General features: G+C 63.1%; 2 protein-coding genes across 2 annotated transcripts; both read left to right on the top strand.

Annotated features, from left to right (window-relative positions):
- Positions 1 to 31,653: 31,653 nt before the first annotated feature.
- On the top strand, positions 31,654 to 58,821 carry MUC5AC (mucin 5AC, oligomeric mucus/gel-forming). The gene is made up of 53 exons (XM_042904828.1): positions 31,654 to 31,733; positions 32,011 to 32,018; positions 33,118 to 33,177; positions 33,741 to 33,800; positions 34,014 to 34,275; positions 34,548 to 34,662; positions 35,023 to 35,113; positions 35,866 to 35,975; positions 36,084 to 36,297; positions 36,409 to 36,534; positions 36,685 to 36,802; positions 37,068 to 37,206; positions 37,417 to 37,527; positions 38,035 to 38,104; positions 38,181 to 38,318; positions 38,404 to 38,568; positions 38,891 to 38,985; positions 39,202 to 39,328; positions 39,527 to 39,782; positions 39,861 to 39,913; positions 40,209 to 40,309; positions 40,495 to 40,646; positions 40,723 to 40,861; positions 40,968 to 41,081; positions 41,190 to 41,369; positions 42,031 to 42,270; positions 42,491 to 42,647; positions 43,175 to 43,303; positions 43,501 to 43,663; positions 44,027 to 44,070; positions 44,165 to 44,353; positions 44,959 to 45,714; positions 47,593 to 47,970; positions 48,487 to 48,571; positions 50,900 to 51,390; positions 51,641 to 51,846; positions 52,275 to 52,449; positions 52,623 to 52,873; positions 52,969 to 53,152; positions 53,624 to 53,831; positions 54,073 to 54,251; positions 54,605 to 54,692; positions 54,800 to 54,903; positions 55,116 to 55,147; positions 55,535 to 55,706; positions 55,952 to 56,053; positions 56,266 to 56,303; positions 56,606 to 56,728; positions 56,813 to 56,911; positions 57,194 to 57,313; positions 57,530 to 57,593; positions 57,712 to 57,826; positions 58,169 to 58,821. Exons 1-53 carry the CDS (start codon positions 31,654 to 31,656, stop codon positions 58,473 to 58,475), a joined length of 8,283 nt encoding a protein of 2,760 aa, XP_042760762.1. The 3' UTR covers positions 58,476 to 58,821.
- A 1,328-nt stretch (positions 58,822 to 60,149) lies between these two features.
- MUC5B (mucin 5B, oligomeric mucus/gel-forming) lies at positions 60,150 to 106,855 on the top strand. Its single transcript, XM_042907235.1, has 55 exons — positions 60,150 to 60,174; positions 60,504 to 61,162; positions 62,555 to 62,609; positions 62,888 to 63,285; positions 72,734 to 72,850; positions 74,194 to 74,350; positions 74,618 to 74,749; positions 76,894 to 76,944; positions 77,416 to 77,466; positions 77,737 to 77,998; positions 78,124 to 78,238; positions 78,324 to 78,414; positions 78,662 to 78,768; positions 79,547 to 79,748; positions 80,152 to 80,277; positions 80,425 to 80,542; positions 80,641 to 80,779; positions 81,122 to 81,232; positions 81,405 to 81,474; positions 81,878 to 82,015; positions 82,431 to 82,595; positions 82,931 to 83,025; positions 84,001 to 84,127; positions 84,373 to 84,628; positions 85,009 to 85,064; positions 85,159 to 85,259; positions 85,350 to 85,501; positions 85,846 to 85,984; positions 86,595 to 86,714; positions 87,463 to 87,642; positions 88,073 to 88,312; positions 89,090 to 89,246; positions 89,774 to 89,902; positions 90,005 to 90,149; positions 90,230 to 90,273; positions 90,356 to 90,553; positions 90,758 to 99,262; positions 99,431 to 99,612; positions 99,858 to 100,029; positions 100,877 to 101,133; positions 101,373 to 101,559; positions 101,643 to 101,847; positions 101,928 to 102,103; positions 102,171 to 102,240; positions 102,437 to 102,537; positions 102,832 to 102,863; positions 103,134 to 103,314; positions 103,600 to 103,704; positions 103,808 to 103,845; positions 104,369 to 104,485; positions 104,640 to 104,726; positions 104,854 to 104,976; positions 105,229 to 105,274; positions 105,466 to 105,574; positions 106,000 to 106,855. The coding sequence occupies exons 1-55, from the start codon at positions 60,150 to 60,152 to the stop codon at positions 106,202 to 106,204; spliced, it is 16,326 nt and encodes a 5,441-aa protein (XP_042763169.1). The 3' UTR covers positions 106,205 to 106,855.
- Positions 106,856 to 118,277: the final 11,422 nt, after the last annotated feature.

Below are 118,277 nucleotides of genomic sequence, written 5' to 3'. Positions count from 1 at the left end.
CGGGCAGCCGGTGCCGTGTGTGCGCGCCTCCACGTGTCCACCTGCCTGCGCATGTCTGGGGAGCTGTTCTGTGAGCTGAGCCGCCAAAATGGGGGTTTTAGGGAAGGGTCTCCTCCAGGCCTTTAATGACCGAGAGTGCAAACTGGCAGCCTCCCGCTGGGTGGCCGTGGAAACCGCTGGACCAGAGCCGGAGCGCCCAAGGTTGGGTGACGAGCCAGGTTCTGTTCTCCTGAGGCAGCAGACCCCCGGCCTGACCAGGCGTTGAGGGGGTGGGAGCCCTGGGTCCTAGGGCCGAGGACCCCCGAGTGTAGCCATTTGGCTTGTGAGCACCCCTGGAAACCTAAGGGGAGGTGCCGATGTCCCCGGGGCCCACATCTCGTCCCGCCTGTGATTCTCTGCCACACTTTACGCCTGACTGAATGGAGGGTCTCAGGGAGGGCGGATACCTGCCTCAGGCTCCGCAGTGCTGAGGCCAGTGAGGGTTTGCTCCAGGAGGCACCCGGAACCCCAATTTCTCTGCATTCCCTGCCCCCTGAGGAGCTGGGCTGAGGGCTCAGCCCTCCCTCACCTGCCCCCACCTGACACCAGGGAGGGCTTGATGGCCGATCAGGTTGTGTCAGCACATCAGCGTCACCCTGGCACCTGGGGGTCTTTCCAGTGGCCCCCTGGCCTGGGAGGGCCCCAGAGGCCCCTGCACAGCCCCCTTGGTGACCTGGGGGATCCACATTGTCCCTGGCCAAGACCTGTGGACTTCCTGGGTGGTCAGTTGGCCTGGGTTAGACTTGGAGTCACCAAGTGGCCTCCTAGGACAGAAGGTTTGCTGGGGGGACGGGGGCTCCCCGCCTCTGCTGTGCGGCCAAGTGGGATCCTGGGTGCTTCGGGACCAGCCCTTCTGCAAGACGGTCAATGTGCCGACCCGATGGCTCTCACCTGTTCCAGGGCCCCCTCCCAGGGCCACGGGGGCTTGGAGCTCCAGAAATTTTCTAGCGGGCCGAGTGTTTCATCGACGTGGTGCAGAGCCCCTGGCCCACCCTGCTGAGTCTGGCTGTGCCCGGCTGGCCAGCAGCCCCGGCACAGGCCGGACCCAGGCAGAACGAGAATGGGAAGGTGCTCGTGGCCCTCGTCTGGTCAGGAAGAGGGATCAGCCTTGGGCCGGCGTCCCATCCACCTCCCGGCTCCGTGGCTGCGCGATGGGGACACAAGGGGGGGGGGGCGGCGGTGGGCCGGGGTGCAGCTGGGCCCTGCTCACTTTTCTAGGCTGCGCCCCCAGGTCCCCAAATTAAGCAGAACAGGCAGGGTTTTCTCTGTTTGACACATGGTGGTTTCCATGAGGATCTGTTTGGAAAGAGGTTTCTGGCTTAAAAATGGTTTGATGACCGTTGGCAGATGGTCGCTAAGACTGCTGCCCGCCCCCAGCAGAGGAAGCGGTGGGCGCTCCCCGGGCCCCCGCCCCAACCGTCTGGAGGAATGGGCGAATGGCCCACACGCACCCCTGCACCAGCACCCCCAGACCTGGAGGCTGTTGGGGGTTCACTTCCCTTCTTACAAGCCTTGTCCCACTATTTAGATGAGGGCTCTGCTAGGGACACCCGTGCAGTGGGCCGCACCCCTGCCCTTCTGCCCAGGGAGCGACCGCCTTGGCTGTGCCCCTCCCTGCCCCTCCCACCTCTCCCTTCCCTGGCACACCCTTCCCAGCCCCCAGTCTCCACCCACGTGCTCTGGTCTGAGCACAGCCCACCTGTGAGGGAAGGGGGCTTGTCCCACAGGTGAGGGAAGGGGGGCGGGGGGAGGGGGGCAGGCCCCATGCAGATCCCATTTCATAGCCAGCTCTTTCCTCTTCCTCTTCTGGCTCGAGACCCTGAGCTGCGTTGTCCGGGGGCTCCGCGGGGATGCGGGACCTGGGACGGGGACAGGCCTGGAATGAAGTGCCAGCCACCCAGGGCCCGGCGGGGCGCCCAGAGGCGGTGGCTCGTGCTTGGCCACCGCAAGTGGCGCTTGGCACTGGCCCACCTTGTCTTTCCACGCGGCGTGTGCCCTGCGGTTCTGCCACACCCGGTTCTGGGGTGCCGCTGCCTCCCGAGTGTCCGCGTCAGTGGCCCTTCACGCTCTCATGCTGGTCCCTGTGGACCTGGTGTGGCCGCCGGGGGTCAGTTCAGGCCCCAGCTCTGCCGGCAGGCTCCGTGTGCTGAGGGCCTGGGGTGACCTCACTTCTCCGTGGGACCATGATGGTGACAAGGGATGGATGGTGACCACAGGCCTCCCGGAGGCCACGCTCGTTTGTCACCCCAGGGGAGGGGGGAGAGTCAGGCCCCCCTCTGCACCCAGAGAGGGAAGGGGCCTCGGAGTCTCCCTGCTGTGACATCAGGTCCAGTCCGGACCGCGGTGCTACTCCTTCTGGGCTCTGCTGGGCACCACAGGTTAGGGGAGCCCAGGCCCCATGGTCTGGCCCTAATCATGGGGCCTCAGGGGAACCCCCAGAAAAGAGCCTTCCACCAGTGGCTTTGGGAAGGCAGGCACTGAGGGGGGCTGATCCCGTCTCCGGGGACCCTGTTCCCCCACAGCAGCCTCCTCACCTCCCTTCCTAGGGGAAGCCTTGGTCGGTGTCTGGAATCAGAAGTGAGTCCCCCGTCCCCGCGGTGAGATACTCGTCTGCGGTGAAGGTGAGCTCACACTGGTGCATGAGGCCCGAGTGAGTCGCGAACGCGTGCTGAGGGCTGCACGCGTTCACGCGTAAAAGGCTGCGGGATTCAATCCCCGCCGAGGAGCTCCGGAAACGGCCTGACGAGGCAACGGACAGCAGAGCGGTGGTGCCCTGCCCCGTGCCTGGGGAGGGGGACTGGCCGGGAGGTGGCTCACGACTGCCGACACCCGCCAGCCTTCACCAGGCCGGACGCTCGAGACGACGTCGTTACTGAGGGTAAATAGCACTTTGGTAAAAACCGCGGCTTCTGACACTTGCCTTGAACAGCCCTTACTACCGGTTTGCGGCCTGGGCTGGCTCGTCACGCGGCTGCCGCCACTGGGGGTCCGCGGGGCTGGCTTCTGCTGGAGGAGGGGGGTTGCTGATGCCCCCCTGGACGCATCCTGTTCTGTTCACACGGTGCCGCGTGGTCTCCCAGAGCGACCAGAGGGCGGGCCCCGTGCACACGCGAGTCCCGTGGCGTCCCCTGTGTCACATCTGCTGCCGTTCCAGTGGCCACAGGCCACGTGCACAGCCAAGGCCAGACGAGCAAGGACAGGCCACAGGGGTCGGAACAACCGGGGGCTTGGGTGCTTCACGTCACACAGAGTACCCCGGACGGTAGGAAAGGTGGGAGGCTCTCACTGGGTCAGCGTGATACCAGATCACTGGAGAGCGGCCCCAGGTGAGGGGCCAACACGCAGGCAGGCACCTGTGGGACGCGTCACTGCAGCCGGCCGCGAGCGGCAATGAGAGGCCGCGAGGGGCGTGCGTTTTCTCTGCTGCGGACGCCTCTTTCCACGCGGAGCCTGTCTCTTAGCTCGGGCCTCTGCCGCCCGCCACGCGCTCTGGCCCAGGGAGAGTGCTGGAACTGGAAAAAGAGGGCGCGGGCATCCCACCTCCTCTCCCCGTCCTCTGCTCCTCCACGGAGGGGACCTGGTCCAGGCCCAGGGCGCCAGCGACCGGAAGGTTGTCTAATTCCAGGGGGAAACATACCCACAAGCACAGTCCATGCCGCAGCCTATGAGTTTATAATTCGCAAAATTAGGCACGGCCCTGCACCCGCCAAGCCCCTTGCTTATTTTCAATTGGTTCCAGCACTCGGGTCGGGGGGGGGGGGTGTGTGTATGAAACCCCCCCGCCCCGCCCAGCCCAACAATCCTAAACAAGCCGGGCTTTCCCAGGAATCCAAGGATAACTCAGCAAGGGAAACTACCAACAATGTGTCAGCCAGGGTCGCTCTGCTGTGTTGCAGGAACGGAAGCCCCCCCGGTTTGGCTTTTGGTCGTTTGGGCCCCTGTTGTCATCCAGGACCCGGGGTCTCAGAGATCGCGGAGGGCCTGCCACCGTGTGCAGTCTCTGGGACGACCGGCCACTGGCGGCTCCTGGCAGCCACAGGGGCCAGGAAGTGCAATGCCCCTAGGGGGGCAGAAGGGGGAGCCAGCCGCCTCCAGGAGCCGCTGTGATTCCCACAGCCACAGATTTGAGAAAATCCTTGTGGTTTTCTTACCGCGTGCAGAAGCGGCATCTGACAAGAGTAAACAGCTTGTCTTGACCGTTTTAAAAAAAACACAGACTAAGACCACAAGGCAACATTCTCAACTCGTCAAGGGGTATCTGCCAAAAGGTGGCACCGGTTACATGCGGGGACTTTCACATCATCCCCCTGAGAGTCGAGGAAGCCGTCGGCCACTCCGGCCCGCAGTCGGGGGGTGGGGGGGGGGCGGTCCTGGAGGTTCTGGCCAAAACGATAAAACAAGAAAAAAGGAATAATAAATACCAGGAGTAGAAAGAGATTAAACCGTCCTGATTTCAGGATACCTTCACGAATGGCTCTAGTTTTGGGTCAGAGAGCTCAGTGCCATCGAGTAACATTGTTGGATACAAAGTTAATGAAAACATACCCAAAACTAAGCAGAAAATGTATTAGAGAAGATTATCTCACTAATGGCAGCCAGAGACCCTGTGTCGATTCCTGAGAGCAAATCAGACGGCACCTCCCGGCCGTTCTGAGAAAATTACTCCCCGTTACGGAAGGGCACACAGGAAGGTGTTGGTGCCGGGAGAGAGAGTCATGCTCTCGAAACGGCAGACTCGGTTGTGCAAAATAAGGTCAATTCTCGGCAAACAGCTGTATAAATCCAGGGAGATGCCCTTCCGAATCTGTAGGGAGCTTCCCGTGGGGGGGGGCGGGGTTCATCCGTCTGCACGTGACCTGGGTGCGGGGCAGGTGGACGGACAGGTGGACCCGCGGGATAGGATGCTGGGGGGTTGGCGCCCCACCCCCAGGGTCAGGTGAGTTACCAAGTGGGTTAAATAACTAGAGGTTATTCCCAGCCAAACTTGTGAACTTTCAGGAGAAAATAAAGGTGTATTTATGACCTCAGGGTAGGGAAGGACCTAATCAAGTCATTAAAGTCACAAGCCATTATGCGCGTTAAGGTGCGTACATTTGACCTTGTCACAGTTATGTTTGGAAAAGGACAATGTAACCAAGTAAAAATACAGGCCCCGATCCCGTGTGACCGGGGTCCCTGTAGGAAGAGGGCATCAGGACGCAGACACGGGCAGAGGGACGACCCTGTGAGGACACTGGGAGAGGGCGGCCGTCCACACACAAGGAGAGAGGCCCCGGGGGGACTCAGCCCCTTTCACGCCTGGACTTCCGGCTCCGGCCCCCTGGACGGGGGACGGTGACTGCAGCGCGCGCTGTCTCCTCTGTGGGACTGTGTCACGGCCGCCCCAGGACGACATGGGGAGGGGAGGGCCAGGTGCACAGCGCGGGAAGCTTGGAGGGGCCGTAGGGTTTTGGGGGCCGTTGCTCGTGGGCACCTGCCATGAGAACACACCTCCTGAAAACCCGGAAGGGACGACGGGGAGCGGGTGCCGGCTCAGCGCCGGGGACCGAGGCTGAAACTGCTTAATCTACGTGGCGATCTTGCGGTGGGGGGCGGGGGGCGGTCGATCCTCCCCTCACATCATAGGCGGCAAGCCAGCGGAAATGGCTATGGCTTGTGACTTCGGGGCCGGCAGCACCCCACCCCCCCCGCACTGCCCCCCCGGAGATGCCGGCCTGGCTGAGCGCGCGGCCAAGAACACCTGCCCCGTCCTGGCCGGAACCCATTCCTGCTCTTCCTGTGCCCGCCGAAGCCAGACCACCGCCCCCTGTGCTGTCAGCGGGTAACCCGGGCATTTTCACCTCCAATCTTCTCAAGCCTCGGTTGGCTTATTTCGTGAGGCCCCAGAGTGCTCCTAGGGGCCCAAGGCCGCGATGTCATCCCACCCCGGCCGTCACTGGCCATCCCAGGACACCAGCTACTTACTGCCGTTGGCACGTCCGGGTGCAGCGAGCTACCCGGCCACCTTCCCGGTTCCCGCGCGGTTGACGGTGGCTCCCGGCCTGCCCGGGGCTGCGGACGGGGCTCAGACGCAGCTCCGTAGAGTGGGCCGCGGGCTAAGGGGCCGACACGCCCCCCCCCCCCCCCGGGGAGCCTGGACGCTGCCCCTTCGCCTGACCCCCCACCTGCCCCGGCTGCCCCCTACTGTTGGCCAAGTCCACTGCCACCGCGTGCCGAGAACTTGAAGGCTGACCCCTGGGAAGGATGCCCTGCAGCCGGACACGGGCGGGCACTGTGGCCTCCTGTCCGTGAAATCAGGGCCCAGACAGGAGGAGACCCCGAAGAGCAGAACTGGCCCCAAACTGCAGGCGTCTCAGGGCCCTTTAGACCCGTCGGCCGGGTGCGGGGCCGCGCTCCAGGCTATGCAGTTCACCAGCCACAGAGAGCATTGCTGCCCTCCCCGCCGGCAGGGCGCCGGCACGGTTTGCCCAGAAGCTGGATAAAGGCTCTCGGGAGAGCGGCAGGTGCCGTGACCCTGTGGCCCTCGCTGCAGCTGGGCACAGGCCCCTCCTGGGGGCGGGGCGGGGGCTGCACCGTCACCTCCCCTGAGGCGGTGGTGCCAGGGTGGCTCCAGCCCTGCAGGGGGTGCCTGTCGGGTGCTGGCTGACGCAGGGAGGGGGTCCTGCATGGGGGACGGGGGTGGCGTGTGGGAGAGAGCATCCGGGCACAGCATCCGGGCACAGCTACACGGGTGTCTGTGGCAAGACCTTGGAGGCTCAAGAGCCGAGGAGGGTTCTGTGTCCTCCAGTTTGAGTGGGCGTTCTGCCGGGTATATTTTTATTATTATTATTTAAATGTTTATTTATTCTTGAGAGAGACAGAGCATGAGGGGAGAGGGACACAGAAAGAGGGAGACACAGAATCCGAAGCGGGCTCCAGGCTCCGAGCCATCGGCGTAGAGCCCGACGCGGGGCTCGAACCCACGGACCGAGAGATCACGCCCTGAGCCGACGTCGGACGCCCAACCGACGGAGCCACCCAGGCGCCCCCAGTTCGGCTGGGCATAAAAGTTCAAACATCCTTTCTCTTGGCTGGACCGCTGCCTGTTCCCGCCACCGGAGCACGGGGAGGAGCCCCAGCCGGGCCCACCTTTCTCAGACTCGCGCGCACCCCCTCTCACCGAGCTGTGACTCACCCGGCTGATGCATTCTCACGAGGGTCCACACGGGGGAGCCATGCCCGGTCAGCACCTCCAGCCCCTCCCGACCCCAGCGGTTCACCATGGGGTCCAGGCTTTCGTTTTCTGGGCTTGCTTGGCTCTCTCTGAGCACCCCCCACCCCTTCCGAGGCCTTCTGTCTTTTCCCGTTGGGGTGTTACCCCCATTATTTCTTTAATGTGGTTCCTCCTCATGAAAATTTAAAACTTTAATTGTGGTAAAATACACATGAACCGCACCCTCCTCACCGCGTCTAAGCACATAGCCCAGGGCATTACGCCACACCCTCCCTCCTACTTTCTGGCGACTCCAGGGACCTCATAGGAGTGGACCACACCGTGTGTCTGGCCCACTCCCCTGTGTCACGTCCTCCGGGCCCATCTGTGCCCTAGCAGGTGTCAGCACGTCCCTCTCATAAAGGCTGGAAAATCTGTGTGGAGGGACCACGTCTTGTCCATCCGTTCGTCCACCGATGCCCCTCGGGTGGCCCCCACCCCTGGCTTCTGTGGACACTGCCCGTGGACGTGGGGTGCACGCGTTGGAGGCCCCTTTTCAGCTGTTCGTGGAGGGGGATTCCAGGGCCTTCTTGAGGAGGAAGGGGGATGGGCCCAGGCTCGCAGATGCACCTGTTGTGTCCGCTCGAGCAGACCCTCCCAGCTGGGTCCTCAGCTGAGCCGGGCGGGAGCCTCGGCACGTCTGACCCACCGGCCGGGTGCTTGCAGGGGAGGAGGGAGGAGCGAACCCCGGGAGCCCTGGTCCATGGCACTGCCTGCTTGTTGACTTTATGACACATGGATACACCTCGTCCCCCTTGGCCAACGGGCACCGCCACCAACCTCCGACCTCCCCAGCCCAGGAGCCTGATGAGGGATGGGGCCCCCCCGCGGCCCCTGCTGCCCTCCCTGCCAGGCTGCCAGCCGGCCAGGCCACCTGGGCGTGGTCTCCCCACATCTCTGTGTCTCTGTGTGTGTCTCTCACCGGGGTGGGGACCCCATTGCGACCAGTGACTGCGTCATCAGATGGGGCTTCATTAAAACCCCATAAATCTCATAACTAAATAAGGCAGCCTGGCCAGCCCTGTATGCAAACAACAAAAAGCATCCGTGTGGCTTCTGTCCCACTGTCAGGGGAATGTGGGTGCCGGTCCCCGGGGATGGGGATGGGACAGTCCCAGAAGTGGTAGTTCTGGCACATTCCAACTCATCCTCACTCCGCGTCCTTTCAAAGTGCAAGGGGACAGTGGCCCCGCCTGGCTGGGGCCTAGCTGTTCTCTGGGACGGGGTGGGGGGCTCGAGGGGATCCCTGCGGCCCTGCCCAGGCCCGGCCTGTGGGGCGCTCTCACAAAGAGCAGGACATGGGAGGGGACAGGCCCCAGTGGCTTGGGGTTGCTGCTCAGGGTCACAGGCTGGGGGCAGGGGGAGGCTCAGCCTCAGGGCTGAGACACACGGGCTGTGCTGTCGTTGTCTTGGGTGGGGCTTGGTTTGAACCTGGGGCCCTGCAGATCTGACCCCACCTGGGGCTGTGTGTAGGCAAAGCGCCTACTTGGGACACCGGCTGCTCGAGTTCACGGAACCTAGCGTGGCGGTCACGTGGGTGCACGATGAGGGTCGGACCCACGGAAGCCACGTTCCACAGTGTGTCTGCCAACTCCCGAATGGGGGTGGGGGGCTGGAAGCCTGGGTGTGGCGTGCGGGAGGCTGGTGGTGGGGGCTCATCGAGAAGGGCCGGGACCCGTTTCCCAGCGGCCTGGGTCTGGACCTCTGTGTGCCCCACACGGACACTCGGGGAGCCTTTTGTGGGGGAACAGAGGGCTGCGGGCCCACGCTGACTCCCAGGAGGACGTCTGAAGTTGTCCAGCTTCTGCTTATGATGCCTTTTTAAAAAAAGCACAGACAACTGGGAGCACCTGGGTGGCTCAGTTGGTCAAGCGTCCGACTTCGCTTCAGGTCCTGGTCTGAGGGTTCCTGAGTTCGAACCCCGCGTCGGGCTCCGTGCTGACAGCTCGGAGCCTGGAGCCTGCTTCGGATTCTGTGTCTCCCTCTCTCTCTGCCCCTCCCATGCTCTGTCTCTCTTTCCTTCAAAAATAAATAAGCGTTTATTTTTCAGATAATGTTTTTTTAAAATAAACGTTATTTTTAAAAATAAACATTAAAAAAAAGTACAGACACTGCCCGAGCCAGGAAGCCACCTAGTTTCTGGACACCACGAGATGCCAGCCGCCAGCCGGGCCTCCAACCGAAGGCGTGTCCCTTGACGTTGACTGCCCTCTGCTCAGTTGGCAGAAATGTGTTCAGGGCAGCTGGGAGCCTGTGTGTCGCGCCCTGACCTTGACCTGTCCCTGCAAATCGCCATCCCTCGTTGGCGATGGGGGCCTGGAGAGCGAACCCCATGCGGTTCTGGGGGGGCTCAGCTTCACGGCTTGCTGGGGAGAGGAGGCCACAGTGGGACAGCAGCCCTGTCACTGTCCTAAGTCCCTGATGGAAGGGACTGTGGCGGGCTAGGTCTGCCCCCTCCATGTGGCCCCAGGAGGCCGTGAGGTAGGCACGGGTGCAAGAAAGAGGGGTCGTTCCTCCGACAGGACCTCCTGGCTTCAGCTGGCTGGGCTAGGGGCAGGGCTGTTGGGACCTCCAAACACCACAACTTGACATCAGAGGGCACTTGCCTGCCTTGGACCAGCCGGGACCCCCAGCATTCCTTTTGGGCCCCAGACAGAGCCAGGGCCTGACGGAGGCAGGCTGGGCAGACCACATCTGCTCCCCTCCCCGCCGCTTATGCAAACCCCAACCTTGCTCTGGCGACCACCAGACTTCCCTGTCCCTGAGCACGTGGGGAGGGCCAGCGAGGGCCTGGTCACGGGAGGCTGTGGGAGGGGGGCCGTAAGGCCTGCAAATGGGCCGATGGCCACCCTCCTGCCGCACGGGTGCCCCACACAGAGGTTCCTAACCCACAAGGGGCTGATCCCCACTCCTGGCGGGCCAGCCAGGGTGGCTGCTGGGGTGCTTAGGGGAGGACCAGTGCCCTGGGCCCGGGGGCCTCCGTCCAGCACCTTGCAGAGGGCAGCACCGGGTGGTGGTGATCTGAGAGTCTGGTGATCTGAGACCACCGGTGTGGTCACCATGGTTCCCATTTCCCCCTTGAGCCGTGATGTCCGGGGGCAGGGCCACCCCAGGCAGTGTCTGTGGGACAAGGAAGGGGGTGCTCACGTGAGAACATCCCCATGGGACAGGTGACTGCCAGAGTCCCCAGGGCCCTCGAGTTGGAGGAGGGACATGGGACAGCTTGAGGACGGCCCCAGCCCCAGCCTGTCTCCTGTGCCCTCCCACCCGGGCCCACAAGTGGCCTTAGGTGTGGCCCTGGGCAGCCCAGTCCCAGGGATGGCGCATGGAGGCGACCCTGCCATCTTGGGGGCCTGGCTCCGGACTGGAGGCTGCTACCCAGAGGGGCCCGAACTCACAGGAGGGGCAAGAGCCCAGGCCCTGAGGCCAGCCCGGGCACCCCATGCAGGGGTCTTTCAGAGCGGGGCGCCTGGTGCCCCTTGGCCCAGCTGCTGCCCCCTAGGCCCCAGCCCCTCCTTGGCCAAGGTATGAGCAGTAGCTACAGAGGCCTGAGGTTCAGAGTCATGCTCCCCTCCTCTGTCCTGAGGGCCTGGCCTCTCCAATGTCCCCAAAGGCACAGACAAACCAGGCCTTTGTTTTCCCAGGGAGGAGGGGAATAAGACGGTATTTTCCTTGTCTGTGAATAGATGTGACTTTCGCTGTCCCGGTGCCAAGTTCGTGGCGCACGGGCCGTGAACCCTGCGGGGCTGCAGCCTGTGACTCAGGGCTCCCCAGGGAACCCGGAACTGCCCGCACCTTGGGCCGGTGGAGATCCCGGATTAGCCCCAGAGGCCGGCACGCTGGCCTTTGTCATCTGTGGGGCGGACAGTTCGGGGAAGTGGTGGCCCAGTAATGTGTCACAACGCGACACAAAGGCTGTGGTTTGTGCCGGGCCTCCCCTGAGGCAGGGCCTCTCTGCCAGGAGAGCCCCCCCCGGGCCCCCCCCCTCCCAGGCAGCCCCTGGGTCGCTCGCGGGCTCCAGGCAGGTGGGCACGGAGTGAGCGCTCCCTGCGGGCACAGAGGCGCCTGGGGTCCCGTCGAGGTCAGCACATATTTGCTCAACAAGAGAAGGGAAGAAGGGCCCCACGCTCGGCCGGCTGGATGCATGTCCACGTCCTGGCCTCCTGACCTGGGGCCTCGCGGTCGGGTCCCCCTGTGTGATGCCCGTGTGCTCCGAGCAGGTTCCTTCCCTCTGTGTCCGCCCGCCTCAGCCGGGGCAGGTGGGGTGGCCTGGCCTTCGCGCTCTCTCTCTCTCTCTCTGTCTCAATTGTGGCAAAATCCACTTAACGTAACCCTTACTGTCTTAACCGTTTGTGCGTGTGGATTTCAGCAGCACAAAGTACAGTCACACGGGCAGGCGTCCCACTTGTCCCGTTTCCCACACTGGCTCTCGCTCCTACGGAGAAAACGGGGTCCTCACGAGGCTCAGAGACGGCGCCCAAGAGGGAGGCGGGCGGTCGTCAGTCCACAAGAGCCCCCCAGCAGCACCCCGATGGTCAGCAGACATAGTTTTCTTTGGGGGGCAGACTCACAAGCGTTTTTTAAAAAAACGGGTAAAAGACGCACAACATAAAAATGACCACATATCCATTTTTTTAAGTGCACAGCTCAGGGGCACTGAGCACCTTCACGCTGTCGTGCAGCCGTCCCCACCCTCCGTCTCCAGAACTTTCCATCTTCCCAAACGGAAGCTCTGTCCCCGTGAAACCCGGACCCCCGGCCCCTCCCCCCGCCCCGGCGCCCACCGTCCACTCTCCATCTCCGGGAATCTGGAGACTCCAGGGGCCTCGTGTGAGAGGATCACAGGTGAGCATCACGTCCCCCGGGGCCATCCACTTGGTGGCAGGTGGCAGAGCGTCCGTCCTCGTCAGGGCTGAGCGACAGTCCCGGGTGGGGACGGACCACGTCTGTCCGTGCGTCCGTCGGTGGACGCCCCTGGCCTCTGTCACTAAGGCTGCTGTGAACGCGGGCTTCAAAGGGCTGGGCCCCTGCCGAGCAGGTGTGCGTGGTCTGTGAGGGGGCGCGAGGGACAGGACAGCCCGCAGGATGGGGTCCTTCAGAACGTGCTGCGTCCGCTGCAGCGGGGGCCCGGCAAGCGGGGTCTGGAGTTTGGCCTCCGGCCTCCTGAGGACACTCCCGGGTCAGGGTCCCCACCGCCCCCAGTGCCGGCCCGAATCTCCCCCTTCCCGCCGCTGTGCTGTTGCCTGGAAACGGCCTGCCCCCCAAATCCCAGGGGGCTCCAGAGGGTGGGCGGGACCTGCTCGGCCCGGAAGGGCCCCGTACGCGCGCCGGAACAGGTGCCTACGAACAAATGGCGGAGTGAATGGAGGTGAATCTAAGTGAAAGAAGCAGCAAGAGGCGAGCCCCTGGCCTCCCGGGAGCACTTCCACTCGAGGTCCACGGCCCGCGGATGCTGACGCAGAAGCACCTCCCGGCTGTGTCCGGCCACATCTGCCCGGGCTGGAGACACAGGCCCCTCCTGGCGGTGACTGCAGCGGACAGAGCGTGGCCGCGGTGATTGGCGGTGGGGCGGGCGGAGCCCGGCGTGACCTTCCTGTGCCTGTCCACGTGGTGGACACCGTGGTCCCCACGCTCCCTCAAGTCAGCTCAGACGGCTACCCCTGGGGGGCAGGCAGGCCGAGGACCCCAGCCAGCTGCCGGGCAGCCTGGGGGCCATCCCGGCAGGGACCAGGGACCCCAGCAGCACCGGGCCGGTGAGGCAGCAGGCTCTGCCCCCAGCCGCCCAGAGTATCACCCGTGGCAGTGGACCTCGCTCCCCCCGCTCCCTCCACACCGGCAGGCGGCCCTGTGGCAAGGGTCTCATTCCCCTCCCGCTGGGTGCCCCGTGCCTGGCCCCGGGGAGAGGCTCAGGGGACGCTGCACCTGTCCCACTGCTCTCGATGTCCAGCCAGAGAACTGAGGTCCAGGCACCCTCTGCCGGCGGGCACCCCTGAGCCCTCCCAGGTGGGGGGATGCCGGGGACTCCCGGAGACCCTCTCGCCGAGAAGCACAGAGACCCGTCCCAAGCTGGGCCCTGGGCTGGGTTTGACGCCCTGGCCTGGGAGGTTCTGGCTTGGCAGCATCCAGCAGCTTGGTGGCGACCGTCTCCCCCCAGGGGCCCGACCCACCGGGCCACCAGCGCGGCGCCCACGAGCCTCACGGCACTTGTGGGACAGCGCCCAGGGACGGAGCCCCGAGGGGCCATCCAGCCAGGTGGAAGGAAGGTGGGGAAGGTCACTGAGGCATGGCCATCGGGCCTCCGTAAGTGTTTGCTTTTTGGCACTTTCCGGTTTGGCCAACAGAACGTGCCAGCGTTTCCCCCATTCACTTTCCCATTCACGGAATAAATCCCTGACGGGCGGCAGTGGTCACGGCTGCCAGGAGCCAGGCTGGCCTTTCTCCGGAGACAGAGAGACTGACAGACCACTGTCCCTCAAGAGTCCGAAAGTCCCACCTGAGGGGTGAGAGCAGGGCTGGGTGGGGCTCTGGGGAGCACCTCCTGTGGGGTGAGGGGCACGTCTGTGAGCAGAGGCCGAGCTGTGAGGCCCCCATCCTTGGAGCTCTGATGCTTGGGGATGTCGGGGCTGGGACGAGGGGCTGGGCCCACGTGCCCCCCATGGAGCAGGCCGTGGGGTCAGCGGGCAGCTCCCAGGGAGGGTCCACTATCGCTGCAGCTGGGGGCGGGGACAGGCCGTGGTCCCAGGGCCCGGGTGGCACTTCACAGGGCCCCCCATGCTGGCCACTTCTCATCGTCTTCCCCATCCGCCCTCACGTGGCCTTCTGGGTGCAGTCATGCTGGCCTCCCTGCTGGGTGGTTTCCCCAGGACCCGTCCCTGTGCGGCCCCCACCATCCCGCTGCACCCCAAAAGGAGGGGCAGTGGACCTCGCTCTCCCCGCTCCCTCCACACCGGCAGGCAGCCCTATGGCAGGGGTCTCATTCCCCTCCCACTGGGTGCCCCGTGCCTGGCCCTGGGGAGGGGCTCAGGGGACGCTGCACCTGTCCCACTGCTCTCAATGTCCAGCCAGAGAACTGAGGTCCAGGGTCACCCAGCGAATGCCTCCCTGCCCAGCACTGCCTGGTGGTGAAGGACAGCGTCCAGACATTCAGGAGGAGGGCTGGGGTGTCCTGAGCTTTCCCTGCCACATGTGGGCACTCCCCTGTCCCAGGACCCGGCCGCCACCATGGATGGAGGCCATTTCCTGGCCCAGCTGTCCTGCAGGCAGGCACGGCTCCAAGATGACCCCCGTAGGGAAGGGGGAGGGGCCCCTGCCGCCCAGCGGAGTCCTTTTCCCTTCTCCTGGCACAGCCCATTGTGGGCTCCTCTCGGGCACGGCCTGGATGACCTTGCAGATAAGCAGATTAGTGCTGTGTGCACCCAAGTGCATGAAATCCGTGTTATCGAGGCCAGGATGTTGTCTCAGGTGGAGCCGGCAGGCCCAGGCGAGGTGGGCGTTCCCAGGCCACCGATGGGCAACACGGCTCACTCCCTCCCCGGGGCCGGGGGAGGGCTGGGGCTGCGGGCCTGGGTGGGTGCTGGCCCACAGATGCTGGGGCTCCGGGCCGAGGCCGCCCGGGGGCGCCCAGCACCCCTGTCCCTCTCCCACTTGTCCACCCCCTGATCACTCCCACTCTGAATTTTTGCCCCCAGGACGCCTGCCAGCTCCCAGCCCCGCATCTATCTATGGAAGTCCCACCCTGAACCCGAGCTGAGCTGGGGCACCCCTCCGGGAAGCCCTCTGCATCCCCCCCGCAGGGAGCAAAGCCCCCCTGGGGTCTGTCCTCAGTCCCTTGTCCCCCTTTGTTGTGTCTGCAGAGGGGGATTAGGCTCCTGAGGTCAAGCTCCCAGGTGCGGCCCTCTGGCCGAGCCCTGGAACTGCCCATGCCTCCTGGGAGCTTGCTCCTGCCTCTGTCCCTCCAGGAGGGTGGGCCTGTGGGCCCCCTGAGGCTGGCCCTGAGCCAGGCTGGAGTCACCAGTCAGGGAGAGGAAGGTAAACCACCCTTTGTCTGCGGACTTGGCTTCTGCCTGAGGGGCTGGGGGGACCAAAGCCAGGTTGGCTGGGGAGCCTGTAGCCTAGACAGGCCCCACCCACAGGCAGAGTGGGAAGGGACCTGGACAGAAATGCAGAAGTAATTGGAGGAAGCTCCCAGTGTCCCCAAGACCTCTGGGAACCCGTTGAGGGACCAGGGGAGGGACAGAGGAGGCTGTAGTCCTGGGCCCACGCTGGGGGTCAATGTTGCCGTCCTCCTCCCACAGGGAGGCTCCAGGAGACCTACCTGGATGGGGCCAGTTCACATCAGGGACTGCCCTGTGGCCACACTTCCCCACTCTCGTCGCACCCACCTAGAGGTACAGCCCAGTGTCACAGCGCAGTGTCAGCCTGTTCCATCCACCTCCCAATAGCATCAGACCTCCTCCAGGGGGACCCGCCTGAAGGGCTTCAGCTAAGAACCTGGGCCTGTGGGAAGACAAGGTCATGTCAGATACTGTGACTGACTGGTGAGTCGGGTCGGTCGGAAGCTGTGACCTTAAGAACGGGAAAGGAGCAGAGTCAAGAGAAGCCACCTCAAAGCAAGCCACCAACAAACAAGTCAAACCACTGGAAGTGGGGCTTGTGGAAGGGTTCATTCACTATTCTAACAAACACTTCTCTTGAGAGGTTGGGGGTGGGGTGGGACACAGTTTTGTTAAAAAAAATATATATATATATATTTGGAAACAAGGTATATTTTACAAAATATTAATTCTGGAAACCTTGACTCAGTGAAGCTGAAAGTGAAAGATGAATGAAAAAGGCAACAGATGGATGAGAGAGGGGGGTGGGCGTCACCCGATATGAGGAGGGAAACAGATGACACAGGAGAGCTGGTGTCTGTGCCACGATCAGCAAAGAGCAGGATGACCGTGCACAACATTGAAAAAGTACTGTGGAAGATCTCAAACGTTCTCTGAGGATAAAGAAGCAAAAGACAAAGGGATTAACTGGCGTGCGTGGCCTCCCCGGTGTTTTGGGAGCAGCTCACGATAAACCCAGGACAAAAGCGAAAATATGGGGAGCAGCCCAAAGGAGGCGGCGATCACATGGAGAAGGAGTCGCGAGAAGGGAGTCCACATTTTGGGGTCCACATTTTGCCGGTTTCCCCGGAAGAACCTCCCCCGGCCGCAGGCTCATGGGGCTCAGGGGTCCGAGATCCAGGCTCAAGGCTGCTGGAGAGTCTGGAAGTGAGGAAGGGCGACGTGGGAAGGATGCAGCCCCGAGAGCTGGCTGACCCCTTGCACATTGCACACAGGTCAGCTCTAGCACTGCGTTGGAAAGAAGCAGTGTAAGGCTGAAAGAAGAAAGCTTGGGGCAGTGTTTGGAGCCCATGTCAGCTACCTTAGAGACGCCTGACGGATGCCTTGGACTTTCCATTACGACTCCATTAAAGCCGTGCTTCTGGACTAAGGACTGTCCCGGGTTAACTGAAACCAGACGCAAAACCGAAAGGCGTCCAGATAACAAAGCCTAAAGCATCCTCCTCGAGAGCATCAATCCACCAGTAACTTAACTCCCACCAGCACCAAACAGAATGCTCTTGTGACCAAGATGACAGACTTTAAGTCTGCCGTGGATCACACACAAGGTCCAGTGTCACAGGGCCTGATCGTGTGACCAACAACCAAGAGGAAGAAAACGCCCGCAGAGATTATGTTTTGGAATTAGAACACAAAATTTTTAAGGTAGCCATTACAAACAAGTGACTTCAGAGGAAAATGGATATAATGGAAGGGAAAGAGGTGAGGAACTTCAGGAGAGAAACAGAAATTCTGAAAAAGAATGAAATGGAAATCCTAAAACTGAAAAACAGTATCTGAAATAATATAGTCATTCAATAGCTATTAATGAGGAGTCATTAAGTGAAGATTGGGTACCATAGAGGAAAGGATCAGTGAGCCTAGAGGAGGTCACTACTTGGGACTGGGGGGCTCAGTCAGTTAAGCATCCGACTTTGGCTCAGGTCATGATCTCACTGCTCATGAGTTCGAGTCCCCTGTCAGGCTCTGTGCGGACAGCTCGAGCCTGGAGCCTGCTTTGGATTCTGTGTCTCCCTCTCTCTCTCTGCCCCTCCCCCAGCTTGTGCTCTGTCTGTCTGTCTCTCTCTCTCTCAAATATAAGTAAACATTAAAAAAATTTAAAAAAAGAGAGGAGGTCACTAGAAATGATCTACACTGAAGAACAAAGAGGAAATGGCTGTTCTAAAAGGCTTCAGTGACCTGTGAGATAAAGGTCAGATATTAAATTGTCTAAAGAGGAAAAAAGAAAAAAGGGGACAGAAAAAGTATTTGAAGAAAAAATGGCCAAATATTTTCTATTTTGACTCAAAACGAAAAGATCTTAGTTCCAAGGAACAAAGCCCAAGCAGAATATTTAAAAAATCATGCCTGTGCACATGATCATCAAACTGCTAAAAAGAAAAGGTAAAAGAAACTCTTTAAAGTAGCCAGGAAAAACAATACACATAGCATACAGAGGAAACAAATAATAAAATGGTAGATATAAACCCTATGATATACGAATTTACATTAAATGTAGGCGGACTAAACTCTTAAAAAGGCAAACATCGGGGCACCTGTGTGGCTCAGTCGGTTGAGCGTCCAACTCTTGATCTTGGCTGAGATCCACGGTTTCATGAGTTCGAGCCCTGTGTCAGGCTCTGCACTGACAGTGTGGAGCCTGCTTGGGATTCTCTCTCTCCCTCTCTCTCCGTCCCTCCCCTGCTCGTGAGCTCTCTCTCTCTAAATAAATACATAAACTTAAAAAAAAGCACACATTTTCAGATTGGACACAAAAAAGAGTGAATCAACTTATGCTGGCCTGCCAGAGACACATTGTGAAAATGCAGATCGGTTACCTTGTAAATTGTAAATATGCAGATCGGTGAAACCTAAAGTGATGGTAAAATGTATGCCACCTGATCAGCAATCACAAGGAAGCCAGAATGGCTATGTTAATATCAGACAAAGTAGGCTTCAAGACAAGGAGTATTACCAGAGACAAAAAGGGTCATTCTGTAATGATAATGTGCCAATTCACCGGAAAGCAGAACAATGTTAATTGCGTATGCGCCTAATAACAAAGCTGCAAAATACACAAAGTAAAAATTGACTAAATTAAGGGAGCACAGACATATCCACGAGATTTTGGGATTTTTACACTTTTTTTCTCAGTAAATGATAAAGCAAATAAATAAAAACTCAGTAAGGCTATCAGAGATCTGAAAGACACCATTGGTAGGCTTGACTCAGTGTTTTAAATGCTACATGGGACTCCTGATACATGTTGTCTGCAAGTCCGCGTGAACCATTCACTAAGAGAGAAAAATGCCAGGCTATAAAACAAGTCGCAATGAGCTTCTAAGGACTGAAATCGTCAAAGTATGCTTTCTCACTGAAATAGAAATTAACTAAAAGCCAGTAACCATAAGATAGCAAGAAAATACTTGAAAATCAAACAGCATAGTGAGTTCTAAATCACTTACAGATCAAAGATGTCACAACAGACATACCAGAAATGGTAATATGTGGGTAAATATAAGTGAAAAATTTTTAATTTTCTTACTTTCTCTGAAGGACTATTACCTATTTAAACGAAACAATTAATTGTAGGGGTTGATGACACGTGTAGTAGTTAAATACATAACACTAACACCACCGACAATGGAGGACACGTGAAATCAGCCTGTTCTAAAGCTCTTATGTTTCACATTGAGTGGCATAATATTAATTCAAGATAGACTCGGGTAAGTTAAGGATGCATACTACAGTCTTAAGGAAACCCCTAAAAATATAAAGCTGTATTGCTGCAAAGGCAATAGGGGTGTTACAGCTAAACGATGCAGAGCCCTTAACAGACTATCCTAAGTGTTGGCAAGGCCACGGAGCAGCTGGGGACGAGGCGTCATGTGGCTCCATCTCTTTGGAAAACGGTCCAGCAGAAACATGCTGAACACGTGGCCCAGAAATTCTACTCCTAGATACTTACCCAAAAGAAGTTTACAGGGGCGCCCACCGGGCTCAATCGGTTGAGTGTCCGACTCTTGAGTTTGGCTCCGGTCATGATCTCATGGTCATGGGATCGAGCCCTACGTTACACTCCGTGCTGAGTGTGGAGCCTGCTTAAGATTCTCTCTCTCTTTCTCTCTCTCTCTCTCTCGGTGCCTGGGTGGCTCAGTCAGTTAAGCGTCTGACTTCGGCTCATGTCATGATCTCACAGTTCATGGGTTCGAGCCCCACATAGGGCTCTGTGCTGAGAGGTCAGAGCCTGGAGCCTGCTTCAGATTCTGGGTCTCCCTCTCTCTCTGCCCCTCTCCTGCTGACGCTCTGTCTCTCTCTTTCTCTGTCTCTCTCTCTCTCAAAAAGAAATAAACATTAATAAAAGAAGAAGAAAAGAAATTTAAAAGTGTGTATTTAAAGAGACTTGTACAAAGATGTTCCTAGCAGCATTATTGATCATTTCAAAAGATTGGAGACGACTAAAAGATTCACCAAGAGGTGGGTGACATAAACAGATTGCTGTATGTCCACAATGGAATACTGCTCGAGAATAAAGAGAAACAGATTTACAGATCCATAGCACAACGTGGATGAATCTCAAGACGTTACGTTGACTAGAGGCCAGTCGCAAAGGCATTAATACTCTATGATTCCATTTGTATGAAGTTCCAGAACACACAGAGATAAGGTATAGTGACAAAATTCAGGCTGGTGGTTGCCTGGGTCAGAACTAAGGGTGGGGTTGGCGGGAAAGGGGCAAGCCTAGCCTTTTCGGGGTGATGTGTCTTGATGGTGTCTTGCTTGTGATGGCGGTTCCAACGTTTGCCCAAACTCACCGACTATTAACTTGAAATGAATTGATTTGATTACATGTAAATTCTATCTCAACACTATAGGAAGGAGGAACAAAGGACAGATGGATGAAAAGATAAAATGAATTCCCAGGTGGTAGGCTTAGCCAATCACACTCAAACACAAGGAGATTGAAGACACAATAAAAAAGCAAAACGAAACATTCCCGCGTCGAAGTAAGACTTCAGTCTTGCTCACCCATTTAGCTGTTTGAGAGTGTCTCCTTTCCATTGAGTGATGTGCACAAAACAGACAGAGTTCTTGCTTTCATGGGGATTAGAATTTAGTGGGATTATGGTCTGGTTATATAATTTTATTAATTGGTGTGTAATTGTAAACGGTACGTAATTCTGTGGGGAAAACTCATGATGGGGAGGGGAGCCAGACTGGAGCAGGCATTGGCCAGAGGAGGGGGCCTCGAACAGGCTGGGGGAAGGGTAGTGTCTCCAGACACAGGAGGCGAAGCCCGCGGCGGGGGGGGGGGGGGGGGGACTGGCCCTCCAAAGACTGTTAAGCAAAGGATTCAAAAGAGTAGTTGCCATATACGTTTCCTGGAAACTGGAGACCCACGTCAGTCGAAACACAATCTCAACAGAAAACTCCAGAATGGGGGTCATTCTGGAAAACTATGCATTGAGGCAACGGCAGAGAATGCAAAGATCACAAATGATTCTGGAAGGACAGAACACAAGGGGTGAAATCACGATTACAATCGGAGGGCAAGGAAGGGAAGTGATTTCTCTCCGGATGCTGCAGTGAGTCGGGACTGCTGATGGAAAAGTTAGTCTCTATGATAATTTAAAACCGAACAAATGTCCACAGGAGAAAAGAAGCCAAGGACACGTGGGGAGAGTGCAAAGGGACAGATGACCCCAGAAGAACGTGGGAGTCCGTTAAGCAGTGAAGAACCCACATTCGGACGTGACTGGCAATGCACACTGGACCCCCTGTGACAACGAGGCCAGAGATCGGGCTTCAGGGAAAGAAACATCCTCGGACTGACTGCTTGTTATTGACAAGAATCGTATGTAAAAGTCTTGCCACGGAAAAGACAGAAGCAAGGGAAAGTGGGGCCACACGGAAACACCCAGGCACAGAGCAGCGGCCACAGCGTCGGAACACAGAAACATAGAATCAAGACAAGAAAGCAGGGGTGCCCGGGAGGCCCAGTGGGTTAAGCATCCGACTTCAGCTCAGGCCATGATCTCATGGTTCGTGGGTTCAAGCCCCGCGCGGGGCTCTGTGCTGACAGCGTGAAGCCTGCTTGGGGTTCTCTCTCTCTCAAAATAAATAAATAACCATTTAAGAATTGAAAAAGATAAGAGATCAAATAGGACAGAGAAGATCATTTAGCACACCCCCAGATCCTGAACGTTATTTATAGACAAGCATAAGGAGATGGAAGGGGAGAGAGAAGTGGCCTTGGGACCCACAACACGCCCCAGGGGGGCATTCTCTGGGCTTTAGTTAAATCCCAGCAAAACCTGCTCGCATGAGCCAAAGTGACTGGGAACCAGGGCAGCGTGTAGATGAGAAGTCAGTAGCTGCCGGACGACAGGAGCAAAGGCTGAGGGGACCAGGCTGCAGCGGGGCGCCCCAAGCTCTCGCTGGAGGTCGGGCAGAGTCAGAGCTGTGTGGACGCCCGGTGGTAAGAGGGCCCCGCCCCCGGGGTCAGCGGGGGGCAGTGCCCACGACGGTCAGTGGGAAGGAGACATCCTCTGGGAAAGGAACCCAGAGCTGCTCAGCAGAAGTCCCCCGAAAGCAGCGAAATATGTGGATGGGGCACCGGTAAAGCCGACGGCAGGGATACACGAAGTTACGGTTACTTGTGGACACTGGGACGCCCCTCCCCCGCAGCCGACAGAACAGCTAGACAGAAAACGAACAAGGATACGGTAGAAGTTCACGCCATCAACCAACAGGACCCGATGGACATCTACCCTACACACCACCCAACGGCAGCACAGCACACGCTTTACAGGTGCCCACAGGGCGGAGACCGGCACCGGCCACATCCTGCTCACGGAACAAACCTCAGCATATTTGACATAACTGAAATCGGGCAGAGTTTGTTCTCTGACCACAGAATCAATTAGGAGCCGATAATAGAAAGTGCTGGGAAACACACCTCTAAATAATCCACGGGCCGAGGAGGAAGTCTCAAAGGAAACACCAAGACAGGCCGAACCGAATAAAAATGGAGGCACAACACGTCAAGAATTGAAGGGAGGCGCTAAAGCGGGCCTGGGAGTGTCGATATCAGGGGGACAATTCGGCGCCCGATTTCCAGCTTAATTGGCCGCAGTGATCAGACTGCGTGGTACAGGGACCGAGACATGGTCAGCGGGGCGGAACCAAGGACCCAGAAACAGAGCCAGGCCGATACACCTGGCTGAGTTCTGGCAAATGTGCCCAAGCAATTTGGTGGAAGAAGGATCGTCTTTTCAGCAGGTTACGGGGACAGTCGGACGTCCCTGAGCAAAAAGGAGCCCACCCCCAAGTCTCACAGCTTATACAACATCTAACTCAGACGGGTCACAGAGGGGAAAGTCTTCGGGATCCAGGGATGGGCAAAGAGGCTGCAGCCCCAACACCCAAAGCATGACTCAGAAGGAAGGTACCTGGCATGCCGGCCGTCACCCGGATGGAACCCCTTTGCTCCAGGAAAGGCTCCAGGGGGATGAAGACCACAGGTACAGCCACACAGTCAACAAAGGGTCGCTTTCTAGAATATACGACCAGCTCTCAAAACTCCACGCGGAAGGCCCAACAAGCCAGTCGGAAATGGGAAACAGATCTGAAGAGTCAGCTCGCTGCACAGGATGTGCGGATGGTCAACAAGCATGAGGACAGAGGCCCCACGCCACCAGCCTGGGGCAGCGCAGATTAAAACCGCAGTGGCCTGTGGGACGAGACCATCGGGCGGCTGCAGAGAAAGCCTGGGGACCCCGGGTGCAGATGAGCACGTGGGGAGCCCACTCGCTCGTTCACGGTCCACGCGCATGCCCAGTGACGGCCCCTCTGGAGAAGAGTCCAGCAGTCCGGCGACCGTGCTCCTGGGCGTTTGTCCCAGACAAAGAAAAGCTGATGTTCTCACAATGTCTGTCGCAACTGTTTCTGGAATAGCTAAGAACAGAAAGCAGCCGTGCCGTCCCTCAGCAGGCGTCTGGTTCAACAAGCCGCCGACCGCCGGCTCGGCAGTAGGAAGCCACGAATGTCGACGCACAGAACAGTATGACGTGAATCTCCAGAGATTCACTGGATGAAAAAAGCCAGTCCCCAAAGTCATAGACTATTCTTGAAAAACACAACTATCGAAGCAGCACGGACTTGTGGTTGTCAGGGGTTACGTGGGTGCTGGGAGGGGGTCCTCGCGGGGATGGAAATGGTCTACGTCTTGAGCGTCCATGTCATGGCTGGGTGGGGACCTCTCGCTACAGTTTGGGAAGATGTCACCACGGGGAGGGGGGACACAGGGTAGGGGGGACGTGGGACCTCTCTGCATTATCTCTTACAGCTTCATGCGAATCTGTTGTTATAAGCACATACACAGCTTGATTGAAAAAAAAAACAAACACTGGAATATCTTAACCTGTCTTTTCAGCAAATGTGCAAAGACAATGGGACACTGATGTACAAAACAGGAAAGGAGGAGGCAGGGGGAGGGAGGGAGGGAGAAGACTCCAGCCGTCCTCACACCTCATCCAGAAACTAACTCAAAATGGACCCAGGGCCTCAGCGTCAAAGCCAACGTGATAAACCTCCAGGAGAGACCAGGAGAAAGTCTCTGGGGCGCTGGGTGAGGCAAGGTCTCTTGGTTGCGTGGCCAGAAGCAAGACCCTGAGGGGACTTGGTACACTGAGGGACGGCCTGCTGCTCCCTGGCAGACCCCTGCCCAGGTGACGACGGCAGCCCTTGACCCATCTGGTAAAGAGCTCGAATTCCGAACTCGGAAAAAAGAAAGCCAACAGTTCAGTTTAGAAAGTTGGCGTAATCTTCTGTTTGATGCGCGCTTCAACGGGGAAGCGTGTGTCCTTCTGGAGGCTCAGGGGATTCGGGTCCCCTGCTCTTTCCAGCTTCTGGAGGTGCCTCTCTTCCCTGGCTCGCAGCCCGTCCTCCGTCGGCACGGCTGTGGGCGCGTCTTCTCTCTGACTCCGTTTCCACCGCCTTCTCCCTGCTGCCTCCTTTCTCCGGCCCTCCTGCCTCCCTTTTATAAGGACCCTGGTCCCATCGGGACCCCCAGACAATCCAGGGTAACCCCACCCCTCATCTCAAGAGCCTTAATTTGGGTACACCTGCGAAGTCCCTCTTATCCTGTCAGGTGACACCTTACATGCGGATTGGGGCCTGGATGTCTCTGGGGGCCGTGATCCAACCTAACACCGAATATACGAGAAAGTATTCCAATATAATGATTCGGTAACAAACCGCTGAACATGAGCATCAGGACCCCTTCGGATACTTAGTAGATTGAACAAGAAACATGTAGGAACTCTGCTGAACACTGCAGAGAACTGCTCAGAGAAACCTGAAGAGAACAAACTAGATGGCGAGGTAGGTCTTGTGACCTAGAGCGGCCGGGGCGACCTGGAAGGGTGACGCTGAAGGGGGGTGCCGCCATTCTCCAGACCTTGTGAACCGCCACGGAGCGGCCCTGCTACAGACTGGACCCGTGGACGGGGTGGGACAGGGGGGCCCAGAGACAGAGCCGCACGCGGTCGCTGGGTCTACGCCCGATGCACCAGGGAAGCCGGCCGGGCCAGGGCAACTGGGCGTCGGGTTGGAAACACGCGAGCCTGGCGTCTAGGCTCACCACGCGTGGAGACGGACCCCGGCTGGGTCACGGTCCTACATGTGAAAAGCACGATGAGACTTCTAGAAGAGCGTCTGAGAGCGTGTCCTCAGAGCTTGGAGGCAGGCAAAGGTTACTTAAACAGAAACATCTGTCCTAGAAGAAAAAGTTAATAAACTGGGCTCCCTCAAAATTAACGGTTCCTGAAAAGATGCTATTAAAAAAGATATCCGCTGTACAAACTTCTGACAAAGAACTTGTATCAAGTGTATAAAAGCATCATACAAATCAGTAAAACCAGCCAATCTAGAAAAATCCAAATGCCACGGACACATACCAGGGCATCGCAAACAAAAACACAAGACCCCACCTCACTCTCACCAGAATGGCCCAAACCGAGGCCTCATGGGAAAACGGTCCCACGAGAGAGTGGATCCCCACCCCCACCCCTGGGGCCCGTGGGGGCTCAGGCAGGGTCAGGTGGCCCTACCTACCCAACTGCGGCAGCTGGATCCTGGCTCGCAGGATTCGGGGCAGAGGGCCTTTTCCTGTCACTCACCTCCTGGGGTCCTGCCCGCCGCCTGGCAGCATTCTGAGCGGGGTCCGCGTGAGGGTGTTTGGGGGATCGCCTGTCTGCTCAGGGCCCGTGGCTCGTGTGGAAGGGGTCAAAGCTCTACGTGGCCTATTGTCTGCTTGCCAAACCTCCTCAGCTCCAGGGGCCACAGAGGCGGGGCTTCCCGGCCCAGCCTGAGCCTCCCCGGGTCCCCGCCAGCCCTGCCTCTGTGTGGCCTCAGCCTCCGGTCCAGGGTCAGAGGGCGTGTCTGGCCTCTGGAGCGGAGCCCGGATGGGCGGGGGGGCTTCTCCTGCCCTCAGGGCTCCCGAGAGCCCCCTACACACCCTCCCAGCTGGGACCCCACGTCTGTCAGGGAGGGGGTCGGGGGGCCCTGGCACCTCTCTGCAGACCCCAACTCTCCAGAGCAGATGGGGGCACAGATGATGGAGAGAGAGCACCGATTCAGTCCAGGAACTGCCCCGGGTCTGCCGACGGCCACCAGGGTTTCAGCTTTCTGGCTGGTGGGCGTGTCTTCGGAGGAAGGGACACCCACCGAAACCCCGCCGCCCGCCGCCCCGCAGTCCTCGTGGTGACTTCCTTCGGCGTCTGGCCATTCACATTTTTGTGAACCAACCGGGGTCTCGCGGGCTATGATCTGGTGGCGTTTCTCTCCCGGGATCGCCGCCCGGCTGCCCGGGCCCCTGGGCCGCCCGGAGGGACGGGTGCGGCCTCTCCCCCGCCCTGTCATCCCCGGGGCCAGGCCGAGGCAGGTGGGACACTGCAGTCCAGCCACACAGCCTCGGGGCCGGGCGGGGGGCAGTGACTCAGAGCCGGTGTGCACAGAGCACCACGCACCGTCCTCGTGGACCCCAGGTTTGCCAAGTGGGGGCCCCGGGAGGGTGCTTCCCAGCTCCCCGCGTTCCTAGCCCCCACAGTGGGTGTCCGGGCGTGTGTCCTCGGAGGGGGTGAGACCCCCGCCAGCCCTGGGGATGCTGCCCCCCCCCCTCGCCCCGCCGTTGCTTTTGTGAACGTGCCTGGAGCCACGGCCGGGGCAATCTCTTCTGGCGAGGACGGCTGGGCGGCAGGGAGGGCGCCCAAGGGGCCACCGACAGGCTCGGGAGAGTGTGCCGCACAAGGCCTCCCTTTAGGTCTGCAGAGTTCTAGCCAAATTAGTTACGGTTGTTTTCTCAAGGGGAGGGGTCGCTTTAATTTTTTAATTAAATAAAAAAAACTGTGATAAAATACACACAGCGTAAAAAGTACCTTCTTCACTGCCTCTAAGCGCGCAGCTCAGGGGCCACTGAGCACGTTCACGCCGTTGTGCAGCCGTCCCCACCCTCCGTCTCCAGAACTTTCCATCTCCCCAAACGGAAGCTCTGTCCCCGTGAAACCCGGACCCCCGGCCTCTCCCCCAGCCCCGGCGCCCACCGTCCACTCTCCGTCTCCCGGAATCTGGAGACTCCAGGGGCCTCGTGTGAGGGGATCACAGGTGAGCATCACGTCCCCCGGGTCCATCCACGTGGTGGCAGGTGGCAGAGCGTCCGTCCTCGTCAGGGCTGAGCGACAGTCCAGGGAGCGGACGGACCACGTTTTGTTTATCCGTTTATCGGTCAACAGATGTTGGGTTCCCTTCTACCTTTTTGCTGTCGTCACTAACGCTGCCTCGAATGTGGGCGTGCAAATATCTCTTTGAGACCCTGCTTCCCATTCCTTTAGGGATGTCCCCAGAAGTGGTGCTTTAATTATTGCCAACAGGATTTTATACTGAGAAGAACACCTTTTAAATTCACTGATAGCATTAGACAGACCCTCCCCACCACACCCCTGCCATGCTGAAGTGTTTCTTGTTCTGAGGTCAGAGGGCCTGACCTGTGTCCATGTGCCCTGGGGACCCACAGCGAGAGACCCGCAGGTGACCCTCGCTGGTGAGCAAGTGGCCTGGGTCCCGGAGCCCGGGAGGGCGGACAGCACTGTAGATGAGGGTGCTTGGTAGGGCCACCGGCCCCACCAAGGGGCAGGGGATGGTAGAGAGGGCACACGTGTGCTCACCATCAGGGACTGGCCCAGTACACAGTGTCTTCCTCCACTGTCACAGACCCTGGGGCTGTGGGGTCACGGTGGGGCCCTCTGAGGAGGGGGTGGTGGGAGAGAATGGGGTAGGGCCTCACGGGGACCGGGGACCGGGGACCGGGTCTGGTCCATCTGCCAGACCTCGGACCTTGGGGGCCAGCCTAGCTCTCGGGAGGAATTCTGTTTGCCCAGTGATTCAGATTAATAAATACGTGCACGAAGGTTTCAAATCAGCACGGCCCCACCATAAAACCAAATTTACTCTCCGCTCCCTTTCTCTTGCGTGGGAGAGCACGCCCCTGACCCCCAGCCCATCCGGCAGCGAGGGGCTCAGCCCCTCGGGGCCGGGAGGCTGACCCCAGCAGCGGGCATCGCCGGACGGCTCTCCCCGAGCCCCCACCACAAAGCAGGGAGGGACCGGGTCGTCTTTGTCCTTATCAAGGAAGCTCCCAGCCTGGAGAGGCCCAAACCTGCCCTTTCGGTCAACAGCGCCCAGAGATAATCCTTCCGCAGCTATCAGAGGTTCCCAGAGCCCCCGCCCACTTCCTCTTCCAGGCTGTGCGGGTCCTTGTTGAGAAATCGCTCCCTATCACCTGAGACCCGCGGTGACCGTCCGCAGCTGCCCATTTCCCAATCTGTGACGCCAGCAGCCACGACACCTGCTTGCCGGGTGGGGGCTGGTGGGGCCACACCCTGGGCCCTGGGGACGTCCTGTGAGGCGGGCGGGCGGCAGGCGGGGACTCGGGACCACTGTCCACCGGGGCCTGTGCTGTGATTTCAGGTACCGCCCGGAGAGGAAGGTGCTGCCGTGTAACCGCCACGGGACAAGATGTGACGTAGGAGGCGCCACAAATTCGACACTCGTTCAATGTGCGAAAGGTCCACGAAGGGACACGGTGCAGAGTCAGCACCTGTTTTCGGGATTGAGGAAGCCGCTGCGAGGCCCTGACTCACCCGAAGGCTGGGGTGTGGGGTGTGGTGGGGTGGCGGACCCCCCACAGGGGCAGTGGGGGCACTTCTAGGGACCAAATGAAGCTCGGAGGGTGCTTTGCTGATTCGTGTCTCTGAGCGGCAGGTCCTGTGGTCACTGTTTTCCAGAGTAGAAACCTGAGGCCCAGAGAGGGTGATGCGCTGGTTCTGGGCCACACAGCCGGTGGGTGCTGGGACCAGGACACTCACTACCTTCTCCCAGAGTCCTGAGCACTGGCCCGGGCCAGGTGCCTCCCTCCTGTGTCATCCTCAAAGTGAGATAGCCACGCTTCCTACCACTCAGGGGTGTGCGTTTTTGAAGGACTGAATTAAACAGTGAAGCCCCCAAGAAGCGTGCTGGCGTTCGGCACCCCGGCCAGTGCTGGCCCCCTACTCAGGGCCGCCAGGGATGGGGCCGGCAAAAGGCACGACCGACCGCTCTGAGAGGTTGGTCCGGGCCCGGCCTTTCCCTGGGGGCGGGGGAGGGGGGCCTGGCTTTGGGGGTGCAGGTGCTGACCCCCAGGGTGGGGTGTGCCCCAGGTGGGATTGGGGCCTCTCCCCACTGCGGGCCCTCGAAGGCACCAGGCTGTGGGGGAGGCCTGGGTCCCAGCCGTCTGGCCACTCTGGCAGGAAGGTCTATGCCCGCCTCCTCATCCGCCAGCCCCACGGAGCCCAGTTTGAGAACAGCCATGAGGCTGCCTCCTTTTCCCACCCAAAGCCGGTCCAGGCCTCCCCTGGATGGAGCCTCATGGAGGAGCATGGCTGGCAGCAGCCCTTAGGTCCTGTTGGCCAGAACCCAGTGACTCCAACAGCTCTGTGGGTCACCTACTTTGGGGTCTCAGCTGTGCCCAGAAACTCGAAGGGAAGTGACAAGCTCAGGGGGGGCAGGCAGAGCGGTGACAGCAAGGCCTCCCCGCTGCTCCTCCCGTCCCCACGGCCAGGGCTGGGAGGAGTCACTGAACTCGAGCAAGCCCAGCCCTTCATCAGGCTTGGGTTGGGGGTGCTGGCAGTGGCCCCGGGCCCAGACTGTGCAGCCCCTGGGGACCCGAGGGCAGCAAAGGCTTCTGGGGCCACTGCCCTGGGCCAGGCCTGTCCCTGCATGTGGCCCCTGCTTCCCACATAGGGCACCCCTCCTGCGTGTCTCTTCCCCGTGTGACCCACTTCCTGCAAAGATTTTCATGGACCCTGTTTTCAAATGAGGAAACTGAGGCTCAGAGAGGCAGCAGTGGGTCCCAGCCTGGCCCTTCCCCCACACCACCCCTCACTGCGCATGAAGCCCCCTGAGGAGGAGCAGGAGGGCAGAGTCACTGTGGGCTGGGGGGACCCCCAACCCGTCACCCTTCTGCAGCCCCCATCGTAGTCCCGGCCTTGGCTCGGTGCAGAGACAGCAAGGGGGCGATGTGGGGGGCAGGGCGGCCCCGGCACCTGGCGCTCAGAAGTGCAACCTCTTGCCTCGGCCCGTCTCCTCATGGCGAGGAAGGGCCTTGACTTTTGAGGCTGGATTTTCATAGGACAGGAAAGTGCATGGCAGCCGGGTCTGCTGGCTCAGGTCGGGACCCCGGAGGAAGGCCAGGCCAGCCCGGCTGTCACGGACGCCAGCGTGGGCACTTACTGTGCATGCCCTGGACACCCACGGCAGCCCCGGGCAGCACCTCATGGGAGAGGTGCCTGGAGGGAGTCCAACCCTGGGGAGGGGATGTGCCGTGGCCTGGAGGCGTCTGGGTGGCCAACAGTGCCCATTGCCTGCGCAGCTCAGTCCAGCCTCGTGCACACAGGGCATGTCCCCGAGGGCGAGGCCGGTGACTCAGATGAGACGGGGCTCGCGTGTGAACTCAGCTTGAGTCCAGGGCCAGCAGCGTGGACACTGGTTGACCTGTAACCTCCCTGCCTCTCTGGGGGTGTGAGACGGGCAGGCCCGTCGGTCCCTCACATTCCTCTCGGCCTGGGGTCCCAGCCCCCACCCCAGGCACCAGATCCCACCGGTCACTCTCCTGACCACAAAAGCCACGCGCTCTTGGGAGCCAGCCCCGTCCACCCTGCCTGTCCCTGGACACCTGCCTCTGCCCTGTTCAGCCGCAGGTGACCCGGTGTCTGGCTCCAAGGCCGAGCAGGGGAGTCCGGTGGGGGTCTGAGCATCTGAAGCACCAGCCTGCGGGGGCCCCACTGGCTCCTCCACTGCCGTCAGGCCCTACTCCTCCCATAGGAACCCTCACTCATTCACATACTTGCCCCTTCGTGTCCCCCGCGCCCCCACCCTCCAGCAATGTGCCACAGGCGCTCTCTCCCACAAGTACCGCCAGATGGGGCCATGGGCAGGGGACGACTCAGAGACAGAGAACCAGGTGACCGTAAGAGCTCGGGAGAGGCCTCCAGTGCAGGAAGGGGATGCTCAGACAGCCCAGCCCCTCCCCCTTGTTGCCCCATGTCCCCAGCAGGGACCTCTGGTCAGGCCCCCTTGCAGGCGGTGAGCTGTGGGTCCTGAGGAGGGGTGTGGCCCCCCGGGAGGGAGGGTTCAGCCCCAGGACCCAGCACCCCAAAAGGACGCGATGCTCAAACACCCATGGTCCGGGGCCGTGGGCTCATCACGCCATAATGCCTTCTCGGCTGGGCTAAGCCAGCGGGTGGCTCCCCAGCCCGGTGGGTGCAGACACGTCCACCTCTCAGGGCCACAAGGCCACATATGACCCGAGCTGGCCCGGGGCTGCCCACTGCCTGCCTGGAGCCGGGAACCCCTGAAGCTCAGCCAGGGTCCCGGGGAAGCGCCAGGGGTGTGGGGCACGTTGGGCAGGAGGATCCCTCCGGGCCGGGACCTGGGGAGCCCTCGGGAAACCAGGCTCCACCCGGCGGCCGCGCCCATCTCTGCCCGTCTCCGGCTGCTGGCCAGCCCCGGGCGAGTGCCCACTGTTTACCTGGGTGAGGGGAACGGCAGGCCCGCCCCGCCCACCCACGTGGAGCCACGGGGACCGGAGCCAGCTCTGAGGCTACAAAAAGCTCCCGGCCACTAGGGCTCTTCCTCAGAGGCTGCCCCCGGGGACTTCTCCCCTCCCTCCGCAGGATGGGTGTCGGCCGCAGGAAGCTGGCCCCGCTCTGGGCCCTGGCTCTCACCCTGGCCTGGGCCCAGCACACAGGTGAGGCGCCCACTCACCGGCTCTCCCAGGCTGGCCCTGGCCGTGGCCTGGCATCCCGGTGCTTCCCCCACATGCCGGGAGGGCAGCAGGCCGCCCAGACGCCTTGCCCGGGCCTCTGGGCGGGCGAAGTGTGGCCGTGAGTGGCCCCCGGCAGCCTGGCCCCCGGCCCCGGGCCCTGAGCCGTCTTGGGGGTGTCCCAGCTGGTGGGGTTGGGGAGGAACCCTCGGGGACTGCGGGGGTCCACGTTGGGGGTGGGGCCTCTGAGGCTGGGCTGCCCCCCTGAGGCGAGGAAGCAGGAACCCAGCGTCTCTGAGCCCCCGCCTGCCTTCCCTGGCAGCGGCCTGCAGCCCACTCACTCCTCCACCCATGTTGCCCTGCTGGTCACTGCCTCTGCCCCCCCCCCCCCCAAGGCTCCGGGCTGAGCGGGTTCTCGGGCCCCTGGGCCAGCCTGGCGGAGCGGCCCTCCTATCCCTGGGTCCCCCTCCCCATGCACCCCCAGTTTACCCGCTCATTTTCCCCATCTGGGCCTTATGGGGGCTTTCTGGGAGCCTCAGCCTTGGGCCGAGGGTGTGATAGCGAGGTCCACACAGCGAGGATGCTGGCGGCGGGGGGGAAGGACTCGCAGACCCTCTGCGGCCCCCTCCCCCCAGGTCTGCACCTCACTGCCTCCACTTCCCAGGGGCCAGCTGGGTTCTGGCCGGGCGTGGGGTGGCAGTGTGCAGGAGGGGCCAGGGGCCTGTGTTCCCGAGGCACTCAGCACAGAGGGGACCATGCCACGGCGCCCCGTGTGGCCCATACACTTCAGTCCTTGGCTCTTGCCGCTGTGTGTGGGGCCAGTCCCTACCGGTGAGGGCAGCTGGCCCCTGCAGGGCCAGGCCCCTCCTGCCACGCTGGCGTGGCCTCTGAGGGCCTCAGAGATCGGCCTTCCAAGCCGCGCCAGGTTCTTGGGGCGGCCTCGGGGCCGACACGGCCAGCCCTCAGCTCTCCTGCCCTGTGCCCCCCGTGCTGAGCCGCCCCCCGTGCGGTGGCCCTGAGCACCCCCTCTACAGTGCAGCCCCACCCCACTCAGCTCCACATTCCCCATTCTGTTCCAAGCTGTCCTCCAGACCGCTGGCTTTACTGTTGGACCCTCCACGGGCTGCTGTGCAGAGTGGGGAGATACTCAGTGAATGCAGGGCTCCCGGGGACACCCTGTCAGGGCCAGGGGACCCCCCCTCTAGGGCTTGGGGAGCCAGGCTGAGGTAATGCTCAGAGAGGATCGTGGCTCAGCCCGGACCTGGCGTGGACGGTGTGGACAGAGACCCTCCCAGCGTCCCCAGCCCTGCACAGAGAGAACCCCCACCTGTTCTGGCCCCTTCTGCCCGCCCGCCCATCCCTCTCTTCCTCCGTAGGCTCTGTGGAACATGGCCACGAGTACCTGGACCTCCTTCCTGTCACCCAGGGGCCTGCTGGTGAGTCGGCCCCCCACCCCCGGTCAGGGCTGCCCCACTCGGGGCCAGGGGCCCGCTGAGCTCACGGCGACGTCCTGCTGTCTCCCCGTAACCCCCAATATTTCATCCACGTACGCGTCCTCGTGGCCTGGGGGTGGGGGCTGGTGGGGCGGCCTCCCCGGGTATTTCTGTGCCGCCACTCTGGGTGTGTGGCCCCGAAGCCCAGACAATCTGCCTGCATTTCCCGGAACTGGGCCCACGGGAGGCTCATCCACACCTGGCCTCTGCGCCCAAGGTTGACTTTTGAGATTCTGGGCGTAAGAAAGTCCCAGGTGTGAACAGAGTGCAGGGCTGAGAGCTCCCGGCCCCTCGGGATGGCGCGGCAGAGGCGCAGGGCGGAGGCGGTCGCTGGAGGAGGCTTTGCTGCCCGAGTGTACGTGCAGCCCGGCCCCCCCGGGGCGCCTTGCGGCCACGGCCTTGGAGAGGCCACCTCCAGTCACCTTGTGTGGGGGCCAGAGATGCCTATGCCCAGCAGAAGCCATGTGCGTGGGGGGCGCTGTGTGACCCTGCCCCTGCTCCCGCAGGCGACCGGCTGCAAGGCGTGACCATCCTCCCCCCTCTGAGGACGGCGCCGGTGGTTCGAGGTGAGGGAGGGCCTGTGAGGCCGGGCTGGGAGGGGGCAGCTGGGCGGGGTCTCGCTTCCCAGGTGGACCCGGGAGAAGTGCTGGGAAAGGGCCCCAGTCGCCAGGAGGTTCTGGGTCCAGGCGGCTCCTCCCCGGACGCCCGGCCCTCGGGCAGCAGTGTGCTGGACTTGGGGGCATGGGGGCGCCCCTCAGGACTGCCCTGGCTCCCCACAGCCCTGAACCCCGCGCACAACGGGCGGGTGTGCAGCACCTGGGGCGACTTCCACTATAAGACCTTCGACGGGGACGTCTTCCGCTTCCCGGGCCTGTGCAACTACGTCCTCTCCGCGCACTGTGGGGCCGCCTACGAGGACTTCAACGTCCAGGTCCGCCGCAGCCTGGAGTCCAATGTCACCACGCTGGCCGGAGTCACCATGAAGCTGGATGGCATGGTCATCGAGTTGACCAAGAACTCCATCCAGGTCAACGGGCTCCCGTGAGTCTGGGGGGCTGTGAGGGGGACGTGGGCTTGTCCCCGAGACGGGGGCCCACCGCCCCTCCCCCGCTGGGGCCCCGTGCTCTTTTCCTGCCCTTGGAAGTGGTCCCCTCCTGGTCCTGTGACCCCAGGGCTGCAGACTCCCCTGTCTCCCCCACTCCCCCTGCTGCCACTGTCCACAGGCACTGTGCTCGTGTCCCACGCGTGACCGCAGGGGACCTCGCTGCCCCCTCCGTGCCCCTCGCCGCCTCAGCCGCGCCCTCTCTCCGCAGAATCCAGCTGCCTTTTGGCCAGTCTGGTGTCATCATCGAGCACAGCAGCAGCCACCTGAAGGTGGTGGCCAGGCTGGGCCTGGTCTTCATGTGGAGCCGGGACGACAGTCTCCTGGTGAGGCCGGGGCCCAGGGCTGGGGTGGGGGGGCGTCTCCAGCCCAACAGCCTTCCCAGGGAGGGAAGAAAGTGCTCTGGGCAAGGGTGGGTGGGGAGGTCAGAGAAGGTCCCCAACAGGGTGGGGGAGGAGGGGGCCCAGGTGCTATGGGGGCGCTGGGATCTACACCCCCCGATGGAGACCCCGCGTGAGTGGGGTGTCCCCTCCAGGACAGAGAGCCCTGCTCTGCATTGTGGGGGCCGGGGGCTGGTCCACGGTCCCTGACAGCCCCTCCTTGGCAGTGTCCCACACCTCGTCTGTCCCTCCCGTCCCGAGACGTCCCTGGCAGGGCCAGTGGCTGACGTGTCCCTCTCCTTCCAGCTGGAGCTGGACGCCAAGTACTCGAACCAGACCTGCGGGCTCTGTGGAGACTTTAACGGTGTGCCTGTCTTCGACGAGTTCGTCTCCCACGGTGAGCCCCTCCCCACGGCTGTCCCACGTGTCTGCTCCGGGCCCCTTCCCCGGGGCTCCCCGGAAGGCCGCCTTCCAGGGTCCCGGGCCACGTGTCTCCAACTTGTGTGCATGTGCACGCACACCCGCACCTGCACAATCCCAGCACCCACAGGCACACCTGCCCGCACCCTCAGCCGTGCGCCCGGAGGCTCATCTGGGGGCCTGTGCTCGGCGCGGCTGCTCTGGGGAGTGGATGTGTAACCAGGCACCCTCCTCACCTGAGACCAGAGTCCCACCTCCCATCAGGCCCCGTCACTGTTGCTCGGGCCTCCAGACTTCGCCGCCAAGAAGTGGGACCCGCACGAGCCGGGGTCCCCAGCCCCCAGGTCCCCTTCGCCAGGCCCGTGAAGCCCCACTTAGGGCTCACCCATAGATGCTTCTGGCCGTGAGGGAACGAGCCTGCCCACGCGTCCGGTGGCCCTGGCCCGGCAGGCCCAGCGCAGGCTTGGCTGGGTGGGGGGGGGGGGGACAGGGGGGAGGTCGGGGTCACTCTCCAGCCCTCTGGACTACAGGCCGGCCCTGGGCTTGGAGAGCCTCAGTCAATAGGCCTCCGCCCTCGGCCTGCAAGCCCCAGAGCCTTGGCTGTTTCCCCAGTCTTCAGACACCCTGAATGTCCCTTGTGGCCACTGCCTAACCCAGCAGCGTGGGTGGGGGAGCAGGGGCAGCCGGGACGCCGCGGGCAGCCTGGGGGACGGCTTGTGCTCCCCGCAGGTGTCAAGCTGACCCCCATCGAGTTCGGGAATCTGCAGAAGTTGCACGGCCCCACGGAGCAGTGTCAGGACCCTGCACCTGTGCCCCCGCTGACTTGCTCACTGGGCGCCGTAAGTCCTGGAGGGAGTGGGGGCGGGGGCCGGGCTGGGGGGGTGGGCTGTGAGTCCAGAGGAGAGTCCGGGGCCTGGACTCAGCACGGCCCCCCGGCTCGGCCCCAGGGCATCTGTGAGGAGATCCTGAGCAGCTGGCCCTTCCGGGGCTGCAACGCCCTGGTGGACGCCAGCAGCTACGTGCGGGCCTGCCGGCAAGACCTCTGCCTGTGCGAGCACGCCGAGCTGACCAGCTGCGTCTGCCATACGGTCGCCGAGTACTCCCGCCAGTGTGCCCACGCCGGGGGGCGGCCCCTGGACTGGCGCGGCCCCGACCTGTGCCGTGAGTGCCCCGGCCGGCCCCAGCCCCGTCACCGTGCTGCCCTGCCTCGGTCCAGAGGTGGGGGCAGGGTGTGACCACCGCCACCCCCCGCCCCCGTCCTCTACCCTGCAGCCCAGACGTGCCCCCTCAACATGCAGTACCGCGAGTGCGGCTCGCCCTGCGCGGACACCTGCTCCAACCCGGAGCACTCCCAGCTCTGCGAGGACCACTGCATGGCCGGCTGCTTCTGCCCCGAGGGTGAGAGGGGCCCCCACCCCCGCCTGCCCCCCGAGAATCACAGAGGCGTTCTGGACCCCCGGATCTGAAGGGCCCCCGAAGGGCAGGGCCGCCTGGGGCGGAGGGCTGGTCTCCTCCACATGCTCACGCGGTGGCCGCCTGCTTCTGCAGGGACGGTGCTCGACGACATCGGCCAGACGGGCTGCATCCCCGCACCCCAGTGCGCCTGCGTGTACAACGGGGCCACCTATGCTCCGGGGGCTGTCTACTCCACAGACTGTGCCAACTGGTAGGACCCAGGCCCCTGCCCTCCTGTCCGTCACCCCAGACGCGTCCTGGGACGGCCCCTCGGAGGCCAGGGCCCAAGCGCTGGGTGTCATCCCTCACCTGGGGCCCTGGGCACTGGCCAGTGGCTCTCCGCACGGACGCCGAGGGGCCCCGGGCTGTGCAGTGATGCGGGCAGGCCTGGGCAAGACCCTTGTCCACCTGCCGGTGAGGAGGGAGGGGCTGGGTGCTCCGGGGGCCGCGCTCACGTGGTCTCTACCCGCACCCAGCACCTGCTCCAGCGGCCGGTGGAGCTGCCAGGAGGTGCCATGTCCTGGCACCTGCTCGGTGCTGGGGGGCGCCCACTTCTCCACGTTCGATGAGAGGCAGTACACAGTGCACGGAGACTGCAGCTACGTGTTGGCCAAGGTACGGGCCCCGGGGTCCTCGCTGGGACAGAGCGGCTGTCACACGGGAGCCCCTGCCTGGGCTGCGTGCAGCGGCTGCCTCTGAGGCCACCCTGGGAAGATGCCCCGGCTCCTGGTACCAGCCCCACAGGGAGCCAGGCGGTGGGGGGGGGTGGGGACGGACGCAGGGGGCTGGGGTCTCTGGGCAGAGTGTGAGCACTCGTGTCTGCAGCCCTGTGACAGCAGCGCCTTCACTGTGCTGGCGGAGTTGCGCAGGTGCGGCCTGACGGACAGTGAGACTTGCCTGAAGAGCCTGACCTTGAGCCTGGACGGGGGGCACACGGTGAGGGCAGATCCGGGGGGCCTGGGCGGGGGACACACGGTGAGGGCAGACCCTGGTGGGGGCTGGTGGGGGGACATAGTGAGAGCAGACGTGGGTTGGGGGGAATCTGTGTCCCTCGTGGCAAGTGACCTCTGCCCAAGCCCTCGATCCCCGTGTGGGCGGCGAGTGGCCAGGGGGCATGGCCTGAGGATCCTCCCACCCCACAGATCTCTGAGTGACGGTCCTCAGATGGAGCAGCTCAGGGAGGGACCGGGGCACGTCCGGTAGCTCGTGCATTGAAGGCAACATCCGTATTTTATAAAGTCACTTGTGTTTCTACGTGACTGAGAAAATGCGGTCCTTGAAGGACACGCAGACAAGCTGAGCACAGGGTCATCGGCCCCTCTTCGTGGGAGCCTGTGGCCTCCACGGGCAGGGGTCTTGCAGGGGCACGTCAGGGCCTCTGGGGCCACTTGGGGCGCTGGCAGGGCCCCGACTCGCCCTGACCCTGCTGTGTACTGCTCCCAGGTCATCGTGGTCAAGGCCAGCGGGGAGGTGTTTGTGAACCAGATCTACACCCAGATGCCCGTCTCAGCAGGTGAGGGCGCCGGCCCTGGCCCCCTGAGGGTGCCGCTGCTCACACCCCGCTGAGACCTTGTCCCCTGTGTCCACAGCCAACGTCACGCTCTTCAGACCCTCAACCTTCTTCGTCATCGCCCAGACCAACCTGGGTCTGCAGCTGGACATCCAGCTGGTACCCACCATGCAGGTGTTCCTGAGGCTGGCGCCCGAGCTCCGCGGGCTGACCTGCGGTAAGCGGGGCCGCCTGCCCCGGGGGCCGGAGCCCGCCCTCGGCGGCCGGGGCTCTCGGGGCCTCACGCTGCCCCCCTGCCCCAGGCCTGTGCGGGAACTTCAACCAGAACCAGGCCGATGACTTCCGGACCCTCAGCGGCGTGGTGGAGGGCACGGCCGCCGCCTTCGCCAACACCTGGAAGACCCAGGCCGCCTGCCCCAACGTCAAGAACAGCTTCGAGGACCCCTGCTCCCTCAGCGTGGAGAACGGTACGTGGATGCATGTGGCCCCAGGGCCCCCTGCGTGCTGGTGACCCCCTCCCCCCCGCCCCCCGCCCCCAGCCACGAAGGTCCACTCCGGGCCCGAAGGAGCGATTCAGGGAGTTCACAGGCAAACTCCCCGGTGGCCGTGGTAACTTCCGGAAGGAAAGGTACAGGGTGTTGTGGGGGTGGTGGAGGCGGCCCTCGGTGTGCCTGTGGGCCACAGACGGGCGTTCGGAAGGAGCCAGGAGCCTGCCCGCTCCAGGCGCCGCCCTCTGCGGAAGGCGCTTCTGTGTGACCCCAGCTGACCTCCCCGCTCCTCCGTCCACAGAGAAGTACGCTCAGCATTGGTGCTCCCGACTGAAGGACCCCCACGGCCCCTTCGCCCAGTGCCACGCTGCCGTGAGCCCCGGCACTTACCACTCGGTAACGGCCTCCCCCTGGCCCGTCCCCTCTGGTCCGGGCCAGCCTGGCTCTGCTGGCTACGGAGATCAGGGGCCGTAGTCCTTCCAGCTCCCACCTGGAGGGGGTCTGCCGGGGGTGGGGGGGCCCCCGGCGCCGGCTCGAGGAGGGGCCCCAGAGGAGGCGGGGGGCAGCGTGGGGATGCTCGCTGAGTGTGGGTGACCACGGCCCCGTCCCCAGAACTGCATGTTCGACACGTGCAACTGTCAGAAGAGCGAGGACTGTCTGTGTGCGGCCCTGTCTTCCTACGTGCGCGCCTGTGCCGCCAAGGGGGTGCTGCTCAGAGGCTGGAGGGACGGCGTGTGCAGTGAGTGTCCCCGAGGGTCCCCCGGTGCAGGAATACACGCTCCGTGGCTCTCCCTGCATGGGGCTCCCGTGCTGGCCGGGGACCCCGCGGCTGGAGCAGGCCCGGGGTGGGCAGGGCAGCGGGGGGGGGGGGTGGCCGGGGACCGGGTGGAGACCTCCGCCCTGCGCTGAGCGCCGCCCCCTTCCCGGCATCCTGCAGCGAAGCCCATGGCCACCTGCCCGAAGTCGCTGACCTACCACTACCACATCGGCACCTGCCAGCCCACCTGCCGGGCCCGGAGTCACGAGGACGTCACCTGCGGCATCCGCTTTGTCCCCGTGGACGGCTGCGCCTGCCCCCAAGGCACCTTCATGGACGAAGCGGGCAAGTGTGTGCCGGCCACCAGCTGTCCCTGCTACCACGAGGGCTCCGTGGTCCCCAACGGGGAGTCGCTGCACGAGCGTGGGGCCATCTGGTGAGAGCCCCTGCCGGCTGGGCCTGGGGAGCAGGGCGGCTGAGGTGGGGGGGCCCTCTGACCGCCCTCTCCTCCCAGCACTTGCACGCAAGGCTTGCTGAGCTGCATCGGAGGCCACACCCCTGCCCCAGGTGAGCCCTGAGAGCGGGAGGGAGGGGCTGTCATTTCCACGCCAAGCTTCTGGGCGGACGCGCCCAGGTCAGTGTGGCTGGCGGGGGGGGCTGACACGTTTCTGCGTCTGGCCTGGTCTGTGCCCTCTGGGCTCGGGGAGGGGGTGGCGAGGGGGTGGGAGCAGGCCTCTCTCGCGCCCACGCAGCACCCGGCCGGTCAGGCCTCGGGGCGGCACACCCCTGGCTGCTGGGAAACTCTCAGAGCCAGCCTGGCGGGTGGCGGCTGGGGGCCCCTCAACGGCCCCTGCCTCCCCAGTCTGCACCCCGCCCATGGTCTACGTCGACTGTCGCAATGCCACGCCGGGGGCCGCCGGGGCCGGCTGTCAGAAGAGCTGCTTCACCTTGGACATGGAGTGTGTGAGTGTTCCCCACGCCCCCAGGGACCCCTCGTGGGCACCCGCCGCGTGGCCCTCTCAGGCTGGGCCCAGGAAGACCCCTGCCCGAACGCTGTCCGGGCCCCCTGCAGGCCGTGGCGGGGGGACCCTCTGCTGTCACCTCCGCCGTCACCCCCGGCCCCCTGACCTGTGTGTTGTGCCCCACAGTACAGCTCCCGGTGCGAGCCCGGCTGCGTGTGCCCCGATGGGCTGGTGGCCGACGGTGAAGGCGGCTGCGTCGCCGTGGAGGACTGTCCCTGTGTGCACGACGAGGCCAGCTACCTGCCCGGCCAGACCATCCGGGTGGGCTGCAACACCTGGTAGGCGGGGCCCCGAGACCCCACCCCGGCCCGGCCGGCCCCGCTTCGGCCTGACTGTCTCCCCCACCTCCCTCAGCACCTGTAAAAGCAGGATGTGGCAGTGCACACGTGAGCCCTGCCTGGCCACCTGCACGGTGTATGGGGACGGCCACTACATCACCTTCGATGGACGGAGCTACAGCTTCAGCGGCGACTGCGAGTACACACTGCTTCAGGTACACGGTCCCCGCCCCCCGCCCCCCGCCCCCGGCCAGCTGCCCAGGCGGTCCCAGTCCCCACCCCCCCCCCCCAACTGCCGCGTCGGCCTCCGCCTGTCCCCAGGACCACTGTGGTGGGAACAGCACTGCCAACGGGACCTTCCGAGTCGTCACGGAGAACGTCCCCTGCGGGACCACGGGCGTCACCTGCTCCAAGGACCTCAAGCTCTTCCTGGGGGTGAGTGGGGGGCCGGGTGGGAACGGGGGCAGCCCCTCAGAGGCCCCGGGGAACTCTTGGAAGGTGAGCGGGGACGGGCCTGAGGGACCCCTTCCCCCCCCCCCGCAGAGCTACGAGCTGAAGCTGAGTGGCGGCAAAGTGGAGGTGATCCAGAAGGGCGTGGGGCAGGAGGCCCCCTACTCCATCCGCCAGATGGGCATCTACCTGGTGGTGGACACCGAGGTCGGCCTGGTGCTGCTGTGGGACAGGAAGACCAGCATCTTCCTCAAACTCAGCCCCGAGTTCAAGGTGGGCCCCCGCCCCAGGACGGCCCAGACCGAGGGCCGGCTGGGAGGGCTGTGGGGTGGGGGGCACACACAGACGGACAGAGGAGGGATTCAGCCGGCGTGCCTCGAGGGAGGCGGCAGGTAGGAGGTCTGCCTGTGTCCACTGCACGCCGTGGCTCCTTCTCCCAGAGCTGAAAGTCCCTCCAGGCTGTGGTCCCAGGACGCGCCCCTGGACGCTCGGGGGGAGGATCCCTCCGGCCTCCTCCGGCTTCTGGGGCCCCAGGCGACCCTCTGACCTCTGCCTGCAACCTCACGTTACTGTCTTTGCTCTGTGTGTCTGTGCCCAAATGTCCCGGTCCTACGAGGACACCAGGCCCTGTGTCCTCAGCCAGGATGCGTCCGTGCTAGCCGGACCTCCACCTGCGGAGGCCCTATTTCCACATGACGCCATCTCACGGGTCCCCGGTGATCTGAGCCAGTCTTTGGGGGACCCCTTTCCTACAGGAGGGACACCCCCATGGCCCCGAGCGCTAAGTGGGGCCGTGCCCGGGAGCACTGAGCTACCCTCCCCCCCGAGGTGTCCTGGGGACATGCAGCCCCAGGGGGAAAGGAACGGGGGCACGGGAGGCGGGGACAGGGGCTCTGGCACTTGCTGCCTGTGTCCTGAGCCCCCTCGTGTGCAGGGCCGGGTCTGCGGGCTGTGCGGGAACTTTGACGACAACGCCGTCAATGACTTCACCACGCGGAGCCAGTCCGTGGTGGGCAACGCCCTGGAGTTTGGCAACAGCTGGAAATTCTCCCCGTCCTGCGCCGACGCCCCGGCCCCCAGGGACGCCTGCACCGCCAACCCGCACCGCAAGTCCTGGGCCCAGAAGCAGTGCAGCGTCCTCAACAGCGCCACCTTCGCCGCCTGCCACGCTCACGTATGTGGGTGCTCCCGGGGCGCCTGGGGAGGAAGGGACAGAAGTGGGGCTGGCATCGCCTTCCACCTTTTGGACCAGCCCGTGGTCAGCCCCGCGGGACCACGAATCTGCTGTCCCTGAGCAGCGGGAGAGACGGCCCAGGTCCGGCCACGCCCTGGGCCTGACCCCCAGCAGCCCCGGGGAATCCGGCCCTGAATCCGAAGCCTCTCTCCCCCGCCAGGTGGAGCCCGCCAAGTACTATGAGGCCTGCGTGGGCGACGCGTGTGCCTGTGACTCCGGGGGCGACTGTGAGTGTCTCTGCACGGCCGTGGCCGCCTACGCCCAGGCCTGCCACGACGCGGGCGTGTGCGTGTCCTGGCGGACCCCGGACATCTGCCGTGAGTTCACGGGATGTGGCGTCGGGGCAGGGCGGGCCCCCACCCCAGGGAGCGACACACTGCGCGGTTAAGGCTGGTCGCCCGCGGAGGGGGGCGGTGGGTGTCGGAAAAGAACGTGAAATGGGGAGGGGTGTCACCGATGGACAGACGGGAGAATGTTCCGGAACCCAGAGGGGTCAGTAGGGCCCTGCTCCCCCACCCCGCCCGCCTAGAACCTGGCCGGAGGGGAGCGTAGTGGGCAGCCGCCCCGGCCGGAGTCCCCCACCCTGACAGGCGGCACCCCCGAGGAGCCAGGGGACCCGGGGCTGCGTCCGGTCACGGGCATTTGGGGCCCACACCCCCCGAGGCCCCATGCGGGAGGCACAGGGGAGGGACGGGGCTTGGTCGAAGGTCGGGGTGCGGGGGGAGCCCGGCCGGCCGCCGGGTGGCCCTGGAGGCCGTCGTTGCCAGGGCGGCGCCCCGCCTGGGGCCGCTGATGGCTCGCTCTGGCCGGAGCCGGCCCGCTGAGTCGGCCCCCTCACCTGCAGCCTTGTTCTGCGACTACTACAACCGCGAGGGCCAGTGCGAGTGGCACTACCAGCCGTGCGGCCCGCCCTGCATGAGGACCTGCCGGAACCCGAGCGGCCGCTGCCTGACCGACCTGCCGGGCCTGGAAGGTGAGCTGCTGCCCTGCTGGCCAGAGGGGCCGCCTGGGGTCCTGGGGTCACGGCGGGGTCTGTCCTGGGGGCCCGGGGTCCCAACCCCCGGAGGTGCCGCTGTGGGTGCGGCCTCGAGCTGGGTACTGAGCCAAGGCGATGGGGGTGGGGCGGTCGGGCAGGCGGTCGGCTGGGACTCAGGCCTCTCTGGGCTGCAGGCTGCTACCCCAAGTGCCCGCCAGAAGCCCCCATCTTCGACGAGGACCGGATGCAGTGTGTGGCCACGTGCCCCACGCCCCCCCCGCCGCCGCCCTGCCGCGTCCAAGGCAAGTCATACCGGCCGGGGGAGATGGTGCCGTCTGACAGGAACTGCCAGTCCTGGTGAGTCCTTGACCAGAGGGGCAAGCAGCTGGAGCGTGTGGGGTTCGACCCTCGCCCTTCGGGACGGACGGGGGGCGGGGGGGGCCGCGGCCTGAGGCGTTGAGGGGAGGGGAGAGGAGCGGAAGGGGGTGACGCCGAGTCACGAGGCCGCCCCAAGGCCGCCGGAGCAGATGCCCCGAACGGGAGGTGGCCGTCGGGAGGTCAGCGGGGAGCGACGCCGGCCCCCAGTGGTCACTGACCGGAAGGGGGTCCCTGAGAGGGTGCGACCTCGGCCTCCGTGCCCAGCGGCCGGGGCCGAGGGCCGGCTCCGGCACAGCGGCGATGCCCTCGCCCCCAGACTCACCTTCTTCCTCTCGTCGCCAGCGTCTGCAGCGAGAGTGGGGTGCAGTGCGTCTACGACACCGAGGGTGAGTGGCCGGCGGCCTTCCTCGGGTCTGGGGTCTCCAGGTCCCCGCCCGTCCCCCCGCCCCTCACGTGCCCGGCACCCCCTCCTCCTCACAGCCTGTGTCTGCACCTATGACGGGCGGCGGTTCCGCCCGGGGGACGTCATCTACCACACGACCGACGGCACGGGGGGCTGCATCTCCGCCCGCTGCTCGGCCAACGGCACCATCGACAGGACGGTCTACCCCTGCAGCCCCACCACCCCCACGCCACCAACCACCTTCTCCTTCTCCACATCCCCGTTTGGTAAGGCGGGGCCGCCCCTCGTGTCGGGAATCCAGGAGGGGACCGGGGGCCGGACGCTCGTCATCTCTGCAGCCAGGAAGGGCCCGCTCGTCCAGCGTGCCGGGCGGGACCGGCGTCCTCAGCTGTGCCGTCAGGCTGGGGCCCCTGGCACGGGGTAGGGCTCTGACAGGGGACCTCAGGCAGGCCTTTGGAGGGAAGGGTCACCGGGAACAGCCCTGGGGAGTCCTTGCCCCATCGTTGCCACCTGCCTGTCTTAGGCCACACCGAGGGTCAGGTAGCCCAGCTCCTCTCCCTCTTAAGGGGGTCACCCTTAGAGCCCTAGCGGACCTTCCCGAAAGAGTGCAAATTCTGCTCAGGGTGTAAACGAGATCGATTCACCTATTTATTCAACTGCTGTGGGCTCCACACATGCCCTGTGCCAGGTGTGTCCCGGGAACTTGGTCCCTGTGTTTCCCAAGCTCCCATCACAGGGGGGGACGGTCATGCAGACTGACACGGTGAGACGTGCAAGGCAGCTGACCGACAGGGGGACGGGGACAAGGGGTGACAGGGTGCCTCGGGGAGCCTGAGAGACTTAGCCCTCCCGCCTTCTCTTCTGCCCTCAGTCGTGAGCTCAACACGTCCAGCCCACACGTGCCACAGCCCTGCCAAGAGCACGGTGCGGCCCAGCACTCGGAGCGGTGTCCCTGCCTCCACCCCGGGCACGACCTCCGGTCCTCCCATGAGCCCTCCCCGGCCCCGCCAGGCCTGTGGGGAAGATTGCCGGTGGTCACCGTGGCTGGACGTCAGTCACCCGGGACGGGGCATCGACAGCGGTGACTTCGACACGCTGGAGAACCTCCGTGCCCACGGGCACCAGGTCTGCCCGGCGCCGAAGAGGGTGGAGTGTCGGGCTGAGGACGCCCCCGAGGTACCGATCCAGGTCCTGGGGCAGCACGTGGAGTGCAGCCCAGCGCGGGGCCTGACCTGTTACAACCGCAAGCAGGCTTCGGGGCTCTGCCACAACTACCAGATCAGGGTCCAATGCTGCTCCCCCCGTACCTGCCCTACCTCTGGGGGTCAAACCCAGACCACCACACCTGTCCCAGGGACCACTGAAACCACCCCGAGTACCTCTACACCTGTCCCAGGGACCACTACAATCACCACAAGTACCCCGACACCTACCCCAAGTACCCCTACACCTGTCCCAGGGACCACTGAAACCACCCCGAGTACCTCTACACCTGTCCCAAGTACCCCTACACCTGTCCCAAGGACCACTAAAACCACCACAGGTACCCCTACACCTGTCCCAAGTACCCCTACACCTGTCCCAAGGACCACTAAAACCACCACAAGTACCCCTACACCTGTCCCAAGTACCCCTACACCTGTCCCAGGGACCACTGAAACCACCCCGAGTATCTCTACACCTGTCCCAGGGACCACTACAATCACCACAAGTACCCCGACACCTACCCCAAGTACCCCTACACCTGTCCCAGGGACCACTGAAACCACCACAAGTACCCCTACACCTGTCCCAACTACCCCTACACCTGTCCCAGGGACCACTGAAACCACCCCGAGTACCTCTACACCTGTCCCAGGGACCACTAAAACCACCACAAGTACCCCTACACCTGTCCCAAGTACCCCTACACCTGCCCCAGGGACCACTGAAACCACCCCGAGTACCTCTACACCTGTCCCAACTACCCCTACACCTGTCCCAAGGACCACTAAAACCACCACAAGTACCCCTACACCTGTCCCAAGTACCCCTACACCTGTCCCAGGGACCACTAAAACCACCACAAGTACCCCTACACCTGTCCCAAGTACCCCTACACCTGCCCCAGGGACCACTGAAACCACCCCGAGTACCTCTACACCTGTCCCAACTACCCCTACACCTGTCCCAAGGACCACTAAAACCACCACAAGTACCCCTACACCTGTCCCAAGTACCCCTACACCTGCCCCAGGGACCACTAAAACCACCACAAGTACCCCGACACCTACCCCAAGTACCCCTACACCTGTCCTAAGGACCACTAAAACCACCACAAGTACCCCTACACCTGTCCCAAGTACCCCTACACCTGTCCCAAGGACCACTAAAACCACCACAAGTACCCCTACACCTGTCCCAAGTACCCCTACACCTGTCCTAGGGACCACTGAAACCACCCCGAGTACCCCTACACCTGTCCCAGGGACCACTACAATCACCACAAGTACCCCGACACCTACCCCAAGTACCCCTACACCTGTCCCAGGGACCACTGAAACCACCACAAGTACCCCTACACCTGTCCCAACTACCCCTACACCTGTCCCAAGGACCACTGAAACCACCCCGAGTACCTCTACACCTGTCCCAGGGACCACTACAATCACCACAAGTACCCCGACACCTACCCCAAGTACCCCTACACCTGTCCCAGGGACCACTGAAACCACCACAAGTACCCCTACACCTGTCCCAACTACCCCTACACCTGTCCCAGGGACCACTGAAACCACCCCGAGTACCTCTACACCTGTCCCAAGTACCCCTACACCTGTCCCAAGGACCACTAAAACCACCACAAGTACCCCTACACCTGTCCCAAGTACCCCTACACCTGTCCCAAGGACCACTAAAACCACCACAAGTACCCCTACACCTGTCCCAAGTACCCCTACACCTGTCCCAAGGACCACTAAAACCACCACAAGTACCCCTACACCTGTCCCAAGTACCCCTACACCTGTCCCAAGGACCACTAAAACCACCACAAGTACCCCTACACCTGTCCCAAGTACCCCTACACCTGTCCCAGGGACCACTGAAACCACCCCGAGTACCTCTACACCTGTCCCAACTACCCCTACACCTGTCCCAAGGACCACTAAATCCACCACAAGTACCCCTACACCTGTCCCAAGTACCCCTACACCTGTCCCAGGGACCACTAAAACCACCACAAGTACCCCTACACCTGTCCCAAGTACCCCTACACCTGTCCCAGGGACCACTGAAACCACCCCGAGTACCTCTACACCTGTCCCAACTACCCCTACACCTGTCCCAAGGACCACTAAATCCACCACAAGTACCCCTACACCTGTCCCAAGTACCCCTACACCTGTCCCAAGGACCACTAAAACCACCACAAGTACCCCTACACCTGTCCCAAGTACCCCTACACCTGTCCCAGGGACCACTACAACTGTGAAAAACACTTCGTTGACCCCGAGGCCAATGTCAGTTTCAACGACACCTGAGCCTTGTTTACAAAAGTTGTGCAACTGGACCCAATGGTTCGACAGCAGCTACCCTGGTCCTGGTATAAACGGCGGAGATTTCGACACTTTTCATGACTTGAGAGCCAAAGGACATAAATTCTGTGAAAAGCCCAGCAACGTGGAGTGTAGGGCACAGTTCTTCCCAAACATCCCGCTGGAGGAGCTGGGACAGGACTTGATCTGTGACAAGAGCCTGGGGCTGTTATGCCTCAACAGGAACCAGTTGCCGCCGATCTGTTATAACTACGAAATCCGGATCGAGTGCTGCGAGCTGGTGGATGTGTGCAGAAGCACCACACACCCTGTGACGTCTGAGACCACCTCCCACCTGGTAACATCCAGCTCAACCTCCGTGCCAAAAACCAGCTCAACCTCGGTGACAGAAACCAGCTCAACCTCGGTGACAGAGACCAGCTCAACCTCGGTGACAGAAACCAGGCCAACCTCAGTGACAGAAACCAGCTCAACCTCGGTGACAGAGACCAGCTCAACCTCGGTGACAGAAACCAGGCCAACCTCAGTGACAGAAACCAGCTCAACCTTGGTGACAGAAACCAGCCCAACCTCGGTGACAGAGACCAGCTCAACCTCGGTGACAGAAACCAGGCCAACCTCGGTGACAGAAACCAGGCCAACCTCGGTGACAGAAACCAGCTCAACCTCGGTGACAGAAACCAGGCCAACCTCGGTGACAGGAACCAGGCCAACCTCGGTGACAGAGACCAGCTCAACCTCGGTGACAGAAACCAGGCCAACCTCGGTGACAGAAACCAGGCCAACCTCGGTGACAGAGACCAGCTCAACCTCGGTGACAGAAACCAGCTCAACCTCGGTAACAGAAACCAGGCCAACCTCAGTGACAGAAACCAGCTCAACCTCGGTGACAGAGACCAGCCCAACCTCGGTGACAGAGACCAGCTCAACCTCGGTGACAGAAACCAGGCCAACCTCGGTGACAGAAACCAGCTCAACCTCGGTGACAGAGACCAGCTCAACCTCGGTGACAGAAACCAGGCCAACCTCAGTGACAGAAACCAGCTCAACCTCGGTGACAGAAACCAGCCCAACCTCGGTGACAGAAACCAGCTCAACCTCGGTGACAGGAACTGGGCCAACCTCGGTGACAGAAACCAGGCCAACCTCAGTGACAGAAACCAGGCCAACCTCGGTGACAAAAACCAGCTCAACCTCAGTGACAGAAACCAGCTCAACCTCGGTGACAGAAACCAGCTCAACCTCGGTGACAGAAACCAGCTCAACCTCAGTGACAGAGACCAGCTCAACCTCGGTGACAGAAACCAGGCCAACCTCAGTGACAGAAACCAGCTCAACCTCGGTGACAGAAACCAGCCCAACCTCGGTGACAGGAACCAGGCCAACCTCGGTGACAGAAACCAGGCCAACCTCAGTGACAGAAACCAGCTCAACCTCGGTGACAGAGACCAGCTCAACCTCGGTAACAGAAACCAGCTCAACCTCGGTGACAGAGACCAGCCCAACCTCGGTGACAGAGACCAGCCCAACCTTGGTGACAGAAACCAGCCCAACCTCGGTGACAGAGACCAGCCCAACCTCGGTGACAGAAACCAGGCCAACCTCGGTGACAAAAACCAGGCCAACCTCGGTGACAGAAACCAGCTCAACCTCGGTGACAGAAACCAGCCCAACCTCGGTGACAGAAACCAGCTCAACCTCAGTGACAGAAACCAGCTCAACCTCGGTGACAGAGACCAGCTCAACTTCGGTGACAGAAACCAGCCCAACCTCTGTAACAGAAACCAGGCCAACCTCAGTGACAGAAACCAGCCCAACCTCGGTGACAGAGACCAGCTCAACCTCTGTAACAGAAACCAGGCCAACCTCAGTGACAGAAACCAGCTCAACCTCGGTGACAGGAACCAGGCCAACCTCGGTGACAGAAACCAGCCCAACATCGGTGACAGAAACCAGCTCAACCTCGGTGACAGAAACCAGGCCAACCTCGGTGACAGAAACCAGCTCAACCTCGGTGACAGAAACCAGCCCAACCTCGGTGACAGAGACCAGCTCAACCTCGGTGACAGAAACCAGCTCAACCTCTGTAACAGAAACCAGGCCAACCTCGGTGACAGAGACCAGCCCAACCTCGGTGACAGAAACCAGGCCAACCTCGGTGACAAAAACCAGGCCAACCTCGGTGACAGAAACCAGCTCAACCTCGGTGACAGAAACCAGGCCAACCTCAGTGACAGAAACCAGCTCAACCTCGGTGACAGAAACCAGCCCAACCTCAGTGACAGAGACCAGCTCAACCTCGGTGACAGAAACCAGGCCAACCTCAGTGACAGAAACCAGCCCAACCTCAGTGACAGAAACCAGCCCAACCTCGGTGACAGAGACCAGCTCAACCTCGGTGACAGAAACCAGCTCAACCTCTGTAACAGAAACCAGGCCAACCTCAGTGACAGAAACCAGCTCAACCTCGGTGACAGGAACCAGGCCAACCTCGGTGACAGAAACCAGCCCAACATCGGTGACAGAAACCAGCTCAACCTCGGTGACAGAAACCAGGCCAACCTCGGTGACAGAAACCAGCTCAACCTCGGTGACAGAAACCAGGCCAACCTCGGTGACAGAAACCAGCTCAACCTCGGTGACAGAAACCAGCCCAACCTCGGTGACAGAAACCAGGCCAACCTCGGTGACAGAAACCAGCTCAACCTCGGTGACAGAAACCAGGCCAACCTCGGTGACAGGAACCAGGCCAACCTCGGTGACAGAGACCAGCTCAACTTCGGTGACAGAAACCAGGCCAACCTTGGTGACAGAAACCAGCTCAACCTCGGTGACAGAAACCAGCCCAACCTCGGTGACAGAAACCAGCTCAACCTCGGTGACAGAAACCAGGCCAACCTCGGTGACAGAAACCAGCTCAACCTCGGTGACAGAAACCAGGCCAACCTCGGTGACAGAAACCAGCTCAACCTCGGTGACAGGAACTGGGCCAACCTTGGTGACAGAAACCAGGCCAACCTCAGTGACAGAAACCAGGCCAACCTCGGTGACAGGAACCAGGCCAACCTCGGTGACAGAAACCAGCTCAACCTCGGTGACAGAAACCAGCCCAACCTCGGTGACAGAAACCAGCTCAACCTCGGTGACAGGAACCAGGCCAACCTCGGTGACAGAAACCAGCTCAACTTCGGTGACAGGAACCAGGCCAACCTCGGTGACAGAAACCAGCCCAACCTCTGAGCCCAAACGCAGCACAACCTCTGGTCCTACAATCAGCACAAGCCCTTCTCTCAAAACTGAAACAACCCACTTCACACCCGTGACCATCCCCTGCCAGCCACAGTGCAGGTGGACCAAGTGGTTCGACGTGGACTTCCCGTCCCCGGGGCCCCACGGAGGAGACGTGGACACCCTCGGCAACATCGTCAGAAGGGGAGGGAAAATCTGTCGCCGGCCCGAGTACATCACGCGGCTGGAGTGCCGGGTCGAGAGCCACCCCGAGGTCAGCATCGAGACGCTGGGCCAGGTGGTAGAGTGCAACATCAGCAAGGACCTGATGTGCCAGAACCGGGACCAGAGTGGCGACGTCGGGATGTGCAGCTACGAGGTCCGCGTGCTGTGCTGTGAGCCCCCGGAGCACTGCCCTCGTACTTCTGTGACGCCTTACGCGACTCCATCTACCAAGCCCTCGTCGCCTCCAGAACCGACCTCCGTGGTGTCCACCACGACATGTTACTGCAGCGTGTCTGACAAGTTCTACGCCGCAGGTGTGTGCTGCCCCGGCCACTGTGAGGGAGAGGGAGGGGTCCTTTGTCCCCGTGACTGAGCCACGTGTTGTCCCCGAGGCGGCAGTGAGCCGTCCTCTAGGATTCATCCCGTTCGTTTCTGGGCAGGAGGGCCTCCTACCAGGTCAGCCCTCGGGGCGGACCGCCACCCTGCAGGGGCCAGTCTGCGCTGTGCCTCTCCCCGCCCCCCAGCATGGCCCCGCTGACACCCGCCTGTCCCCTTGTCTGCCAGGATCCATCATTTACAACCGGACCGACCTCGACGGCCACTGCTATTATGCCACGTGCAGCCTGGACTGCCACGTGGTCAGGACGCACTACACCTGTGCCAGCGGCACAACACCTCCCGTCCCAACCACCTCCCCGGCCGGGTCCTCCCCTTCAGCCTCCGTGCCCGTCACCGCGCAGGGATGCCCAAACGCGGTCCCCCCAAGAAGGGTAACTGCCCCCTCCCCGCCCACCGCACAGGCTGGCGCAGGGACCCTCCGCGTCTTTGCAGCTCGGCTGAGTGGGAAAGTCCGTGGCCTCGGGCCGAAGCAGGCAGGCAGGGAAGTGGCCGGTTCTGGTCACTGCCCGGGGTGGGTCCCGGCCCGGCAGCCGGGAGCGCGTGGCCTGGGGTGGAGGCTCGGCTGGTTGCGGACGACCGGGCACCCAAGCGGGTGGTCCAGGCTCTGGGTGGCGCCGGGCAGCCAGGGAGGGCGTGTAGGGTCGGGCGGAGCTCCGGGAGTGGAGACCACGGGTGAGGAACGGGGTGGCGGGGCACCACCTCCGCCCCCTGGAGAGCCCCCCTCGCCAGCCCGGTCCCCTCCCGCGGCTCCTCTCTCAGGGGAGCCCGGCGCCACAAGCCTGAGGTCTTTCCTCCACAGAAAGGCGAGACCTGGGCCATGCCCAACTGCTCTCAGGCCACCTGCGAGGGCAACGGCGTCATCGCCCTGCAGCCACGGCGGTGCCCGCAGGTGCAGCGGCCGACGTGTGCCAACGGCTACCCGCCCGTGAAGGTGGTCGACCCCGACAGCTGCTGCCCGCACTACCAGTGCCAGTGTGAGCCGGGGGCCAGGCTGAGCGGGAGGGAGGGACCTGGGTTAGACACCGGGAAGGCCTTCCGGACGGCAGGCCAGGGGACGGACGGTGCCGGGTGGAATCCTGCCTGAGCCCCAGGGCCCACGGGGCGGGGGTGGGAGGGGGCCCCGCGTAAGGCCGCCGCGTGCCCGCAGGTGTGTGCAGCGGCTGGGGCGACCCCCACTACATCACCTTTGACGGCACCTACTACACGTTCCTGGACAACTGCACGTACGTGCTGGTGCAGCAGATCCTACCCGTGTACGGCCACTTCCGCGTGCTCATCGACAACTACTTCTGCGGGGCGGAGGACGGGCTCTCCTGCCCGCAGTCCATCATCGTCGAGTACCGGCAGGACCGCGTCGTGCTGACCCGCAAGCCCGTGCTCGGGGTGATGACCAACGAGGTGGGGAGCCCCGCCCCGGGCAGCCCCACGCGGACCGGGGCCGGCCGGGGGCGACCCTCACTCTCAACTCTCCTTGGCCCGCCGCGTGTCTCTAGATCATCTTCAACGACAAAGTGGTCCAGCCCGGCTTCCAGAAGGACGGCGTGAGCATCTCCCAGATCGGCGTCAAGATGTACCTGACCATCCCCGAGCTCGGCGTCCAGGTCATGTTCTCCGGCCTCATCTTCTCGGTGGAGCTGCCTTTCAGCAAGTTTGCCAACAACACCGAGGGGCAGTGCGGTGAGCGCCTGTCCCCGCCGGGCTCTGCCCGCGCCGGGCCCTTTCTCCGCTCCGTGCCTGGAGCTGGGAGCGTCTGGTGTGGGAAGGGTCGCCTTGGCCGAGTCCCCCCCACCCCGGAGGACCCATTCTCGGCCGGGGCCGAAACTGCCTCAGGGCACCGAGCCTGCAGGGGGTTCTGCTATCCAGCGGCTCCCAGCGGGTGCGGGTCAGCAGCTCAGGGGGCGGGGGTCCTGGCCGTGTGCCCTACACCTGAGGCTCGCACCTGCCCGTCCCCCAGGGGGACTGCCCGGTGTCTCGGTGGGGGGTGTGTTGGAAGCTCAAAGGCTCAGGTCTCTCAGCCAGGCCATCGAGTGCCGCGCTGAGCGCCAGGGCCCCACCCCCAGCTCGGGGACGCTGCGCGCTCGGGCAGGTGGTGGTGGCGGGGGATGCTCTACTGGCCCCAGTCAGCCTCCCCCGCCTCCCTGGCCCCAGGCACCTGCACCAATGACAAGAAGGATGAGTGCCGTCTCCCCGGGGGCACCGTGGTGCCCTCCTGCTCTGATATGTCCGGCCACTGGAAGGTGACGACGCCCCACCAGCCACCCTGCCACGGGCCACCCCCGAAGCCCACTGCAGTCGGGCCCACGCCCTCGCCCGCCCCCTGCCTGCCTTCGCCGATCTGCCAGCTGATTCTGAGCGAGTGAGATGTGGGGGCGCAGAGTGGGCCTACGGGGGCCCCCCGGGGGGAAGAGGGTCGCTGTGGGTCCGCCAGGGCTGGCCGTGGGTCCGGGCCCGCATCATGACCCCGGGCGCCACCTGGCTTTCCAGCCCAGGGAAGACCTCGAGACAGAAAGAGCCATGGGGCAGCCGGCCGCCCTCCCCGGGGCACGCAGACCCGGGCAGGCCCGAGCTGCCCCACGACCCGGTGCTCCCGGCCGCAGGGTCTTCGAGCTGTGCCACCCTCTGATCCCCCCGCTGGCATTCTACCAAGGCTGCACCTTCGACCACTGCCACCTGAACGACTCCAGCGTGCTGTGCTCTAGCCTGGAGCTGTATGCGTCCCTCTGCGCCTCCCGAGGCGTGTGCATCGACTGGAGGCGCCACACCAACCACACGTGCTGTGAGTGTCCTCCCAGCGGCATCGGCCGGTGCCAGCGTGTGGCCAGGGGCCGGACGACCAGTGGCTGGACTTCCTGGAGGGGGTGGGGGAGGAGGGGGGAGGAGCTGGGGGAAGAGGAGGAGGGGGAGGGGGGATGGTTGGCCCCAGGGCAGACTGCACCCGGCTCCTGGAAAGAAGGGAGGAGCACCCAGATCGGGGACTCGGCCTCGAGCACAGGGGCGGCAGGGCCGTGCACGCAGGGGTGGGGCCGGCGGGGCCCCGCTTCCGGGCTGCAGAGCCCCCGGCGGATGCCTGGGGATGAGTTGGCTCGGGGCCGGGGCCCTCGGCCTCAGGTGTCCTCTCCCTCCTCACAGCGTTCACCTGCCCTGCTGACAAGGTGTACCGGCCGTGTGGCCCGTCCAAGCCCTCATACTGCTATGGGAGTGACAGCACCAGCCTCGTGTATGCACCCGCCTCTCCCTCCTAGACCCGCCCCTGGGGACCCCGGCCCGGCCTTCCCCTGCCCTGGAGAGCACAGGGAACAGGCCGGCCCTCTGCTGTCCCTACAGGGCTCTTCAGGACACTGTCCCCATCACAGAAGGCTGCTTCTGTCCAGAGAACATGACGCGTTTCAGCATGAGCTCTCCAGTCTGCGTGCCTGCGGACTGCCACCGTACGTCCCCACGGTGGGGGGTGGCGGGTGGGGGCGGGGGTGGGGCTTGGGGCTGGCAGGTGCACCTTCCGCCCGAGCGAGTGCCAGGACCAACCGCCCTCCCAGATCTGCACTTCCCAGCCAGGGCCCGGGGGCCCCCCGACGTGGCTCCTGCCCCCGAAGGGCTGGGGGCTGCCACCGCCCACCGCTGACCTCACTCTCTCTCCCTCCAGGGTGCCTGGGCCCCCACGGGGAGGCTGTGGAGGTGAGTGCGCCATGCTGGGGGTGGGGCAGGGCTTCCTCTGGGCGCCAGAGTTTCAGATGAGGGGCAGGGAGGGGCCCAGGCTTCTCCGGCAAGATCTAGGAGGCTTCTATGTGGGGGTGCCCACCCCCGGGGGTGGCCCTGCCCTGTCCTCCGCTGGGACTCCCTCCTGCTCCACTTGGACACCGTGAGGTCACCCACATGGCACCTCCCACCCCATGTCCTGCCCTTGCGGCCACCGCCCTGCACTCTCAAAGCCCCCTTCCCCCGGGTTCCCCCACTGGCCCTCATCGGTGGGCTCCCAGAACCACCTGGTCTGGCTGCAGCCGTCCCCGGACAGGCAGGTGACTGACCCCACAGCCCTGGGCTCACACATGCCTCCTCCTGCAGCCCGGCCACACCATCAGCGTGGACTGCCAGCGGTGCACCTGTGAGAGCAGCACGCTGACAATGAGCTGTCACAGGCAGCCCTGCCCCCTGCCCCCAGCCTGCCCCCTGCCCGGCTTCGTGCCTGTGCCTGCAGCCCCGCAGGCCGGCCAGTGCTGCCCCCAGTACAACTGCGGTGAGTCCGGGCTGCTGCCCCCCCATGCCTTCCGGGTCGGCTTCGGCCGAAAGCACAGGGGCGCCTGCCCACGAGGGTGCCGTGGCACCGGCACTTGGGGGGACGCTGGCACCTGGGGGACCCACCACCTGCCCACCGGGTGGCCGGCCCTCCTGAAAACCCCTGGGGATCACCCCCGGGTGGGGGTGGGAGCTGGCGCAGAGCCGGACACAGGCCCCCGAGCACCTCCGTCCTGCCCACTGCAGCCTGTGACACCAGCTACTGCCCCAAGCCCGTGGCCTGTCCCGAGGGCTCCCACCCGGTCATGACCTATAAGGAGGGGGCCTGCTGCCCCAGCCAGAACTGCAGTGAGTGTCTTCTCTCCGGGCTGCGCTGCGCGCTGCGGGTGGGGGGCCCAGCCTCTCTCGGGGTTCTCCGTGGCTCGGGGTAAAGCTGGATGAAGCCACAGCTGGACCACTGCGGCCGGGTGCCCCGGGGCCGGGCGACTGCCCGTGCGGACAGGGTGGCGGGAGGGCGGGAGGTCAGGGTGGCTCCGTGAGGCTGTTCTCCTCTTGCACAGGCTGGGACGTCTGCAGCGTTAACGGTACCTTGTACCAGGTAAGGACCAGATGGAGGTCCGGACCCCCGGGGCACACGGGACACTGAGCGTTCTCCGCCCCTGCCCCTGCCGGCTCCTTCCGAGCCTGGGCCAGGACCCCTGCTGGCTCGGGTGGCCGCAGGGCAGCTGTGAGCTCTCCCGGGACCACTGCCCAGGGAGGCAAGGGCCTGGGGCTCCCCCTCGCCCACCCAGAGTCACCCAGGGGGACCGGTCTGCCTGGCGGGGGGCCGGGCCTGGAGCAGGGGGGCCGGGGAAGCAGGGGCCCGAGCTCGCCAACACTGGCCACCCTGACCCTCCCCAGCCCGGCTCCGTGGTCTCCTCCAGTCTGTGCGAAACGTGCAGGTGTGAGGTGTCCAGCAGTCCCCAGTTGGACACGGTCGTCATCAGCTGTGAGACCCAGATCTGCAACACCCACTGCCCCGCGGTGAGTGCCTGCGTCCACCCCGGGAAAGCCAGCGCCCGGGCTCGGGCTCCATTTTCACCCCGCCCTATCCACCCCTCCCTGCAGGGCTTTGAGTATCAGGAGCAGAGTGGGCAGTGCTGTGGCCTGTGTGTGCAGCAGGCCTGTGTCGTGAACGCCAGTGACAGTTCCACCCGCATCTTCTATGTGAGTCGTGGCCGCAGGGCCCGGCTGGGGGGGCCCCAGGGCCGGGGGGTGAGTCCCGGGAGGGACAGAGCCAGCACGCCCCTCGCAGGAGCCCCAGGCAGGCCGGGCCTCACCCCGGCCTGGACAGAGCAGCTGTGAGGCGCACAGAGAGGGCAGGGTCTGGCGCACCGGGGCCCCCGGGCAGAGGGGGGCTCCGGAAGCCCACAGGCTGGGAGGCAGACACGTAGATGGGCAGACGGACCTCCCCTGCCCGCTCACCCTGCTGGTGCCTCTTCCTCGCAGCCCGGCCAGTCCTGGCCAGACCCCACGAACCCGTGTTTGACCCACGAGTGTGAGAAGCACCGGGACGGGCTCGTGGTGGTGACCAGGAAGAAGGCGTGTCCCCCACTCAACTGCCCTGCGGTGAGCTCCGGGGACGCACGGCCCCGCCTGGCACGCTGCGGGCCCACGGGAGGCCACGGCAAGATTCGCCTGGGGTGGGGGCGGGGAGGCGCGGTGGGCCCCCTGCAGCACCCACAGGGGCGCCACCTGCTTGCGTGGGGCACTGTCCACTGCCGTGTGACCCCCTGCTTCCGGGCCGGCCGCTCCGGCGCTCAAGCAGCCCCTCTGTCGGCACAGGCCCAGGCCCAGCTGAGTGAGGACGGCTGCTGTCTCGCCTGTCCCCCGCCCCAACCTCGGAACCGTGAGTGCGAGCGTCTGCGGGGGGTGGTCGATCCTGCTCACCGGGGGTGGGGGGGCGGGGGGGGGCCGGGGAGCCATCCAGGCCTGAGCCCCGGCCCCGCCTCCCGTGTCGCCCGCAGAGTCGGCCTGTGCCGTATACTACAAGCGTGAGGTCATCGTGCATGGAGATTGCAGGTCCCCACGGCCCACGAGGGTAGCCTACTGCCAGGGCAACTGCGGGGACAGCAGTGCCAAGTACGTGAGCCCCGACTCCGCCAGGCAGAGACCAGTTTCCGCAGGGCAGCGTCCCCAGGACTGGCTGTGCCGGGCGCCCGGGCCGGAGGGGAAAGCAGGACAGTGGGGGAGGGGCAGACGGTGGGGTCCTGACGCTGCGGGGGGGTGTGTGGGGGGGGTGGCTGGGGCCAGGCCTTCGGAGGCCGATGGAATCAGGCTGTTCTGTTTACTGAGGCCGCGGACACAGTGGCCCCCTTGGCGGCGTGCCCAGAGGTCAGCGGTGGCACGCTGCCGGCCCAGAGTCCGCCGGGGGTGCCCGGGACGGGCACGTGGGGCCGGGTGCTGAGCGGGCCCTGCCCACAGGTACTCGCTGGAGGCCAACACCATAGAGCGGAACTGCAGCTGCTGCAGGGAGCTGCGGGTTTTGCCGACGACAGTGACCCTGCGCTGCAAGGACGGCTCCAGCCGAACCTTCGGCTACACCCTGGTGAAGGAGTGCGGCTGTGTGGGGCAGCAGTGCGGCCCCCGCGGCAACCTAAGCCATTCGGAGGAGCCGGGGCCCTTGCAGAGTGACGAGGAGCAGAGCCAGCAGACGGGGCACACGGGCTGGAGGAGGGGGTCCAGCAGCCCTCGGAGCTCCCGGCCACCTCCCTCCGGGACCCAGCGATAAGGGTCCCGTTCCCCGTAGCCCCAGCTCCAAGGCCGGTGGGACCTCGGTCCAGGCGGCCCGAGCTCAGGACGCACCGCCCGCCCCGCTCTTCCGTCCGTCTGCAGGGTCCACGGCCCTTGGAAGTGTGACGGCCCCGAGGGACCCGGGCGGGCGGGGCTCCTCTGGCCACGGGTCCAGTCTGCTTTTCCCCGGACGTAAGCATCACGGAAGGGTCTTATCAATGACGGCCACTTGGATGTGGTGCCCGGCCATTCGGCTGGCCACCGGGAGGCAGAGCCTCACCCCCTACCTTGGCCCTGGGCCTCGGGAAATGGCCAACTGGTTCCATAAATACATCTGGAGCATTTTGCACCTTGCGGACTCTGTGTGATTTTTAAGCCTGTCCATGAAACCCAGAAACAGGGCGGGGGCAGACTGGGTCCCAGAGGGCGCACACCACAGCCGTGGGGCGGACTGGGCAGACGGTGGGCGGGGCACCTTCTTCAGGGGGGTTCCTGCTGCCTCTGGCTGTTGGGGGCTGGGGAAGAACGCTTATCCATTCAGAGGGTGGGGGAGGGGAGGAGTCCCGCGCGGCCCTGCCCTGGGCCTCAGGACACATTTATCTACCCAGCAGGCCTTGTGTGGTGAAGGAACCTTCTAGAACAAGGCTCCATCTTTTTCCCCACAAAGCTTCAGGTTCCCCATCACGCTGACGCTGGGCTCAGTGGGCGTGCACGAGTGTGTGTGCACGAGTGTGTGTGCGAGTGCACGAGTGAGCTTGTGTGTGCACTCGCGGGCACGCAGCCCCACCGCAGACGGAACCCGTACCCCTTCCCCCGTGCCCCCTGCAACCCCCAGATCTGCCGAGAACCTCCATGTTCCTAAAGCCCCGCCCCCTCTTCCTCAGACGGGCCCCTTCCCCCCCCCACCCCCCACCCCGTGCAGAGACGCACCAGCCCCACAGCAGCACCCGGGGGTATGGACAGGGCCGGCCCTTGGTCCAAAGACCTGGCCAGGCCAGTCCCAGGTGGGGTGGGACCGCCCTTTACAGTTTATGGAGCGCACCCACCGGCACAGGCTCGCCCTCTCCCCTGTGAGTGGAGGGTAGAGCACCCAAGGGCCCGGAGCCCTGCTGGGTCCCAGCCCTGCCCCACCCAGCTGCCGCGGCGGCCACACGGCACGCGGAGCTGACCTCAGAGTTCGACCCCTCCTATCGGTGACCGGCTGCTGGCGTGGGGGCTCCCTTGGCCCCGCGGGGTGGCGCCGGCCACGCAGGGGCAGGGGACGGGCTGCAGGCCCCGAGGCGGCCCTCCTGGGGCAGCACGTTCGGCGCTGGGAGCCGCTCCGCTGACCGGCTGACCCCGCGGCTGTGGGCGGCACCCGACTCGGCGCCGCTGACCCCCCCGAGGGGATCAGGTGTCAGGGCGCGCCACCTCTTCCTGCGGGTGAGGTGACTAATCCCCCACCCCCTGGAGAGAGCAGGGCCCCCTGCCTGGAACTGCAGCTGGACAGCAGGAAGGAACCTGACAGGGGGGCAGCCCAGCGGCCCCTGCCCGGATTACGCCAAGTTATTTCTGGAAGGAGCTACAAGCTGGGTGTGGTCACCAAGGCCACCACGAGGCTCTTCCCACGGGGGAGGCTCCTCCAGGCCGTGGCTTGGGGCCGCCACCCTCGGGCTCCAGGAGGGTGTGGGGGATGGGCCGTCACCTCTGGGGCGGAGGTATGTGGCCAGAAGAGGCCCCAGTGGGTCAGGGCTGGCCCGGGCCCCTCGAGACCTCACCTCCTGCGGCCTCCGTGGGAGTCTGGCCTTGGGGAGCCCTTGGGGGCTGAGCGAGGGGTTCGTGGCTCTGACCGGGAAGGGGTGCTGCACGCCCACACTTGGAGAGCACGGACTGGGGGCGAGCTTCTGCCCAGAGACGGGGAGGCCAGGTGTTCCCAGAGACGGGGAACGAGAGGGACGCAGGATGCTGGGGAGCCTATGGCCGTGGCCGGCGGGCCAGGTCACAGTCGTCTCCTGGCCTGTCCTCTCAGCATCCCCACACTGTCCAGGGACACTGGAATCTGGCAGACTCCCGCCTCCCCCAACCGGCCCTGACCCGTTGGAGAAGGCGGCTGGGTCTGAGGCCGGACCCCCGGGGCACAGCTCCACTGGACGCTGGAGACACAGGGCTGCCTTTGGGGTGCGCCCTTCCGGGTGGGCGAGGTGTCGGGGGACACCTGCACGGGACCTGGGCACGCCTCCGCCCAGTGGCACAGTGACACGGCCTGTGGACCAGAGGCTGCAGACGACACGCCCACCTACAACGGAACGGCCAGAAGCCGCCAGGACCACTGCACCCCGGCTCGGCAGAGGGACTCACGACCCCGGACACCGCTGGGAACGTCAGCAGGGCGCCGAGAACGACCGTTCCAGAGGGGGACACGCGGGGCACGGAACAGGACCCCACGAAGGAGAGGAGGCGAGGGCACTGCCCGGGCGCGTGTCTGTGAGTCGTCTGACCCACGTGGCCCAGGCGGAGCTGCCTCGGTGTGGTCCGGGGAGGCGCGTGGCAGACGTGCTGTGTCAGGGCTGCTCCGACGTCCGGGTCCACGCGACAAAGGGCGCAGCGACGTGGGAGCCGGGGTGCACGCTGGCGGGCGTAGCACAGCAGCCCCCGTGCGCCGGAGGGGCACCTGCCCGTTCAGCGGCCTGGCGGGACCGGGCACAGGTGGGCAGGCACACGCATGACTCGGAACAGAGCCACAGGGGAATAAGGCAGAAAGGGCGACTTGAGCGGCTGAGGTGGGAGACTGTGGCGTCCGTGGGTGGGGGTCCCAGTCTGTGCGGCTGCAGGCGTGGCTGAGGGGGGCTAGGACAGGCGGACAGGTGGCCGAGGTGGGCGTCGGGGTCAGCGAGGACCGGGCCTCAGCTCTGAGTGAGGGGGCCCTGGGGGCGTGGACAGAAGCGGTCCGGCTCAGCCTTGTCCTTCAGACCCCCGCTGCCGGAAGAAGGGGGAGACCAGCGGGGAGTGAGGCGGGGTCAGAGGTAAAGGTGACAGGTCAGCCAATGCACAGGGGGAAGGAGGGCGCCTGAGGGAGGGGCTGGGAGGCGGGAGCTCAGCAGTCCCCACCCCCCCTCCCCCACGCTGCCCTTGACCATTAGCTGCCCTGTGAGGATGTCAGGTGGACAGGCGGGTGTGCGGGGCGGGACAGGGCAGGAAGCAGCCCTTGCTGGGCTGGGAAAGAGGGGGCAGCCCTCCCACTGGGGAGTTGGGGCATCAAAGGAGTGAATGTAGACAGAAAAGACGGGGGAGGGGGGGTGTGGAGTGGAAGGTGGGGAGGGGAGGGGATGGGGAAGGGGAGAGGGAAAGGGACAGGAGAGGAAGGGAGGATGGGAAGGGGGAGGGAAAGGTGGGGAGAGGAGGAGAGAGGACCAGAGGAGAGGGGATGGGGGAAGGGAGGGGAGGGGAGGGGAGGCGGGCCTCCTGGGTGTCCTCCAGAGACAGGACCTGGTCGCGGGAGAGAGTCCTTTGACCAGATTTAAAATACCAGCCGTGCCCGATGACCGAGGGTGTTGGCGACATAAAGTACGGATTTCTGTCCACGGGGAGAGGGTGACCGAGGTGGGCAGGGCCTGGAGAAGGTGTTGGCTGTGTCCACAACCTCTGTAGTGGTGGCTTTCTCACAGGTCATAAAATCCACCAGTGTCACACCCAGGTTCTTATTTCTTTACAGAATAGAATAAAAATAAATTGTCGGCGTTACCGTTATAAAGCCTGCGCGCCTGGTCCTAGACGAAAACACATTCCTGACGGAGGTTCGGGAGCCGAGCAGGGGTGAAAGCAAGACCCGCCCAAACCATTAGGCACGTTTCTGATGGCGGGGGTCGGGGGGGGGCGGCTAATGAGATTGTGATCAGCCCAGGGGCCCAGGACCCCTGCCTGCCCAGTGCCCAGCTCAGGGGCTGGCGGGAGGGTTCCGGAAAGGGTGCCCAGGACAGGTGCACGCTGACGCGGCCCCAGGAGGACAACAGCCCAGGCAAACAGTCTGGGTGGCCCCCTGTGGGGCTCAGGGAAGGCAGTGCCCCTGGCCCCGCTCAATCTGTGCCCCCACGAGCTCAGGGCTACCTTGTCCCTCTTGAGTACCCAGGTCGCCTGGCCTATCCAGTGACAGCAGGTGAGGTGCCCTGGGGCAGCCCGGGTGTCTGGAGTCTGTCCCTGGGTAGTAGCCCCGACCTCGCATCCCCTAGGCTTGGTTTTGAGGGTCCCAGGTAAAGCTCAGGGGTGAGGGGGCTTCTGCCCCCCCCCCCACCCCCGGACGCTCCACCCCCACAGCCACTGGCCGCGGGTCCCAGGGGGCAGCCCCAGCCTCATCTAGTCTCATCTCCGGGGAGGGGTCTGTAGCTCCAGCCTGGACAAGATTCCTCTCGTCCGGCAGCCTTGCTCTGTCCTCAGCTGGGGCTCCCAAGCCTCCACGGGGCCACGAGAGGGCCAGCCAGTGTTTCGTGGAAACCAGCAAGAACCCAGGCCCTGCGGAGAGCAGTGCTGGCAGGGGCCCCGGCCCACGGCGGGTGCAGTCACATTCCCGACACCTCACCCGCGTGGTGGGAACGCGCCTGGCTCGTGGAGCCAGCCGAGCTCTCGCCGGGCCCAGGGTCATCGCAGACGGCTGTCCCTGGCGGTGTCCACGCCTCTCCACTCCGGCCATCGGGGAAATGGAGTCTCTCCAGCAACAGCTGGGCTGGTTTCGTAGCTCCGATCCTGGAGAGGCAGGCGCACGGCTCATTTGTCTGCCGGTGGGCGCACATCACACGCCCGCACAGTCCCGGCGTGACGTGCGGATGTGGACACAAGTGGGGGCACCGCAGCCCTGGGAACAGCAGAGGCCCCTCCTCCAGAGGGCCCTTCCTGGGCACAGGGGCGTGGCTCTGATCCTCACCCAGAAACGCACAGGTCCGGCTTACCGTGCGTGCCCCCGGGGGCCTTCCTGTGCACCTGCCTCCCACCCCACCAACCCCTGCCCCCGCCAGGAGCTAGGTTCACAGTTCAGAGTTAAGTTCACCGACCACCGACCTGGGGGCAGTTCTAACTCCAGCCTGTGGTCTCATGGCCCAAGCACTGGGATGTAGTCTCGTGTCCCCAGGAGCAGCCTGGACGGTCACCCCTAGTGTGTTTGCCGCGTGCCTACTTACCGATAGTCAGCTGTGTCCCGTTCGTCAGGATGCAGCGGGGGGACACGGAACCCAAGCGAGAAGACACCCAGGAACGACCCCTGATGGCCTCCCCAGGAAAATGCAACCGGGGGAAGCCGGGGGCTCCCGGACCGTTCTGGGAGCCGCACCCTCTAAGAGGGATGGATCCCAGAGAGGGGTTGTGCTCTGCCACCCAGCCTCTCCAGTCCTGGGGCCTGAGCCAGGACAAGGCTGGACACACCCCCAGTCGCCTCTCCTGGCTACTCGTCACTGCTGGGTCTCTGCTGCTGGTGAGGTGGGCGGAGGGGGGGCCGGTCAGCGGGGGGCCTGGGTGTGGATGCCCGGCCGCCCCGGTCACCCAGACCGATGCCTCTCTCTGCACGTCACGCACGTCACGGGGGACATGGCCCCAGGCTGTGTGGGCTGCATCTGGGCCCCTCTGCCAATCTTGTGGCTGTGAGTCAACACTGGGGTTCCTGGAGGGAAGGGAGGGTCTGTTTGCTGGTCGACACTTGCTAATCTCTGCCTTCCACTGGGACACTGGGGCCCCTTCTGCTGTGTTAATCCTGAGCAAACCAGGCTCCGTGGCTTGCCTCTGACCTTCTCTTCTGTCCACACCTGCCCTGCCCGCGCTGGGGCCACGCTGGGCCAAGCCTGCCCCCGCCCCCACCTCAGCGGGTTCCAGAATCCCCCTGCTGCTTCTTCTCTCCCATCCAGGGCTGCGGGCCAGGAGAAGGGAGAGGGAAAGTGGGGAGGGGGAGGCACCTGCCCCGGGACCTGCCGCAAGGCAGGGCCCCCGGAACAGAGGGCCGTGCACGCACATCTGACGCCTCCTTGGGCTGGCTCTGCCCTCGAGATGCAGTGGCTGCCCCTCCCCTGTCCCGTTTCCTCCTCCCCCACTGCTTCCCTTCCCCTCTGCTGCTCAGAAAGGAGCTTTCTGGAGAACATTTTATTTTGATGTGGTTTCAAGTTTATGGGTAAGCTGTACAGAGAGCAGAAAGAGCTCCTGTCTGCCTTTATCCAGATTCACGGATGTCTGCACCTCAGTCTCTCGGCTTTGCTGTTTCCTCTCGTGTGTGCGTGCACTTGCCCACCGTCTGTATCCACGTGTGTTTTCTAAGCCACATGGGTTTGAGAAGCATGGCCTCTGCCCCTCCATAGGTGGGTGGGTGTGTCCTAGAGACAGGCCAGGGGTCGCCCTCAGCAGAGCCAGCAGGGGCACGCCGCACCCTCTAAACCAGGGCCCTCTGTGGTCCTGAGCCGGTCATGGTCATCATGGCCGCACATTCTCCAGGATTCGATCCAGGACCACATGTCCTCAGCCTTTCTCTGTGTTCCTTGACCATGGCCTTTCGAGGCCTTTTCGAGGGGTGCAGGCTGGTTATGTTGGATGGCACCCCCAAATCTGGGTCAGTGTGCAGCTTCCTCCCCCTAGGATGGAAAAATAACAGTAAAGCTGTGCCCTCGGGGCATGGCTTCTGGAGGCACCCAACGTCGGGCAGAACCATCGCCGGGATGGATGTCCACCTGCATCACTGGGCTCAGGATGTGTGGGCCAGGTCTCTCCACTGGAAGCCACCCATGTTCCCTGGAACTGGGAAGGGTCTGATGGGCGGAGCTGGGGGCCCCGTAGAGAGCTGGGTGCCAGCCCGCCTCTCTAATCCCTCCCACTCTCCTTAGTTGGCATTCTGATGCGGGGAGACCTTCCTCTTCTTTCCCATTTGTTTATCTTTCCTTGATTCATCTATATCAGTAAAAGCTCATGAACTTCTATTTGCGGTGTGAATCTATTTAAAAATATAAACCCATCAGGAAAAGAGGGGGCTGGGAAGCTCTAAGCTTCTGTTCCCTACAGACACACTGGCACAAACAAGGACGAGGTGAGCCAGCTTTGCCACAGCTCGAGACCATCAGAGGAGTGCAGAAACCAAGCTAGTGTCCCATCAAGAAAGGGCTGTCTTCAAAATGATAGGAAATCTTTGGGGCATTTTTTCCCATCCTTGCCCCACCTCCACCCCAGTGCAGTGGCAGTTTTGGCCTTGGCCTGGCAGCCCAGTTTCCCATTATTCCTCCCCCAAAACCAGAAGGAGCAGAGAACGCCTTGTCTGCAAATTATTGTGTACGTCTGTTCTAACCTGTCTGGTAGGTACCTGAAGGGCTGACACAAGGTGCTCATCTCCGTTTTGCTTAACTTGGGACCTGGGTGGCCAAAGCAGTAGGCGCGGCTCTTGTAAGCCTCTAGGTGACCACAGACCCACAGATTCCTGGAGCAAGGGGTCACAGGTGGAGACATGCAGTGGTCCACCTTCAGCCTGCACCGATTCAAGTGGGGCTCTTTGGGAAATCAGGACGTGAAAGCAGCTATGTGCAAATGGGAGTTTGGAAAGCCACATCCTTGTTCAGGCGAGACCCCCGGGCTCAGAGCAAGCCTGCCCGAGTGCTGAAGACCCGTCCCAGCACAGAGCCAGGCTGTAAGACTGCAGAAGCTCGAGATAGTTGAGAAAACTCTGCCAGAGCATGAGCTGAACACGAACTAAAGGAGCAGAGACTTCAGCGATCACACCAGGCAAGGAACAGTCTTTGTAAAAATGTTTGGACGAGTCTCAAAACAAATGGACGGGACAGCCTTCAACAACAATGAAAGGAAGCAAGGAAATAAGGAAGGAGGAAAAGAGAAGAGAGGAGAAGAAAAGGCAGAGACAAAAACCCAGCAAACACTGGAGAAGACAGAGGTTCTAATTTCCAGAGCTACCATAATTATAATAGTCATGTCCCCAGTTTTCAATGAAAATCACAAGGCTCACAAAGAAGACATGGCCATTAAAAGGAACAAAATCAACCCCGAGGAAGATTTACTGGACAAAGACTTTGGAACAGCTGTGTTAGGTGTGCTCGGAGGGCAAAGGGGACCCCAGATGGGAAACAAAAGGCAATCAGGAAACCGATGCGTGCCCAGAATGAGAATGTCGACAAAGAGATAAAAACCGTTAAGAAACCAGACAGGAATTCTGGAGCTGAAACGTACAACAACTGAAGTGAGGAATTTGCTAGAAGGAAAGAGTGAGAAGTGCGCGTGCAGGAGGGGCACTGGGCTGACATACGCACGGTGAGTGACCCAGGAGAGAAGAGAAAGGGGCAGAAATGTTGGAAGGAATAAAAGCGAAAACTTCCAAGAAGCGCGACAGTCTCCAAGTAGGATCGACTCCGAGAGATTGACACCAACACACATGGTAATCAGACCGCTGAGAGACGGAGAGATGACCCTGGAAGGGCCGGACAGAAGCATCTTGGCACGTGCATGTTCTCTCCACCGAGAGACTGTCGGCTGACTTCCCACCAGAAATCTCAGGAGACAGAAGGGAGTGGATGGTAAATTTGAAAGTCCTGGAAGAAACAGCAGCCAGCCACGAATTCTCTCCGGGAGAGTTGCTGTCCTTTGAAAACGAGGGAGAGATTAAGACATTTCCAGAGAAACAGAAGCTGAGGGAGAGCCTTATTACAAGACCCGCTTTACGAAGAGTACGGAAAGGCGCCCCTCGGGCTGCAATGAGGGACACTAGACAGTAGATCGAAGCTGTACGAGGGAGTGAAGGTCTCCTGTACAGCTAAGCATGTGGGCAAATATAGAAGTCAATGTTACTACAATTTCTGTTTGCCCCTCCACTTTTACTTTTGTACGGGATTTAAAAGACAAGTGCATGAAAACCACAAATCCGTGTTGCTGGGCGTCCACGGTAGCAGCCGTGACTTGTCACCACAGCAGCACAAGGAGCGTGCATACCGGAAGCTCGGTCGGCAGCAGGCCCACGTGGGCTACGGAAGCCTGGGGTGTTGGGTGGCCCCACGAGCAGCACAAAGATGCCCATGGAATAGACACCAAAGGAAATGAGAAGGGAATCAAAAGCCATCACTACAGAAAACCAACGAAGCACAAAAGAAGGCAGTCACGGGGGAACAGAGAACCAGAAGATGCACAGGAGGCGAATAGTAACTCGGTAGAGGAAAGTCCGTCCTTGTCAGTGCTCACTGCACATGTGCACAGGTTGATTTAATCAGGGTTGATTCATGAAACCCCCGCCAGGGGCACCTGGTGGCTCCGTTGGTGAAGCATCTGACTTTGGCTCAGGTCACAAACTCACAGTTTGTGGGTTCGAGCCCTGCGTCGGGCTCTGTGCCGACAGCTCGGAGCCTGGAGCCTGCTTCCGATTCTGCGTCTCCTTCTCTCTCTCTCTCTCTCTGCCTCTCTCTCTCCCTCCCTCCCTCTCCGTCTCTCTCCCTTTCTCTCAAAGACAAATAAACATTAAAAAAATTAAATAATTAGGAATGCAAGCTGGTGCAGCCACTCTGGAAAACAGCATGGAGGCTCCTCAAAAAACTAAAAATAGAACTACCCTACGACCCAGCAATTTCACTACTAGGTATTTATCCACGGGATACAGGTGTGCTGTTTCGAAGGGACACATGCACCCCCATGTTTATAGCAGCCCTATCGACAATAGCCAAAGTATGGAAAGAGCCCAAATGTCCATCGACGGATGAATGGATAAAGAAGATGTATATACATACAATGGAGTCTTACTCGGCAATCAAAAAGAATGAAATCTTGCCATTTGCAACTACGTGGATGGAACTAGACGGTATTATGCTAAACGAAATTAGGCCGAGAAAGACAAATATCATATGATTTCACTCATATGAGGACTTTAAGAGACAAAACAGATGAACATAAGTGAAGGGAAGCAAAAATAATAGAAAAACAGGGAGGGGACAAAATAGAAGAGACTCATAAATATGGAGAACAAACTGAGGGTTATGGGAGGGGTTGTGGGAGGGGGGATGGGCTAAAGGGGTCAGGGGCACTAAGGAACCTACTCCTGAAATCTTTGTTGCACTATATGCTAACTAATTTGGATGTAAATTAACAAATAAATAAATTAAAAAAAAAAAAAAAACAAAGAAAGAAAAACACAATCCAAGGGCACCTGGCTGGGCCAGTCGGTAAAGCACACAAGTCTTGATCTCGGGGTCCTGAGTTCAAGCCCCATGTTGGGTGTAGAGATTACTTAAAAATCAAATGAAACAAAACAAAAATAAAAGTAAATAAGAACCACAACCCAACTACACGCAGTCTGTAAGACACTTGCGTTAGAGCTAAGGTTACAGACAGGTTACGTGTGAAAGCTTAGAAAAATACCTTCCGTGCAAATGGTAACCAGGAGAGAGCTAGGGCGGCCGCATCAGCACCTCATAAACTAGACCTTAAATTCCAAACGGTCAGAAGAGTCGGAGAAGGATATTACGGTAAAGAGTCAATTCAGCGAGAAAATGCCGCAATTAACCAAACCTCACGGACGCAACCACGCGCAGAGAGGCGGAGAGGCCCAGGTGACGGTCGGAGGCTCCCGCCCTGCGCTCCCGGGACGGCAGAAGAGCCAGGCGGAGGGCTAAGAAGGAAACGGAACTGGCACACGCCATGAACCCGTTACCCCTGCCCCACACCGGACACTCGCTAGGGCCGAAGATACGTGTGCCCCCAGTTCACACAGAACGTCCTCCCGCCTAAACTGTACCTGATGCTCCAAACAGGTTTTAATACATTCAAAAATATTACAATCATGCGGGCTATTTTTTCCTGACTACAAAGGGGCTAAGCTACAGACCGGTAATAGGAGAAAAGTGGAACGTTCACCAATACGTGCAAGTTAACACGGTCTCAAGCAATCAGCGGGTGAAAGGAGAGATCAGGGGGCACGGGGAGATCAACGAACACGGAAACCCAGCAGGCCAGACTGTGAGTCTCGGCGAGGGGGCGCCAAGGGGGACGTGCCCAGGTGTGACGCCGGACGGGGAAGACCTCAGGTCCATTACCGAGCGCACACCTCACGGCCCCAGAAACAGGAGGGAGCTCGCGGAGGGAAGGCAGCGATAACGGTTCGAGCAGGGATAAATGAGGCAGAGGCAGCAGAGAAAACCAGCGAAACCAAAAGTCCGGTCTGAAAAGACCAGCAGACAGACCGCGAGCTGGGTGGACGGAGAACAAGCGGGAAGCCGCGAATGGCTAAAACCCAACGTGGAAGGGGCGTTACTATTGATTTTACAGACACAAATGCGATCGTAAAGAATGCCATGAGCAATTTTGGTCGCATTTGATAAACCGGAAGAGAAGGACAAAGTCCTAGAAAACGCACGATCTAACAAAACCGACCCATAAAATACGGGGACCTGTGGTCAGTGGGGAGCGTGAGTCAGTAATCGCGGCCCTCCCCGCCAAGAAAGTCTCAGGACAAGAAGGCCTCACTGGGGAGGCCGCCAGGTGCTTACAGAAGAACTAACACCAATACTTCTCAGACTCTTCTGGAAAACTGCAGAGGGGGAAGAGCTCGGACGTCACCGCGAGGCCATCGTTCCCCTGACACCAACGCCAGACAAAGACAGAAGAAGAAAGGAAGGAAAACAACACGGGCTGGCGTCTGTCACGAATACTGGTGCAAACGATCCTCAACAAAACACTAGCCAAGCAACTGAGACGCGTGTTAGAGAGTTAGACACTATGACCAGGTGGGGTTTATTCCCTGGATGCAAGAACAGTCCGGCTTCCACAAATCAGCCAGTCCCCCCATTCATGGAATGGGGGGGGCACATGATCATCTCGATTGATGCAGAAAAAGAATTTGCCAGAATTCAAGACCCTTTCAGAATAAACACGCTCAACAGCGCAGGGTTAGACGACAACTATGTCACGGTAAAGGGGACGTACGGCAAGCGCCTGGCTCACGTCCTTCCCGGTGGCGAAAGATGAGAGCTTTGCCTCTCGGATCGGGGGCAGAGATGCCGGCCCTTACCACTCCCGCTCAGCAGAGCCCTGGAGGCTCTGGCCAGGGCCACCAGGCAAGAAAGAGAAACACAAGGGGCCTGGATGGAAAGGGGAAAAGACAAACTGTCCCTGGTCACAGATGACATGATCGCACGCATAGAAAACTCTGAGAACTCCACCGAAAACCTGTTCGAGCTTCCTGCGGTCTGCACATGCGCCCCCCAAGTCCACGTGTTGAAGTCCTAACCCCAAGAGGTGACGGTGTCAGCAGGTGGCTGGGTCATGCGGGTGGGGCCCGCAGGAAGGGGGGCCGTGCCGTCGTGGGAGAGCCCCCACGGAGCCCCCTGACCCCTCGTCGGCAGTCTGCACCCCAGGAGAGAGCCCTCCTTGTGCACTGTTGGTGGGGATAGTGGAAGGCTGTAGTTATTACGTAGTTTGGCGATTCCTTACAGAGTTAAACACAGAATGATGATGTGACTCGCGAGGCCGCTCCCAGGCTCCCCCCCAAAGGAGCCGGAAGCAAGGACTCGACCCGCGTTCACGGCAGTCAGAAGGTAGCCCCACGTCCATCCACAGGTGACCGCGTAAGAAAACGCGACGTATTCAAACGGTGGGATGTTACGGGGCTTTAAAAAGGTAGGGGATTCTGACACCTGCTAGCACGCGGAGACTTGCCGACACGATGCCCGGCAAACGAGCCAGACCCAGAAGGATAAATGGTGCAGACTGCACTCGCTTGGGCCCTGAATCGCCACATCCAAGACAGAGAGCAGACAGCAGGCGCCAGGAGCCGGGGCGGTGGGGTGGGGTGGGAGTTGCGTGAAGGACAGAGTCTCTTACAGGAAAGACTAAAGGTGATGGAGAGGGGGGTGGGGACGGCTGCGCCCCACCCCACACAGAGCTGTCACTCTCTCTTGGCCCCTCCAAGGCCCCTATTACTGCCCCACATGGTCCTGTGTGCTGTTCTTTTTGTCCCAGCGGAATCCCCAGTGCCCAGGGCAGTACCACCCTGGGGCTCAGAATTTGCTAGAAGAAAGGAAGGAAGGAGGGAAGGAGGGAGGGAGGGAGGGAGGGAGGGAGGGAGGACACGGGCAAGGAAAGCGATCTCTGTGAAGACCAGGAAAAAGCAAGAGGAGAGGTTGAGGGCTCGTAGTCTCCCCCCAAGACAGGGTGGGAGGAATGGGCACGGTCCTTCTCACAGTGGGGGTGGCTCCAGGGACCAGGATGCCCATCCCCCCACAGCCACCCCCCACCCCCAACGCCCTGACTTGCCCTCCTGACCAGCAACCAGTCACCAGCTGGGCGGTCACGGCCACCTCTCTGTATCCCAAATGCCCAGCCCGGGGCTGGGGTGCTTGGTAATGTCTGTCGATGGACAAGCTGGAGGTCTGGGGGACCGTGGTGGCCCAACGCGTCCTCCACCTGCTCTTTCTGGAGCAGGCTGACACCCTGAGTCTCGCTGGAAATACCCTGAGTGCACTGGGAGCGGGGACAAGGCCCAGCCATCCCAAGGCCCAGGAGAGAGTGGTTTGTCACCCACGTGTGGGGCCTGGGGTGCTTCCTGGCCTGGGCCCGCTCCCCACCTGGATCACCCAGCCTAGGGCTGTCAGGTTCTAGCCTGTTAGTCACAGGACTGAGCCCCTTAGCGATGGGGTGTAGACCAGGGCTGCCGGGACCCCCACGGTTCCCATCCGTTGAGGCCACACAGAGAGGTCTGGGGACCAGGAGGCAGCAGGTGTAAAAGGCCCCACTCCCAGGCCAGTCCAGGGCGGACTCTGAGCAGACCTAGAACCAGCCATGCCTGTGACTCCCCAGGGCCATGCCCCAATCCTCCTGGACCCTCCTCCTCGGTGCCCCGGCTGGAGCCGGGCACACCACCAGACTCAGTAAATGCCTGAGGCTTGATGCGTCCTGGGGCCCTCGTCCTCGGTCGCACTGTGGGCGGTTGGGGAGGGGTGAGCTCACACACCCCTGCGTGCCCACCAAGCCCTCGAGAGACGTGCACCAGGCTGCGGGGCCGGGCTGGGGCAGTCGGCCTCTGGGTTCCGCACGGCCCCGCGGGGTCCGTGGGCGGGGAGAGGCCCTGCGAGCCCGAGGATGGACAGGCTCCTGGCGTGGTCCCTGGGGGAGCCCTCCCGAGCCCCAGGAGGCCTGTCCTTCCCGGCAACCCGCTCCCCTTCCTTGTCTTCTGTCCTCGGCTCTCTCAAGTGTGAACAGGTAAACTGGTTGAGCAAACAGGCTGGGCTCCGAGGCACTGCATCCGGGATGTCTCAATCCCCACCCGCCTCTGCCCAGAGGACGGTGCTCGTGGGGAAGGACCAGGGCGGTATCCGGGCCACGCCGGCAGCCAGGTCTCCGCCTCGCTGGTCCGGTGCACTTCCTGGCCTACTGTGTGCCAGCTGTGAACAGTGGGTGAGGCCCGTGCCTGCATGAAGCCCTCCTTCCGAGACGACAAACCTGAGGCCCTAAATAACTTACATTCGGGTCCCGAGTCCAAGGCGGCCCGGGTTGCTCACGTGTGTGGGGGGTGAGGACCGCCCCACACGGGGCTCACGGGGGCCCTCTGAAGGCTGCAGGGTGCTAGCTGAGTCGGGGGTGGGGGGCTGAGGATGTGCCAGCAGGGCAAGGACTGAGAGGGGGACTCGGGGGAGCAGAGGGGGTCGGGCCACGAGGGTTCAGGCTGCGGGAGCCCGGGAGGTTGGCAGGGCCGTGCACGCAAGCGGGCACCATGCCAGGCCCGACTGCAGGAGCTCTGATGTCAGGAAACTGCACCCTGCAGGTACAGGGGGTGCGCCCTGCTCTGGAGATGCCAGCAGCCAAATGAAAAGCAGATCCCGGGACCTCCGAGGCGAGCCTGCAGACATGCACAGCCCGGGCAGCGGGGCTCAGCCGTGCTGAGGGGTGGCGGCCGGGCACATGGTTGAGAGCTTTGAAGACAGCTTGCCCGCTGCCCCCGGCAGCTCTGCGTGTATGAATTAACCTCGAAAAGGGAGGTGCAGAGGACACAGGGTGCACCTCGCTGCTCACCACCCAAACCAATGGGGAAGCCGCCCCCACCCGCAGGGGCCCTGTGCTCCCCACCGGGGGCCGCCCCGCAAGGCACTCAGACGCGCTCAGGCTTGGGATGAGGATGCCCAGAGTAAGACGCCTGGAGTGTGAGTCAGAGGGGACTGCGTGCCAGGCTGAGCCGTTCACCGACCAGGGGAGAGGTTATCGTGTGACCCCCTCCCCCCGCCCCCGCAGCCCAGCCGCACCAGCTGGGGAGCGGGGCCTTCGTGGCTCCCAGTCAGGGCAGTACTGGGGTTGAGACACCAGCCCCTGGTGTCCCATCAGCCCTGCTGGGGGCCCTCCAGGGGCACATCGGCGTGTGCGCATCAGCAGGGGCGCAGCCTGCCCTCAGGGGAGGGTCCTGGTGGGTCAGGGACCTGGGGAACAATAGCTTCCTTTGTGCCACCCCGCCTCAGGTCACCGAGCCAGCCTCAGGAGCGAGGTGAGGGTCAGACATGCCAGGGCAGGTGCTGGGCAAGAGCCAGCCTGGGTGTCCACTCTGTTTTTCCTTAAATCTGAACTTGGTGACAGAGATGTGCAGGGGGCACTGGGGAGCATGGCCAAGGTGTCTGGGCACGGAGTCTCCCCCACCCCCAAGTTGTGCAGACCAGGGACCCCACCCTCCACGTGCAGCTGACCACAGCCCAGCTGAGCAGGAGCCCCCGGCCCCCAGCGATGACAGCCTCATGTCGCTCCCCACTCCTCAGGGACCTGCGGTCAGCGCCCCGGGCCAGTGCCCCAGGCTGCCCGATGGCGGAGGCCTTGTCCCCTTCAGTTCCGCCTCTCAGCCTCAGCCAGGCTCTGGGGCCAGGTGGCTCAACATGGGGACTGAGCGTGTGGACATGCCGACCACCTCCCCACTGCGTGAGTGAGGCAGGACCAGGGAGGCCCAGGCGGCCGGCCCCTCTCCGATTCTCAGAAGCTGTGGGGTGGGATGGAGGGGGGCAGGGGTCCTGTGAATCTGGGGCCCACAGCCACAAATCCTTCCTCCTCCAGGCCTCTTTCCTGCCTCGGCCCCTCCCCAAGAGCAAACACACGTGGCCGGCTCGGGGGAAAGGACGGAGCCCTGCGTTGCCCAGGAGCTGGGCTTGGGGCCAAGACTTCTTGCTATATAAGCCCCGGGGCCCCCAGGGAGCGAGCACCGGGGCCCACTGCCTCTCTGCCACCGGCCCGCCGCTGTGCCAGCCCCCAGGATGGGTGCCCCGAGCGGGTGCCTGGCGCTGGCCTGGGCCCTTGTGGCCCTGCTCTTGGTGCAGAAGACAGGTAAGACCGAAGACCGGCTCCCTCTCTGCCGCAGAGAGGCCTCCGCAGGCCACCGCCCGGGGTTTCTCCTGCCTGAAATGGGCAGGGCGGCCCCCGCCCCGTGTGTCCTCAGTGGGGCCCCCAGGCTCTCAGTCTGCACCCAGGAGAAGCTGGGTCCCCTGGGCAAACCACCAAGAGGGTCTGGGGGTGCGGGCCGGGTGAGGGGCCCAAGGCTGGCACCTCTCAGGTCCCTGTGAGGGCGACAGCCGTCAGGGTAGTTCCTGGAGCGGCTCCAAAACCCCTCCTCAAATCAGGGTTGGAACAGCTGATAGGTGATGTGCCCGCGGACCCACGTCAGACACTTCGCACCTCACCTGCCGCGAGGCTCTTCCCAGCCCGCCAGCCCGCCTCTCCTCTGCCTCTCCTCTGCCGTAGGCCCCGGGCTCTCAGCATCAGGGGGAAGCACCCGCAGCCCTAATACTTTCTGTCAATATGAAAGATACGGCCTCAGGGGCTGCCTGGGTGACGCCCGGCAGGGCTGGCCTGGAGCCCCGGCCACCGCGGCCCCGGCCCTGAGCTCTGCTCCCGCAAGGCCTCCTCCCTGGGCCCCAGCCGGGCTCGGGGGTCCGGGCAGGTGGACACCGGCCTGAGCTCTCTCCATCCGTGGTGGGGCGGGGGGGGAGTGCTGGTCTCCCAGAGCCCCTGCCCCAAGCCGCCTCCCAGCAGGGCTGGGAGGTGGGGACTTCCCCGCAGCAGCTCCCGCTGGGCGGCCACGTACCCCAGCCTGCTGTGCTCTTCGGGCGCCTGTCTGCTGGTTTGCACAGCCGGGGCCCCTACTCAGCCGGCTCCTCTGGGCTCCTCTGGGCCGCGCTGGCCTCAGACCAGGTGCCCGGACGCTGGGCCTCCCCAGCGAGCCGCCTCAGCCTCCACCCGCTCCTCTCTGGGGGGGCGATCCCATTAGGGGCAGACAAAAGAGGTCTGAGAGGAGGGGGCTCACTCAGAGGGTGCGCTGTCGACCACGGTGTTGTGGGGGGGGGGGGCAGTTGGCAGCGGGCATGTTCCTGGCTGGGCAACGGAGCCCGGGTCTCGCGAGGCCACCGGCCCTGAGTGGAGCCGCTTCTTGGAGAAACCGGCCCAGGATGGGGATGGGGGTGCAGGGTTCGCTGCACCTGCGGGAAAACCCCCGGTTTCTGACTGTGGGGCGTGGCCCGTGGGGCAGGGGTGGACAGAGGCAGCGGCTGCGGGAGGGGCCTTCCGAAGGAAAGCTCGTTGCCCCGCCAGTGCCCGTGGCTTGCGTGCGTCCGAGGTCCCCGCTGGGAAGGACGAACAGGAAGCTGTGGCGGTGGCCTCACCGGACCCCTTGCCGAGCTGGCCCCACCAGGGACACGGGGACGTCGGGGGCCCGACACCCACTCCTCGACAAGGCTCAGTGTCAGGCCGAGTGTGCAGACCCCCGGCAGACGGAAGGAAGCAGTACAGGGCCCGTGCGGAGGGGTGCCCCAGCCTGAGCCCGGCAGAGGGGCCAGGGAGGGCTCCCCGCTGCTCCCCAAGGCAGCGAGGGGCTGTGGGGGCCGGGCCGCTGGGGGCGAGCACCTGGGCGTAGCCGTGGTCGGGCCGACGGAGGAAGCCCTGCCTGCAGGCGGTGGGCACACAGGCCACCCGGGCAGCCATCCCGGGACCCAGGCCTCCAGGCCCGCCCCCACCATGATGGATGGTTCTAGCTCGAATCTCACTCTGGTCTTGGGTTTCTGCTAAGTCACGCCCAGAAGCCTCCCTGACTGCGTGTGTCCTTCTCCCCAACAAAACTGGTCTTTGTCCTTCTCCAGGGGACTCCTGGGATGGGGCCGAACCCTCTTCTAGGGTGGCCAGGGTCAACGGGCCAACGCCTTTTCCTGATTCCATTCTCCTGCCCTGAGCCAGCAGCTGCCGGGTCACGGCCAGACGAGGCAGCACTCTGCATTCGTAGATGGGGAGAGCGGGAGTCAGGGCAAGGCCACCAGACGCAGCTCCCCGTGGGAACCCCCATCCCTGCGGAGGCCACGACAGCTGCCACGTAGACTGGTGGGGAGGCTAGACCCTGTCACGTGGCCACCACCCCGAAGCCTGCCCAGGAAGGGATGGCAAATGTCCAGCTTCTCACTGACTCCCGTCCCCTTTCCCTGCAGAGACCCAGGGCAGCACGGAGCCTGCTGTGAACAGTCAGAGGGTGGACGTCGGTATGCGGCCTGGGTTCTGGGCACTGAGGCCTCCCGAGCAAACAGAAGGGGCTGGGCTTGGGGTGGGCCGGGGATCTGGACAGGGGAGGGGGGACAGACCCCTTTCTACAGGAGCCACCTGCCCACAAGACGGGATCGCAGAGGGGACGGGCCAAAGAAAGCTAAGGCACAGAGCAGAGAGGCCAAAATGCTCACACACGTGCACACACGGTCATGTAATTGGACACGTGTGCAAACTCACACACACACACACATACACACACACACAGTAAAGCCCAGGCCAGCAGTGTGTCCTGGGTGGATGGGAGGGTCCGGGAGGGGACAGCCCTAGTCCTGGGGCTCCCTGGGCTGAGTCAGGGTGGCTGCTGCCGCAGGCCGGCCTGTGAGGAGGATAGAGGTCCCGGGAAGGAGTGTCCCCGGCCATTCCCTGCCTGGCCACATTTCTAGTGTAACCCAGCCCTCGCTCTGCAGCTCGGAGCACGACCATCATCCCGCCCATCACCGTCTTCCCCACCATGAGCTGTGAGTGGATGCTGCCCACTGCTGATGGGGCGGGGGCTTGCCCCTCTGGGGGCTGACGCTGGGGTGGTACGGGCAGTTGGATGGCCTTGGGCCTGGCTGGGAGCGCTCCCTGCGGACAGCTGTGGGGGCCGACCCCGGACGCTGGGGCAGGGCTCTCAGCCCTCCCGGCTGCCCTCCGAGCTCCCCGTCCCCAACCCAGAAAAGGCTACCCGTGGGTGGCTGGGCGAGGCCTGTGGCACCCGCCGGGGCCTCACCACGCTCTCCCCACAGCCCTGAACGCCGCGCACAACGGGCGGGTGTGCAGCACCTGGGGCGACTTCCACTATAAGACCTTCGACGGGGACGTCTTCCGCTTCCCGGGCCTGTGCAACTACGTCCTCTCCATGCACTGCGGGGCCGCCTACGAGGACTTCAACATCCAGGTCCGCCGCGGCCTGGCCGGCTCCAGGCCTACCATCACCCACATCACCCTCAAGACCCAGGGGCTGGTGCTGGAGGCCTCCAACGGCTCGATCCTCATCAACGGGCAGCGGTGAGCCTGGTCCGGGCTGGGGAAGGGCCGGGCCTCTGGGGCGGGTTCTGGGCTCAGGGCTGCTGGGGGGCGCCGCACCCTGCTGTGCACCCTGGCCCTGGGAGGACCAGAAATTTCCACCCCAGGGAGGAGCTGCCCTACAGCCGCGCTGGCGTCCTGGTAGAGGAGAGCAGTGTCTACATCAAGGTTGAAGTCCGGCTGGTGCTAACCTTCCTGTGGAACAGAGAGGAAGCCGCCCTGGTGAGGACGCCCCCACTTGCCCGCCCGCCCCCCTCCACTGAGGACAGCCTCCCAGAGGCTGGAGCTGCCTCTCTTCTGCCCCCAGCTGGAGCTGGACCCCAAGTACGTCAACCAGACGTGTGGTCTGTGTGGGGACTTCAACGGACTCCGGGCCGTCAACGAGTTCTATGCCCATAGTGAGTGCCCCCTGGGGCAGCAGGAAGCTGAGGGCTGGCTTGTCCTGAGGAGGCCTGGAGGGGGCAGCCTTGGGGTGGCCTTACCCAGGCTCTGGGTGGAGAGCAAATCTGGGCGGGGCAATACTCAAGCCAGCGACGCCCCAGAGAGGTTTCAGATGCCCTGGGCACGGGCAGGGGTCCCCAGGCAGCCATCCCCTGCACTGGCCCCACGGTCCTTCAGCACCCTGACCCCAGCATCTCTCCACAGACGCCAGGCTGACCCCTCTCCAGTTTGGAAATCTCCAGAAGCTGGATGGGCCCACAGAGCAATGCCAGGACCCCCTGCCTTCCCCCGCCAACAACTGCACGGATAGGGTGAGCGCCTCTCTGGGGCCCGGCCTGGCCCCAGCCCCTGCTCTCCCAGGGCGTGGCGGCAGCCAGGATGGTCATCTCAGGCTTCCTGGGCTGGGCCCTGAGGCATCCGGGCGGAGGGTCTCCAAGCCCTGGGGTGGCAGGGGACACGGCTTCCACCTCGGAGACACCGTCTGAGCTTCCACCTACCAAACGAATGTTCTACGTGTGCGGGCCGTGGGCTACACGTGTGCCCATCCGTGTATGCGAATACGTGTCCACACATAGGTGGTCCGTGGTGGGCACTTAGGAGCCCAGCTGAAGAGGCCCCACGCGGGAGCGGGGAGGCCTCCACGGGTAGAAGGGGCCTGGAAGCTCCAGGAGGCCCAAACCAACAGAATCTCCCTCAGAGCCTCAAGTCAGGATGTGGAGCCCAGGCCCAGCCGGCTGGGGGGCAGGGGCAGGGGCAGGGGTGCTGGGGAAAGAAAAGGGGTTCATCAGTGGGCACACAGGTGCCCTCGTTTCCCACTTCTCTTGGCATCGCACCTTTCCTGGGTGCTCACACCATGGGCATATGTGGCCTGGAGCCCTGAGTGGGTGGGTGGAGTCCACGGTCCCGGGTCACTCCCAGAGCCAAGCGGAGCCCTGCACCCAGCAAGTTCACTGTGGTTAAAGAGAAGGACGGGTGGGTGGACGGACAGATGGAGAGATGAAAGGGACCTCAAGGGGGGGAAGGGGCCCCCTGGCCTGGACCCCCCACAAGCACCGAGGGTGGAGGGTGCCACACCCCTGTGCTCCCCAGGAGGGCATCTGCCACCACACCCTGTTGGGCCCGGCCTTCTCGGAGTGCAACACGCTGGTGGACCCTGCCGTGTACGTGGCCGCCTGCACCCAGGATCTGTGCCGCTGCCCGGACTGCCCGTGTGCCACCTTCGCCGAGTACTCCCGCCAGTGTGCCCATGCAGGGGGACAGCCCCAGAACTGGAGGGGCCCTGACCTCTGCCGTGAGTGCCCCCTGGCCGGGGCCAGCACCAGGCCCCACGCCCACACTGGGTCCCGGTGGGGAGGGGGCGAGGGACAGGACATCTGGCATCTGGCTGGGGACCCAGGGCAAGTGGAGTCATTTGGGGGTCCTACAGCGAGAGGGTGGGCAGGGGGACAGAAGGGAGTGTGGGGGGCCCAGAGGGAGGACCCGGCCTTGGTACAGCCCAGGTGGGCACAGGAGGGCCGCCTCACCCAGAAGACAGTGGGAGCTAGGAGCAGGGAGGCCCAGCCTCCCGAGACGAGGGGCTCCCCGGCTCAGCTGTGACCCCGGGGGGCCCTTGACGACATGGGAAAGGTTGGGAGCAGCCGCCTGCCCCGCGCCCAGGTGGCTTTCCGGGGCCCAAGCGCTGCCTCCCCCCACAGCCTGGACCTGCCCCCTCAACACACAGCAGCGGGAATGCGGCTCGCCCTGCGCGGACACCTGCTCCAACCCGGAGCGCTCCCAGCTCTGCGAGGACCACTGTGTGGATGGCTGCTTCTGCCCCCCAGGCAGGTCCTCCTGGCCCTCGGGGACTGTCCCCCAGCCAGGCCCTCTGCCCCCAACCCCCCCCCCCCCCCCCGCCGGCTGCCTCCAGTCACTGTGTTGCCAACACCCGACCCAGCCCGCTCACAACCCCCTGCCCCCGCTGTCCGCAGGCACGGTGCTGGATGACGTCACCCACACGGGCTGCCTGCCCCTAGAACAGTGTCCATGCACCCACGGCGGCCACACCTACGCCCCGGGGGCCTCCTTCACCACCAGCTGCAGCTCCTGGTACGCCTCCTGGCTGCCCCTGCCCTTGGTGGGGGTGCATGGGAGGGGATCTACCTCCCCCACACCACGCTTCCTCTGTTCATGGCCTCCCTTCCCAGCACCTGCTCTGGGGGGCTGTGGCAATGCCAGAACCTTCCGTGCCCTGGCACCTGCTCCGTCCAGGGCGGGTCCCACATCTCCACCTACGATGAGAGACTCTACGATGTGCATGGGGACTGCAGCTACGTCCTGTCCAAGGTACGGTCCCAGTCCCCACCTGCTGGGCCTGTCCTGGGACTCTCAGGCCTCCCGGCCCCTGGGAAGGGTCCTGTGATGGCCATCAGAGTAGGTGAAGCCCCGCCCTGGTCCCCTCCTGGGGTCCCATTCCCAAAGGGAAGCCCCTAGGCTCACATTCGCGGGGCCAAGGGGCTCCCAGGCCCCGAGACGAGCTGCCTGCCTGGAGGTGGCCACAGGGGCCAGCCTCCACCCCACACGCACGGTCCTGGGAACAGGGGCACCACACACGAACACGCAGCCCCCTCCCTGCCCGCGCTCGGGAGTGGCCGACCCCCAGCGCCCTGGTGGGCCTTGCCCTGTCAGAAATGTGCAGGCAACGGCTTCACTGTGCTGGCCGAGCTGCGGAAATGTGGCCTGACGGACAACGAGAACTGCCTCAAAATGGTGACGCTCAGCATGAACGGCGGGGACACGGTGGGTGAGGGTCCCGCTGGGAAAGGGGGTGGGGACAGGGTGGAGGTCTTGGTCTGACGTTAGGGGCCAGGGGTCCCCTCCCGGCTCTGGCTCTGCCGGGCTGGCTCCTGGGGAGTGCTCCCCGGCCGGGCAGGCTCCTCCCCCAGCTGACCTGGCCGCTTCCTCTCACCAGATCATCCAGATCCAGGCCAGCGGCGGGGTATTCATGAACTCCGTGCACACGCGGCTGCCCGTGTCAGCAGGTACGCGGTCTGGGACAGCCGGGCCGCACTGCAGCCAGGTGGTCTGCTCCCAAGGCTGGTTCTCTGTGGCCCGGGGCAGTTCCGGAATATCCCATGGTTGGTTTCTCATCTGCACGTGGGATGTCAGTGCTCCCCCCTCGGCTACCGTGGGGACCGGGGCCGAACACACTTGGGGCGCAGCCTCTCGGGGATCACGAGTGGTCACTGCCAATACCACCTGCAGAGGAGCTCCGCCCACTCCTGGGTCCCGGAGCGGTGGCGCGGGCCCACCAGATGCCTGGATCCTCCCAGCCCATCCCTAGGGGACCCTCCCTGCTTCCTGGCTGTCCCAGGAGCAAGGGGGCTCCGTCTGGCCAGGCCTGGCCCCCACGCAGACTCTGACTCGGTCCCCACCCCCCGGCAGCCAACATCACCATCTTCAGGCCTACGTCCTTCTTCGTCCTGGTGCACACGGGCCTCGGGCTGCAGCTGCAGGTTCAGCTGGTGCCCCTCATGCAGGTGTTCCTCAGGCTGGACCCCTCCTATCACGGACAGATGTGCGGTGAGGCTCCGCCGACGGGCCGGGAGGGGGCTGGTGCCCGGACTCAGCTCCAGGCCGCGGGCAGGACGGGAAGAGTCTGGCAGGAGGTGAAAGTTGGGAGGCGGCTGCTCCCAGGGCACAGTGGAGACTCCTGCACCGGCCGAGGGCACCCCGAATGTGATGTGTGGCCCTAGGGAGGGCACTTGGGGGGATGGAGAGCAAGCCGTGTTGCCCTTACGAGGTCAGGCTTTGCACAGCGGCTGATCCCCATCGGGGCTCACCTACGGATGGCTCTGGAACCACTCCTGGGATGGGGGTTCGGGGCTGGCCCACCGTGTGGCGGTTTCTAGAGGAGAGCAGGAGCCAGGGAGCAAGCCCCCCGGACGGCCAGGCTGGACGCCCTGCTAATGCCCCATCCCTGGGCCCCGGCCCCCAGGCCTGTGCGGGAACTTCAACCAGAACCAGGCCGATGACTTCCGGACCCTCAGCGGCGTGGTGGAGGGCACGGCCGCCGCCTTCGCCAACACCTGGAAGACCCAGGCCGCCTGCCCCAACGTCAAGAACAGCTTCGAGGACCCCTGCTCCCTCAGCGTGGAGAACGGTACTCCCACCCCCCGGGGGCCCTCCGTTTACGAGGGCTGGGCTGGGAGCCAAGACCTCCCATCTCGCCAGGCCCTGGGGGACCCCTGGTGTCCGGGTGTGCATGGCCTGGGGTGAAATCGGGCAGGCCAGAGTGCTCAGAGCCTGTCTCGAGGAGGAGCACCTTCCTGCCCCCTCAGCACGGTGGGCAAGCCCCAAATCCCAGCTCAGCTCTCTGGGGGCCGTGGGGCCCCCCAGGGCCTGTGTGCAGGAGCGCAGGCAGCCTGAGGGGGCGGGTGAGGGGGAGGAGGTGTGTGGGTGCCGGCCAGCCAGCCTCCCCCCGCACCCTTGTCCCAGAGAACTACGCCCAGCACTGGTGCTCCCTGCTGACCGACCCTGCCGGAGCCTTCTCGCCCTGTCACTCTGTCCTCAACCCTGCACCCTTCCACTCGGTGAGACCCCTGCCCCACCTGGAGCCGCCCCCTACCCCTTAGCCTCCCCTTGGTGGTCTCCTATCTCGAGGACCACTCACAGCACGGTGGGCTGGTCGGTCAGTCCTACCCGGGGCTGCCCGGGGCTTTTCGCACCATCACTGTCGGGGTGTTTGTGGCCACGGACCAGCTCACTAAAAACTAGAAATATTGATTCTGTTCCGGTCCTAGAAGCCAGAAGCCCCAAATCAAGCTGTGGGCAGGGCCATGCTCCCTCCTAAGGCTACAGAGAAGGTCCTTCCTGCCTCTCCCAGCTTCTCGGGGCTCCAGGTGTCCCTGGGCTTGTGGCCATGTCACCCCAACCTCTGCCTCCCTGGTCACATGGCCTTGGCCCCTCCCCTGTGTCTGTGTCCAAATTTCCTCTTTAAGGACACCAGTCATGCTGGATCGGGGACCATCCCCATGACCTCGTCTTAATAACATCTGCAAAGACCCTGTTTGCAATAAGCTCATTTTCTCAGGCCCCGTGGGTTAGGGTTTCCACGTATCCTTCACAACACTTGGCTTATGGGCCACTTTCCCAGAAGCTCAAAGCCCTAAAATGCACCATCAGGAGCATCTCCAGGTGGAAAGCCCAGGCCCACCTCTGCCCATTCTGGGGATGGCACCCTCTTCACCCCACCTGCGTCCCCCACACGCAGCACAACCCGTGACGTACGTGGGATGCGGCCGACCCTGGCCCTGTCGTGTGGCGCTCCCTCCTGACCCTGACCATAGCCTGGTCTCACGCCTTCTTGCTGCCCCCTGACCGGGCCTCTGCAGTCGCTTAGCGTGCGGTGTGCCCCTCCTGGGGGCCGCTTTCCGCCCATCTGTGCCGAGGGGCCTCCTTGGGGTGGACCTCCCAGTCCAGGCAGGGGTCCCAGGAAGAATCCACGGGAAGAGGAGGGGCCTTGGTGGGCTGGGGTTCCTGACGGTCCCCAATGGTCCCATCCCCAGCACTGCATGTTCGACACGTGTAACTGTCAGAAGAGCGAGGACTGTCTGTGTGCGGCCCTGTCCTCCTACGTGCACGCCTGTGCCGCCAAGGGGGTGCTGCTCAGAGGCTGGAGGGACGGCGTGTGCAGTGAGTGTCCCTGAGCCACTCTGGCTGCACCAGGTGGGGGCAGGGGGACTGGGGATCCTGGGGGCAGCCACCCCCCACCCACATGTTCTCAGCCAGAGCTTCTGGCTTCCTCGGTCGGGCCAACCAAGGACCTTGTGGTCCCACGATCCCTGGGTGTCAGAGGGGAAACTGAGTCTTGGGCTGCTTGAACACCGGTTTGGAGGGGGCCATCCAGCCACTGACTTGAGCGCTGCCCCTGCCCCCAGCCAAGTATGTGAGCAGCTGCCCCAAGTCCCAGAACTACAGCTATGTGGTGGCCGGCTGCCAGCCCACCTGCCGCGCTCTGAGCCAGGTCGACGTCACCTGCGGCGTCACCTTCGTGCCTGTGGACGGCTGCATCTGCCCCTCGGGCACCTTCCTGGATGACTCGGGTGCCTGCGTGTCCGCTGAGGCCTGTCCCTGCTACTTCCGTGGCTCTGCAGTGGCCCCGGGGGAGGTGGTGCATGACGACAGCGTGGTGTGGTAAGGGGCCAGCTGGGCCCATGCCCCCCCTCCCCCACATCACTGTGCCCCATCCCAGGAGAGCGAGGGTCTCGTCACCCTGTTTCACACGCAAAGATGTCTGGGTGTCTCCCAGAGGATTTTGAAACACAAAGGTGCTCCCTGGGGAGGGAAGTTTGCCCCTCCCCCCACACCCCTTAGTCCTGCTGTAAAGACGTAGCCCTCCCTTGGCCTCCAGAGGGTTCTGAGGGTCCAGGGCCCAGGGAGGCCGGGTGCATTGCACAGGACGGTTTTCTCTCCGCGCCGGGGGAGGGGTGCCCCCAGCCGGGCAGAGATCTGGGTGAGGTCTGTGGGGTGGTGGGTGGGCAGGGGGTCCAGAGAGGGTCGTCTGTCTCTCACAGCTCGTGCGTGGGTGGGAAGCTGAGTTGCCTGGGAGCAGCGGAGCACAGGAGCTCAGGTACGGCCTCTGGGCACCGCCCCGAGGGAGGGGCTTCCGCGGGCCCCGGGTGGGGGGAGGGGCCCCTCCCAGCCCAGCCCCGCCTCCTCCGCAGGGTGCGCGGCCCCCATGGTGTACCTGGACTGCCGCAACGTCTCCGCCGGCGCGCCCGGGGCCGAGTGTCTCAGGAGCTGCCACACGCTGGACGTGGACTGTGTGAGTGGCCGGGAGGGCACGGCGAGGGGGCTGCCCGAGGGCGTCCCCGGGCACAGCGGGTGACCGGCACTGACCTGTGCCGGTCCACAGTTCAGCACTCACTGCGTGTCCGGCTGCGTCTGCCCCCCGGGGCTGGTGTCTGACGGGAGCGGAGGCTGCGTGGCGGAGGAGGACTGTCCTTGTCTGCACAACGAGGCCGCCTACAAGCCCGGGGAGACCATCAGGGTCGACTGTAACACCTGGTAGGTCGGGGCTACTCCGCAGGGGGCGGGGCAGGGCCGAGGCCTGACATTGCCCCCGCCTCCCCGCCCCCCGTCCCCGGGAAAGCCCTGGGGTGTGCCCTTCGTCCTTGGAAGGTGCCCCAGGGGCCAGGCCTAGCCGTGGCCGGCCGGTCAGAGCCGACGCCAGGGGCTCCGGCCCCGCCGCACTCCAGGCGCCAAGGGCTTCAGAAGCCGAGAGACAGGAGTGCCGCAGGCAGGCAGGTGGCAGGAGGCGACTGCCTGAGCTCGCCGCGTCACTTAACCCCTCCGGAGAGTGGGGCGGGGCGGCCCCCGTGACCTGGCCGTCGCCTGTCCTCGCCTCACAGCACGTGCAGGAGCCGCAGGTGGGAATGCAGCAGCAAGGCCTGCCTGGGCACCTGCGTGGCCTACGGGGACGGCCACTTCATCACCTTCGATGGCGAGCGCTACAGCTTTGAAGGAAGTTGCGAGTACACGCTGGCGCAGGTACGCCTGGTCCCCTCTCTGCCCCCGCCTACCCGGCCTCCTAGCCCCGCCCCTCGCCCCGGCCACGCCCCCACTCGTCCTCCTCGTCCCACCCTCCTCGCCCTCGCCCCCCCTCCTCATCCCGGCCACGCCCCCTCTCGCCCTCGCCCCGCCCTCCTCGCCTTCGCCCCGCCCTCCTCGTCCCACCCTCCTCGCCCCTCACCTCACCCCCCTCATCCTCGCCCCGCCCCCCTCGCCCTCGCCTCGTCCCCCTCGCCCCGCCCTCTTCGTCCTGGCCACGCCCACCGTCCTCGTCCCGCCCTCCTCATCCTCGCCCCGCCCTCCTCGCCCCTCACCCCGCCCCCTCGTCCCGGCCACGCCCCCTCTCGTCCTCTTCGTGCCCGCCCCCCCCGCCCCGCCCTCCTTATCCCCGCCCCACCCCTGCTCCCGCCCTCCTACGCCCCCACACCCTCCTCGTCCCCGTCCCCGCCTCTCGCCCCGTCAACCTCGCCCCACCCCCGCCGCCTCATCCCGGCCCATCGCCCCGTCCTCCCCCCCCCCCCCCCCCCCCCCCCCCCCCCCCCCCCCCTCGCCCGGCCTGCTCCCGCAGCCTGACCCCTCCCTGTCCCAGGACTACTGTGGGGGCAATGGCACCGGCACCACAAATGGGACTTTCCGCGTCGTCACCGAAAATGTCCCCTGTGGGACCACGGGTGTCACCTGCTCTAAGGCCATCAAGCTCTTCCTGGAGGTGAGAGCCCCCAGGAACCTTCTCCCTCCCTCTGCCCTCCAGCTGACGGTCCTGGGGCAACCTGAACAAATGACCACAGCCCGGACCCGAAACCAGAGAAATTCATTCTCTTGGTTGTGACGCCAGGACTCTGCCATGCAGGTGTCCCAGGGCCGAGACCACACCCCCCCCCCCCCCAGCTCCTGGGCTCCACCGCCCCTCCCCCACCTGTCTGCCCCTCTCTTCTCCCACACGGACACCTGTGGTTGGACTGAGGCTCGCCCTAAGTCCCAGATGAGCTCATCTGTCGCTGACACCTGCAAAGACCCTCCTTCCAAATAAGGTCACATTCACGGGCTTCAGGGGTCAGGATGTGGACACACCTTTTTGGGGGCCTGCGTTCAGCCCACCACATCAGGGTGCCCAGTTCCAGCAGAGGGAGGTCAGAGTTCACCTGGCAGAGAGGCGCACTGCTGGCGGGGGATGTCTCCCCCACAGGGTGGTAAGAGCATGAGCAGGGTCGCCTCACTCAGAGGCCAGCGAGTTAGGGTGGCCAGTCCTGCAGACTCCCTCTGGGACCCGTGCACCCCTGCTTACTGTGGCCCTGGCTTTCTAAGCCGCCTCCCAGCCCAGTCGGCTTGGCCTCTCGCCTGGTGTTTGCTGACAGTCAGGAGCCCACCAGCCCTGTGCCGAGGGCCCCTGAGTACCTGTGGCCCCCGGGCTGGCCCCTCCGTCCCGGCTGCCACCACCTCCGTGTGCCCCTCTGCAGAACTATGAGCTGATCCTGCATGAGAGCACCCACAAGGTGGTGCAGAGGGGGCCGGGCGGAGACCTGCCGTACAAGGTCCGGTACACGGGCGTCTACCTGACTGTCGAGACCCGCAGCGGCGTGGTGGTGTCCTGGGACCGAAAGACCAGCGTGTTCATCCGACTACAGCAGGGCTACAAGGTGAGAGTGGGCGGGCTGGGGACCCCCTCTGGCAGGGACAGATCTGGCCCAGAATGGACCGTCTGGCCGCTGACAATCCACGGAAGGCTGGGGCCAGTCCACTCACAATGCCAACTTCTGAAAAGGCAGGTGTTGGGACCCAAGGGACCGACTGACAGAGTCCTGGTTAGAAAGCCATTCTCTGCTCTCTGGTCCCCCCACGCCCACCGGGCCTGCTTGCCCACCTGCCCACCTGTTCATCTGGCTGCCCACCTGCCCGCTTGCCATAGGACCCACTGTGCACCCCATCCGCCTGCAGGTTCCCCGGGCACTCCCTGGGGACACCAGCCGTCAGGCAGTCACCCCTGGGCTATGCGCCGCTCCCTCGGGCTGCCCCCTGCAGCCCCAACACCCATGCTGCCTGCCCCCCCCCACCCCCCTCCGTGTGCAGGGCCGGGTCTGCGGGCTGTGCGGGAACTTTGACGACAACGCCGTCAATGACTTCACCACGCGGAGCCAGTCCGTGGTGGGCAACACCCTGGAGTTTGGCAACAGCTGGAAATTCTCCCCGTCCTGCGCCGACGCCCCGGCCCCCAGGGACGCCTGCACCGCCAACCCGCACCGCAAGTCCTGGGCCCAGAAGCAGTGCAGCGTCCTCAACAGCGCCACCTTCGCCGCCTGCCACGCTCAGGTGGGCTGTGCGAAGTGGGCGCTCTGGCCTCGGGGGCTGGAGGGTCGGGCTGCCTCCTTCCCTCCTGGTCAGGGCTGGGTCTGGCCTGGGCCTCTGAGCTCGGTCTTGATGTGGGTGCACACCAGGTGGGAGGTCCAAACGGTGCGCCCCAAGCCCTGCCCAGGGGTCCCGACCCAGAGCATCCCACAGCTTTCCTTGACCCCTCAGGCCCATTCCCCTAGAAGCAGGGTTGTGAGCCATACAGACCCCCGGTGTCACCTCCCTGTCCTACCCACATTCCCTGGCCTGCCGGGCTTCACCAGTACTGAGGACTGGGGTCGGTCTTGGAGACTCTTCCCCAAAGTCCTTCCTGTGACTTTAATGAGAACTCGAGTTCTCGTCACTCACGAGCACGGTCTCACGATCCAGGACGTGACTTGCAGGCCGCTTAGGAGGAAACGGTCTGGTGGCAAACGTGTCTTGGGTTCACTCTGGGCTCTGCTGCTCAAGGGACGAGTGTGGTTGGGGGCCCGCCCCCTCACCCCGAGGAGACAGGCAGGGTCACGACACAGCTACGGGGAGGGTTGTCTGTGGTTAAGTGTGATGTGAGCAGAGGTGAGGGGTGAGGGGCACAGAGGGGCAGGCTGGCCGGGGCGCGGGTGAAGGTGCCCAGGTGGGTGGGAGTCACGGGTCTCAGACTGCAGATGTGGGATGCCAAGATCAGATGGTCCCTCTGCCGGGGTAGGGCTGGCGGTCCCCTGACTGCCTGTTGAGCAGACCTACCACCCTCTGCCCCAGGTCGACTCCACCAAGTATTACGAGGCCTGCGTGGGCGACACGTGTGCCTGTGACTCCGGGGGCGACTGTGAGTGTCTCTGCACGGCCGTGGCCGCTTACGCCCAGGCCTGCCGCGACGTGGGCGTGTGCGTGTCCTGGCGGACCCCGGACATCTGCCGTGAGTTCACGGGATGTGGCGTCGGGGCAGGGCGGGCCCCCACCCCAGGGAGCGACACGCTGCGCGGTTAAGGCTGGTCGCCCGCAGAGGGGGGCGGCGGGTGTCGGAAAGGAACGTGAAATGGGGAGGGGTGTCACCGATGGACAGACGGGAGAATGTTCCGGAACCCAGAGGGGTCAGTAGGGCCCTGCTCCCCCACCCTGCCCGCCTAGAACCTGGCCGGAGGGGAGCGTAGTGGGCAGCCGCCCCGGCCGGAGTCCCCCACCCTGACAGGCGGCACCCCCGAGGAGCCAGGGGACCCGCGGCTGCGTCCGGTCACGGGCATTTGGGGCCCACACCCCCCGAGGCCCCATGCAGGAGGCACAGGGGAGGGACGGGGCTTGGTCGAAGGTCGGGGTGCGGGGGGAGCCCGGCCAGCCGCCGGGTGGCCCTGGAGGCCGTCGTTGCCAGGGCGGCGCCCCGCCTGGGGCCGCTGGTGGCTCGCTCTGGCCGGAGCCGGCCCGCTGAGTCGGCCCCCTCACCTGCAGCCTTGTTCTGCGACTACTACAACCGCGAGGGCCAGTGCGAGTGGCACTACCAGCCGTGCGGCGTGCCCTGCATGAGGACCTGCCGGAACCCGAGCGGCCACTGCCTGACCGACCTGCCGGGCCTGGAAGGTGAGGGCAGGGTCGTGCATGGGTGGCGGGCTGGCCGCCCCGGGGCAGCAGCCACCACCTGGCCACGAGGGTGAGTCTCCTGCCCGCCCCGCCGCTGCCCAGGCTGCTACCCAAAGTGCCCGCCCAGCGAGCCGTTCTTCAACGAGGACCGGATGAAGTGCGTGGCCCAGTGCGGCTGCTACGATGAGGACGGGAACTACCACGACGTGGGCGCGAGGGTCCCCACGGCAGAGAACTGCCAGAGCTGGTGAGTGGGCCGGGGAGCCGGGGCGGGGGGCTGCCGGCCCGGTGCGGCTGGCCCTCAGCTCTCTCCTCTCCCCTCCCTAGTGAATGCACGGCCGGCGGCCTCCGGTGCACGCACAGCCTCGAAGGTAAGGGCGAGGGGTGCCACGCGGGGCTAGGGCCTGGGGGCTGGGGTCTCCAAGTCAGCCCTGCGCCTACCCTGTCTGCCAGCCTGCACCTGCACCTACGAGGGCAGGACCTACCATTTCGAGGACGTCATCTACAACACGACCGACGGGCTCGGTGCCTGTTTGATCGCCATCTGTGGAAGCAATGGGACCGTCATTCGGAGGGCCGTGGAATGTCCAGGAACCCCGTCCACGACACCCTTCACCTTCACCACCACCGTGACACCCCTCTCCACAACAGGTAAGCCTGGAGGACACCCTGCCGGTCCTGCCTCCCTCTCCCAAACCCCGGAGTCTGGGCAACAGTCTGGGTGGAGAGGGAACACAAGCGGCAGGTCAGCGCAGGCGTCCTGGGCGTGAGGGACGGCCTGGGTCACCTCTCCTCCTGGGCACGGCTGGCGGGCGTGCAGAGGAGGCTGACGACGTTCCTGCCTCCCGCCCACAGGCTCAGTCCCCACCTCCTCCACCGTGTGTGTGCGAGAAGTGTGCTATTGGTCCGGCTGGCATGACAGCAGCCATCCAGAGCCTGGCCTGGCAGGTGGAGACTTTGAGACGTTTGCGAACCTGAGGCAGAGGGGCCATGAGGTCTGCCCAGCCCCAGTGGCCATTGAGTGCCGGGCACAGAAATTCCCCCACATCCCGCTGCAGCTTCTGGGCCAGAAAGTGGAGTGTGACGTGGCCCGGGGGCTGACTTGCCTCAACGGTGAGCAGAGCCACCAGCTATGCTATAACTACGAGCTGCAAGTCCTCTGCTGTGACCACGTGCCCTGTGGCACCTCCCCTGGTGCCACCACCCAGCAGCCACCGGTCAGCTCCCTGTCTGGCCCCACCTTCCAGTCCACGGCGGCCCCCACCGTCCAGTCCACGGAGGCCCCCACCATCCAGTCCACGGGGGTCCCCACCATCCAGTCCACGCTGGCCCCCACCATCCAGTCCACGCTGGCCCCCACCTTCCAGTCCACGGCGGCCCCCACCGTCCAGTCCACGGGGGTCCCCACCTTCCAGTCCACGGGGGCCCCCACCTTCCAGTCCACGGCGGCCCCCACCGTCCAGTCCACGGCGGCCCCCACCGTCCAGTCCACGGGGGTCCCCACCTTCCAGTCCACGGCGGCCCCCACCGTCCAGTCCACGCGGGCCCCCACCGTCCAGTCCACGGGGGCCCCCACCGTCCAGTCCACGGCGGCCCCCACCGTCCAGTCCACGGAGGCCCCCACCGTCCAGTCCACGCGGGCCCCCACCGTCCAGTCCACGGGGGCCACAACCACGACAGGGACCCGGACACTAAGCAGCTCCTCGGCCTCGGCCACCACCGCCTGTCAGCCCCGGTGTCGGTGGACAGAGTGGTTCGATGAGGACTACCCCAAGTCCGAGGAGGCCGGGGGGGACGTTGAGTCGTATGACAAGATCAGGAGGGCGGGAGGGGCCGTGTGCGAGCAGCCGGAGGACATCGAGTGCCAGGCCGAGATCTTCCCCGGCAGGAGCCCCGCGGAGCTGGGCCAGCGCGTGCACTGCGACCCCAGCTTCGGCCTGGTGTGCAGGAACGAGGAGCAGGCGGGCCTGTTCAAGATGTGCTACAACTACAGGGTCCGTGTGCTCTGCTGTAGCCGCGACCACTGCGCAGGGTCCACCACCACCGCCGGGCCGTGGCCTCGGACGAGCCCGCGGGGGACCCCGTGGCGCCCCTCGACGGGATCCACCCCGGCGTCAGGGACGACCCCAACCCACGCGGCTCCCACCGTCACAAGAGCAGCGGGCGCAACCGGCACCGGCACCATCAGCCCACGGTCCGCAGAGACGGCCACGCCAACGACAAAGACGTCGCCGGGAACCCCGGGAACCGGGCCCACCACCGGCCAGGGCACGACGGGCTGTCAGCCCCAGTGCGAGTGGACAGACTGGTTTGACGTGGACTTCCCGACCTCAGGGGTGGAGGGCGGGGACATGGAGACCTTCGACAACATCAGGGCCGCCGGGGGCAAGCTGTGCCGGGAGCCCAAGGACGTACAGTGCCGGGCAGAGAGCTACCCCGAGGTCAGCATCGACCAGATCGGGCAGGTGATCAGCTGCAGCCTGCAGACAGGGCTGGTCTGTAGGAACGCGGACCAGAAGGGCCAGTTCAACATGTGCTTCAACTATAACGTCCGGGTGCTCTGCTGCCAGCCCTCCCCCCACTGCCCCAGCTCCGCGGCTCCCAGCACCAGCAGCACTGCCGCTGGGGCTGTGACGTCACGGGGACCAGGGGCCTCCACCACAGCAGTAACCCGGTCCCAGACCTCTTCCCCCAGGAACACCCCGATGGTCACTGTCCCCACCTCCCAGACAGGTCCTTCCTCCCCCGGGACCACCCAGACCCTTCCTCCTTTGTCTGGGACCACCCAGATCCTTCCTTCTTCCCCCAGGACCACCCAGACCCCTCCTTCTTCTGGAACCACCTGGAGGGTCACTGTCCCCACCTCCCAGCCAGGTCCCTCCTCCCCTCGGACCACCCAGACCCTTCCTCCTTTGTCTGGGACCACCCAGATCCTTCCTTCTTCCCCCAGGACCACCCAGACCCCTCCTTCTTCTGGAACCACCTGGAGGGTCACTGTCCCCACCTCCCAGACAGTTCCTTCCTCCCCCAGGACCACCCAGACCCTTCCCCCTTCTTCTGGGACCACCCGGAGGGTCACTGTCCCCACCTCCCAGCCAGGTCCCTCCTCCCCCCAGACCACCCAGAGACTCTCTGTGGCCACCGGCCAGACGCTTCCTCCCTCTGCCAGGATCACAGAGAGGGTCTCCAGCCCCAGCCCCTCCTCCTCTCCGGGCATCCCCACGACGACGAGCAAGCCCACCTTAGCCCACGCACCCACCACGGTCCCTGTGGTGACCTCCAGTGGGCGGACCACCCCCTGGTCCCGGCCCAGCAGGCCCACCTCCAGGACCACACCGCTCTCCACAGCCTCGCGGCCCGGCTCCACCAGGCGCACGCTGGTCCCCTCGTCCTCCCCGGGCTGCAGGCCACGGTGCTCGTGGACAGACTGGTTCGACGAGGACTACCCCATACCGGGCCCCGACGGCGGGGACTTCGAGACCTTCGCGGTCTGGCGCTTGGCCGGGCACGTCTTCTGTGACCGGCCCCGGGACATCGAGTGCCGATCAGAGAAGGTGCCCGATGCGCCCCTGGAGGAGGTGGGGCAGGTGGTCCAGTGCAACGTGAGCTTTGGGCTGGTGTGCCGCAACCGCGAGCAGCCGGGGCCCCTGCCCTACTGCCACAACTTCCACGCGCGACTGCTCTGCTGTGAGGACTACAGCCACTGCACCACCACCACCGCCACCACCGTGGCCCCCTCCCCATCCCCATCGACCTCCCGTACCTCGGCGATGCCCACCACCACGCCCACCACTGTCTCCCGCTCCCCGCCCAGCACCCGGGTCAGTGCGTCCCCGACGTGGCGCACCGAGACCCCGCCCGGCCTCCCGGGCACCGTGCCCAGCACCGCCGGGGCCACGTCCAGCACCAGGGCCTCCCTACCGCCCCTCACGACCGAGGCCACCAGCTCCCCGCTGAGCACCACCCCGGGCCCCTCCACGGCCACGTCACCAGCAGTCGGGTCCACGGCCTGCGAGCCTCGCTGTGCCTGGACGGACTGGCTAGACGAGAGCTATCCGGTGCCAGGGGCCTCTGGTGGGGACTTTGAGACGTATGCCAACATCCGGGCGGCCGGCAAAGCCATCTGCAAGCGGCCCCTGGACCTGGAGTGTCGGGCCGAGCCGCTGCCCGATGTGCCCCTGCAGGAGCTGGGCCAGGTGGTGCAGTGCAGGCTGGACGAGGGTCTGGTGTGCCACAATCGTGACCAGGTTGGCCGGTTCAAGATGTGCCTCAACTACCACATCCGCGTGCTCTGCTGTGACGACTACAGCCACTGTCCCAGCACCCTGGCCACCACTACGATGACCCCCCGGGCCACCAGCCCGGGTCCGACCCCCACACTGGCTGCCAGTACCACCGCCCGGTCCCCAACGACCCCCAGTCCTACAGCGCCCAGCACGGGCCACACCGCGGCCACCTCCCCGTGCCAGCCCGCCTGCCGCTGGACGGGCTGGCTGGACAGTGACCAGCCCCTGCCCGGCCGCTTCGGGGGCGACATTGAGACCTACTACCACATCCAGGACACGGGCGGCCAGCTCTGCGCGGATCCCGAGGCCATCGAGTGCCAGGCCGTCCTCTTCCCGGACGTGCCCTTGGAGCAGCTGGGCCAGGTGCTACGATGTGACGTCAACTACGGACTCATCTGCAGGAACAACCGGCAGAGAGGAGGCCAGACTTGCCTCAACTACCACATCCGCGTGCTCTGCTGTGAGGACTACAGCCACTGTGCCAGCTCTGCGGTCCCTGAGCCCACCAGCAGCAGCAGCAGCAGCAGCAGCAGCACAGGACAAAGGTCATCGCAGGTTCCTGGACCGCAGACGAGGGCCACGCACCCCTCTTCCCCTACCACCACCCGGAGGGTCACTGTCCCCACCACCCAGACCGTTCCTCCTTTCTCTGGGACCACCCAGACCCTTCCTTCTTCCCGTGGGACCACCCAGACCCTTTTTACTTCCCCTGGGACCACCCAGACCCTTCCTTCTTCCCCTGGGACCACCCAGACCCTTTTTTCTTCCTCTGGGACCACCCAGACCCCTCCTCCTTTCTCTGGGACCACCCAGACCCTTCCTTCTTCCCCTGGGACCACCCACACCCTTTTTACCTCCCCTGGGACCACCCAGACCCTTCCTTCTTCCTCTGGGACCACCCAGACACTTCCTTCTTCCCGTGGGACCACCCAGACACTTTTTACTTCCCCTGGGACCATCCACACCCTTTTTACCTCCCCTGGGACCACCCAGAACCTTCCTTCTTCCTCTGGGACCACCCAGACCCTTCCTTCTTCCCCTGGGATCACCCACACCCTTTTTACCTCCTCTGGGACCACCCAGACCCTTCCTCCTTCCCCTGGGACCACGCAGACAATTCCTTCTTCCCCTGGGACCACCCAGACCCTTTTTACTTCCCCTGGGACCACCCAGAGCCTTTCTGTTTCCTCTGGGACCACCCAGATCCTTCCTTCCTCCCAAAGGACCACCCAGAGGGTCTCTGTCTCCACCTCCCAGCCAGGTCCCTCCTCCCCTCGGACCACCCAGACCTTTCCTCCTTCTTCTGGGACGACCCAGATCCTTCCTTCTTCCCCCAGGACCACCCAGGCCCCTCCTTCTTCTGGGACCACCTGGAGGGTCACTGTCCCCACCTCCCAGCCAGGTCCCTCCTCCCCTTGGACCACCCAGACCCTTCCTCCTTTGTCTGGGACCACCCAGATCCTTCCTTCTTCCCCCAGGACCACCCAGACCCCTCCTTCTTCTGGAACCACCTGGAGGGTCACTGTCCCCACCTCCCAGACAGTTCCTTCCTCCCCCAGGACCACCCAGACCCTTCCCCCTTCTTCTGGGACCACCCGGAGGGTCACTGTCCCCACCTCCCAGCCAGGTCCCTCCTCCCCCCAGACCACCCAGAGACTCTCTGTGGCCACCGGCCAGACGCTTCCTCCCTCTGCCAGGATCACAGAGAGGGTCTCCAGCCCCAGCCCCTCCTCCTCTCCGGGCATCCCCACGACGACGAGCAAGCCCACCTCAGCCCACGCACCCACCACGGTCCCTGTGGTGACCTCCAGTGGGCGGACCACCCCCTGGTCCCGGCCCAGCAGGCCCACCTCCAGGACCACACCGCTCTCCACAGCCTCGCGGCCCGGCTCCACCAGGCGCACGCTGGTCCCCTCGTCCTCCCCGGGCTGCAGGCCACGGTGCTCGTGGACAGACTGGTTCGACGAGGACTACCCCATACCGGGCCCCGACGGCGGGGACTTCGAGACCTTCGCGGTCTGGCGCTTGGCCGGGCACGTCTTCTGTGACCGGCCCCGGGACATCGAGTGCCGATCAGAGAAGGTGCCCGATGCGCCCCTGGAGGAGGTGGGGCAGGTGGTCCAGTGCAACGTGAGCTTTGGGCTGGTGTGCCGCAACCGCGAGCAGCCGGGGCCCCTGCCCTACTGCCACAACTTCCACGCGCGACTGCTCTGCTGTGAGGACTACAGCCACTGCACCACCACCACCGCCACCACCGTGGCCCCCTCCCCATCCCCATCGACCTCCCGTACCTCGGCGATGCCCACCACCACGCCCACCACTGTCTCCCGCTCCCCGCCCAGCACCCGGGTCAGTGCGTCCCCGACGTGGCGCACCGAGACCCCGCCCGGCCTCCCGGGCACCGTGCCCAGCACCGCCGGGGCCACGTCCAGCACCAGGGCCTCCCTACCGCCCCTCACGACCGAGGCCACCAGCTCCCCGCTGAGCACCACCCCGGGCCCCTCCACGGCCACGTCACCAGCAGTCGGGTCCACGGCCTGCGAGCCTCGCTGTGCCTGGACGGACTGGCTAGACGAGAGCTATCCGGTGCCAGGGGCCTCTGGTGGGGACTTTGAGACGTATGCCAACATCCGGGCGGCCGGCAAAGCCATCTGCAAGCGGCCCCTGGACCTGGAGTGTCGGGCCGAGCCGCTGCCCGATGTGCCCCTGCAGGAGCTGGGCCAGGTGGTGCAGTGCAGGCTGGACGAGGGTCTGGTGTGCCACAATCGTGACCAGGTTGGCCGGTTCAAGATGTGCCTCAACTACCACATCCGCGTGCTCTGCTGTGACGACTACAGCCACTGTCCCAGCACCCTGGCCACCACTACGATGACCCCCCAGGCCACCAGCCCGGGTCCGACCCCCACACTGGCTGCCAGTACCACCGCCCGGTCCCCAACGACCCCCAGTCCTACAGCGCCCAGCACGGGCCACACCGCGGCCACCTCCCCGTGCCAGCCCGCCTGCCGCTGGACGGGCTGGCTGGACAGTGACCAGCCCCTGCCCGGCCGCTTCGGGGGCGACATTGAGACCTACTACCACATCCAGGACACGGGCGGCCAGCTCTGCGCGGATCCCGAGGCCATCGAGTGCCAGGCCGTCCTCTTCCCGGACGTGCCCTTGGAGCAGCTGGGCCAGGTGCTACGATGTGACGTCAACTACGGACTCATCTGCAGGAACAACTGGCAGAGAGGAGACCAGACTTGCCTCAACTACCACATCCGCGTGCTCTGCTGTGAGGACTACAGCCACTGTGCCAGCTCTGCAGTCCCTGAGCCCACCAGCAGCAGCAGCAGCAGCAGCACAGGACAAAGGTCATCGCAGGTTCCTGGACCGCAGACGAGGGCCACGCACCCCTCTTCCCCTACCACCACCCGGAGGGTCACTGTCCCCACCACCCAGACCATTCCTCCTTTCTCTGGGACCACCCAGGCCCTTCCTTCTTCCCGTGGGACCACCCAGACCCTTTTTACTTCCCCTGGGACCACCCAGACCCCTCCTCCTTTCTCTGGGATGACTCAGACCCTTCCTTCTTCCCCTGGGACCACCCACACCCTTTTTACCTCCCCTGGGACCACCCAGACCCTTCCTTCTTCCTCTGGGACCACCCAGACCCTTCCTCCTTCCCCTGGGACCACGCAGACAATTCCTTCTTCCCCTGGGAGCACCCAGACCCTTTTTACTTCCCCTGGGACCACCCAGAGCCTTTCTATTTCCTCTGGGACCACCCAGATCCTTCCTTCCTCCCAAAGGACCACCCAGAGGGTCTCTGTCCCCACCTCCCAGCCAGGTCCCTCCTCCCCTCGGACCACCCAGACCCTTCCTCCTTCTTCTGGGACGACCCAGATCCTTCCTTCTTCCCCCAGGACCACCCAGGCCCCTCCTTCTTCTGGAACCACCTGGAGGGTCACTGTCCCCACCTCCCAGACAGTTCCTTCCTCCCCCAGGACCACCCAGACCCTTCCCCCTTCTTCTGGAACCACCCGGAGGGTCACTGTCCCCACCTCCCAGCCAGGTCCCTCCTCCCCCCAGACCACCCAGAGACTCTCTGTGGCCACCGGCCAGACGCTTCCTCCCTCTGCCAGGATCACAGAGAGGGTCTCCAGCCCCAGCCCCTCCTCCTCTCCGGGCATCCCCACGACGACGAGCAAGCCCACCTCAGCCCACGCACCCACCACGGTCCCTGTGGTGACCTCCAGTGGGCGGACCACCCCCTGGTCCCGGCCCAGCAGGCCCACCTCCAGGACCACACCGCTCTCCACAGCCTCGCGGCCCGGCTCCACCAGGCGCACGCTGGTCCCCTCGTCCTCCCCGGGCTGCAGGCCACGGTGCTCGTGGACAGACTGGTTCGACGAGGACTACCCCATACCGGGCCCCGACGGCGGGGACTTCGAGACCTTCGCGGTCTGGCGCTTGGCCGGGCACGTCTTCTGTGACCGGCCCCGGGACATCGAGTGCCGATCAGAGAAGGTGCCCGATGCGCCCCTGGAGGAGGTGGGGCAGGTGGTCCAGTGCAACGTGAGCTTTGGGCTGGTGTGCCGCAACCGCGAGCAGCCGGGGCCCCTGCCCTACTGCCACAACTTCCACGCGCGACTGCTCTGCTGTGAGGACTACAGCCACTGCACCACCACCACCGCCACCACCGTGGCCCCCTCCCCATCCCCATCGACCTCCCGTACCTCGGCGATGCCCACCACCACGCCCACCACTGTCTCCCGCTCCCCGCCCAGCACCCGGGTCAGTGCGTCCCCGACGTGGCGCACCGAGACCCCGCCCGGCCTCCCCGGCACCGTGCCCAGCACCGCCGGGGCCACGTCCGGCACCAGGGCCTCCCTACCGCCCCCCACGACCGAGGCCGCCAGCTCCCCGCTGAGCACCGCCCCGGGCCCCTCCGCGGCTGCCTCCACATCCCTGCCTGTCCCGGTGTGGACCTCGTCCACCTCCGTGGTCACCACCCCGAGGCCCCCAGCATCCAGCAGCACGCACTTCACCACCGGCTGCTTCTGCCGGGCTTATGGGCAGCTCTTCTCTCCCGGTGAGTGAGGAGGCCCCTGGTTCCTTCCAACTGTCCACCCAGGGCCTCAGAGCCTGGGTCTCTGGGGCCCCTCCGTGTGCCTCCTGGGACTCGGGTGGTGCCGCCCAAGCCCCCCCTTCTCCTGAGCTAAACTTGGCGTGATCCCCTTGGTGATTTTCTCCTCTACAGGGGATGTGGTCTACAACAAGACGGACGGTGCGGGCTGCCACTTCTCTGCCATCTGCAACCAACGCTGCGACATTGACCGCTTCCAGGGCACCTGCCCCACCTCCTCGCCCCCGGCATCCTCGGCCCCCCTGTCCCCCTCCTCCGCAGCTCCTCCCTGCGACCTCCTTGTCCCTCCCCGACAGGTGCGCTTCCTGCCTGTGCTTCCTTTCTTTGCTGTGTGCCTGGGGTTGGGCAACCAACTGGGGGCTGAGCCCTGCCCTGCTTGGGGCTGTGGGCGGCCCCCGCTCACCCCTGCACGGGTAGCGCCGGAGGAAGGTGCCAAGGATTGGGGCCGGCCCAGGACAACGAGGGACCTGAGGCCGTGGCAGGGCCACGTGGCAGGTCTCGTGGCCCCCAGCCGGTGAGCACCGTCCCCGCTGTCTCCCAGGTGAACGAGTCCTGGACCCTGCCGGACTGCACGGTGGCCCGGTGTGAAGGCAACAACCGCATGGTGCTTCTGGAGCGGAAGTCAGCGGCCAGTGTGAGCTGCGTGAACGGGCATCGGCCAGTCAGAGTGTGGCAGGGGAGCGAGCCGTGTGACTTCCGTTTTGAGTGCGAGTGTAAGCTGGGTGGGGCCGGGGGGTGTGCAGGGAGCCCCCCCCACATAGAAGGGGCTCCCGAACGGGGGTGGGTGTGCACACGGGAGCAGCAGCCGCGCCGTTGTCCCCGGGGTTTCTGGGCGTCTTTCACGGAGCTGCCGTCTGGGAGCACTTCCGGCCTGGGCCCTGGACACCTGGACGGCAGGTTCCGGGAGAAGTGAGGACCGCACGCTGGGTCACAACACCAGGAATGCCTGAGGCTGCAGGGAGGGCCCTCCCTGCCTTGTCGGCCTTGGGGGCTCCAGGCATCCCTAGGCTTGTGGCCACGGGCCTCCAGCCGTGACTCGGCCTTCCTGTGGCCACTCCTTTCTTTACAAGGACACTTATCACCGGGCTAGAGCGACCCTGGTAATCCGGGACGGTATCCTCTAGATCCTTAACGTAATCACTGACATGAAGACCCTTTCCCCAAACAAGGGTCCATTCTCAGGCTCTGGGGACATGTCCTTATCCTTCAGGGCCACCATCCAGCCTACTCGCCCATTTTATAAAAAAGGCAGCCGAGGGGCACCTGCGGGGCTCAGTCGGTTGAGTGTCCGACTTCGGCTCAGGTCATGATCTCGCGGTTTGTGAGTTCGAGCCCCGCGTCGGGCTCTGTGCTGAACATCTCAGAGCCTGGAGCCTGCTTCGGATTCTGGGTCTCCCCCTCTCTCTGCCCCTCCCCTGCTCAGGTTCTGTCTCTCTCTGTCTGTCAATAATCAATAAACATTAAAAAAAAATTTAAAAAAGAGGCAGCCAAGGCCCAGGGCAGTTGAGTGGCTCCCCCAGGTGGCACTTTTGGGGTGAGGGGACTGCCCATGTCCCGCAGGCTTGTGCAGCGGCTGGGGTAACTCTCACTACAACACCTTTGACGGCACCTCCTACTCCTTCGTGGACAACTGCACCCACGTGCTCATGCGGGAGATCCGCCCGCGCCACGGGAACCTCAGCATCTACATGCACAACTACTACTGTGGGGCCACCTCAGCCACTGCCCAGTGTCCCCGCGCCCTCAGCGCCCGCTATAAGTCCACGGAGGTCATCCTCACCACCAGCACCGGCGCCAACGGGCAGGAGGAGCCCCTGGTGAGTGGCCCTGCCCTGCATCACCGGGGAAGGCCTGCAGGCCTGGAGGTCAGCCCCCGGAGGGGCCTCTGGAAGGGCAAAGGGCGTGCCATGACGCCCCGGGGGCCCGAACGCAGCCAGCTGGGACGCCCCCAAGGACTTGGGGCCCCAGCACCCGGGAGGGAGAGCCTCCAAGGCAGGCCCTGCTGCCCCACCACCCGATCATGGATCCCCCACCCCCACCCCCGATATGTCCTCAGATATTGTTTGACCGAAAGCAAGTGAGCCCGGGCTTTGCAAAGAACGGCATGAGTGTGTCCGTGACAGGCACCACCACGATGGGCATGGACATTCCTGCCCTTAATGTCAGCATCAGCTTCGACGGACACGTCTTCCAGGTCCGGCTGCCCTACACCCACTTCAGCCACAACACGGAGGGCCAGTGCGGTGAGTGGGGGCCACAGCCGCCTCAGCACAGGTGGGGAGAGGGGCAAGGACAAGACCGTGACCCTGCTGCCCCGCCTCCCCAGGCACCTGCACCAACAGCCAGACAGACGACTGCCGCCGGCCAGACGGCACCACCGCCCCCACCTGCCAAGACATGGCCCATACCTGGCTGGTCCAAGAGAGCAGCAGGGAGGACTGCGGGGCACCCACCCCCCAGCCCCCGGTACCCGCCACGCCCACCTCCTCCCCATGCCCCCCAGCACCTCTCTGCGAGCTGTTGCTGAGCCCGTGAGTCTCTCCTCTGGGTTTGGTGGTCCTGGGACAGGGACCTACTCTCTGCCCCGGCCTCTGACCGCCCCTGCCCACAGGGTCTTCGCAGAGTGCCACGGCCTCATCCCGCCGGGCCCGTTCTTCAGCTCCTGCGTCAGTGATGGCTGCCGAGCCGACCGCCAGGCGCCCTGCGAGAGCCTGGAGGCCTACGCAGCACTCTGCCGTGCCCAGGGCGTGTGCAGCAGCTGGCGCAACGCCACCGGCGGGCTGTGCAGTGAGTCGGGGCGGCCCCTGGGGGCTCTGGCCTCCTTGGCCCACCTGACACCTGTCTCTGTCCCCAGATTTCACCTGTCCGTCCGGCAAGGTGTACCAGCCGTGTGGCCCCGCACAGCCTGCGTCCTGCGACTCCAGGTAAAGCCTGCCTGCGAGGTCCAGGGGCACCAAAGGGCCTGGGGCTCCCTTCCCCCACCCCGATCTCTGAGCCTTCGCTCCCGAGTGGCCCCGGGCAGCTGGCCAACCCCAGTAGCCCGCCCTGCCCTCGGCCCTCGCCCCTAGGACTGCACTCATGTGGATCAAGGGTCCTAGAAATGCCCTCCTCTCCTTGCAGGCACCAGAGCGAGGTGGGCAAGGGGCTGGCGGAAGGCTGCTTCTGCCCGGATGGACACACCCTCTTCAACACGCACACAAACGTCTGCGTGCGCGAGTGCGGTAAGCACCCGCCGTGGCTGCCCTGACCTGAGCTACAGGGCTGCAGGGGGAGCTCTGGGGTGGCAAGACGCCAGTCCAGGACCGTCCCTCCTGGGTGCTCACTCCACAGAGGGCGCAGTATGGCCGTGACACCGAGTTCCCCAGGGAATTGTGTCCCCAGCGGGAAGAAGAGGCCTCTGCTGGGGGTGGGGGCAGCCAGGCCTGCAAGGACATGTCCCAGGGCCTGTGGTCTCTGCCCACTGGGTCTGGAACCCAGCACCCCCAGTGATCTTCCCCTTCCTTCTCCCCTTGCAGGCTGTGTGGGACCAGACGGGTTTCCCAAATCTGTGAGTATTCTGCCCCCCAGCTACCTGCCCCCTCGCCTGAGCAATGGGAGGGAAAGCCCCATCTCAGGGCACCCTGCTCTGCCCAGGCAGCCCTGTGGGGGGCTGGCGTGGGGTGCCCCCCCGGTGTGCGACACATCCGTCACCCGGGCTGCTGCAGAGACAGCAGCTTGAGCGGGAGGCCAAAGGCTGGCATGACCACACCGAGGGCTGCAGCCCAAGAGCCAGGGCACCGTCTGGGAGTCTCCAGGGACCCTGACTGGTCTCTTCCAGCCCGGGGAGCGGTGGGTCAGCAACTGCCAGGACTGCTTGTGTCACGAGGGCTCCCTGTCCGTGCGGTGCACGCCCGTGCTGTGCGAAGCCCAGGACCGGCCCCTGCAGTGCAGCCGGGCGGGCCTGGTGACTGTGACCAGGCCTGTGGCTGACAAGCCGTGCTGCCTGGAGACGCTGTGCGGTGAGCCCCGTGCCCCCATTGGCCACAGGGTGAGGAGGGCCGAGGAGGGGGCCAGTTGGTGGACCAGTTGGTGGGCCTCTTGGTGCTTCATTTTTCTACCTAAAATGAGGCTGGTGGCTTCTGGTGTGGCTGGGTACAGCGAGGGGACCCAGCAGGAACTTAGAAGATTCAACCCCCAGGAAAAAAATATGACTGTTGCAAGAAACTCCCCTAGACTGTGAGCTGGCACAGCCAGAAAAGGGGAGCTGCAGGGGTGCCCCTGACAGCGCCCCGACTCTCCCACAGTCTGCAACACGACCACCTGCCCCCAGAGCCCACCCAAATGTGTGCCGGGAGAGGAGCTGGTGGCCACCCAGGAGGAGGGCGACTGCTGCCCCACCTTCAGCTGCCGTGAGCTGTGCTGGGGATTCTCTGGGGTGGGGCTCGGGCGGCAGAGGGTGAGCACTTTCCCCCTAACACCTGGGCAGGTGCTCAGCCCTCCCTTTCCTTCCAGGACCTAAGCTGTGCACCTACAATGGCACCGCCTATGGGGTAAGGGCTCTGCTGCGCCAGGGGGCAGTGGGTGGGGCCCTGGGCTCCGCACCTCGGCTAGGGGACCTCCACCCCTCATCTGGACAGGCCCAGCCCTGCCTGCAGTCTCCTGCTTGAGAGCAGATAAGCATGGGGCTCTGGGTCCTGTAGAGCCTAGTGGAGACATGAAGGAGGGGGACACAGGGGCGGCACTGTCTGCCGAGGGCCTGGGAGGGCCATGGGCTGAATGCCTGCCTCTGAGAGCTTAGGTTCAGGGTCTCCCAGGAGCCTCATCACAGCAAGAGGGCTGGGGTAGGACCATGCCCTCCCAGCCCCCTCCAGCCTGCCTGCCTTCCCTGCCTCTGCCCCGGTCTATGCTCAGCCAGGGGGTACATGCAGAATTCTATTTGAAGAACAAAGAAACCACTTTCTGTAGGCCTTCCCTTCCTGCCGCCCAGCCAGCAGCAAGGAAGGGTCTTGGCCCCGGGTCCTGTGCCCCTACCAGTGCCCTCAATGTTGCCTCCCCTCACCCCAACCACTGTAGATCGGTGCAACCTTCCCAGCGGTCACTCCCTGCCACACATGCACCTGCCTGTCCGTGGACACCCAGCACCCAACGGTGCAGTGTAAGGAGGACAACTGCAGCACCACCTGCCCCCAGGTACGCCCTCCTGGGCAGACGCCGGTAGTGCCTGCCTGGTGGCAGCCCTGGGCAGGTTGCTAAGGAGGTCGCTGGGCCCTTAGGGTATGGATGGGGTTCAGGAGGGCTGGGGAGGGCGGCTGGGGGTGAGGATGTAACCATCCCTGTCCCTCAGGGCTTCCAGTACCAGAAGGTGGACGGACAGTGCTGTGGGGAGTGCGTGCAGACAGCGTGTCTCACGCCGGACGGCCGGCTGGTCCAGGTAAGAGGGGGTTCGGTCTCTGCCCCCCCGCCCCCCCCGCCAGGGGAGACTTCCCTTCAGCCCTTCTCAGCCCACCAGATAATTCATTCCCCTGGGGGCCTCCACCCTCCCCATCGCATTTCTGCAGCCCAACGAGACCTGGGTCAGCAGCCTCGTGGACAACTGCACGGAGTACCGCTGCGACGCCAAGAACGGGCTCCACGTGCTCACCCCGAGGCCGCTGCCCTGCCCGGACCCATCCAGCTGCAAGGTGTGTGTCCCGGGGCGCCCGCGTCCTGGAGATCCCTCCCAAGGGCCCCGCCCACGCCCGTCCCCGGAGGCCACGCCCCCAACCAGGGCCACGCCCACCCGATTCCCCACTCCCCACCTAGGAGGCCACGCCCCACCCCCGGGAAGCCCGCCCACGCTCGGCCCCAGAGGCCCCGCCCGCGCTCCTACTCCTGGGAGTTCCTGCCCAGCCCCCAGCCCCCCACCTCCCGCTCTGTCTCCCCCACCCTTGCAGGGCATCCTCAGGAAAACTGGCTGCTGCTACTCCTGTGAGGAAGTGGGTAAGCTGAGGCCCGCCTACCTGTCCGCACCCTCCAGCCCCTCCCAGTCTCTATGCAATGATTTCTGCCCCAAGCTGCCTCTAGCCCCAGGACCCCACCCCGAGCGCGGGGCTCCCGAGGGTGGGAGGAGCGGCCCCAGGTCAGGGGAGAGCCCTTCCCGCACCTCCACCGCCCTTCCTCCCTCCGCCCAGACTCCTGTCAAGTCCGGGTCAACAGGACGGTCCTGAGACACCAGGGCTGCGCCACCCAGGCCCCGGTCAACGTCACCTTCTGCGAGGGCTCATGCCCAGGAGTGTCCAAGTGAGCGAGGCCGGCTCCCCTCCCAAGGGCCCCCTCCCCGCCCCAGACCTCCCTGGCTTCTGCCAGGTGGAGCAAGTAGGCCGGGAGAGCAGAAGGAAGGATGTAACGTTGGCTCAAGACCCGGGGGGGGGGGGGGGGGGGGGGGGGGGGGGGGTGGTTCCTGGAGGGAGGAGGGTCTTGTCCCCATCAGCTAGTTTGATGAGCTGGTTCCAAGAAGGGAGGGGGCCTGACCAGAGAAGGTCAGAGCTCGGTGACCCTGAGCACTGTCCCAGGTCAGGTCAGAGAAGCTCCCAGTGCTCCGAGGACAAGCTCAGGGCTGCCCGTGAGTGGGCGGGAGCCATCGTCTCCAGGCCCCAGAGAAAGCAAGAGCTGGGTGGCTGGGGCTGGACGAGGCGGGTCCTGAGGGTGGGCACTCAAATCTGCAGGTTCTCCATGGAGGCCCAGGCCATGCAGCGTCAGTGCACCTGCTGCCAGGAGACGAGGCTTCACGAGGAGGTGGTGACCATGCAGTGTCCCGATGGGACAGCGGTCCAGCACACCTACACCCACGTGGACGAGTGCAGCTGTGCTCCGTCCTGCGTCCCTGCTCCCGAGGCTCCCGAGGACAGCACCCCCATCTTCTCGATCTAGGGGTCCACCACTGGCTGTTGCCATTCTGACCCCATCCCACAAGCTCCCTCCCTCCCCCTCTGGAGCCAGAACACTCACTACCCAACCGCGGATAGCCGGGCCAGCCTGCTGCAGGACTCCGAACACACCCTCCACCCGTGCCCTCGCAACACCTGCGCCCTGGAGGTGATGGTGCCATGACGGCCTGCCCGAGGGGGGCTCCAGGAGGGGGCCTCGCCCTCAGAGCCCCTTCAGCACGTCTTGGCCACCTGCTTGGCCATCAGGGCCGACCCCTCATTTGAGACACAAGCGCCTGCTCCGTCCGGACTCGCCCCCTTCTTGGTGTCAGAGGTGTGCCCCATAGCAAAGTGCGCATCAGCTGCCATGCTGCTCTCCGCACTGTGGGCCGGCGTGCCCCCCTCCTGCCCCCCCGCTGCTCCTCAAAGCCCCGGGGAACAGATTCCTGCTGGCTACCTCCTGCAGCAGAATTCAGGCTGAGGCCCGTCCAGGCAAGGCCAGGCCGGCAGCCTCCAGGGAGCGGTGTCAGGCAGGCCCATGTCTGGACCCAGGCGTGGGGTTACCATGGCCGACAGGAGGGCCCCGGGCAGGGGTGGGGGGCGTCGGAGCTCCCTCTGCTCACTCCGCCCCGATCTTGCAAATAAACGCTGAGCATTGTGTACATGTCTTGGCCCTGGAGTCTTTTCCGCCAACTGAGTGCCCCCCTCCGTGTGTCCGTGGGCCAGGCAGGGCCCCTCAGGCTGTATAGCACCCCCAGGGCTCATGCCAGACCCGCTGGGAGGGACAGGTGGGTGAGGGGCAAGGAGGCCCCTCAGGGTCAGTCTTGGGCTGTGGGGAATTGGCGTGAGTCATCATTTCAAACACACGGGATTTATAAGGAGACTGTTTCACTGGTGTCGGAAGACTGGAAAACCCGCTGGCAGCATGGACGCAGCCCAGGGCCGTGTCAGCGCAGGCAGTAGCTGCCTCGTGGGCTGGGTGCACACAGAAGAGGGGTGCTCCATGCTGCCCAGACCCCTAAGGCAGCTGCTGGTTGCTGCAGGGCCTGGCCCCGGCCCGGGTCTCACTCGGTGTGTTTTCTTCAAGGCACCTGTCCCACCTCGACTTGCTCTACGAGGGCCCTTCTTTTCTCATCTCACCAGGGAGGCGGGGGCAGGGGGCAGGGATCTCTGCCTTCTTTTCTGCCGCTCTACCCAGAGAGCTCTATGTGCACATGGTGGGTGTGGGAAGGACGGGGGAGCAGGTGGGGTGCGCAGACAGGAGACGTGCTAACCAGACACAGAAGGCGCCCCACTTACCTGGGCCAGAAGGACGAGAAAGACCCCCAAGTGGGCAGAGCTGGTTTCAGGGGGTATTGCCACCTGGGGAGGCAAAGGGAGCTGCTGGTGGGGGCTGAGTGGGAGGGTCTCTCCCCCTCCCTGAGTCACATGACCTGCCTCTGCACTCAGTGTGGCTCCCATGCCCCCACCCCTGCCCCCCACGCCAGGGGAAGGTGGGGCTTGGGGCCCAGGGAGAAGGGCCTGGGCTCTCTTAAGGCCACTGATGGCCTTTCCTACCACCTCAAGAGGTCCATCCAGGGCAGGTCACCCTGGGCCCTGGCCGGCCGGAGACGGCTCGTGCAGCAAATGAGGCCTGCTGCCCACTCCTGGGACCAACTTCTGAAAGCTTACCCTGAACTTCTGGTCTGATTTCCTGAGTCTTTGTTAACCCACGTGCAAAACAACAGCATTCCTTAAACGCCTGTCATTCCCACGGTACACTCTCTTCCTTAAACAGACGTACTTCTTACCTAATTTAAACATGTTCCTAAGGGACCGGGAACATGAGCATCTCTTGCCGTGGACAAGAGCTCGTGTACATGAAGTGCAGTTCCTGCGGTGTGGCACCCGATGCAGCGTGAGCCATTATTTCTCCCGCTTTACAGGTGGGGAAACTGAGGCACGCAGCAATGGAAACACTCGCTTCAGTAAGGGTGAAAGCCAGGCTCAGTCCAGGAGATCTGACTCCAGAGTCCACACCGTCAGCCACAGAGCTCCACCGTGGCCCTGGAGGAGGTAGCTATAAAAACCAACACAGCGCATAAAGACAAAACACTGTTGCTTAAACTTTAAATATTTTTGAAAAGGGATTTCTGGTTTCCAGATGGAAAAGTGGGCATGTCTTCCCCCACAGACAGAAAAACCACGACAGAGATAGAAAGACATTTTAAAATAGAAGAGCTGAAAACAAGAAAGTGAAACCGACAGACGTCCTGGGCAAAAGGTTTTGGGGGACGCACCGTGGTGAGAGGGGGCCATGGCCACAGGGCAGTACTTGGACAGACATGTGATGACGATGACCTTTCCGAACTGAAGGCACTCAGGGGGTGCCGGGAACGGGAAAGAAGAGGCCAGGTGGTGAGGTCTGAGGGTCCCGAGGCAAAGAGAAAAGCTCAGAGCTGCTGGAAGGACAAGACCGTGTGCTCGCCCCCCAGGGAGACCGGGACCAGCACCGGGACCAGCACGACGGAAACTGCCTTTGAACGCTGGACTCCACACGCGAGTAAACTCTCATCTAAAAGCGATAATGAAAACACGGCATTTTCAACAAGCCGGGACTCAGAAGGCTGGCATCTCACCAGGCCCCGTGCGGGACCTAACCAACAGGCAGAGAAACCACACCACACCGTCGCCTCTCAGAAACCCACACACGGGATGCACGAGCTCACAATTTTAGTGCGTCAAAGTCGCCAGTATCTTTTTTCAGGCTGGTGCTTCTTGGCCCTATTTCACGCAACTTTCCCCGCCTTGGGATCAGAAATATGGTCTCCTGGATTATTTTCTAGAAGCGTGACAATTTTGCCTCCCACCTAAAAAATTTTTTAAGCTGGGATGAAATATACATAACATGAAATTTACCGTCTTAACCATTTTTGAGTACACGGTTGGGTGGTATTAAATACACTCACCTGTCCCTCATCCCCACCATCCATCCCCATGATCCTTTTAACCTTGTAGGAACCGAGAGACCCTATACCCAGGAGGCAGTAGCTCTCCACTGGCCCTGCCCCCCGCCCCAGGCAACCGCCGTCTACCCTCTGTCTCTACGGCTTCCACGACACCAGGTAACTCACACGGGTAGAATCCCACCCTACTTGCCTTCTCGCGACTGGCTTATTCACCCAGTATCCGTCCTGCAGTTTCATCCACGCTGTCGCAGGTGTCAGCATCTCCCTTCTTCTATGACTGAGCACCATTCCGCTGTGTGTACGTATCAGATTTTGTTTATCCGTGGCCGCGTGGGTGGCTTCCACATTTTAGCTACTGTGGAGAATGCGGCTCGGACACGGGTCTCTCCTCAGGACCCTGCTTTCACCTCCTTTGGGCTACACTCAGAGGTCAAATTGCTGGATCGTGTGGCAGCTCTAAGTTTAATTTTCTCAGGGACGGCCATACTGTTTTCCACGCGACTGAACGAATTTACGTTCCCAGTAAGGTACGAGGTGTGGGGGTGCCGATTTTTCTACACCACCTTGCTTGCTCTTGTCACTAACTCCTAGCCGTCCTGGTGGATATGAACCAGTATCTCCCGGTGGGTTTAATTTGCGTTTTCCTGACAACTGGTGATGTGGAGCATCTTTTCATGTGTTTGTTGGCTACCTGTATGTCATCTTTGGAGAAATGTTTATTCCTTTGCCCCCTTGTTTTTAATTGGATTGCTAGGACTTTTTTGCTGTTGACTTTAAGAAGTTCTCTGTATTTTCTGGATTTTAATCCTTTGTCAGATGTATCGTTTGCATATATGTTCACCCATTATGTGCACTGACTTTTTTACTCTGTGGATAGTGTCTTTGGATGCACAAAATTAAAAAAAAATTTTTTTTAAATGTTTATTTCTGAGACAGAGGGAGACAGAACATGAGTGGGGGAGGGGCAGAGAGACAGGGGGACACAGAATCCGAAGCAGGCTCCAGGCTCTGAGCTGTCAGCACAGAGCCCAACGCGGGGCTCGAACTCACGGACCGCGAGATCATGACCTGAGCCGAAGTCGGAGCTCAACCGACTGAGCCACCCAGGCGCCCCATGGATGCACAAAATTTTTAAATTTTTATGAAGTACTATTTGGTTATTTTTTTCTTTTGTTACCTATGGTTTTGGTGTCATATCCAAGAATAAATTGCAAATCCAGCAGGAAGAGAGGTACTAGCCCATGGGGGGTGGGGGGGGAACGATATTTTCCTCCTCCACTGACAACAGCCCAGCCAATGAGAGTCAGAGCTCTACCAATGAGACAATCACAGCCCAGCCAATGAGAGACGGTCACAGCCCAGCCAATGAGAGACGGTCACAGCTCAGCCAATGAGAGATGGTCACAGCCCAGCCAATGAGAGTCAGAGCTCAACCAATGAGACAATCACAGCCCAGCCAATGAGTCAGAGCTCAACCAATGAGACAATCACAGCCCAGCCAATGAGAGACTGTCACTGCCCAGCCAAGGAGAAGCCCCCGTGAAAAGCCTCCTTTTCCCCTGTTCTGGGGACTTGCCTATGGTTGGTTGTGCTGTAGCTTTTTTTTTTCCAGGATTACAGGTCTCTGCTAGTCCCAAATAAATCCATTTTTGCTGGTAAACTAACTGGCAGTTTATATATATATATATATACACACACATACATATATGTACATACACATATATACATATATATACATACGTATATACATACATACATACATATATATATATGTATATGTATATGTAGTTTACTTATTTGAGACAAAGACAGAACGTGAGGCAGGGAGGTCAAAAAGGGAGGGAGAGAGGGAGAATCCCAAGCAGGCTCCACACTGTCAGCACAGAGGCCCACATGGGGCTTGATCTCACAAACTTGACCTGAGCCGAGATCAAGAGTCTAACGCTTAACCGACTGAGCCACCAGGTGCCCCCGGCAGTTTTATGTTTTAGGACTTTTATTAGGTTGGGTAGTTTCCACGTATTTCTGGCTTGTCGAAGGTCTTTATCATGAAAGGGCACTGAATTCTGCCAAATGTTTCTTCGGCATCAGTTGAGACGATGATGTGTTTCCCTCGCTTTATTCTGCCGATGTGGTGTATCACACTGAGGTGTGTGTGTGGAACCATCCTTGCATTCCATGAATAAACCTCACGTGGTCATGGCATATGATTTTCTAACAACTTCTGAGTCAGTTTGCTAGTATTTTGTTGGGCGTTTCTGCACCATTGCTCATGTGGCTACTGGTCTGGGGCTCTCTTTCCCTACAGTGTCTTTGTCTGACTTTGATGTCAGGGCAATGCAGCGTCACAGAACAAGTTAGGAAGTATTTCCTCCTCTTCATAGGTTTCTTGAAAAAGTTTAAAAAAAAAACCTTTTTTTTCTTTTTTAACATTCATTCGCTTTTGAGAGATGGAGAGAGACAGAGCATGAGCAGGGAAGGGACAGAGAGAGAGGGAGGCACAGAATCCGAAGCAGGCTCCAGGCTCTGAGCTGTCAGCACAAACCCCAACGTGGGGCTTGAACTCATGAAACGTGAGATCATGACCTGAGCCAAAGTCTGACGCTCAACTAACGGAGCCACCCAGGCACCCCAGTTTTTTGGAAAAGTTTAAGAAAGACTGGGGTTAGTTCTCCAAATGTTTGGTAGAATTCACCAGTGAAGCCATCAGGTCCATGGCTTCTCTTTGTTGGGAGAGTTTTGATCACTGGTTCAATCTCCTCACTACTTCTAAATCTATTAGGATTTCCCATTTCCTCCTGATTAATCTTGGTAGCTTTTTTTTTTTTTTTTTTTAAGGTTTTAACTTAAATTCCAGTTAGTTAGCATACAGTTAACTAAAAACATAGCGATGGGGTCTCGGTAGGTTCTGTGTTTCTAGAAATTTGCCCATTTCATCTTAGTTATCCATTTTTTTTGGCATGTAATTGTTCATAGTACTCTCTTATAACCATTGTTATTTCTGTAGAATCGGCAGTAATGTCCCTCTTTCAATATGATTTTAGTATTTGTGTCTTCCCTCTTTTTCTTAGTCCACAAAACTAAAGGTTTGCCAAATTTGTTGATCTTTACAAAGAACCAAGTTTTGGTCTTGATTTTTTTCCTACTGTTTCTCTGTTTTGTTAAGCCCGGCTCTCATCTTCATGATTTTTTCCCTTCTGCTAGCTCTGGCTACTTACTTCTCCCTTTTCTGGTTCCTTATGCTGTAAAGTTGGATTGCTGATTTGTCTTTCTTTAAAAAAAGATTTTTTTTTAATGTTTATTTATTTTTGAGACAGAGAGACAGAACATGAACCGGGGAGGGGCAGAGAGAGAGGGAGACACAGAATCCGAAGCAGGCTCCAGGTTCTGAGCTGTCAGCACAGGGCCCAACGTGGGGCTCGAACCCACGAACCGTGAGATCATGCCCTGAGCTGAAGTCGGACGCTCAACCCACTGAGCCACCCAGGCCCCCATCTCCTCCTGCTTTCAAATTCCTTGTCTTTGGGTCTGGAAGTTTGATTACAACGTTTGTTGAGCTTCCTGGAAGTTTATATTCATGTCAAAAAATGCCTGGGAGGCTCCCAGGCGTTACTTCTCCGAATATTCTCTTTGCCCCTTTCTCTCTCTCTTCGCCTTCTGGGACTCCCACAGCGGGTGTGTTGGTCCGCTTGCTGGTGTCCCACAGATCCCTTAGGCTCTGTTCACTTTGATTTTTTCTTTCTCTTCCTTGGACTTGACCATTTTCTTTGTCCTATCTTCAAGTTCACTATTTTTTTTCTTCTGCCTGCACAATTTTGTCTTGGACCCCCTCAGGTGAATTTTTCATTTCAGTTATTGTGCTTTTTACCTCCAGAATTTGTTTCGTTTCTTTTTAGGTTTGTATTTGTATTTCCATTTTGTTCACGCATGGTTTTCTTGACTTTCTCCACAACTTCTGTCAGTTGTTTTAAAGTCTTCATCTAGTGCATCTGCTATTGGGTCTTTTCAGAGAGAGTTTCATTGATTTATTCTTCCTTTTTATAAACCATACTTTGTGCTTTCTTTGTATGCATTATGAGTTTTTTATTGAACACTGGACATTTGAACTGAAGAATGTGGTAACCCTGGAAATCAAATTCTCCCCCTTCCCCAGGTTGGCAGTTTGTGTTGCTTTTATTTTATGTTATTTTTAAAATTATTGTTACACACTGTCCTGTGCCAAGGATCAGACCAACCTGTAAATGTAATGTCTGCTCAGGTCTTTTCCTAGCCTTTTCCTGGGCATCCCAGGTCATGTTCTAATTTTCCCCTTATTTGCAGTTGTTTTGAATGTCTCAGTCTTCAGTGTCTGGTTCCCAGAAAGGGAAAAAGAGAAGAATGAAGAGGGGAAGGGCACTAGCCCTTTAAATCCTTGGGAAGTCACTTTAGCTGATGGGGGGAGGGGGCTGTGACAATGGCGGCGGGGGGAGGGGGCTGAGGGGGAACAACAGCAGTGGCTCCCTGGCCGTCTGCACCTCTGTGGTCAGAAGCAGCAAACAGCCGTCAGAGCACAGATCCCCAGGATTTGGAGGGCAGGGTCCTTCTTGGCCACCCTGGCTCCCGCAGGTCCTATACAGGCTGTTTCCAGAACACGTGACCGCTTGCCTGGGGCCGGGGGTCAGGTGGGTAGCTGCTGCTGTCCTGACATCCGCTGAAATGGACTGTGACGTGCTTTCTAGGAATTCCCCTGAATGTTGCAGGGTTCAAAATGGGTTCAGGGTTCAAAACGGCTCCATGGGATGGGTTCTGCCTGTGCAGATGTTGTCCAGGTGGGGAGGCGGGCTCTCCCTTCACAGGGCCTCTCTGCCATCTTTCCAGCATCTTCCTGCCTTTACATGTTGAATTACGTTCCGAGTCCCCCCAGAATGGACTGAACGTGGCCCAGAGCAGGGGCCTAATTCCCCTCATTTCGCATCTGGCTAACTGTGCCAGCACAAGGTACCAGAAGCCCCTCTGTGCCTTGCTGTGCTGTCACCTGCGCTCCGGTCTCTGTTCTGTCCCACTGGACTCTCCGTCTGTCATCTAAGTGCAGACAGCAGTCCTTACTGTCTTCACACCCTGTTGTTTCTTTTACAAGAACGCCTTGACTCTCCTTAGCCGTTGGGACTCCCACATGCTTAGAATCAACCTCCCAAGTTTCACCACCACCAAGAGGCGGGACTTGTGGGCGGGGGGGGGGGGGGCATCAGGCTCAGGTAAGTTACCTCGAGGGAAACTAACACCTTCACATACTATTTCGATCCATGAACACAGCACGCCCCTCCGTTTACTGTGGCTCCCACCCTCCAACCCCACGGTGCTGCCTGAAATACTCACTTGCTGGAAGCATCTCTCTGGGGTCCCCCTTTCCACTTTCCTATTTTCAAAACCTTCAGAAAGAACTTTTAAACGTACGCTATTAGCGTCTCGGGGCTGTTTTCAGTGGGATGGTCCCAACAAACCTCACTGGCCGTGTTCCTGGAAGGAGGTGGTCCCTCTCAGCGAGGGCTATCGGCCTCAGAGGGAGTCTTTCCCCTTCCCTCGGGGGCCGCTGTGGCCTCATCGCAGAGCCTGCCCGAGAGCCAGCGGGGACACTCCCGTGGAGGTCTGCGTCTGCTCACTGCGGGTGGCCGAGCCACACTGGCCATCCCCGGCTCGGAGCTGACTCCTCGAAGGGCTCTCCCGCGAGAGGCCGGCACCGGCACTGCGTCCCCACGGACAGGGGTGACGGCTCGGACACCTCCCCCTCAGCGCCACCCTGGGGCCGCGCATCGGTTGCACTCTCTGCCTGGGCAAGCCGCTCTCCGCCTTGCCCCGTTTCTCCCTGCGAGGTCAAGGGGAAGAATGTCTCCATAATCTGGGTCACTGAGGGATGAGGGCTGGGTCCCGCTCCTCCCAGACTGTGCCCACGGAGGCCCCGTGACCGCTGGGTGCTGCCTCAACCCCTGGACACTCTGCCCCCATCTCGATCCAAGTCCCCCGTCCAGCCCCAATGCAGGGCCTCCTGTGCCTCCCTCCCCGCCTGAGGGGTCCCGATGCCTCAGTCATCTCCTGGCACCCTCACCACTTGCCCGGCACCGTGATCCCGCCTGGATCCCAGGCCGGCTTCTGCAACCCGGCTGAGGCCTGCGTGTCACTGTCGAGGGAACCCGGCTCTACCCCCGAAGGCGTCCCGTGTGGCTCACAAGGGGCACGGGGGCAGGACAGGTTGTAGCCTTTTCTAGAACCCCGCCGGTGTGTGTTCCACTCTGACGACTCTCCGCAAGCCCGATCCTGTGAGGGGCTCTGGCAGGCGCCCACAAGAGCTGAGCGACCCCTGTGCCACAGCGACTTTCTTCAGAGTCTGGGTAACCTGGGGGTCACGTCCTCGTTCTCCCCGACCGTCCAGCTCGTCTGGGGCCTGCGGTCGGGAACCGCGGAGGCATGGGGCGTGGAGTTTCGAGGTGGGTCAGCTTTGAGGGCAGAGCCCCACCCAGCCCAGGGCCCAGGCCTCACCCTCCTCCCCTACGCCCCTCAGTCCACGCCGCACGCACCCCGCCCTGCCTGCACAGGCGTGAATGCCACACGCCGTGTTCGACCCACCCACGTGAACCCGACGGAGTTAGCGACTCATCGTAAGGTCTGTACGTTTTCACTTTCCCTTCACACGTGAGGTCTTCTGCTTTAACTCTGCTGATGCCCACGGTTAACAGGCATCGGACGTTACAGCTTAGTAGCAAGACGGTTTGGGCTCCACCAGGGTGAGCGTCTTCCAGGAGACGTGGGGCCAGTGCCTTCTCTTGGGGGCTCTGCCGTGTGGTGCTCCCAGGTCTCCCCCCCCCCGCCCCCCGCCGAGAGCTCCAAGCCTCCCCTAAAACCAGCTGCAGCTTTCCTCCCACAAAGACTGCTCTTCAGAAACAAACCGTTTTTCAACAGGTGTTTGGGGATTATTTTCAAAAGCAAAAATCAAAGAGATCATGCTAACAATAAGCTCTCAGCACCAGGGAAGACGCCCAGAAGGGCTGGGGTCTGCGCGCACCCAAACGCCGGGCGCCACCCGCACTCGCGCACAGTGGGTGACCGGAGGGAATCCTCGTTTACTCCAGGGCCGCAGTGGACCGGAGGCCGGGACTGGAGCCCTCCATGCCTGTCTGGGCGCAGGGGAAACCACAGCCAGGCTCCCCTCCCCTGCAAGCCAGCATCTGCCGTGAGGACGGTGGGAAGGTGAAGGATGACGCGCGTCAGTCCAGAGGGTCTGGGAGGCGTGGGAAGGAGCAGGGAGTTGCCAGGTGGCTCAACAAGGGGACGTTGAGGAGAGGCTAAGGGAGGCCAGTGTCTGTGCAAAGGCCCTGGGGCGGGGCTTGCCGGCAGTGGCTGGAGCAGGGTTGGGGAGTGGGTGTAGGAGAGGATCCGGAGACCCTTGCAGGGGCTCTGGCCTGCCGGGCGTTCTGGGCACACGAAGGACGTGACCCAGCCTGAGCAGGTGTGAGGGCAGAGGCAGGAGGACGTCCAGAGGTGAGAGCAGGATTCCCCAAGCCCCCACCTCCCGCATCCTCGGTCCTGCCTCTGCACACACGTCCCCACTCCTGTCCCAAAGCCCCTCTCCTGGCCACGCCCCCAGCTGGGCCTTCTCCCTCCGGAACCCTGAGCACTCTGAGCTGGACCCGACGTGGAAATGTTCCTGGGGGCCCCGCAGTGACACGCGCCGTGTCCACGCCCCAGCTCACCACCTGGGGCCCTGCAACACAGGCGGAAGAGCCCTCCCCACAGGCCCTGCCTCACCCTCTCCTCCCACCTCTCTGCCCCGGCCCAGGGCGAGCACCTGCCAGGAGCGGCCAGGGTCTGCTCTCAGACATCTCTCTCACTTGCGTGGAGGTGCGAGGGCCGTGGGCACTGGGAGGGCGGACAAGCCATCTGCTGCAGACTGAACGAGCCCCCCAAGGTCCTATGTGGAAGCCCGACCCCCAGTGTGATGGCGTCCGGATGTGCGGCCTTTGGCAGGTCACGAGGTCATGACGCGCAGCCCCCAAGACAGGACTGGCGCCTGGTGAGGAGGTCCCAGGGGGCCACTTCCCCCTTCTGTGACGTGAGGACACAGGGAGACGACGGCCCTCTCCAGACACCAAGTCGTGGGCGTCCAGCCTCCAGAGCGGTGAGAAAGCAGTGTGCACCGTCTGCGTCCCGTCTGCGGTGTCCTGTTGCAGCAGCCGGCCGGACGCGCGGACACACCACCTCTACTGGCAGACGAGACGATCGTGCATTCGGAAACCCACGGAGCCGGTGCACAGAAGTGGCGGTGGCAGACGGGCCACACGGGCCAGCAGCCTCCCCCACCCTGACGATGAGCAGCCACGACAGCAAACGACAACCGGGGCGTGAAGGTTACGAGGCGGTGCTCTCCGTGGCAGCACGGCTCAGGGGATCGCGGGCTCGGGGGGGCGGAGCCCAGGCTGCCTCTGGGACAGCTCGGGACCATGTGCTGCCAGGCTGGCTCCTGGCAGTTCGACCCAGCCCAGAACCGCCCTTGAGGGTGCCGAGGAGGGGACCCCAGGGCGGCACAGCCTCAGACACCGGCCCCAAGCACGTCGGAGTAGCAGACGCCCAGACGGCAGGGGGAAGGGCGCGGGGCCCTGGGCGGCGGCCGTCTGCAAGGACAGGCTTCAGACATCGGGGCTCCGGGGGCAAGCTGGAGGGGCCGCCCGCCTTCTCGACACGTGGCCGGGACCCTCCCCGCGTCCAGCGCTGTCGGCTGGAGGAGAGGCTGTGCTCCCCATGGATGGCCCTACAACACTGTGCCAAGCAGACAGGACAGTGACCCCAGCCCTTCCCAGGGGCACCCCGGGATCAGACGGGCCACCGGGGCCCCGTTACCATCCGCGTCTACGGGGCCACAGACCCACCCGCCGTCATGTCTCGGCTGAGTGCACGGCTGCGACACCAGCAGACCCCACCAGCGATCCCCTTGACGTGGAGTAACGGCTCCTGCGGTTAAGGGGGAGCCCCGAGCCCCAGATTTGTGTCACACAGTCACGGGCACTGGGTGCCACGCTCCGTGGGGCGCACGTGGCTCTTGAACCGCTCCACGGTCTCCCGGGCAGCGTCCAACCCGCCACCGGTCTGCCCGCTCAGCTG

Source organism: Panthera leo, chromosome D1 (assembly GCF_018350215.1).
Source record: "Panthera leo isolate Ple1 chromosome D1, P.leo_Ple1_pat1.1, whole genome shotgun sequence".
NCBI classification, from domain to species: Eukaryota; Metazoa; Chordata; class Mammalia; order Carnivora; family Felidae; genus Panthera; species Panthera leo.
Note: the sequence above shows the minus strand (reverse complement) of the source record. Positions and strands in the feature narration are given on the sequence as shown.

Coding starts and splice junctions, on each gene's coding strand:
- MUC5AC (XM_042904828.1), top strand. CDS start 31,654: ATGGGTGTCGGCCGCAGGAAGCTGGCCCCGCTCTGGGCCCTGGCTCTC. Junction 51,847..52,274: donor ACGCGGTCCCCCCAAGAAGG/GTAACTGCCCCC, acceptor TTTCCTCCACAG/AAAGGCGAGACCTGGGCCAT. Junction 52,450..52,622: donor CCCGCACTACCAGTGCCAGT/GTGAGCCGGGGG, acceptor GCGTGCCCGCAG/GTGTGTGCAGCGGCTGGGGC.
- MUC5B (XM_042907235.1), top strand. CDS start 60,150: ATGGGCCGTCACCTCTGGGGCGGAG. Junction 79,749..80,151: donor GAGGGGCCCTGACCTCTGCC/GTGAGTGCCCCC, acceptor CTCCCCCCACAG/CCTGGACCTGCCCCCTCAAC. Junction 80,543..80,640: donor ACCACCAGCTGCAGCTCCTG/GTACGCCTCCTG, acceptor CTCCCTTCCCAG/CACCTGCTCTGGGGGGCTGT.